Source organism: Stegodyphus dumicola, chromosome 9 (genome assembly GCF_044657685.1).
Source record: "Stegodyphus dumicola isolate Sdum_Otavi_A_Nest chromosome 9, ASM4465768v1".
Classification (NCBI taxonomy): domain Eukaryota; kingdom Metazoa; phylum Arthropoda; class Arachnida; order Araneae; family Eresidae; genus Stegodyphus; species Stegodyphus dumicola.
Window position 1 is genome coordinate 7762950 of NC_140776.1, and position 144179 is coordinate 7907128.

Below are 144179 nucleotides of genomic sequence, written 5' to 3' on the forward strand. Positions count from 1 at the left end.
AGAAGTAAGTTGAGTTTAAATAGAAGGAAAACGAGATTGTAGGTGTGCTTCTTGAATCGCGAACGTGAATGTTGCTAGGTAGAATTGAGAACCGCGCGTGTCGGACTGTGTGCCTATCTCAGCAGAGTTTGCTGGACCTTTCAACTGCTTAATCAATAAGCTCGCTGAATCTCAGCGGTATTGTAGAACGCGATTAGGTTAGTTTAAGATCTCAGAGCCTCGTGGATAGCGATCTCGCTATTTATTCATCCAGTCATTATTTTTCAGTTTTACATTCTCTTACAGTTAAACCGCCGGGTCGGCGTAGTTTGTGAGCGTCAAGTGGATGCAGCTGTTATTTTAAAAGTTGAATAAAAAGGGTTTTAAACCCTTCTTACATGTCTGTGTAAATTCACACTTAGTAGCAGTCACTACCACAGTTGCTGACAAGTTGGGGCCACACGATATTACAACATTCTTAACAAGGTTCTTTAATCCATCAATATTTAATTAATTCCAAGTTCCTCTTTTGCCATGATTATCAAGCAAAATGCATGATTTGTTCCGGCTATCATCACGTGATTGCACAAAGGGTGCAGAAAGTAGACTGAGTTCGAACCGTAGGTCCAAGAGGGCAGGAGCTGAAGGTGAAAGGGGCGTGACAGCTTGTCACATGAGCTGTAAGCAGACATGGCATTGGTTGCGGGATTCCCAGAGAAATTCTGCTAAAATAACATATTTACAAAACTCAAACCAAGTGAAAATAATAGTTCAAATAGGTGCAATTGACGATCTTGTGTGCTATTTACCACTATACAAATACCAAAGTTCAACGGGAAAGTTAACAAGACATAATGATAGAGAGTCCGTATATTTAATTTAGGACTTTAAACAGTTTATATATATACGTATTTTTAGCCACTTCAAATAAAAATTAACAACGCACTTACCAGCGATGGAAGTTTCGATTTCACTTTAAATAACTTCCCATCATTTTTTTGTTTAGAATATCTTTACGGTTATTCATAAGTGACGCTGCATGGTTCTTCAGGGAAAAAAAGGTTTTTTTTAATCTACGGCCCACTACGCCATGTGTTGCTTTTATATGTTTGATATGTGCTCAGTGATGATTACAAGATGTACACAAACAGGTCCTTGACCCGGGAATCGGATGTCTGTAACCGGCTGGAAACCACTGTAGGTGGCGAGAAGCGTGCGCGGGAGATCGTCGTGGGCAGTGGCGGAGGGCAGGAGACCCGGCGTTTGATCGATGGGCAGGGACTGTCGGAATGGCTTCAGGTTCGCCTGCTTGCGTCTCCCACTGTTCAGCGTCAGCCTCCTCGTGGCCCCGCTGGAAAGTATACGGTGCCTTGGTCCAGGCCTTGGCTCATATAGGCTAATGACGCTGAGCAATCAATCCCAGGGGATCGACTGGTGAGAATTTCCGGAAACGTCCATTTATGGAAGGAGACCCGGGGTTCTCCCAGACCACTGGCTGGACATGTGTCCTGCCAGCTTCGATTTGTTGGGTATATAATCAGACTACACAGGACTAGAACCATAGGTCCATCCTATGGTAGGCGCGCGCTTGGCAGGGACCGTACTGGTACTACCGTGTCCGTTGCCTTCGCTGTGGGGGCGCTCTCATGTAGATATTAAGTGCTGTGCCGGAGGGCGGCTCCCCGCGCAGGCTCAGTGTGATGGATTATGGCGATGAACATGGGAGTTCCTGCGGGCTGTTCGGTGGGTTGGCGCCCCGTCGGCACAGTCAACTGAGGAAGGCCTCTGAATCATGTTAAGGTGGTCTAGAAGCTGCCAGGTAATGTTGCCCGAATCGGAGTTAATGCTAATGTACTATTCTATATTACAGTTATGATTAATGATAATAATAGATACAGTTACAGTTACATATATAACACTTCCCATATCCTGAGACTGTTTCTAGAACTCTTATTCTTCTTCTTAGGGCGCCTTAACCATTTTATCTTTTTTCATTGATGCGCTGTAAAAAAAGGTTTTTGTATATATCATCTCCTGCAATGGTGCATTATATGTATAATAAGGGCTTAAATCCAGACGGAGATCGGCTGATTTACTTCTTAGTTTCTGAGTGGAGTTGTAATTCCAGCCGGAGTTATTTATTTTGTAGAGACATTAGGTATTTTTAGAAGCAGGCAAACGCCTTTGCCGGGAATCGAACCGCTGACCTCTGGAATTGCTCTGGAAACCAGCGTGCAAACCACCAAGGCATGCCAAGAAGGCGGGAGAAATACCTTATAACTTCCTTTCTTCCTGACAGTCTTCCATGAGGCTCCTTCACTTCTCATTTAGAAATTAAGCCCAGACATGAAGTACATTTTAGAACATAGTAATGGTTCTCCAGCTCCATTCTATTGTCTATCGCAAGTAACTGAATAGCCGAAATTTAATTAATCGATACGACAGCACGTGCAGAGTGATTATCTTTGGTATTTTCGCTAATGAAAAATTGATTTAATAAGCCGAAGCTGCACGGAATCAATCTCCCATAGTTGGCCTTTAACTAAGAATCATTGGCGTTAGCTAACAAGCACGTAATAAGTACGGCTGTAGTATGGCAAGCTTTAATTAATAGCAACAACGAGGCCGTAGGGCAGAACATGCTTTCCTACTGAAGTAATTCAGACCTCAGCTTAAATATTAGTTTTTACCTTATTTGTATAAAGTCTAAAACTAAAATCTCTTTTTGGTAGGAGAACGTACATAGGAAAATGAGAGCGTACAGGAAAGGCTTGTATTACAATAAAAATAACTATTAGAAAAATAAAGAAAAACCCTACAAGGTTTTGGAAGGAAGGAATGTGGGTGTTTTTCTTCTCTTAAAAACAACCTCCAACCAAGCGTTTGTTTTCCGGAAAAAATAGCCATTCATTTAAATATTAAAATCTATTTTAAAAACTTACTTATTGCTAAAATAAAAATTTGAAATATAAGAAAACGTTTTGTTGAAATTGTAAGTTCCTTTTCAGAAAAGAAGTACCGGAGATTTTCTTATTTAGAGATCCGATGGGCTCCAGTTAGAATCACGATTTATTTCAAAAACCGAGAAGTACTAGATCCAGGCTCCGGTGCAATTTAAATTCTGGTTTTTGTAGCAAAAATGTGAAAATAATGTGAAGTAAGTTAGAAGCAGTTTATATTAATGTAATAGGCAAACCATGCATACCGTTTCAAAAAGGACAGTGCTGTTTTTTCAACATTGTTTTGCCATGACATTGTTGGGATAAAAATGAATGTATTGCCCTGTTTTTAATAAAAATTATAAATATGCTTTTAATAAACAGTGATAAACTATTATTCATAACGTGTAATCATATAACAGTAACATGAATACTATGAATAATTAATGAGTTGGAAGTTCAATTAGTACTGATATTTCCAGCAGTCAGTTATGAAAATTGCAAGACAACTGAAAGGTGTAGAATAAAGAGAACAGTCCGGTATCTGATACATAGGACAGTATTTCCCCAAACGGAGTGAAAGTTATTGTTGTTTTCCAGATTTAGATGAGAAGTTATAGAATTTCTTCTTTTCAAAAATCCAGGAAATACAGTACCTACTGAAAGAATACTCTCTGTTACGAGTAGTGCATAATCAAAAAAGAACTATATGTGGTATTTCATACAATGAAAATTATGCAAAATTTTAACAGAACTTTCTTTCAAGAAGTGTGAGAACGTTCTGATAAGGTATTGAAAGACGAAATTGCTATGTACGATAACTTCTGTCATCAGTGATCAGTGAACTATTCATACCAAAATAATGATAAAGTATAATTCAGCTCTAAAACTAATCAGTGAATCCAAGTGATAAAGAGGGAGAAAGATAGCTCGCTTAATATGCCCAAATAGATATTATTGCGGAAAGTTTTTATTAAGTTCAATATATTTAAATTAAAAATCATTCTTCGCTATTTTTAATTATTTAATTAATTTTTAATGATTAACCAATTTTATCCTCCTAGTAGGTCGTTTGAACTCACGGGATATTGTTTGATCTCACGGTCGTTCGATCTGTTACGACATTAAATGTACATTTGGTGAATAAAATTACATTTGGGGTTGATATGGTAAACCTTTTATAATTCAATCAAATATCCTTGGGAATAGTAAAATTTTGTCTGCATTTTATTACGTTGTATCAGCTGATGATGTGTAACAGGTGTACTTATTTGATCTCTCGGGAACCATGTAAAGTGATATTACACTGCTGATGTGCTCTCAACCAGATCTTAAGGTGTAAAAGCAGAGCTAACAAGCATGCATAATAAAAATAGTTGTAAAAATTGTAGATTTTTTTCATTCGAAGAGGATGTTAATATAATTGTTATTTTTTTTCTTAACTTCAACTACCTTTTAAACATTTAAATAAATAATGAGTAGAGGAGTTGGTAACAAGAAGAAACACAACAATATTTTTATTTTGATTTTTTTTAAGATCTGAAAACTAATGGAGTCGCCACTTCACGAAATATAAATAGTTTTTCGAAATAATATAGGAAGCGCTGCACATTCACCTCCTAGTGAAAAGAATTAGAAGACTTAATCTCTTATATGAGGCGGGACCTTGACAGTTCTTCCACTACGTGTAGTAATAGGGATAGTTCGTGAGCGAGATGTCCTCCGGAGATTTGCACTGGAGAGATGAACCTGCATCATCCTTGGATATGGAAGTTTTCAATGACTGCTCTGTGTTGTCATTCAGAATAAAGCATGGCTTAAGTTTATCAATTGACATTATTTTGACAATTCCATTAATTTTCATATCAAGGTATTTCGGTGCTCGATGTTTAAGATATGGGCCAAGACAAGCTGATTGTAAAGATGAAGTGACTGTGTTATTGAACGCGAAAACATGCTAGCAATTCGAAAGTTGCTTTGAAATCAAATAATTACTGCCATGAACAGTTATCACAGAAGGTTTCAGACTGAAAATCTTCTGTTGCAATACTCGAGTTATTTATGCCAGAAACCTTCCGTCGCAAATGCTGCCACAGAATTCACAGCAGTAAGCAATCCAAGAAGAACGAATGGTAAAGCATTTGTCCAAGACTTGCTTTGTTGTAAATGACACTTCAAGCTAGCTTTTATAATTCTGTGCTGCCGCTCAAGTAATTCATTCGATTGTGGATGGTATGCAGTAGTCCTTGTGGTCTGAAAGCCAAAATATTTGCTCAAATAAAAATATTTGCTGTAATGTTTAATTTTTAGAATTTAGCAACTAGTTTTCAGACATATTACATAGAAATGTTAATTAGTTCAAAATTAATTAAGCTGTTCTATATACGTATCTTAGTTTAAATATATTTATTTACAGAAGTAAACTTCTGTAAATAAATATATTTAAAGTACCGGATTACGTTAACTTTGTATGCTAATATTCAACAAAGTTAAGAAAGCTGACTTTCTAACTGTCGTTGTCACATTCTTGCCACTAGGTGGCGGGCATCTCTTCCTTTACTTTTGCTGTAATTAAGTTCCGAGAAGCAGTCGAGATTGGAACCGCTCTGAGGAGCGTAAAGACTCAGAACTAAAAATGTACTGTTTTAAAATAATTATCACCTACCTTGTAAATAGTGTATATTAGCTTTTTATTTCAATAAATAATTAAAAGACAAGATGGCCTGCTAATTGTAATAGAAACTCTTACTGGAAAACGTGATTATTAGAAGCCTGGCGTCTAGAACACTGAAGATGCAGCAGGTAAGGAATTTTACATTAATTTTATTGTAAATAGAAGAACCTGGTGCAACATTTTTATGGCGCCCGAACAGGGACGCCAGGTTTTTTGAAAAGTTCTAATAAAGTGAATTCAAAAGCTGAATATTAAAATTGAAGATTTTAATACTTGTTCTTGAAGTATTCAGCAAAAGAATAATTTTGTTTTCTAAGTAAGAGTTAAATATTTGTTTTTCATGAGACGTATATTTTTTGTGTAAATGTTTGAATCTAAGAAAGATAATGGCTGAAGTAGATAAATTAAAAAAGAAAAGAAGTATCTTAAGAACTGCCGTTACAAAACTATTTAAGAAAATCGAAAGTGAATTAAATAAATCTGAAGGTAGTATTAATGAGCTCGAAGAATTGTTAGAACAGCTTAATGCTAAAGCCGAAACACTAGCTAATGCCGATGTAGAAGTTGAACCAATTCTGAGTGTAGATGAATTCGAAAATGAATTCGAAATTACAGAACAATATCGTGAGAAGGTAACGTTATGGAAATTTAGGCTTAAGAAACGGATTAAGGAACTTAATCATGACTTAAATGCACCGAACACACAGCAAAATATAAAAGACACACCTAATGTTAAATTACCAAAACTTTCGATTCCCGTATTTTATGGGAACAGTAGTCAATGGCTTACTTTTTGGAATAGTTTTGAGTCCTCAATACATAATAACGAATTATTGAACAAAGTAGACAAATTTAATTACCTGAAAGCGTATTTAGGAGGAACAGCTGCTAATTGCGTTCAAGGACTTCCGTTATCGCCGAAACATTATGATTCAGCAATTCAAATCTTACACGACCGTTTTGGAAGGAGAGACATTCTTATTAATGCGCACATGAATAATTTGCTGAATATTGAATCATTAAAAAATGCGAATGACATAAAAACATTTCGTAACTTGTATGATAAAGTACAAACACAGATTAGATGTCTCGAAGCGTTAGATGTTGTATCGGAATCTTACAGTGCTTTGCTGTGTCCGATGATTTTGAAGTTATTGCCTTCAGAATTAACGCTTGAATTTCATAGAACACAAAATGTTGGCACAGATTATAACATAAAAGATTTAATGTCATTTTTACACGCAGAACTTTCATCCCGTGAACGCACAAGGTCAACGGTTTCGCAACAGCAAAAAGTATCCGATCGGCGACAGTCTTCTTCCCCCCTGCAACGAAAAGCGCATATGCTCTCTCAAATAGACATAATAAACCAAAGATTCCGACCGCTACAGATTTGTTTACAAAATCCGAATGCAGAGAGGAAAATATGAACTGCGTCTTCTGTAATCAATTTCACAAGACTTATGACTGTAGTTTCGTTTCCGGCTTATCATTACAAGAAAAAAGGGACATTTTAAAAAAAAATGTGCTTGCTATAAATGCCTAAAATTACACCATTTGGCTCAAAACTGCAGAACAAAAATAACTTGTTCTATTTGTAAAAAACAACATGCAACTATTATGTGTAATAAACAAAATCCTTCTGTCGAGGTTTCGGAAATTAAAAAAGACGAACAGATAGAAAATAAAGTACTTTCAAATGAAGCAGGATGTTCAGAAGTATATTTGCAAACTTTAATTGTTCGCATATATGGAAGAGGGAATAACCAATTTGTTCGAGCGATAATTGACACCGGAAGTCAAAACTCATACATAAGCAGGTATGCAGCAGAAAGGTTACAATTAAGAAGCTTAGGTGAACAAAGTGTAACCCACGGACTTTTCGGCGGCATAGAAGTTTCGGAAAAACATAAACGTTATAGAATAAAATTGGGTAGCGTAGATAAACGGTATAATTGCGAAATCAATGTATTGGATGAAAGAAAAATATGTTCTTCGGTCCCTAAAATCAAAAATATACACTGGATTGGGGAACTTAGAAGAAGAGGAATTTACGTCAGTGATGTTTTTGAAAATGGAAATTGCAGATTATTCCAGGAGAACCCCCAAGAGATTAATTTGTTGTTAGGGGCAGATGTTGCTGCAAATTTATTTACAGGTAAAATCGAAGTTCTTCCTTGGGGAAGATTAGTTGCTGTAAGTACAAGACTTGGGTGGACAGTCATGGGGAAAGCGAACACTGACAATTATGAAATAGAAAATTCCTTTTCCACGCTTTCGTTATCTTTACATATTTCTGATGCCACGTTGTCAGAACTGTGGAGGCTTGATGTTATCGGAATAACAGATCCAGTTACAAAAAAGGCTAGAGAGGAAAGGGATTTGCAAGCAAAATTGCAATTCGAAAATTCTGTATCTCTAAACGAAGAAGGGCGTTATGAAGTCGCACTTCCGTGGGCGGAGAATCATGTACCACTCTCCACCCACAAGGATTTAGCGTTGAAACGTCTACAATCTACCACCCAGAAACTTTTATCTCAAAATTTATTTTCTTCATACAATGCAGTTTTTAATGACTGGTGTAACTTAGGAGTGATCGAAGAAGTTAAAGAAAATATTGCGGTTGACTATGGACATTATTTACCGCATAGACCGGTGATCAAAGAAAATAGCTCAACACCAATTCGACCGGTGTTTGATGCGTCTGCGAGGAAACAATCGTCTCCTTCTCTAAATCAGTGTTTGGAGTGTGGACCAAATTTGATAGAACTAATTCCATCTCTTTTGTTGAGATTACGGGAAGGCAAGTTTGCTGCTATAGCAGACATTGAAAAGGCTTTCTTACAGATCAGTGTAAGGCCTCAAGATAGAGACTGGCTTCGGTTTTTCTGGTGGAATGATGTGGAAGAAAGGAAAACGAAAATATTTCGTCATACTAGGGTAGTATTTGGGGTTAAGAGTAGTCCTTTCCTTTTGACAGCTGTTATAGAATTCCATCTACAAAAGTACATGAAAAATTCTTCATATGATACGGAGATAATAGCTAAACTCTTGCGTAGATTCTACGTAGATAACGTTGTTGCCAGTTTTGACAAAGAATCCGAGATGATTCAGTTCATCGAAAAATCTCGAGAAATAATGAATGAAGGAAAGTTTAATCTTCGAGGTTGGTTACATAATGGAGATAACCTGAAACAGGAAACTATTTCACCCGTATTGGGTCTGTTATGGAACTGTCAGAAAGATAATTTAACTTTGAATCTGAATTGGCTAGAAGATTTTGAAATGGGTATAATAACGAAGAGAACAATTCTCGCTGTAACACACAAAATATTTGATCCTATTGGTATTGTGAGTCCTGTTCTCTTGTATCCTAAAATATTGTTGCAGAACCTATGGAAAACAGGAATTTCTTGGGATACTGAAGTTGACGAGAGTACAAAACAAAATTTTGTGAATTGGTATAAAAGCCTTTTTCTCTTAAAAGAAATATCCCTCCTACGTTGGATACATTCCAGCAAGGACAATAGGAAGTTCTGCAGCATTCACACATTCTGTGATGCCAGTAGTAATGCGTATGCTGCTGCAGTTTTCTTGAGAACTGTGACGAATTCTGGAGTTGAAATTCATCTGTTGGCATCGAAGTCTAGAGTAGCTCCCGTAAAATCTATTACGATCCCTCGTCTGGAATTGATAGCTGCCACGATAGGTGCCAGACTATGCTCTTCTGTTTTAAATGGTTTGCAATGGCAAAATATGGAAACGCATTTTTGGACGGATTCTACAACAGTTTTGACATGGATTCAAAGGGAAGAGATTGTCTGGGCTGTCTTTGTGGAAAACAGAGTCAGGGAGATTAGGAAACTGATGGATCCAAAAACGTGGAAACATATTGCTGGAACAAAAAATCCAGCTGACCTTCCATCAAGAAGTTGCACCGCCAAACAACTTTTAGCAGTTAGATGGTGGGAGGGCCCCGACTGGCTGAAGAAAAATCAGGAAGAATGGCCTATACAAAGGGAAATACCGGACATGGAAATAGTGAATTCAGAAAAAAGGAAATCAGTCATTTCTGCACTAAATACGCAAAGGGTAGAACATTTTTTTGAGAAATATTCATCTTACCATAAAATGTTAAGAATAACTGCTTGGATATGCAGATTTATCAACAACTGCAGAAGACCAGATTCTAAACAATCAGGAGAACTCACAGTCCCTGAAATAGAAACTGTAGAAAAGAAAATATGCAAGATAATACAAATAGAAGCATTTGGCAAAGAACTTAAAGTTAGCAACCTTTGTACCTTTTTTGACTCAGATGGCCTTATTCGGTTAAAGACCAAGATTACTAGAAGAGAGGAAGAAGAAAATTTTCTCTGTCCAATTGTATTGCCCTCAAATCATAACTTAGTTCATAGGTTAATTTTAGATTACCATTTGCGACTATCCCACGCTGGTGTGCAATTCGTACTAGCCAATATTCGACAGAAATTCTGGGTCCTGAGAGGAAGAAAAACAGTACGTAAAGTTCTTATGAAGTGTGTTCGCTGTAGAAGATATAGCGCAAAGAATATAGAGACTGTTCCAGCACCTCTTCCTGAAGATCGAGTTAGAGATGCTCTGGTGTTTGAAGTGACCGGAGTCGATGTAGCCGGTCCTCTTTATTTACGAAAAGGAAAAAAGGCATGGATCTTGCTCTTTACTTGCGCGGTCTATCGCGCGATACATCTTGAACTGATAGAAAGTTTATCAACAAATGCGTTCATCTTGGGATTAAGGAGATTTATTGCCAGAAGAGGTCGTCCAAGTATTATTTACAGCGACAATGGCACTAATTTCGTTGGAACTGAAAATCTGTTAAGATCGATAGATTGGAAAGAAATAGAATGTAATTCAACTAGTATGAGAATACAGTGGAAGTTTAATCCCCCAACTGCTTCATGGTGGGGCGGTTGGTGGGAGAGGTTGGTACAAACAGTGAAGAAGATGTTGAGAAATATTCTCGGCAAGTCCTGTGTCTCTTATGAGGAAATGTTGACTATACTTTGTGATATCGAATCAGTAATCAACTCAAGACCCCTTACGTACCTTTCAGAAGATCCAAATGATCTTACGGCACTAACTCCTTCAATGTTTCTACAAGATGTGCACGACGTCGGAGTGCCTGACTTAGACTACCTGGATACCATTAATCTGACAAAAAGATACAAGTTCTTGCAGAACTTAAGAGAACATTTCCGCAAAAGATTTCGTGATGAATATTTAGCTATCCTAGTGCAAAAACCATCTAAACGATCTACTCGGACTATCAACAAAAATGACTTGGTGTTTGTCGGCAGCGACAACAAGAAGAGAATAGATTGGCCAATAGGTCGTGTTGTAGAACTATATTCTGGGAAAGACAACGAAGTACGTGTTGTCAAAGTGAAAACTGCAACGGGTGAATTCCTAAGACCTGTGAAACGTATTTATCCTCTCGAACTTGATAGACCTAACTTGTTTAGTGACTTCACCATGAACATAAAAAACTCTGCGGATAAATGTTACAGTGATATGAACTATCAAACTAGATATGGACGTAAAACTGTAAAACCTCTTACATATTTTTAAATTGCTATATTAATTTTTGTTTCTTTTCAGTATTTTAGAAATTTAATTGTCCTAACAGTTGTCAATTGGAACATGTTATCTGGATATGGTATGAATGTAATGCAGAAAATGTTTAGATGTGTAATCCTTCTTTGTAAGTATTAATTTTAGAGCATTAGTTACTTTTCATATTTGTGAAAGTTGTACTTGAATTTTTGTTTGATTATTGATAAATTTTGTTTTGATTTTCCCATCTTATCGAGGTAAAATCAAAAGGTGGGAGGATGTCACATTCTTGCCACTAGGTGGCGGGCATCTCTTCCTTTACTTTTGCTGTAATTAAGTTCCGAGAAGCAGTCGAGATTGGAACCGCTCTGAGGAGCGTAAAGACTCAGAACTAAAAATGTACTGTTTTAAAATAATTATCACCTACCTTGTAAATAGTGTATATTAGCTTTTTATTTCAATAAATAATTAAAAGACAAGATGGCCTGCTAATTGTAATAGAAACTCTTACTGGAAAACGTGATTATTAGAAGCCTGGCGTCGAGAACACTGAAGATGCAGCAGGTAAGGAATTTTACATTAATTTTATTGTAAATAGAAGAACCTGATGCAACAGTCATTCTTTGTCAGCAGTAATACAATGAGGCGTTCCTAAGTGACATATCCAGGTTAAAAATCATGCCATTTGCAACTGTTTATGATGGCTTCTCTGTTATAGAAAGTGCTTCAATCCATCTTGAAAAAAGATCAATCACTGTTAGCAAATATCTAAAGCCTTGACCTGTAGGTAGGGTCTAAAAATATCAATGTGGATGTGTTGAAAACATTCGAGTGGAACTTTTAAATCCATTAGAGCTGACTGCGTGTGTTTTTGAAATTACATTTTTAGCATTCCAGACATACCGACTTCATTTGATAATCATTATTAATATTTATCAAAATGAATCCTTGGGTGATTAGTTTTTGATTCTTTTGAGTTTCAGGGTCAACGAAGGTAGAAGGTAGAAACAAAGCTGTCTTTAATCTATTTGTTGTCCTTTGGTGGACTAATCAAAATATCCGACACTTGCATAATATTTCAGCTTCAGTGAAGTTGATGACGTAATCATATTTCGTTTGATCTGCCATTACTGTATCATTTCGAATTGTATCTCCAATTGCAGAAACCATATTTTTGAATCCGGTTTCCAAAAGTGTGGAATTTTGATGCTAACCCTAGCAACTGTCGACTGATGTTGATGCATCATTGTAATTGCTATTATCGATGTAATTGTTATTTTTCAACATCGTTTGCTATTTTCGTTTAATTAATGATCGAGTCCGGTTGTTACCAACGAAGGGGATGTTATTAGCATCCCATTACCTTTTACCCGAATTTTATAAATAAAGATTAGGAAATTTGATAACAAGAAACATTTTTAATATGTGAAAAATAATGCGGTTAGCATTTCACAAAGTTTTTAGAAACAATATGGGAGGTGCTACACAAGGAGGTTTGGTGCTACACCTTTAACGTTCTCTGATTCTATCATTTATTATATAAAAGCAAATTATTACAACTAATTTACTCCTAATATTTATAGAAATGAGATGATGATGGAATAAGATGACGCCGTATCTGGAAGATGATGTATTTGCCAAATTAGAATTATTTCAAGAGTTTCTATCAATTAGTTGTGCTTTAAAACCGAAACTTCGTAGTCTGTATTAAAGTTATAAATTTTAAAATGGCAACAAGATCATCAGCTGAAGATATCGGAGGCGGAGAGATTTGTGTCGTAAACAGCTGATTTTGAATTTCTTGTATGATGTGTAGAGAGCAATGTGAACAATGTTTTCTCACCAATAAATTGTAAATTCTTTTCTTGCTTTGCGGTGCGATATTTCACACAAGAAAATGATTTCTTTCAAATGGCTTTTCGTTGAATATTTAAAAAGATCTTAGTTTTTTTCACGTGACCAATGGGTTCCAGAATCAGGTAAGTTTTTTCTTTATTGTGACGTTTTCTCTTCTCATAATTATGCTTAAGTACTTGAGTGAACTTCAAAATTCTTTGATGGAAATGTCATGCAATATTGGAATTTTTTCTGAAATATAAGGCTGCTAATTTGCTTATGGAAGCCATATGTTTACATAACAAAAATTTTATTGTAAATATCAAAGCATTATAAGTATGTTTTCTGAGAAACAGTAAATAGTATGCTAGAATCGTAATTCGTTTCGAGGTGAAAATAATCAACGGTAATGTTGTTACTTTATTTTACTTGTTTATACTTGGTGTTACTTTATTTTACTGATTAGCTACTTCATTTTTAACTTTTGCTATTGCCTTTCGTATTGATTGGATGTCATAGAATTCACGTCATACTTAAATTTTAACTTTTACTATCGCGTAATTACGAGCAAAGCGTATTTTTGTTTTCGGGAGGGAAAAAGTAGGGCAAAAAACAAAAGATTCAATTCATGATATAGACACATAGCAAATTATAAATCTCTACGATCTTATTGGCTGATTTAATGAGTATTATTATGCCAGGTGGCAGAATTCAGGGGTGACAAAATTTTTGGAGTTTAAAGAGTTACTGGGCAGTAGAATGTAGGAGCCACAATCGTAAGTTTAGTACAGGTCCTCCTTTTGAATTACAGTAAAAATATTTTGAAAAATATAACACTAACAGTTAAAAAATAAAATTTTAAAACCCTACTGCATACATAGAAATTCCAATAATTAGTACATAACTAAATAAATATTTGTAATAATAACAATAATTTAAATATTTTGTTACTATTATTATATGAGGTCAGAAATTCCATTGAAGATATTTTAATGTGAATTTTATTTGTGGTTGCAGGTTTATGTTGTTAAACTGTCTTTTCCTATATTAACTGCATCTTCTAAACTGTATTTAGATTGGATTTTACAATAGGATTATTTTGTATTATGTTTTTCTGTTTAAATTTCCTTGAAATGACAATAATTTGCAAATAGTGGGCATATATCTGATATTCATGGACATAGACTTGATATTTACACAATCTCATTGAACGCATGGAAGTTTATAGATGCCACACTGAAACCTCATAAGGAATATTGGTACTATTCCGTTTTGAGGACCGTAAAAATTCGAAAAACTATTGTTGATGCCAGTGCTGCCAAAAATAATTGTGGCAACCCTAACGCAAGAAAGGAAGTATAATAGTAAATAACTATCTAAAGATTATTGTTTTAATTTATATGAAATTTAATATCATATAATGCCTTTTTATTATTATAATTTATATTTAAAAGGCCAAGTTACCGTAATGTAAAGATCAACCAAAGGCTAAACATAACTGAATGGATTCCTGCATCACTATTTCGCTACCGAATTATCGCTAAAGCATAATTTCATCTCGTTGGATTTTCAAACATAATTTTCTATAATGAATGATGCCTTTCCTTTGAAAAAATTCTATTGCAGACTTTTCATCATAGGCAATTCCTAAATTGTTAAATCCATAGGATATCAAAAAAGGATTTAAAAATTAAACTAGTATATCATTGGCATCTTAAGAAATATAGAATTATCTAAACTTACGCAATCTGAAATCAGCACGTATGTAGATTTGGCGCGTTTGCTAGATTTGCCGTTTTTGCGCATACATTTTCGCTGCAATTTTTTTACGGTCCTCAAAACGGAATATTACCGGAATATTTTATTAAAAATTAGGATAATAAAGGTGGAGTCATGGAGATGTAGCATTATAACAGTTTTAAATGATGTTGGTGAGAAACATTTTTAAGTACATCAGATATTTATTTTATAAAGATTTCTGTATCTATATTTAGTATGAAATATGATTTCCATTGATATGTTAACTCTTTCGCATCGAGAGAGGGCAAAATCTCTTTTCCCCAAACATCGAAAATGTCCGTGTCTACGAATTTCTCCTGGAATGCTTTTCCTTACCCCTATGACAAATTGAATACTATAGCGCTAACAATAACCTACTTAAGCAAAGCGAGAACTTCTTTCTTGGATGCTTTCATCCTGTGTGAAGTTTCTCCCTTGGGACGGGATTGCAACTTTGGGTGTCAAAAGCTAAACATTGACAGTAAACAAAGGAAGGAGAAGGTGCATTAAAATAATAGAACTACTTTTAGTTGCTTCAAAAGAATGATTGGCATGTCATTTAACAACACCTGAAAGCAATGAGTAATGCAGTAATGTGATGGGAGAAAACACTAGACAGGAAATTATTCAGGCACTTGGGGTGTCCAGCCGATATCTGAATGCTCGGGCGTTTAAGGTGAAAGAGTTAAAAGTGTGAAAAACTTTTGAAATAGACAAAATTTAACTACCCGTAACTGTAGGTAATTGTTAATTTTAAATGAAAAGGCTTGATGCATGTAATTTGACAGAGGTTCTGACAGAAGTCAGTCTTCTGACAGAAAAAATCTGACAGAAAGATGTCTTCATCCAAAGAAAATTTTTCAGCATTCTGATTCGTGTCAGGATATTGGGAAGTTTTATTTTGAATGAACTCTGGTTGTTTTGCTAGCTGAATTATTAGCAGCTTTGTGGTTAACAATGTCGCAGATTAGCTTACGAGGAAGTTTTTTCTGTACTCATGTTTCTGGTTATGGCTGTGACACCTTTATATTAATAATATAGTAGTATTAGCTCTATTTCATCTCTTTAGTAAATGAATGGAATTTTAGTAAATATGGAATCTTGAACGATTTTATTTTATGATAACAGATTGTATTGTGTATTTAAGAGAGGGCTACTAAAGGATAGTTCCTCCTTTATCACCAATCTGTCCCATAGGTGTTTCCTTTCTTGTATATTGACAAGTAATAGAAAATTTAAAGTGAGGTCTTTCAAGGCCTTTGTAAATATTTGTACTGGTACACAGTGCACAATTTAATCATTGCAGTCTTGAAATTTTAGTAAATGTAGAATCTTAAAAGATTTTAAGCTCTAGTGTAGAATTGGGTGCCCCTTCGATTAGTGAAAATTTTTTTTAAATTTTGGCGATGAAACCTCATTTCTGGTTTCCATGATAAGTTTTAACTTTGTTTTACCTTTCTGATTTTTTTAAAAATGAAAATGGATTGGACAAATTTAAGGCAGTGTGCGATGCCTAGTTTGTGCAATTCTGCGATTTTTTTTTTTTTTTAAGTGAAAACAGATCGATGTGTACATGGACACAGAGTTTGTGCAATTCTTTGACTTTTTATTTTGGTTTTGTGTAGCGGCCATCTTGAAATTGTGCCTTCCGGGCGCTGATCTTGGCGTCAAAAAAGAATCACCAAAAAACAAGGGGCACCCTATTGTAAACTTTTACCAGATTTTATTTTATGATAAACAGATTTTATTGTGTATATAAGAGAGGGAAACCTATACAACTAAATGGATAGTTCAGTGTCACCCTTCTGTCTACAGAAATTTGTCTCTCCTTTATCACCAATCTGCCTCTTCTTTCTTATTCATAGGTATCTTCTTTCTCATTTATTTATAAGTAATAGAAAATTTAAAGTGAGATCTTTTTCAAGGCTTTTTTGTAATTCTTTGTATCAGAATAAAAAGTCAAAATTTAGAGCTCAAATTTTCTTAAATATTTGAGGTTAGATAGACTTCTCACATTAGTTTTTTATTAATTTTAATAAATTTTTTAGTCTTGGGAATAATTATTAAGAATTAAATTATAATTAAAGATGAACTTCTTTTCCTATTATGTAATTTTCTCTAGTTTGTTAAATGAATTATTTGTGATTTGTTAATTATAGGGAGAATCCTTCTCATGTTTTTGAATGCTTTTGTGAAATAGTCATTCCCAATGGAAGTGAAAGCAGTATGTTTATTTTTCTTTAAAATTTATTCCTTTTATATTAAATCTTTGTATTTGCTATTTATTAGGTTTTGCAAATGTTTTAAATATTACTATGTTTACTTTTTAAGAGCCCTGGATAATTCAGAAATATCCTGAAGATTTCAATGATGAGGTATATGTTACATTAAAAAAATAATTGTCATTTTGTTGTTATTTTCTATGTGTTATTATGAAGTTATTTTCTTCAGATAGTAGATATTGTATATTTATTTGTATAATTGAATAGTATATTTATTGAATCACTTATTTCTATTTAACTATTAAAATAATTTAAACTTTTTGAGCAATTATATATACTGTATTCAGAATTATTTTAGAACTAATTTAACATAAAAGAGAATAAGGAATTTTGCTTATTATCCAGTGAAAGAAATCAAAGTTATATATAATAATAGTTGTGATGTTGCATGCTGGTCTGAAATATGAGTTAAAAAGAGATTTTTTTAAATTGAAGTTGCCTATAGTGAACTGACACATTTCCTGATATTCCACTGGTGTGCAAAACTTAAGCAACAGCAGAGTTTTTTGCCATAATTCTATGAGAAATCAACTGAGAGACATGAAATGCAGAAATGAAAGAGAGTATTATGTACGTAAAGGATGACGAAAGCATCGGAGCTGAAAAAGGAATAAAATGCATATGGTATGGAATCAAACAAAATCAATCTTTATTGAACGCATAGTATCATGACTCATGATTGTCTATCCAAGAGAAAGAACAACAAACAGATGTTCCTTAATATGGGATATGCCCTCCCCTCACTGCAATGGTTGCTTCGCAGTGTCTCTGCATACTCAGAACCAGCTGGTGCAACATTTTTTGCGATAGGAGTACCCATTCCTCAATCAGCATCTGTTTGAGTTATTGGGTGTTCTCCGGAGAATGTAAGCGTGTGTTTGCAATGTGTTTCCCCAAAGCATCCCACACATGTTCGATGAGATTTAAATCTGGGGAGTACGCTGGCCAATCCATTCGAGTGATATCTTCACTTTCCAGTAGCTTCTCAACAGCAAGAGTCCGATGTGGCCGTGCATTGTCATCCATAAAAATCAAGTCTGGGCCAATGGCACCTCGGAACAGACGCACATGGGGAAGGAGTATCTCCTCACAATAGTGATCCCCAGTTACAGATCCTCTGTCGAAAACGTGGAGCTCAGTTCGCCCGTTCAGCATAATGCTTCACCAGACAAGAACTCCAAGACCACTGTTACGGTGTCTTTCCTTGATGTTACAGGAATAAAACCGGGTCCCGACCTCTCTCCAAATCAAAACGCGTTGAGAATCGCTTCTGATACTGAACCGACTCTGATCCGTAAGGAGGACATGACTCCATTGATCAGTTGTCGAGTTTTTGAGCTCTCTGCAGCACTGTAAACGGTGGCGTTGGTGGCCAACTTTCAACAGGAGGCAGTGTTCAGGATGGCAGGCGAATAGGCCCCCTTTGTGAAGCCGTCTGGCCACAGTAAACCGCGACACTTGTCGCCCCGTTGTTGTACAGAGTTTCTGAGCAATGGTGCTTGCTGACTACTGTTGGCCTCTTTTCGCCTGCAAGAAGATATATCAGTCATCCCCTGCAGTTGTCGTCCTCAGGCGACCACCACCAACCGCACTCCGACATCACGTGTTTTGTGTACGTTCACGTTCCCTCTGACATTTCGTTCCTGATATTTGCATACGCATGACGTTTCTACTGACTTACGTGTTCATTGTACTGATCTCCAGACCTTCTTTTCTGCAATTTCATGGCTATCTGCTAAATTTTTACATTGTTGCTTAAGTTTTGCACACCAATTTAATATATTTTAATGTAAATTTGTAACACTAAACAGAGGCAGTTAAAAAAAAATCTATATTCTGTTATTCAGACAGCAGACAAGTGCTGCTTGAGGAATCACTGTTCATTACATTCATTCTTTATTTTCATCTCTATTAAGAAAAAAACATTCTGTGAATATGCTGTGAGAGATACTCAGAATGAAATTATTGTTCATGTAAAATTAACTAGAGATAAAAAAAAAGTGTACAGTTCCAGTTACTTAGCATTAGATGAATGTGTGTGTTTTATCAGTTGCAAACATATGTTGGTTACGACCATTGCTGGTAGTATTAATTATATCCAACCATTAGCATAGCTAGCAGCTACATAGAGCATTGTTTTAGTTTTGGTGCTTTGTTAGACTGTTGCACAGATTTTTGTTGATTTTTTTTGGCGATTGATACAACTTATGGTAAACCCATTGCTGGACAAGTTAGTTATAGTAACCGATACTTTGTTGTCATTTTATTTAAAAAATAATGTGTTTTATTATGCATAAATTCTGTGTTTTTAGATATTATTTATGGCTTCTAAATATTAAAAATTTAATTTTGAATTTTATTGTTTATGATATTTTATATAATTTTATGTTGTGGATGATATAATCAATGATGTCACCTTGCTTTAAAAGTAATTGGTTTTAATATCTATAAATTTAATCTAATGTTTTAAACATTGTTAAAAATGTCTGTTAAATATTAAAATACAATTTAATTTTGCATTTTTTAAAAAAAGAATTTTATTATGTATGATTATTTAAATAATTTTAATTCTATGCATGATATAATCAGCTCCCTTGTTAGTTACAAAATATTTGTGCATTACGAGCTGTAATCAGCTCCCTGATTGGTTACTGAATATCTGTGCATTACCGTGCCATTTTAAAATTTTCTTATTCATCTCTTCGAATTCTTTAGCTTTCATAGCGAACGGATATGTCCCTTTCAAAGATTAATGTTGTTATTGGTAATTAACAAGAATTATTGGTATCGAAATCAAAAATTTGTTCTTTGAGACCTTATTTTGGCCAACCTGGCTTTCCTAATCGAAGATTGATATTTAAATTATTACAAGGGTTAGAGGAAATTAATTTAAAATTTTTATTTTTGGAGGAAACCTTGCTAATCAGCAATGATAGCAATTTAACAACTTATTTTAAAGTATTTGACTTTAAGTAATATTTTAATTATTTTAAACATTGGTATGATATTTTTAATTTGATATTCAATTTAAGTAGTATTTTAATTCAGTTAAATGTTGGCTCAGTGTTTTTATTCTATTCCTTTGCTATATGAAAGTAATAATTTAACCTTAATTTTATACTCATAGTAAATATATTTATTTACATTTGCCTGCCATCTTAAAAAGTGACGTTTTCAACATATAATTAATCCATTATTTTTAACGATACTTATTTTTTTAAAGTTTCGAATACTTTACTATGTGTAAATACGTAAAAACAGTGTTTTTCCAGATGGTTGAGGATTGCACAAACCGCGCCAACAATTGCACCAACGTAAATCGCCAAAAATCCATGCAACCGTCTACCAAAGTAGCGCCCTAGTTTTGTAAACATAATCATTAATTTAAAATTCTAAAAAGATCTACTAAATTTAATATTTGTAATCATATATTTGTTTTGCAGGAAATTCTGAAGTCTGTGCCTGAATTTTCGTGTCCTTGTGAATTTACAAAGTAATAACAAGATATATTTTCTGAAATTTTCATGTTATTTTTTTGTCTACTTATGGAACATAAAGCATCCAAAGCAAGTTATCATAAAGTGATAGAAATTTTTTATTTTGATGTTTAAAACATTTTTAGTTATTAAAATTGATGTCATTACACTTAAAGTTATATTTTTAAGCAATAAAAATATCTTTTAAAGGGAAAAATTACTGTTGAATTATTTCAAAGAATGATCAAAATAATTTCAACAAAAGTAAACATTGAAATATACATACAGAAATTGCACATAATGAGAACTAATGTGATTTGGTTGAATTCTTTATAAAGCTTCACTTTAAGCTATCACTTGTTTGAAAAGATATTACAGGCATTTCCCCATTTAATACAGTTTATATAAACACATTTTTGAATTATCATTGCAAATATTTTTATTTATTGTGAAGTGATTCAATTAATACAGTACAGATTGTGTATAAAAGATGCAGTTACAGTTGAACAACATGTATTTTTAGCCCAAAATGTGTTAGCCCAGAAGGGCTATTAATTTCGTTTTGGCATTTTGCGTTGGTTCACTATAAATGTTGGTTCACTTTTCAATTCGTTGTCACCAAATATTAGAGCCCTGTGTTATAGTTAGTGAAATTAAATAATGAAGAATCTGCATAACTGTATGAATGTTTCTTGCATTGTGATAAAATAACGGTACCTAGAGCCATCAAATTTTGAATAATGTAATCTTTCACTGAATATGGGCATCTGGAAGCCCAAATTTGAAATTTGTTTTATTATCGATTTCATATTTTGTAGCACTTTTAACAAATTTTTGATTAAGAAATTCGACGATTTCAAAGCGAGCAATGGCAATATTGTATGAAATTTTTTTTTTTTTTTTTTTTTTTTTTGATCTCCAGCATGCGAGACTGTGTATAGGAAATTCTAAAGATATGCTTCAAAGTCTAAGTATTTCTCTTTCAAACTATTGCCAGAGTTTCTTCAGACTTTTGTAGCAGTTCTTTCATAGGTAGATTGAATTACACAAAATGAGACCATTACCTACCTATAAGAAAAAGTTTGAGCCATTTCAGCTTGATGGTGTTTTGTGGTTAAGTAATAATTATCCAGACAAGCATTCTTTTACATATGTGTGTATATATATATATATATATATCATTAAGTTTTATCACTTATTTTTTAACATTAAAAGAAAGAGTTTTGCTGAGTTTTGCCTTGAGGTATGGTGTATAGAAAGTATTCAACATATCAAACTCTTATATGTGATGTTTTCTTTTGTGCAAACCCTTTCTTCTTTATTTTCTAGATTACCTTAAAAAATGAAGGGTCATTTTACTACTCACATTTTATATTCTTTGTTTTATGAAGGTATCAAATTGATTCAGGTGTTAATATTATATTTTTGAAACAAACCTTGAAGACATTTGATAATAATCTGGTACTCAGAATGTGTTTCCCAAACTTTGACATTGTGAAGTAGTCTTCTCCAAATTTGCTTCTTAACCATTTCATCAGGTTTCCACATTATCTAATAATTTTATATCTAATTTGAAAGATAAATTATTAATATTTAGAATATAAGATTCCAAACTTTGAATGTTACTGCAATGTGTCTTTAACATTGAGAACTGCTAAGTGAATAATCACTTTAGTTCAAAATGATAGAAGCATAATCTTATGAAGGGTTGAATACCCTTTATTATTCCAAATAAAGTTTAACAGATGACACCTTTCTTGAAGTTTACAATAAAGCCTCCACTTGGGCCGAGCGTAATAATAGCTTGTGAGAGAGTATCGCCAAAAGGCTAATGCCTGCTGAGCAAAATCTCCTCTCTGACAAAGTCAGTAGAACTTCACAGTTAAATACTTCTTCTCCTCATTTGCATTCAAACACAAATCTGAAAATACGTTCTAGCCAGAAGTTGTAAGCTGAAATTAAGGAAAGATAATAAAGTAACTTTAACTCAAAATTAACTGTTAGGAAAATTAAGATTAACCTTACAAGAAGTAATCAGAGGCTTAAAGATTTGTTTTACTGCAGAGAATAAGTAAAAGAAATCTTATAAAATTTTTTTTTTTTTTTTTTTTTATTTTTTTTTCTTTTCAAGTTTATCACATATTTTTAGACTCGACAAAAAGATCAGAGGATTTTTCTGCTCCCATGCCAAAAACAAAACACACCTCCTTCAATTCCCCCCCCCCCATTTTGAAAAATTGACTCGCTTACTTAAATGCCAACTGGCTAGCAAATCTTTTTTTATGTGGAAAAGAACACCTCAGGAAGTGGCCAGAGAATGACCACCTGAAGCAGTTAATAGCGATCCAACTTTAAAAATGTGTATAAAAAGTAACGGTACTTTTCCGTTTTACCGGCGCAAGCGATAAAGTCGCTAATAATGGTGCAACCGATGCCAAACGGAATATTCTCGCTGGTAACCTTTTACGCCTCATTTTCAAAACAAGTCGCAGCTTTTTCTTATCAGATTGATTGTTTCTTTCAATACTGACATATAATTACATAGAATTTTTATCAGATAGTTCAGTTTTATGTCCAAGGCCATTTTCGGTAATTAAGTCAATTAGGATGCAATCACAGCGCTTACCCGAAGCCGAAAATATAGAAAAGGTAAAGTCAAGAGTTAAATTCATCAATTCTAATGAGAATGCATTAGCGAAGTAAAGTACTGCAGTTTTACATAATTTCTGAGTAAGCTATTCGTACGAATTGAAATATTTCTTGCATTTAAACTTGTGTTCCAAATTAAGATTTAACTTGAAATTAATGTAGATAATTACTGAGAGCATTAGATTTTTGTAGAGAGTAGTTTACGTGAGAAGAGATCGCTTCGGGTCACGTGATATGAACCATGAAAGCGTAATAAATTCTTAAATTAATGTCTTTTTACAAATTTATTGTCTTTATTTATCGGTTTTTTATAAAATTTTAAGCGATATTAAAATGTTTATGCCTTTAAAAAAAGAATTCTTAAAACTAACATTTTTTTAAATATTTTTTATGTGTATACTGTATGTTGACGCCAATAAAGTCTGCTTGGCGAGATTTGCGCCGGCGAAACGGAAAAGTACCAAAGTAAATTTATGAAATTCAGAGATAATCAAGTAAAAATATATTTAAATGTAAATTTCTAAACTAATTGACATAGACATAAAATTTCAAATTTGTGAAAATTTGTATGCATTATATATATACACATTTCTTTACCTGATAAATTAACTACTACTATTTTTAAATACCACCAATACTCAGACATTATTTAAAACACATTTCTCCCCCCCCCATAGTCTTGATGCTAACAGCTTGTAAATTGTAACAATTTAAGATTGTTACAGTTTAAGATCAAAGCAATTACTTATATTAATTTTAAAGAAACAAACTAATCAAACATAACTAAGATTTAAAATTTAAATTCTACTGTTGAGTTACCTTAAGCAGTTTGGATCTAAAATAATTAATAAAGCAAACCCAACAGAAATTTAAAATAAAAATTAAGTACATCGCAACAAATCTATTAAATATTATTATTAGCTTTGTACTAATAAAATTTGTTTTAAAATTTTTACAATGATTATTGTATGTTGACCAGGTTTAAAAATTTCAGTAATTTATTAAGTGTCATGTCAGAATATCAAATATTAGCCATAATTAATCTATTAGATATTATTAAATTTATACTAATAACTTAAATGAATAAAGACTGCATTAAGATCATTATCTGTGTAGGTTAAAATGCCAAACTTATATATTTCTGAAGTAAACTGAAATTCTGGAGTAAAGTGAATTGAGAGCTTTCCAAAAGAGGTGAAATGCAGATAGTTTTAAATATAAGAAAAATGCTTTTTTGAGAGTTCAGATATGTAGTTGAAATTCTGGACTGAATTTCATTTTATTAATATCACACTTCAGATATTATATTTTTAGAATAAATATTATATTGTAATACACTAACACAATTAATTACTATGTATACATTTTTCTTGCCTTTGATGAAACAAATTTGTCAATTACTTCATTGGAGCCAGTCATTTCAAATTTTTCCGTTTCCACATTTAAAAATGCTAGGTCACTTAGGCGATCTTGTCCCATCATTGCCAAAATTAATCTTAATTTGCTGAACAAGCTTTCATAGCTAGCAGTTGATACTAAAATAGTAAAGAATATTTGAAGTGAGACTTTCACGTTTGGAAAAACATTCTCTCCATTCGAGCTTATAAAGGTAAGAAGCTCTAATAGTGTTTTAGGTTCAATTTCTTATCTACTGTGGAATAACATCATACAGTCACATACTTCTACATAGAGTTCTGTTCCATTAAAATCTGTATCTCCAAATTTGGAATTAAGATACTTAGTTGTGTAAACTGTGTAACTATGTTCTGCTGCAGACTATCAGAAATGCTAAAGGCCAACATCTCTAGTCAATTGTCTGGGCATTTTCGGTGTCTTCTAACATGGATTGTTGTATTAATACCTCATTTTTCACAAAGAGACTAAGCTTTTTCTATTGGCTGTTCATGGATCTCATCTCAAATTTCTGCAAGTTTAATCTCTATTGATTTAAGATTATGCAATGCTTCTCTAAAATTCATTCTGCAATATGAGCTGCACATGATCAGTTTTCCTCAAGAGTTCATACTAGAAGTTGACTTAAGTTATGAAATTAAAATTCAGTGTATTTTGCATATTTTGCAATAAAATTGTAGCTTCACTTCTGGTATCACTTGTGGTAAAACTGGCCTTTGCAAATTTTTTTAATAGCTATACTAATTCTTCCAGCCCATCAACAGTAACACAAACTGCTCGTATTCTGGCACTCCATCTTGTTTCATATGCATGTTTAGCAGTTTTCTTTAAAGCATTTTTTAAATTTCCATTGTAATGTTGAATATGAGAAAAAGAGATATTTGTTTCCAGTTATTCCAAAACGTGCTTCAATGACAGGGTCATGCTTAGCTGCACTAACTCCTATTAAATTTAGTGTGTGGTTATCACAGTTTACAAATAATGTTTCATTATTTTTTTTCCATAATTCTTTGTTGAATGCCAGATATGTGACTTGACATCATGGCAGCATTATCATAACATTGTAATCTACAGTTTGTCAATGAAATTTGATCAAAATTTAATTTTTCTAAAATTTTATTTTCAATTGAAGCTGCATGTTTGGCATGTATTTCAATAAATCCCCCAAAAGATTTTTTTGACAGAAACATTTCTGCTGGTAAAATCAATACCTACATACCTAGACTTGCGACATTGTTCTTGATGAGAGATATCAGGAGTCGAATCAAATAAAAATCCATAATATTTATTTCTTTTGATGTCACTTATGAGTTGATTATTGTAGTTTAGCAGAATTATTAATAGTTAAAGGTCGTAGGGCATATAATAAAAGACTACAGTTATTGTTTTAAAATAACAAGCAGGGCCCAGATTTAGACTTATGAGGACCCTAAGTTATTTGAGATGTGAGGCCCTAGTCTGTTATACTATAATTTAATACTATATTTTAATTTTTTGGGGGGCCTGCAAGAAAGGGGATGCCCTAAGCACCCCCTTTCTTGCAGGCCTTGTATGTAAATCCTGCACTGGTAACAAACATGAAATGTACATGCATTTCGTTTAAAAAATAAAAATGTTTCGCTGTTTTAAAAAAATAAAGTGTTCAGAAAGAAAGACTATTTTGCATACGGAGATATTTGATTGATTTACTGCAAATATTATTGATAACATATCAGACAAATCAAGAGAGGAAATAATTATATTACAATAATTATTAATTTAAAATTTATATCCCAGAAATTGATCAAAGTAAAAATTGAAATTTTCCAGAAAATCTTGTTTGTCTTGGGGACCATTTGCCATTCCTCTACAAGTGGGGCTCAGGACATTATAGAAGCCTTTTGCCCCAAGACACATTTCCTTCAAAGAACTGGTAATTTATTTGCCAAGGAATATTGTAAATTGAGCCAGAAGATTGTAATTCTAGTTTAAATTTCACATCTTGCAATATATCAAATTTTATTAATATATGCTTTTTGGAATATACTATAAAATGGTTTACCTGTATCTGTAAAATGATTTACCAAACTTAATTTCAAATTTTACTCATTTTACATGTGAAATGAAATATTATATTATTTTCAAGATTGTGCTGTCAGGTTTTTGGCAATCATGTATGCATAAGAGATCTACCTAATTTAGTGAGGTGAATTTTAAAAAAGTATAGTCTTATACCATGGATTTTTTTATTACTTTCTAATGTTTCTAAAAATGTCATTATTTCAAATTTCCAAACTTCAGAATTAAAATTTTTTTATGAGTATTTATATGTCAGTTTTTTAATTATTATATTACAAAGCAAAACTGTGATATCTTTTTCTGCATTTTCTCTAATTTAGCACTGCAATACAGCACTTTTCATTTGTTTTGACAAGCCTAGATAGCAAATGGACTTTTGGTTATTGTCGGCATGCACCAAATGCACCTACACTTTTGGTGTTAATTAGGTAATGCTATTATTATTTAGCAAAATAGTCAGTTCTTTATTTTAACATTATTTAATTTTTTTAATATCTGCTTTTTTATAGCTATTTGCCCTGGCACGAAACATTTTACAAAATCTTAAATCAAATATCAGATCTTGCAAATGATAAAGAGGTACTATTTTAATATATATTCTAATTATTATATAGCTAACAGCCTTTTTTAATATTCCATTTTGGTGGCATATAGGAATGGAAATTAATTTTAATTTCATTATTTAGTCTGGCCTGCTGACAAGGTTCTTAAGTGCTTTGTATTGTTCTTCAGTTCCTGATCCTGGACTTAATTTACATGTTTCATATGATAATAAAGTATGTATTTTTCCTTTGGTTTTAATAAAGTATTTGCTTCTTTATTCAATAATGAAGACAGTAATAATGAAATTTTTTCAGGAGTTCATTGTGTATTGTCCAAATCATTTCAAACTTCCAAGCATTCCTGAAAATGTGAGTTTTTTTTTTTAATGTATATTTTTTATTATTTAAAAAGCAACAATTTTCTATTATTTTAACCTTTTTTTATATTATTATATTACAATATGTATTGTCATTGTATGATTTATTTTGAAAATACTCTAACTGCAGAGCATTGTAACTAGTTATGCAATATGAAAATCACTGTTTGCTTCTGCCAGTACACTTTTGCAGGGCGAGATATGAATGGAGCAAGATTTCTTAAAAGATATCTTCAGATGCCTGGTAGCATTATGTTACTTTCTGATCTTTTAAATCAGTTGTTGCCAGCAGCAGGTGTGTGTATGGACCATAGATCATTCTCTGTGTCCTGCAGTAAAGTTAAAAAAAAAGTTTATTTGGAATTCCTGATGCATGTTTATTTTCATACTTTTATATGTAAAGTGCAATAGATAAACTTACGGATAAAATACTTTTTTGATGAGGCACATACTGATGACAGTATGCTATAAAAAGCAGATTTTGGTAAACCTGTTAGCAAATAATTGAAAATTGACTTTAGTAAGCCTGTTGCTTCACTGGATTCCCAATGTTTTTGTTAGCCGTAAAGTTTAAAAATGCAAATACACTCTTTAACATAAGAACATGCATCCGAAATCATGTTTGATTTTTATACAATTCTGCATCCAAATATACCAGGATCAAATGAGCAGGTGATTAGAATATTAAAACTAGTAATCAGATAAAGATCTCCTGTACCATCTGGTAAAGACATATCAGATATAGCATAAAGAGCAAAACCCATCTGCAAGGATATTTCTAGCAGCAGATGTTGCTGTGCAAATTTCAGTGGACTGAAAAGATGTCTTGACACTAGTATGATTATAAATAATTAATAACTGGAATTCAGAAAAATTATATGTTATTGTTAGAAGAGGTTGTATAATCAAAGTGTTCTCTCACCCAGCACATGGAGAGGTGTGATATGCAGTCTTCAATGTTGGTACCTAAGTTTCGTACAAAGATAATCGTTCTGATTTCGGAATGTTACAATGGACCACATGTGAAAATTGCACATGCAGAACTGATCATATTAATTTACAACATGTGTGCATGTAATACCATTCAGATCTATGGATGTCTGCATCTGAGACATAATGAGGCAATTTACTACATTATTTTCTATGAGGCCATTCTCACATGCTAGTGACAGGAAGTACTGCCATCAATAATTGTATTTTTATCAACTAAGTCTAATAAGGATAACTGGTACCTAATAATTATTCTATGTTATCTTTATTATTATTTAAGGATAACTTGGGATAATGTTCTACTAGCCATGTGGTTTTCAGTGATGGCATTTGGTTTGCTCTGCATACTGATGGCTTTTGCAAACGTAAAGGTCTGCTAGTTAGTGCATAGAATATTCCATTGTTTCTTTTTGATGTCTCTTGTATTTTTAGTGAAAGTCTGGTGAATCTTGTCTTTAATAGCCAGGCATCCTGTATTATCCTCACTTGACATTGTTCGGAGACTAGATTTGTTATCATTCTCATCATAGGCTGTACATTTCTCAACAAGACAGTGTCTGCCCACACACATTTAGGGTTGCATATATTATGTCAATAATAGAAAAAAATATTATTGTTTAGGTATAAGTTGTAAAAAATTATTTTATTTGTGTGTCATAATAGTTTATTAAAGATACAAAGACAGAATTAGCATTGTGAAGTAGGTAATAGCCCATGATAATAAATTATATTATAAGAACATTTATCTTACCCACTGGAAATATGTAATATCATGCTTAAAAGGAAATCAATAAAAAAAAATTTCATGCTGCAGCTTTTTTTAAATTAAATTGGTATTACTGTAAATTCCTGATTAAATGTGTAAAATAATTGCATGTTGTAAATATACAACAGTGCATTTGAAATCAACATAAAGAAATGACATGATTATGATTTTTCATAAATAAGCTGCGAATAACTTTTTTTTTTCTTTTTGCCTGAAGAATATGGAATTTCCAAATGCACTATAGCAAGCTATTCTTATTTTCAGATAGATGATAAAATGATAAAAAATTATGCATTTTGAAATGTAATGGTCAACCAACAATATGGTTGCTACTTCTTCAGTTCTCCTCTATGGCTGTTTCCCCCCCCCCAAGTTTTTCTTTGAACTGATGCAATAGTGTTCATGATCACACATAAATGGAGGCAGATAGCTCTAGAGTGCTTTGCCATTATCAATGAAACCAAATAAAACTACATATATCAATTCATTTACAGAAACAACTTGCATGAAAAATATTTCTGAAATTTCTTCTAAAGTTCAAAGCTCAGACCATAATTTGCTGATGAACATTAGTGAAATATAAAGATTACTACACATCAGAAAATATGACAAAGCACTGCAACTTCTTGATTATTTCTGAAAATTTTGGTGGTGCATTTACTTGATTTTCCAATCAAATTTTGAAGTTTTTATGTTCTTTAAGCAAATTAATTTCCATCCAAGATATATGAAATGAATACATTGCCAAAATAATCTCATTAGAACCTGTAATTACACTTATTCATCAGGAGCCAAGAAGTGAATGTAGTGAGAGAAATCATATGTAATGTGCTTGTCGCTATTGCTCCCTCACTGCTCTTTCAGACTTGTTGTTTGACTAGTCTGACTTCAGCAATCATCACATGTGGAGACTCATTTGGTTAAATATTCATGCTAAGATCTGAGGGTTATCCGTACGTTTCCTCTAAATAAAGAAAAAATTTCCTATTACCTACTGAAAATTGTGATGCGATAGAAATATTCATTCTACTTAACCACGAGAAAGCATTGCAAATTGTTAATCTAGCCTAATCATGACTTTAATAATTGTATCAGTATAATAACATTATCACAAAACAGGTACTCTTCTGTTATCACGACTGGATTCAGAAATGTATGTAGGTATGTATGCATGTATGGATGTATATGTTAATGTATGCATGTATATATGCACATATGTATACTCCCGTATATGCATATACATACATACACACATGCATACATTTCTGAATCTGGTTCCAATAACAGAAGAGTGCCCCAAATTAGAAGCATACAATACATCACAAATTTCATGTTGTCATGACAAGTGTGCAAGATAAATTTGCAGCTAATAAAACTAAATTTACACTATTGCACAGGTTTACTAAAACATTGGTATTAACACATCTAGAATTATTGTTCAACTTCAACATATATAATCTAAATTTACAAATTTCATTAAATTTTGAAATTCTTTATATTTCCTTTTCTAGCATCTTTTTCTTTATTTAATAGTATATCAGATTACTACATGTTAACAAAATTTTAATATTGTCAATGCAAAGTGCAGCATGTTCATTTCTCTCCATATGTTTGCTCCATATATTCCATATGTTTGTTCCATATTTCTTAATATATCATTAAACCTATATAAATTTAATTTTGATATTACAAAACATATTTTTAAGCTAATTTTATAATAATAATCTAATGTTTATTTTTGTTTTATCTATTTCATATTTTTATTGCTTTATATTTGCAGTTTTTCCCCCTAGCTTTAACTAGTCTCTGACAATTTATTTCAATTTAGAAATAACATGAATTTTTCAAAATTTAAGCCTGTTGCTTGTAAAAGAAATTCAGTGTTGTGTCAGTACTTTTATCTGACCAGTCAAATTGAATATTTTTTATGGAATTCAAAGTCCCACATGGATATAAATTCACCTGTGACAAACTGATCATCTAAATGTACTAATGTTGGATGTACTCTTGTACTTCCACCTTCTTTGCTGATAACCTCAGCTGTTTAGGAGCTTTCTGAAAAGAGGAGTGTAATTTTTCATCCTCTTGTAACAATCATTGAAATGACTTCTGAATATAATGTATAATATTAGGTGCATCGATGATCAGCCGTTTAGATCTATTATGAACAAAACGGTATTGGTTTTATCAAATTGTCACACTAAACTTGATACTTGAACATTAGAAAACCTATGATTAAGCCCCTCGGTGAAACATTTAGTGAGAATTCATAATAAAATGTGGTTCTAACAGAGACTTAGTCGCACTGACTTTTTTTCCTTCATGCCTTTTATGATGTTCGTTATTTTTCACTGTAATGAATATGAGGTTCAGCAAAAGTCAGATGTGTTTGCTTGAAATAATAGTACTCACAAATGGTTTTCATTGTTAAAGTAAATAATATGTATGATGAGATAGAGAACTTACTTCTGAATCACACTGTGTGTGTCTTGATAGGGCAAACCAATGTGCTGGGGCCCTTAATATGATAACCACTAACAGAAAAGAAGTATGGATGATTAGCATAGAGCCATTATGCTTGTGAGGGCCCATGCTTTAAGCTGTCCCTGCTATGTGTGTGCTTGTATACCTGCATACTAATGTAATTAACTGCTGTTAATCAATTTATACTGTAACTTATTCATTTTCTTTCTTTAGCTTCAAATGTTTCTTCGTCAATATATATATATAACCATTACATGATAAAATCAAAAGTGTGACATGCATATATTTCCATGAATGGATTTTAGTTTTCTGCCTGTTGTTACTGGCCTAATATATCATTAAACCTAGATAAATTTAATTTTGATATTACAAAACATATTTTTAAGCTAATTTTATAATAATAATCTTTTATCTATATGTTATTGAAATTTAATGAGGTAATTATGTAATTTTTTTACAGAGGAATTTAACAGAATATTTTAATGCTATTGATGCTCATAACATGATGGTTATTTTTGCAAGGTAACTTGCATTTTTAATTTTTGTTATTATGATATGTTATATTTTTAATATATATATTTTGTATTTGTATATTATATAAATTTGTGTATGCATGTTATGTGTAATAAAATATTTATATTGTATTATGTATCTATGTTTTATATTCTTATATAAGAACACAGCATTTAGTGATTTTTAAGAACATATATATTATTTTATTTATTTTTACCTTAAATTATTGGATTCCTTCATAGTTATTAATCCATTCTAATAAACAATTAAAAAAAAAGCAAAAACTTATAAAGAAATATATTTTATTCAGAAAAACTCAATAAATGATATCTAACATATTTTTAGGATGGTATGCCATGATGGCAAGAACTGGCATCATAGTGGTCTGAAAAATTGTGGCAAAATGTGTAAATATCTTTAGAAATCACATCTAATTAAACATATAGATTGAGAGAGGACCTTACTTTTTTTTGGACTGCTTCCTATTGGCATATGCTTCTTACAGAAGTGTATGATTGTAATTATTTTGTGCAACGTTCTTTCTTGCATAATTTGTTTAGCTGAGAGCTGTGTATCTCACTTGTATTGTTTGACACATGGCAGAAATTCATAATCAGTGCAACCTAGTTAGACCACCACACAGAGAGATAAGAACCTTATGTGGGTGCAAGATGGATTTGGATATTTGTTTCTGCGATTCCCTATTATTCAATGTCTACCTTTCAGAACATATACTTAGCAACTATAAAGATAGGATGCAAAAACGGAACACTAACCTCACCTTTTTTTAAGGAAGTGTATGTTTCCCAGATGTGTATCTGTTGTTATTCCATGAGTTCATGTGAAACCTGGTGTTCATTTTTTAAATCTTGGCTGTAACTTAAAGAAGTGAGGAAAATGTCAGTAATGATACAATATTTAAATTAATTTATTAATGATGTGATTATTTTCCCCCTTTTTGCCATAATTGTTCTATGTCATACACAACTGGATCTGAATGAGTGGCTGTGAGCTTACGGTTGATATTACTATCACTAGCATGGATCTTTGAAAGTAGGCTATGAATATTTTTGTCATTTGTGCTGACACTGGTAACTGTTTCAAATGCTTTAAGTCTGAATTTGTGCAAAACAGCTACCTTGTTATTGTTACTCATCCTCACTTGTCTGATGTATTCAGCCCAAGCCCACAAAATACCTACAACGAGCGCTAAATTACTGCTGGTTGCACCGTCATTCATACACTTTTCATACGTACTAACATCTGTAGATCGCGAAAAACCCACAAGTCGTGCAGTTTCGGAAATACTTGTTCCGAGCCTTTGAGCCATTACAATCTGCCTTTTATCAAAGTCGCTTAGTTCCGCAGCCTTTCCCATAACACACAGAAGTAAGTGAAAGAATGATTCTTCAGACTCTCCAGCAGCAGTTAAATACCACTTCCACCTGATCACGTGCCTTCCATGTCATCCAGGCGCGTTCATCGCAAAATGTAGGGCTGGTCATAATGTTTTGGCTCTTGAGTGTACATCATCATGATGCATAATGTAGAGAATCAGAACCACCTTGTTTCCTTTAGTTACATTACAGTCATTCTGAAACCCAAACAATGATGTTCCTACTTCCCGGTTCTTTGTATGTGTAAACTCTGGAGGAATTTCACTCTTATTCTTTCTCATAGTCCCAACCAAAGTAAGATTATTTTGAAGCAAAAAATCGCTATTGTCGAACCTCAAGCGTTTTTCAGACATTATTAGCTGGCATAACTTAATGCCCATTTTATCAGAGGACCATATCTCCTTGGTATTTGCATGATTGTCCTTTCTAGAAGCACAAATGTGTAATACGCCTAGAAGCGCTTTTATTTCAGTTATGTCGGGGTCAAATGGATATCCCTTTCCCGAGAATAATTTTCCTGTACTGTGTACATCTTTTCATTTGTGAACTTAACTATATTACATAGCATGCCATTGTCGAAAAATTATGCCCAACATTGCTCCGGCTTTCGAGCGTTTTTTGCAACACCTTTCACCCCTGGCAAATGAGTGATAATATTATGTCGCCGAGTGTGTATATTTTTAATTTTTAGGTGGACAAACTTTTGATCATTTTGATGATTTATTCCAGCCTGGGAAATAATTATCGGCAATATAATCATCACTATCGCTATCATTGGAGCTTTCCTTGCTCCGTGTCTGTGTTTTCTTTTCTTGTTTCCACTCTATCTTCTTCTGCATCACTATAATCATCAAACTCATCACCTGATTCATATTCTTCCATCAGCATACGTAGTACTGTTTCTCTGTCACGTTCATATGCCATATTGAATTTTTTCTGAGAAGTCATCTTTGTAAGAAAATAAATGATAAAAACAAATGTTACTCATAAAATTTATGAATACCAAAAGAAATGCATCCTTTTTCATTTAAAATTAAATATATTCACAAGCAATTTCTTTCTTCTGTCACTAAAATGGGAAAAAAAACTACTATGGACAGCTGTTGATAATATAAATTAAAAATACTAGAACATATAAATTTTAAAATACTTACCTTTAGAATCAGAAACGGTTGCATGGTATCTCCTAGACTCCAGCAGTGCGCATCGGCTTATAACCTCTTCCTCTCAGCACTAAAATGAAAATAGCATTGTTTCGATGATTTCTACTTATATATATATATAATTGACAGAAAGGTAGATGACAACATAAGCTTCCTCACACATCCGTTTATAAAGCAATTAAAAAAGAAGCATCCGGGGCGTCCGTGGGATGCCGCGCTAGCAGTGCAGCGTTAAAAAGATGTGTAGAATTAATATTATTATCTAAAAACTGTAATTTATTTTAAGTTAGGATATTTTTCATGTATGTAGAATATGTATGTGATGGTTATAGAAGAAAAGAGATACCTATTTTCTTAGATTAGTGTATTGTAGCAAAATATTGTCATTGCAATTTGAAGTACTTCCTTGGTAAAATAGCCACCATGCTAAGTTACCAAATCTGACAAACTTAATCACCCAATCTAAAATATGCAAATTTCAAATGTTGTCAAATGTTTTCAAATGTTGTCATATATGTTGTGGCCATTTCGATATGGAAGTATCCAATTTTATGTATCATACTAAATAAACTTCTTGAGATCTGAATTAATTAATTATAGTTAAATTAAAGGTTTGAAAAGCTGTTTTTGATACATTATAAATTCTGACTGAAGTGTAAAATTCAGGAATTAATTAAATAAATTATATGAAATATTTTGTTTTCATGCATAGAATATTTTAACCCTTTGACATGCGGTGGTCGCACCCTGAAACCACCAATTTTCGAATTTTTTCTCCTTTACTTTCTGAAAGTTTTGAATGAAAACCGATTTATTACTAATGTTTTACCCCTAGCTGACGCAAAATGACTGCAAAATCATAGATTTTTTAGGTCTTAGTTCTTCAAATCAGATACCTTTTAAAATTAGTTTTCAATAAAACAAAATAAATTTGTTTTATTAATATAAAAAACTTTAAATTTGAAAAGTGATTCATTGCCCATCATTATTTCTATTATAAACAATAAAAAATAGCAATAATTGAACTGCATATGTAAAAAACGTACTATATTTTATGGCATTTGTTGCTTTGTGGTTTCAGGGTGCGACCACTGAGCCACTAGAGCATTGTGTCACATTGCTCAAAGTCCTCTAGAGCAGGGGTTCTCAACCGGTGGTATGCGTACCACTGGTTGTACACAAGAGAAACGCAAAGAAGCAAAGTGTTTTTATCTGTTAAATTCAAAAATTAAAGCCCCAACATCCTGATTGAGTTTTCTCTCTAACACTCCTAAATTTCTGCGATCTGAGCTTTGTTCAAGAGTGGTGGTGGTAGTAGTACTTTGTAGTGGTGGTACTAAAGGTTTTCAGTTTTTGTTTAGATGGTATGCGTTAGTCAAAAGGTTGAGAACCACTGCTCTAGAGGCTCAGTGGTCATGCCTTGAAACCACTGCTCTTCACAATGGTGTTTGCTGCATTTCAAATAGGAATGTTTATTTTTACTTGGATATAGATAAGGGGCTTTGAAACCACAGAATTATTTTTATTACTAAACAATACATGCACCTGCCCAGTGAAAAGGTTTTTCTTTTCCAGAGATTTTTCTCTGACCTCAACACGCTTGTTTCCTATGCTAGTACTGTGATTTTATAAATTACTTTGTATGGTTTAAATTTAATGTAAACATCCTTTGGTATAATTAAAAATAGAAATTGCATAAAAGCTTTATTAAATTAAAAATATTAAAAAAAATATTGTGGGACAAAATACAAATAAAATAAATACGAATGAGAAACGAAAGATCCGTACCAAAGCTATAAAAACCAAGCCCTTCCCCAATTAACATAAAAACCCACAAATTTCATGTTCTAGACAAAAAGAGACTAAATAATGCGGGGCATATACCAGTAAAAGGCAAATCCAGAAAGGGTACATTTTGTAGCACAAGGGAGAAACTTCATAGAACAAGATACATGTGCGAAACATGCAATGAGAGTCTATGCATGTACCAAAAAAAAAAAAAAAAAATAAAAAAAAAATAAAAAATAAAAAATAAACATGCTTTGAACAATGTCACAAAAAATATTTGTTCTTTGATGTTTAAAAAAATGCCCTGAGTTTTTTTATCCTTACTTTACTGAGTTTTTTAATCCATTTATCCGAACGTCCTTACTATGTAGGTTTTTATTATGTATGTTTTCACTGCTATAAAAAAATTACATGAATGTTTATTTTTTAATCTTTTCTGACTATATGCTTTGTAAAATAATGTAAAAAATTGACATATAATGCAATTCTTACATACTTTTTTTTTAATTTGTGAATTTCGTCATTTATTTGAAATGCACATGGGAAAAGGTTAAGTTTTTTTTATCTTACTACCTCAGTAAGTTTCAAAGTCCCAGACGTGCACATGCTGGTTTCACAGTGCGACCACCACCCACAGATCAATGGGCAAGAATAGATTTTTTTTTACTTCATATATTATTTGTCTTTAGGATCATAATATTCAATTTCTAGAATTTTTAGTTAAAAATTATAAAATGATATTGCACACGTCAAAGGGTTAAGAAAAAATAATTTGGGCTGATTTGCAATATTTGATAGGTGATATGTATAATGACATTGAAACATTGATAGTCTGTTAATCAGAACATATTGAAAAATACTTTATAACAGATTGTATTTCTGATATAAAATAGGAATTACATATAAGTGCAAGGTATTTGTATCTTCTTTAACATAGTTTATGTTTCTTGTAGTATGCTTCATGAACGTAGAATACTTGTAACTTCTAAGAAATTAAGTCGCTTAAGTGCTTGTGTTCAGGCTGCAAATACTCTTATATATCCAATGCATTGGTGAGTAAACCTTTTCTTTTGAACAATGTAGTAAACGAAGTTAATGCTTGAGTGTAATATATTAAATAAACTATTTAATCAATAAGAAGAATGTGACACAAATGCTTAAAAAAGTTTTATATTTCAAATAATTATATAATTTAATATTAGCCTTACTTTTGTGTTATTTTTGTTTTAGTTATAGAATCATTTTTATGGAGGAATACTGATTCATATTTTAAGATCATTACATTCATCTAGTTCTTCACAGTTTCATTTTTTTTAATCTAAGGTATTTTAAAGACATTATAAAATAATATAATGACTTAATTCAAGCTGATTTGCAAAGATGCACAAGATCACTTGATAATGCTTATATACACTGCTGGCCATTAAAATTGCAACACCAGGAAGGAATCATCTGACGAACGTCAAGATCACGTGAAAGGAAGAAGAGGTTGGGATATGCAAATGATTTGTATTTAAGTGTGTTTGGATGACGGAGGGGGAAGAAATGTCATCTCAAGAACTGCATAAAAGGAAAGTTGTGTAATGGATTTTTCATTCAGAAAGCACTTTGTAAGTTCGGAGTTTGCTCAGAATATCATGTTATGCCTCGAATAATAATAAGAAATGTATAGATGTCTGGAGGCTCCGAGCAGACTGAATGTCTTCTGCTTGTATTTGATATCGGCATACGGACCCTGAACCTGGTGTGATAGTTTGGGCAGCCATTGCGTACACGATACACACATCTCTAGTTTGGATCAACGCTAATTTTGAAAGCAGATCAATACCTTTCTGACATCTTATGTCCAGTAGTTGTGCCCCATCTTCCAACAAGATAATGCAAGACCACATGCTGAACATCATGTTCTGACATTCCCCAATGATCAAGATATTCGATTGCTGCCTTTGCCTGATAAGTCTCCAGATTGAAAACGTCTGGTCATGGGTTGCTGAGAGACTGGCCTGCCATCCCTTTCCAGCTGACTCGGTCAACGAAATGTGCTATAAACTTGCAGCAGCATGGAATGAGTTGTGCGTTTCTGTCATCAAACACCAGTTCAATTCCATGCCTTAACAGGGTAAGGGGCCGTTTTAGCTGCTAGGGGTGGTAGCTGTTTCTACTGATTTTGCATCCTTGTAAACCCCAAAACTGTTTAAAAGTTTAATCATTTTGTCTCCATGCCATGCTGTTTACATACAATAAATATCTTTTTTGTATTTTCTTTCCTTCATGGTGTTGCAATTTTAATGGCCAGCAGTGTATATAGCATACTGAGTTCATGAAGCACATCATCATACATTTTATGAAATCAAAGATAACAAAACAAAATGATGTGCACTTTCGCGATTATTTTGCCTCTAATTATAGCAAATAATTTCTAATCAAAATATGCTTTATTTTACAATATGTTAGCATATCAGAAATATTTTATTTATAGGTAAGGAGTTGAATTAATGTAAGCTTTGTAAAGCAAAAACAGTTAAGTTAATATTGTATCAGATATGTTCAAATTTCTTAAAGTACTAACAGAACTTGCATTTCGATTTCCTTATAAGACATTAATGTTTATTGAGAGAATAATAACCTATATTGGCTCATTTTTCACGAGATTTTAATCTCAAAATTTCCTGGTTTTTATGCTACATATCCAAGAATAAGAGGGGTTTTGTTTCTCTTTTGAAGAATATCATTGGGCTGTAAAAGTATCAGTCTACCTGAAATTGTTACTTGTTCATTTTGGTCCATTTGGTTGCAGATTTTAATAAAATAAAGCTTTGCATACACCAATAACTTGCCTTAAAATGAATAATTAGTCCTGAATTGCAGATCTGTCGGTATCTGATCACTGGCATAAATGCATTACTAATGATATTCCAAAATTTAAAATCTTTATGAAGCAAAATTCGCCTTCAAAATATTAATGATGGCGGGGGGGGGGGAGATATTCTTTCTTAACTCTGGCAGTGGTCGTATCCTGCTGCTGCCAGAATTATATATAATAATATGATTTTTTAATTTTGATTTGTTTGCTTAAATGCAAAGTAATTTATTTAAATAATAGTCATAATCTGAATTCACTTCTTACTATTTCTATCTACATGTACCATTTTTAACACTCTTTCCCACCTCTCTTATGATAAACTTAAGCATACCTAAAGGGTCAATTCCAGTGAACATGCTTTTTGATTAAAAACTTCACAATAGCAAACTGGAATTTGAACTACAAATTAAGATTAAATTAATATTTTTGGCTTATCTTTTTATGTATGCATGTAATTAACACATAATACAGTCAAAAGTCTTTAATCCGGACGTCCATAATCCGGAATGATCTATAATCCGGACTTCAAATCTACAAACTAATGCGTTTACGCACGCGCATAATACCTTTACGCATGCGCGTTTAATGTATAATGGACGGTATAAGCTAAGCTAAAATTATCTAATTCAGTTAATGTTACAGATTGCGTTGTTCCGTAATCTTCGAATTGGATCCGGCTTATTATTTTTTGCAGACTGTTAGAGCAATTTTATAAAAGTAAGCTTGAACTTTCGATTATGTCAAAAAGAATTTCCGATTCTGGAGCTGCCAAAGGATCTACAAAGCAAAAGCATGTTTCGATGTCCATCAATCAAAAAGTGGAATTGCTGCAAAAAATGGATAAAGGCATATCCTTTATTTCTCTAACCATTCCGAAGTCTGTTTATCAATTTCACGCTGCTCTGCGGAACTGGAAGTTGATCTGTCAGCACTATCCTTATCTTCAGGCCAGATGTTTTTATTTTATTCAGCTTATAAGTCCTTACTAAATGTAGTATTTCATCTCAATATACTCCGTCTTTGATATGATTTAAATCAAATTCCTCGTCATTATAAATATCACGAACACACATCAAATAGTTTTCTGGTTGCAATTTTCTAATTTCGACTATGTGTAATGTATGCTTTACTCATGCACGCGTTGAAAGAAATGTTTAATAAAGTAAACAAATAAATAAAGCTTTTTTTTTTTTTTTTTTGTAAATTTTGATACCCTTTAGATCATAATTGCTGTTTATTTCATAAATTACGGTTTCATATTTTTAATTTTATAATTTCTGCATGCCATCTTCCGATGATCCGGAATCTCCGAAGTCCGGATAAGGACTTTTGACTGTAATTATATAATAATTTTATATTCTTATATTGGTTTTATAGATGTCTAAATTTAAATTCCTCATCAGTTAACAAATTTGTATAAATATGCTATTTTTTGATTGCATCAGGGAGTTAGCTTCATGTTTAAAAATTATTACTTATTCATTTAAATACCAATTTGTATCCCAGAAGGCCTATTAGTTTTGCTTTGCCCACCAAATGTTAGAGCCTTGCATAATATTTAAAGAAATTAAAAAATGACGAATCTGCATAAATGTATGTATGTTTCTCTCATTGTGATGAAACAATGGTACTTAGAGCCATTAAAATTTGAATAACATAATCCTTCACCCAAATATGGGAAAGCCCTGATCTGGAATTTGTTTTATTATCTATTTCATATTTTGTAAAACTTAACAAATTATTGATTAACAAACTCTGTGATTTCAAAGCGAGCAGTGGCAACACTGTATGGGGGGGGGGAAATTATCTCCTGCATGCAAGACTGTGTATCAGAAATTCCAAATACGCTCTTTTTAAATTATTTTGCGATATTGCTGTTGAATTAAATTTTAAGGCTTAAATGCAAATAAGATGATATTTAATAAATAAAGGTAACTCACAAAACGTTAAAAAAAGGCCCCTTTGGGTGTAATATTTTTTTGGTTTTATATATTAATTTTTTGAAACTAAAATAATTTATTAAAACATACGAAGGAGATGAAATGTAACCATACCTGAATTAATGCAAATTGTTTGAGAGAGGGATGATTCTCCTTGGTAAATCCCTCTTCTAGGAAACCAACAATGATTTACTCACTTTTTGATGTATGGACAGTTCTACCTCATTTTTATGTATGTACTATTCTTTTTCTTTTTTAAATTTTACATTTTTGATGCATACCATTACAAATTCTAAACTTCTTTTAATTTTATAACAATTTTGTAATTACTTTAACACAATCCTCTTAAAAAATACCATTTCCTTAAAATTTTTAATTGTTTTAACCCAGTCTTTTTAAGGATTAACGATTCCTAATTTCAGTTTACAGTAGTTTTTATGCTTTCTTTCCTAGGAGATAATTGTAAATAGAAAATTAATAATGAAATATATATATATATATATATATATATATATATATGAGAGAAATTTACATATATAGGAGAGAAATTATAGTATATAGTTTAATATGAACATTAGAGATCAGTGCAGAGACTTGCTGTATCAGCAATGATTAAGTTGTTAATAATTTGTTTGGTATTAATTACTTTATGCTTCATGTTAATGATTAAACCTTTTAAATTTTTACAGGCAACACATTTTTATTCCAATGCTTCCTAAGCATTTGATTGACTATTTAAGGTAATTATTGATTATATTTTTACCTTACAAAATTTTGTAAAGTATACTAGCATAAATTAAGCGCAGAAGTAAAATTGTTATTATTGGAATTGCTTTTATGAGTTTCTAGGCTGAGTAAAATTAAATTTATTGACACCTTTTTTCTAAAATATTTTTTTTTTTTTTTTTTTTGTTATTTAAGTAATGTAAAAATATAAGATACTTTCTCATTAAAGCAGTAACCTTCGTCAGTCACCAAAATCAGGAGATGATTAGTCCTGGAAATCAGCAAATTTAAGTACCTAATTTTTAATCTGATACAAATTTGATTTTCACTTGTTTTGATTGCAGTACTGTCAATGTGATGTCATTGATTCAGTACTTCCTTTTCTCTGTAAAATATTTACAGTATTAAATTTAAAACTAATTATTAAAGAAGCAATTCTTTTTCTTTGATGTTTTTAATGTACAGCACATTTGATCTTCACACTCAATTTAGACCACATGATACCTTCTTCAGTTAATTTTTTTTTCTTTGAAATGTTACCTGTTTTTTAACTTTCCATCAGTTAGAAAATAAGCAGTAGTTTCTCGTTGCAGTAATGTTCAGTTTTCATATTATTTTCCTCATTGAACTGGTAACCATATTTAGCATGTCATCAACTGAAAAAAAAAGCAATTTTTCTCTTCCATAAGAGCACTGAATTTTGCATACTGAGCAAAAGTGGGAAAATGGTCACCAAATGAAACTATTTATCATTTGGATAAAAAATTTCAGGAGAGGAAAAAAAAGTTTCTGTGCTGATAACTGGTTTCATACTTTCAGGATTTCTTATGTTATTCCTTTGTGCTTCATATTGTTGGGGTGAATAATTAACATCTATTAACAGACATTTAAATATGCTGAAAACATAGAGATTACTTGTAAGAAATATAAGAGCAAAGCTTGTAGCTTGTTGTAGGGTTCCTCACTCTTATTCTACTAAATGAACATTGAGGAACCTAGTGAAGTGTTAAGTGGCTTGTTGTCAAGTTCAAATAACTAAAGACATAGACTCAAGAAGAGTTACCTACCCTTTATTTTTCACTCAAAATAAGATGAACAGTTGGCCCCTTTCTCGGGTTTACAACAAAGCCTCCACTCGGGCTTAAACTCGAAATAAGAACTAAACTATAATTAACTAAGAGAGACTTAGCCGAAGCTAAAACACAAGATTTAATATAGTTGACCCTTAATTTAAACTAGCCGGTGTATATCAAAAGGCACCTAACATACAGCTGAGCGTAACAGCTTTGAGAGAGATTTAGCCTAAAGGCAAACATGCACTACTCAGGATTCCTAGCTCTCTTTCATGAACCTTCCTTAAATACTCCTTCTAACTCATTTGCATTCATGATTCTTGGAGACAAGAACTGATAGGAAAGCACTTGAAATTAAAATAACTGTTATAAAATTAAAATATACCTTACATTGTTTTTGATCAAAATCTCAAAGTAAAATTGGTGGTACTGAAAAAATTGTCACCATTGATGTCCACTTGTCAAGTAAAAAGATAGTATAGGCAGAATTTTTCCCAAACTATGGGATCTTGGAAGAATCTGCAAGGAGTAATGTGCAAATAGCAGATAAAATACTAAATCTTTAATGGTGATGATTAAACGAAAAAAAAAAAGAAAAAAAAAAAGTACATAGAGGAAGTACAATGTATTTGGATTGCTGTGATTCCTTTAATCTAATCATCATTGTTTGGGTTCCTATTTAAGAGTATTTATATGGCAGGCAATATGTAAAGAGGGAGCAATTATTTTATTATATAACAGCAAGAATTGCCAAATTTATACCTCCACAAATGTCAGTAAATTTTATTCCTGCTTCCCACATATTGTGGGTTTTAATTTTTTTTGAAGCTTGCCATATGTTTTCTAATTCTGCCAAATTAATTTTAAATGCTGCCAAATTTTGCCAAAGTGAATGCCGTATCTGCTTTAATAAGGAAATTAAAAAAAAATAGTGCAGTACAAATATTTTTAAGAAGTTTCATCATCTTTTGGCCAGGGTGAGGAATGGCCTTCTTTAGAACTCTCTTCCACTTTGTTTTCCATTTGGGCAGTTTTTCAGTTTGTAATTTTATAATTTTAATAATGTTAAACATCAAAGCCCAATTCTTCGTTTGACTATTTTCGTATTGGTTTTTATTTAAAAATTTTAAATATTAATTAGGAAGAATTCATTTGGCAAACATGTTAGCAGATTTCATGCAATTTATTGTATTTTGTAGTATTACTTTTGTTACATAATTTATATAATTCATTGTTATATCTATGTCACCAAAAGCCTTCAGTGTTTACAATATCAAATCTTTTTCTTGAGACTTTCAAAAATAACTACATGGTTTTCTATGCTAGTGTTAAGATCCAGGCTTTTAAGAAGCTAGTTAATTTAGATGTCACTTTTAAGACATATATAAATTTCCCCATATTTTTAACCATATATTTAGCATCTGAGAAAACAGTTTTATATTGCGTAAAGGCTGTATGAGCAACATTGAAACAGGACCATGTACTTAAGTTTAAGGCTTACATAGTTAAAAATTGCTTTGAAATGGAAATGAGTTGCACACATAGGAAAATATATGCAATTTCATTCTTTAACTTTGTCAGAATTAGTTTTTTCATTGTTTTATAAAATAAGAGAACTGATTTTTCTTTTTTAAGTGAATTTTTTGGAGGGAAGTAAAGATTTTTCTTAAGCTTCTTTTTTTTTTTTTTTCTTTTTAAATAATAAAAGGTCTTCACTTCAATACCTACGTATTTTGCATACTGATGAATAGAAGCTGTATTATTCAAATTTTTCGAACATCCGAATAAGCAAACATCACACTTAGTTTATTTAATTACAATTCTGTTGTGCTATAATTTTTTAAGGATAAAACTTCATAGGATCGCAGCAAAATATAGTAATACTATGTTTAGTTTTTTAAATTGTGATAGTTTTGGGCTTTTTTTTTATCATTTGAATGCTTTTTGTTAAAAAATTATGTTTATCCATAAAAACAGTTTATGTGAAAACAGTCTTTATTCTATCATGAGATCTACCATGTGTCAAACAACTGAAAAATACATTTTTTTCTGTGTTTCATGATGCAATGATGAAAGAATAAAAAGTATCAAAATTCTGGAATAACATTAAGAAATAATGACGGACAAACCCCTGACAATAAAAGTTTGCAGCCTTATTCTTTGTTCTGAGTATAAAAAGTTTTGCAGGACAAAGAAATGCTATAATAATTTTATATTTTTACACAGATAACAGTTTAAATGGCTTATGAGTAATTAAACTGCAGCACAACTAAACATTTATTTAGACAATCTATGATGAAAAGTATTTATAGTAGTTATAAGGAAAATCAGGGGAATTATGATGTATTTCATTTTAACTTTTTGACTAGCATGCAAGGGGTTCTCAGTTTTAACACATAGTTAAGTTTTAACATATTCTCAATGAACAAAATGTTGCATGTGTGTTTTCGACAAGTGGCTGTTCAGTCAATAAGTCTGAGACTTAACTCTCATAGCTACATATAATTGGTTATCCATCTTTTTTGATGTTTCCGTGGCTATACATGTTTCTTCTCATTTGTGTTGCATTTCTTGTTTCTTTTTTCCTTGCCTTGGGCTAAAGACAGATATTTGCACATACACCTTGAAAAAGAGAGGTAGATGGAACTTATTGTGCCATTATAAGTACATATCTTGTATCTTTCATATGTCAAAATGAATCAGGAACATTGGAGTAAATCCCTGATAAACTGGAATTATATATAGAACTAGAAGCTCTAGTAAGCTGGAAGGCAAGGGGACATCTTTTGATAAACAGCTGATATCAAGCCAAAAAGACAGCTCTTGATCAACAACTGATAAACAGCTAAACAACATAACAATCATGTCATTGATATACAGTGTTCTTCTAATGCTGGTAGAATTCAATATTGTGCAATTCAAGGTAATAATACTGCATGATGACTTTTGAAATTTTGAAATCCTGTCACACTCTTTCTCTTCAAATTAGACTGAGTCAGTAAATGATATGAAGCCTTTTCATAACTTTTGGTGAATGAATGTATAAGGAAGACATAGTTTTTGTGCTATAATTTGTGTGATTCTAGAGGCTAATGAAGGCCCACCAACGGCCGAGCTGTAAAAACGCGGAACGCTGGTAGTTCGGTCCGAGGTTCGAATCCCACGAACGGGCTGGCTGCATGGGTGTTTTCATGGTTTTCCCCATGTTTAACGTGTATACGAGCCATTTTCCCTTAGAAAGTCCTCCACGAAGGCATCCCTCCCAATAGACAGATAGCCCTAGTGTGCTTTGCCATAATTAAATACACACACACCAGATGCTAATGAAATTACAACATAAATGGATGATTCTGAATCATAATCCGTAGACTTCTCTACTGCATGGTATCTTTTCTTGCCTTTAAATGGTAATTTTGTTTATGTCAGTGTTTCGTAAGGGTGTACGACATGTTAAACCCCTATAACAAAAGGTTAAGTTAGATTCTGACCCTTATTATGTTTAACAATATTGCATACAGTGCCATTTCCTCTCTGGTGGTGACTTTTTGGACTTTTTCCCCTCGGCAAATAAATTCCCATGACCTCCTTTACACGATTACCAAGTTTGATAATATTTGGTGCGGTAATTTTCGTTTTATGACCATTTGAAAGTTGAACTTTAAATATAACCACCCTGTAGTTTAAGATCTTTAATAATGGGATTTGGTCAGTTTGCGCTGGCCTGGCAAAACCAATTCATAAAATATTTTTAGTTAAGAAAATTTGTTGTTTATTAATAGCTAGTACTAAAATTTAGGGCTGCTTTTTATGTTTTAAAGGTCCAGTCTAATTCTTGATTCTGAAATTAAAACCATAGTTCTGTTATTAATGATTTGTAGGTTATTAATTTTAAATATGCTGGTGTCTTCTTATAACCTTATATTTTCTGGCAAAATGTTCATAAGCAAAGTTAAGATTGTTTACATTATATGTATTATGCTTCCTCTTTTATATCAAGGTAAAATGCAGTATAATAAAATAATTACTGAATACATTCGGATATTTAATATGTCTCATATTTTTTGCTGTTTAAATTTATAATTTGCAAAAAAGTATGAGCAACTGATTTTTCTGTTTAGTTAATTAACCTTAAGCAATTAAAGCCTTTGATAGCTTATTTAAATCAAATGTAACAAAACTGTAAATACATAAAATTAGCAAAGCAACAACCCTGTGCTTGAAATAAATTTCAGTCAAGACTGTATTGATTTTGAGGGCAAACAGACACAGGCTCTTCTTCATTGGAAGCAGAGAAAACTACCAGATTTCTTGAGTTGTTTATCCTGTGCCTGTTATTAGATGCCTGTGCTTATACTGCAGTTGAATATTGTGGTGTGTTTCTTTTCTGTCTTGTAAATGCTTTTAAGTAATTGACTATTTTCAAATTAGATTAGATTTTCTATATTCAGTTGTAAAATTCTGCTATTCTTAATGATGTTTTCATATTTTTTCGTAAATTGTATTATTGTTATAAAAAAGTGCTAGTGATTATTTTCATGTTAACTGAAATTTAAGAGCTAATCACTCAATATGTTAATTTTCAGATTTCTGTATTCTCTATTTTTATGCCGTGTATGTTTGATTGTGATGCTTTGAATCGGAAATTATATAAATTTGTACTCTTCTTTTTTTTTTTTTTTTTTTTTTTTTTTCAATTTCTTTTCAGTGCACCGATGCCTTTCTTGATAGGGGTTCCTTCCGTAACAATGATGGTACTATTATTTTTTGTAAACCTTATGTCTGGATATTTATCTAATTAGAAATTTAAGTTGATAAGAATTATTTTTAAAAAAGTTTTATTAGCATGGGCAAAATGTGTGGAGCAGACCTTCATTTGTTAATTCATTGTAAGATATCAAATGTAAAAGGTATAAAATAAAAAAAAAGTTTTTTCCAATAAATAATATTTTATAAAATTCTCAAACCTTGTATTTTGGTATTAAACCTTAAATCAACATTTTAATGTTTTGTTGCATTGCAGCTGCACATTATAATAATAAAATTTTTTGAAGATGATGTAAAAAAGGTAACTTACAATAAAGTGTTTGTAGTTAACTGAAATGTTACAATTATCTGTATGTATAATCTTGTCTGTAAAATTGATTATTGATTCATTTTCCTGTTAGAATGTTTAGCTTCAGCTTTTAAATTATTTAAATTTAATTTCTTTCTCTCTGGTTGGTATGCTGGTTAATAGAGGCAATTCCCATATGAATAGACCAAAGATTAAATCCTGAGTAATGTTTGAACTGTATCGTATATTAAATAGGGACACATAAAATCTCTCAATCTTAAAAAGTATTTTTTGATAGGTTGCTGGAAAAAGAAAGAGAAGCATGACTCTTGGGTACTATTCCTACAGATGTTTTGATCTAAATGGGATGATATGGGATTTATGTGACTAGTGCCGATTCTGAAAGTCTTAAAGATAAATCAGTCTTTCTTTGTTCCATTTGTTAATATGAATGATTTTTGTAGTAACCAAGACTTAGTAACTTTTATAGTTTCTCCTAAAGGAATAATTTCGAACGAATTGTTATTGTTGTTTGTTGTCATTAAAGCACTAAGACGACCCCATAAATAATCATTGGCAGGACAAACGGTGCACTTGTAGTTTGGGCACAGATCTTAAGCATCTGTGATGACAGAATGGCTTTTCCGAACTTTATACCAATTTGAATTGGGAATGCCTGCTTGGATGGGATCTAACAATATCATATCTTTCTTCTCTTATTACTAATATTTTGAAAGGGCTTTGCAACTGACAGATTTTAAGTGCCACCATTCTGCAAAGACACTATGCAGTCACGGAGGCTTGTACCGTATCCATGATTTGAACTCCAAATACCTATTGGTATAGAAGTGGCTTTCTGCTGTCTGTCATGCCATCTGTTACAATGAATAAATTCCGTGCAGTGCGGCACATAAGAGAACACTAAGCCAGAAAATTAAAAATACAAGAGCACATGCATTTAACATTTAATAAACAAATATCTCTTTTTGATTTTGAGAAATTGCTAGAACATTCTCAAGCATTTAAAAAGATTATATAAGTGGCATGAAAACCTCTCAGTTTGTTAGTTGTTGTTTGATGAGTTTTGTTTAGAAAACTGCTGTTGTTGACTGACGTGAATTCACGGTGAAATTGGACTAGCTTTCTCAATTTTGAATTAGTTCTATTGAATGTTTTTAGTAGTTTAAAAGATAACTACTGTGAGATATAGGGATATTGTACAAATATCTGAGGAAATTTAAGCATTTTGTTTTATTTGTTGTGATAATAATAAATTGTATTCATTTTTCATTGGACTTGTGCATTCAATTCATAACGAACCCGAACACACGCAATAATATATATATATATAGTATATATTCTAGAAAATTAAATTTTTAAAATTCACATAGAGAAATGTGCATTTAGACTAATGTTGGAATATTAATAATTTTTGATATATTTGAAAAGCAGGAAAATATATATATAACATAAAAATATTTAAGGTTTTTAATTAGGTATATCATGAATTGTGTGCATTTTTAATTAAATCAGTTGGGTTAAACATTAAATAAAATAATAATATTAAGAATTTCATCTATTATTTTAAAATTGTTTATTAATCAATAACTGATAGATTAAATTTGAAGGATTTACATTTACATCTTACGTTTTGCTGAATGGCAACAGACTCGAATGAAGAGTGAAGTAATGCAAAATCCTATTTTGATCCCTTTCTAATAGCCCTTTTGGGCACTAGAAGAAACACTGGCATTTAGAATGTATTAGAAAATGTTTATTCAATTCAATTTCTGGCAGATAAGTTAATGCTTTTTTAAAAAGTTTTATGAATTGTTAGTTAAAATTCTTTCTGTATGTAATCTGTGTTAATTAAAATATTATAGAATAGACTGTTTGTGTTCAGGATTGTAACATAATAAATTGATGCATTGTGAATTCTGGAATTATTTTATTATTTTTATTAAATTACACAATTATTCATGTTGTTGCTTTTTTGATTTCTAATGTTTTATGTGTTTCTTTAGTCTCTGTATACATATATAAAAATTATTTTTATTAAAAGTTTGACTTCTGTGAGACTAAAATAAGCCAATATATTTAGTTTTAAAGTTGAACTTAATATTTAATGTCTGTACACAAATTGAAGAGCAAAATGTTTGTGTACTTAACTTGAAATAATATATCAGTCCAGGAAAAGATTATTGTTGTTACAGATTAAGTGACAAGGATTTTTTGTGCAAATTACCATCAATATATTTTTTCAAACAATATATCCTATTCACGGAATCTTACGAAATTCTTGTTCTAGAAAACACTGACATACTTCAATATTGCCATAATCATAAAATTAAATTATTTCTAATTTAATGAATTTTTCTGTATGATTTTTAGATTAAAAATTTAAAGTAATAAAGCTGCATGAGAATATTAATAACATATTTCTAGCATTTCAAAATTTATTAGTTATTAGTGTGAAAATTCTTTTGGCATACCTGTAGTAAAAAAATTATTAATTAAAGAACATTATGCATTAGTAAATTACAAAGTAATAGCGCTGAATGGCATTTAAAGAAAAAAAAATCAACTTTGAGTTATTCTAATTTATTTATTAACTGAAAAAAAAAATCAAATTTGAGTTATTCTAATTTATTTAGAAATTTGGGGACTCAGAGCAGGGAAATGTATAAAAAGTTAGATGCAACAGGAAATGTTGCATCATTTGAAATATTTCTGTATTTAGAAGTCTGTGATCAGTGGTTGTGAAATTAAAGGTCAGGTAAGGATTTCTGTGGATGTGGTGTATTATCTTTTAGTTTATCTAATGACAGCACTGAAAGATTTAAGAAAAAAAGTTCTTCATGATTTAAATCTGAAAATACAGTTTGATATGTTTTAGAAAGATCTCTCATTATTTAAATTCCTGTACTAAATGTAATTTTTCTATCGTGCCTGTGTTTGAACTTTATTTTTTATGTTAAGTATTAGATTGATAATGGAATTATGGAAATAATTCTGAAATAAATGTTGGGTGATGTTTTATAGAATTTGGCAATAACTTTAGTTACTCCTGCTCTTTACTTATTCCACTGGAAGTTTTATGTATTCTATTAGACACTTACAATATTGTTGAAATTAAACTTTATACTGAAAAATTAATGCCTTATTCTGTAAAATTTACAGAAATTTTATTTACAATCTGCAGTATTATTTTTTTTTAGAATTGCTTGGGTGACAAACATTCTTATTCCAAAAATATGCCAAGGATCAACCTTAACTATATTTAGTACTCTTTTTTTTTTTTTTTTTTTTTAAGTCATCTGAAGTTTATTCATTTCAAAATCTTATTGTAAAATGAATATGTAGTATTGTATTATTGAACCTCTTAAAATTTTTAAAGAGATCTCATTCTGCCTAATTCTGAAATTTTTAACATTCTTTTTAACAGCAATTCAGACAGAGTGAACTGAGCGAAGTAGTGATGTTAGATGCTGACAATAATCGTGTGAGGACTCCATTCAAAGACTTAGAAACTTTGCCACCAGAAATAGTAAGTATTTTTTATTTTTATTTCATAATTTTATATAAATCAAGAAGATATAGCATTTTTGTGGTTTTTCATTCTTAGTAACTATATTTATACACACACTGGCCAATGAATGAGAAACCTTTGAGATTTTCATTTGAATGCATGCTAGAGATGAAGCATGCAGATTTTTTCATATTACGTGGGTTACATGTAGTTAGAATGTTAGTGTAAGTAAGGTGTAAGAGTTCTTTTCACGATGAATGAATTAAAATTGGAAAAACAACAGATCTTTCACCATTTGAAAAAGGGCTTATTGTTGCTGCGCATTTAGGAGGGACCTCGTTTTCGAAGACAGCAAATCTCACCGGGTTCTCAAAAACAGCCATATCAAAGGTTTTCAAAAGTTGAAATCAGAACCCACAGTCATTCTCTAGATGATGTAACGGCGAATCAAGCACAGTTTTCCAAGAAAGTGATCAACAGTGTCACCAACGAATTGTATGACAGAAAAGGGACTCTACTGCACTTCAACTGACACAGTTCATCAACCAAGGCTCTTCCCAACAGATTTCAGCTTGAACCATGCGCAGAGAATTGCAGAGGATAGGAATGCATAGTAGGGTGCCTGTGAGAAAAACCACTCGTTTCTGTCCAACTTGTAAGAATTCGTTTGCAGTGGTGTCGGGAAGGAAGATGCTGGGCATCTGAGGATTGGAAATGGGTAATTAATGTGGTCGCATGAGTCACATTACACTTTATTTTGCACTGATGGAAAACATTGAATTTGACAAGAATCCCATGAAGCCATGAATCCATCTTGCCTTACTCATACTGGGCAAGGTTCTGATGGAAGTATCATGATATGGAGCATGTTCTACTGGCATGGAAGTGGAGCCCTGGTGTTCCTTGGGGGTAAACAAACAGCCATGAGATACCTAGATATACTGACAGATCAATTTCACCCTGCAGTGTTGCAGTTTTACCCTTATGGCCTCGGATACTTTGTATACTGACAGATCAATTGCACCCTGCAGTGTTGCAGTTTTACCTTTATGGCCTCGGATACTTTGTGAACGATATTGCAAATGTACATCCTGTCAGAAGTGTTTAAAATTGGTTCGCTGAATCCCAGTCTGACTTCCAACACCTTCCCTGGCCACCACATTGCCCGGATCTTAACCCCATAAAAAATGTGTGGGATATTGTGGAAAGACGCATCCGGCAGTACTCTCCTCTTCCATCTAATTTACAAGATCTAAAAAACTGCATAAGCAATGCATGGTATTCTCTGGACACAGAAGCATGTAGCCTCAATGCCCAAATGAATCAGAGCAGTTAGTTATTTGTGCAAAAGATGGTCCAATAAAATATTGATCATGGGTTTCTAATTCATTGGTCAGTGTGTGTATTAGTATTTATTTTAGTAGTATTAATATTTATATTCAAATAATATATATTATATTTATTATTTAAACAAAAAGTTTGCGATGTTATGATAAATTCAAGCATCTCTACAGAATGTTGAGTAGGGAGGCTTTGGTATGATATGTTAAAATTAATGAATAAACAAAAATTCAACCTCAAAGTATGTCACAATGAGAAAGTGCTTCTTATATACTAACATTTATAATTTGAAATCCATTAAATGTAGGACCATTTAAAATATTGCCCTTTTTAGTCTTAATTTTCAAGGAAAATAAGTGCGATATTGCATCAGCATTTGACACATTTGAAAGTAAGCATTTAATGTTTTTTTTATTGATACCAAATTATATATACTTTTAATTTCAATTGGAGGTTTGGTTGCTGACAGCTGATATGCTTTCATGAATTTCAAAGTTTGCATGCCGTAACGAGATTGCTATCGACATCCTCAACCTGGTATATTAAATCTGTGTGCTGCTTTGATATAAAATTATCTGTGCTAATGTAGTATCTTCAGGAAGAAAGTGAAGTTACTCGGGCAGTAGCAGATTAGTTTATATGAGACATTATATAGTACTGTCTGGACTCCGATTAACTCTTACTATATGAGTTTCTTGAACTTTGAACCAAACTTGATATCAATTTTGTAAAGGCTGAGCAATTTGAGAATGCATTCATTAATTTTAATAATCCTCACAGTGTGATATAACTTATCAGGAAACTTTTTTATTAATGGGAACAGATTGAGAAATATATACATATGTGCATAATCAGTAATTTTTTGCTTTATTGCCAAATATTTCTTGATTTTTTTCCAAAACATTTCATGATTTTAGTAAAGAGGGGAATATTTCTTCCCAAAGTATAGTCATAACAAATGCTTGCATATCCGATTTGATTTCTCCCAGCATCATTTTTATGCATGTCATTTGAACTTCTTACAGTATTAAACTGTGTGCAACAATCTCTTTCTGTTAGATACATTGTAAGGAAGAGAAGGGAAAAATCATGTCTTTTATGTTTTAAAAAGTATGTTAGTGTGAGTGTGATTATGGTTATAGCAAATGTTATTGCAACTGCAATTATCCTTGTAGTTAGCTTTAAAATCCTTGTGAGGAATTCTGGAATGAAATAAAACAATTACTTTTTTTTGATAGTGTATTGTCAAATTAGATGTAACTAACCACATGCAGTTTTCTGATAATTAAACAGAATTTTTAATTTTGCAGTTACAATTAAAGCTATTTAGTTTTAATTGTCCATTTGAAATTTAGTGTTTAGTGTTTTAGTGTCCATTTGAAATTTTACTTTTTACTCAATTTTACTTTTTATTTAAATCAGCTGATGCTTATTTTGTAATTTTTCAGGTATCTTCATTGAAAAGAAATCTTAAGAATCCAAATTTGATGTTGGGAGATGGTGTTTCAAGAGCTTTTATGAGAGCGTTAGTTCAGCTGATTGGTGGCTATCGAGATTCTTTAAAATTTACACTAGGGGAAAAAATCAGTTTTGATGCAGATGCTTTTATACAGACTCGACCAGCCTCTGTCCAGCCATTCTTAGAAACAATGCTTCACTTGCAGATATTCCAACAAGTACGTAATTTTTTCTTTTTGCCTTTTGTTTCTATTAGACAATATGTTTAAATTTTGTGGTTAAAAAATTCTAAAAATAAGTTTCACATTTTTATTTAAGCCACTTGTATATGATTAACTAGTGTTAGATATTTAAATTGGCCAACTTTGTAATGTTATAATTTTTAAAAAGGTGATTGAGTGTTACATATAGGATTTAGTTTATTTTGAATCAATAGAGTTAATTAAGTTCCAAGATATCTGAAAATGTTTTTTTTTTTATTGCATATTTGTATGGAGGGATTTCTGACATAAACTGACATAGTTTTCACAACTTTTAGATTTCACGTTTTATTGATGAAGGCAGGGATTAGAAGAGGAATATTCATCTTTGTTCTTAAAAATTTGTTTTTTAATACTTTTGTTTATTTTTAATCTACTTTCATTATTCAAAAAGCTGATCAGCATTGTGTGAGTGACATGAAAAACTTATACATATGGAATGATACACATAAAGTTTAATTATAGGTATGATATGGCTTTTAGAACAGAAAGAACAAATAACTAAATTAAATTTTATCATTCATACATGCAAATATGCATATGTACTCCCTGTCTCTATATATTACACATAGCATTACCAAAAAAATTCAAGTGGAGGTTACCATCCAGAAACGTTTGGAAAACACTTTAAAAGTACAAAACTTTGCTCTAATGCATGGTTAAGAAAAAAAATTGACTGTTTCTTACTGATATGAATTATGCTGCATGAAATTTTTTATTACATTACTGCCTTCATATATATTCAGGGAAAATGTTTTGCTAATTAATCAGCATTTTTATCGGAATGAAAGTTTAATCTACTGAAACTGTGCATTGCTGTTAAAAATAATGTTTTATTTTTGCTTGTGATTGTGAATATGTGTTGATCCATATTCAGCTAACTCTCTTTGGCTATTAAGATTTTTTTCATATTTTCTTTTTTAAATTAGTGGATATGTGAAAATGCATTTTTGTTTATAGTTCATTGAAGGTAGATTAGACATGCTAAATTCTGGAACTGGTTTCAGTGATGAATTTGAGTTTGAAGTTAACTCTTATGAGGTTCATTCAAGTCACAATTTGAAATCTCAATATAAAGAATGGGTCACAACTATGAAGGTATTTCTAATTTCTGCTTTAATCTGTGAAATTTATTCACTGACTATTGTGTTTAGTTCAATAATTATTGTGTCTGAAATTTATTCAATAAATATTATATTTTCCTGCTACTAATTTTCTTCAGCACTTCTACTCAAACTTTACAACTAAGCAGTAAAATGAGTAGAAAAACTAGTTCAATTGAAAGTAATATCCTTTTATTATTGTTACTGAATTTTGTTAATCTTTTTTAGAAAGAAGGCGGTGCATTTTTAAAAAATGTGAAAAGTAAGGTAAGTTTTAATGAATGTCATACTCTATGGTTTAATTTTAGGCTTATATCTAATTTAAAATAAAATGATTTTTATTTAATTATTTGATATTTTATAAACTATTTTTGAAACAAAAGATGATTCTGAGCATATTTGTAACAGAAAAGTGTTTGCATCAATTACTTAATAGTCTGTTTATTTATTTTGATAATTTTATTTCTAATTTTTTTATGTTTGAACATTTTATTTCATTTAATTTTGATTTGTGAATTATTACTTTAATTTCATTTTTTAATTGGATTTTTATTTGATTTGATATAATTTCAGACTAATCCTGCTGTGAGATATGCATATAAATCTGTAAGTTTTTTAAATAATTTAATGCATTTATGTTAATTTGAGTTTTTTAAATATTCAATGTCATGTTTAACATTTTTACTTTTTTTTTTTTTTAATTACATTTTGTTTAATGAAGCTTTTCAGTTCAATATAAGACTAAAATATACACACTTCTTGGGCCCTGAGTTGAATACATTTTAAAATTTTGGGAATTTTCAGCCATAAATGAAAGATAATTGGATTGAGAATTAAAAAACATGACTAAATAAAATAGGAATAGATCATAAAAGAAGTTATTTTCTTTCCAACATTTTTGTAGAATAATACATTGTCTAGAAGCATATGATTTGTTTCTTAATCAAAGTCTGCATAATTTGCCAATGTTTTCTCATCTGTGAATTGTTTTAGCAAAAAAAGGTTTAACCTTCTAAGACCGAGCCAAAATTCTCATAATATAGCCTTCAGACCGGCGTGATCCGAAACAGTTTTGCCTCTCTTTGACATTTTCCTAATGAGAAAAGTTGTTATTCCCCCTCCATTGATGCAGTAAATATATTTTCTAATTTATTTTAAAAAGAGTAATCTTTCACGTTTTCAAAAGAATAAGGACATATTGGGTGTTGACACAATGTAGTAAATCTGTTTTTCATATTTCTTCCAGTAATGAAAACAATTACCCTGGAATATTTTCAAAGCAAAATTAAGAAAACTGTTTACGCCAAATTTTGCATAAAGTATCATCTCGTGCATTTTTTTATTTAAAGTGTGAAATTTTCTCTTTGAAAATATAAAAAATCATGAACGGAGCAAAATTAATTCACGAGAAATAACTTTGAAATGCAATAATTCCATCATAATATGAAATAGTGGAGAAAAGTGCAGTACAGTTTATTTATTCACAAATAATCCCCTCATATGCGTAATTTATGTACTGTCGATTGAGAAATATAGGTTAGTAAATTAAACCGGTTATTTCAGTACTTTTTCTTTATCTTCTCTTTTACGGGCTCTTCAGTAGAGCAGTAAAGGTGGCTCAACACTTGTAGCTCGCTCGGGTTTGGATCCCGGCTAAAGGATTGGATTCATGGTTTTTGTGTAACGTAAGTGCAAGCCAGTTTCCCTTAGAAAGTCCTCTGCGAAGGCATCCCTCCCCTTATACAGGTAATTGTTGTGTGCTTTGATGTAATTCAGTAAGCGTACAAAATTATTACAGACAAAATAACAACCTTTTTTAAAGATATTTTTTTTATTAACTTGTCTGAATTCCTTTTATCTCTTGAGGAGTATAAGAATTTCAGAAAATAAAACTGGCCGAAATTTAATACATATAAATCTGTAAGTTTTATTACATATAAATCTGTAAGTTGATATGCATATAAATCTGTAAGTTTTTTAAATAATTTAATGCATTTATGTTAATTTGAGTTTTTTAAATATTCAATGTCATGTTTAACATTTTTACTTTTTTTTTTTTTTTAATTACATTTTGTTTAATGAAGCTTTTCAGTTCAATATAAGACTAAAATATGTTTCTGATGTTTTGATTCAATTCAGAAGTAATGTGAGCTTTACTGATATTTAAATACTTTTTGGCAAATCTCGTCCTAAAAGAGGGTCTAAAGATAAATTGATTTTATTTAATTTACAATCAATGAAAATAATTGAAAGCAATCATTGAATGAAATCATTAAATGAATGAAAATCACAAAAACTATTATGCATACAATTGTCTCTTTTTTATCTCCTGATAAATCAGATAAAATTGCCTACATAATAGAAGCACTTTGAAAGACTTAATAGTTCTTAAGGGTTTTATGCACTCCAAAAAAAAAAAAAAAAAAAAAAAAAATGTCAAAATAAAATCTTATTATTCATAAGTATAAAAAGGAAGTAAACGATAAAAGTGGTTTTAGCTATTTTCTAGAAGGGCATTAAATCTAAAAAAGGAATCTATTCTTATTTGCTACGATTAAAAAGCATTAAATCTGGTAAGCTTAAACAGCGTGCAAAATCGCTGACGTTTTAATCATAGCAAAAGTTAGTACTAAAAAAATTAGAGATGGCCTCTATTTGATTTTCAAGTATATTGGCACGAGACAAAACTTGCGGTTTTTGCCAAAATGTAGCCAAACTGATTTAAAGAGGGAAATAATGCGTAGCCAGCGGCTATTCTGAGCAGCGACAATGGACCACCCCGAGATCTACAGATAGGCGATTCTCTAAAATAGGGAGGGAATGCTGGTAGTACAGTTGTACCATAGCCGGCGTTAGAGAAAGTCATTTTCCTGGTACAACTGATGTACCAGCTGGCTTCAGAAAGTTAATGAATTTAATTTGTTACAGCTCATTAAACAAACAGAAATGGCAACATATTTTTATTGCTTGTCATTGTTTAATAAATGAAATAAAGATTACATTTTTATAAATTCTATGTATTTTTCTTTTAGAAAAGTTGACTTTATTTTAACAATCAGCAATATTTTGTTACTTCACTGACATAATAAATTTAATATTTAGATTTAATGAACTTTGTTCATTTATTTCAATTTGTTGCTATTCCTTTAAGTTTTGCATATACAGTCAAAAGTCGTTAATTCGGACACCCATAATCCGGAATGATCTATAATCCGGACCTCAAAGCTACAAACTCTCTGCACATGCGTCGTGTCAACGCATGCGCGTAAGACCTTTACGGCTGCGAATATGCTTGTGCGCATGCGCATAATATGTTTACGCATGCGCGTTTAGTGTATAATGGAAGGTATAAGCTAAGCTAAAATTATCTAATTCAGTTAATGTTGCAGATTGCGTTGTTCCTTAATCTTCGAATTGGATCCGGCTTATTATTTTTTGCAGACTGTTACAGCAATTTTATAAAAGTAAGCTTGAACTTTCTATTATGTCAAATAGAATTTCTAATATATATTTACTAATATGTAAAGGATCTACAAAGCGAAAGTATGTTTCAAAGTCCATTAAACAAAAAGTGGAATTGCTGCAAAAATGGATAAAGGCATAATCCTTTGTTTATCTAACCATTCCGAAATCTGTTTATCAATTTCACGCTGCTCTGCGGCGGGGAGGGGGGAAACGCTGCGACAAGCAATGAATTGGAAGTTGATCTGTCAGCACTATCCTTATCTTCAGGGCAGATGTTTTAATTTTATTTGCCTTATAATTCCTTACTAAATGTAGTATTTCATCTTGATGTACTCCGTCTTTGATATGATTTAAATCAAATTCCTCTTCATTATAATTTGCTTCCGATAGTGAAGAAAGTGACACAGAGGTTATTGAAAACGAAAAAATTTCGATTGACAAATTAGTTGGTATTCTCGACACAGCAATTATAGGACTTCAACAGCGGAACTTTGTAAATGAAGAAGAAATTATGTCTGTTCATAGAATTAAAGAGAAAGTATTGTCACATAAAACAAAGCAACTTAAACAACTTACATTGAAAGAAATGTTTAATAAAGTAAACAAATAAATATTAAGCTCTTTTTTTGTAAATTTTGATATCCTTTAGATCATAATTGCTCTTTATTTCATAAATTATGGTTTCATATTTTTAATTTGATAATTTCTGCATGCCATCTTACCAGATTTAAACTGATGATCTATAATCCGGAAAAATCGATAATCCGGAATCGACGAGTCTGGATTAACGACTTTTGACTGTATATTTTATGTTTAGATAATTTACTTTGGCATTGTTATTTTACTAAATTTATTTAATAACTCTAATTGGTGAAAAGAAAGGTTTGTATGAAAAATTAACAGGAGAAATTGAGATACTACTAAAAAATAATGATCTGAGACAAAATAAATAAATGAAATAAAGATTATATGTCAGTCCTTGTACTTTATGATGGAGATCAGTATTTTATTTAAGAGAGCATGGAGAAGCAATCAATGAGAATTACATTTTAACTAAGGTGAAACACCCTCCATTTTTAATGATTTTTTTCTGCATATTTGTTTATATTACCAGACACATTGTAATAACAAGGCTTGTCCATAAAATAACTGGACAGTTTCTTATAAATAAGAAAAAGATTACTAGCATTCAAATAAATTTATCTCCTGCAAAATAATTGCCAGAGCAGTCTACAGTTTTCTCAACACTTCTTCAGGTAATTGAAACAGGTTTATAGACATTGGAACTAACCACTCACAAACCACATGTAATGTTTGATTTAATATGCAAGGTGTTTTCAAATCTGTGTTCTTACATGGGCATTTTGGGAAAAGGAAAAAAAAAAAAAAAAATCAGCTGTTGTTAAGTTGGGAGAATGATGGTAGATAATTTTTTACTGTAATGTATTGCTTAACTAGATATTGTTGTACAGAAAATGTTGTGTGGTGGTGCCTAGCATTATTGTGCATAGGAAACCATTGCCTAGAATCAAACAGTTCCCTACTAGCTTGCCTTATACTGCTTCTTAATCAAAAAGCACCTCCTTATAAAAATGTTGATTTATTGATTAATTTTTAGGGCCAAAATTTATGGTGAATAATTTCCTTGTAATAAAAAAATAAAGTTAGCATCACCTAAATCTTTGACATGTATGCTTTTTTTTTTTTTTAATGGAAGAAGATGGTCTTTTCCACTGTGCACTTGATCTTTTTGTTTCTGTGTTGTACTGTACTATGTCTCCTCTCCAACTATGATACAGTTTAAGACATTGTTATTCTGTCTCGTGGTAGCCAGCAAATCTTCACAGCAAGCTTTTCTGTCATTTTTTGCTGTTCTGTCAAAATTAAAGGCAAAATTCAGGTACAAACTTTCCACATTTTCAGATTTTCAATAAAAATTAACTTCCACAGCTTTAATTTCCACAGCTTTCTTTACTTATCCCAGTCATATCTGAAAGTAGCTGATTTGTCACACATCTGTCAGCTTTTACCAAAGGAAGAATTTTCTCCACATTTCCTTTATTCTTTGAAACTGAAGGGCGCGATTTTTCATGCACACATTTAAAGCACTTGTGTTCTTGATATTGATGAATCACCGCATACTGTTCAAATCATCTTTAATGTTTTGCTAGAAGATTTATGTAATTGAAACAGAATTTAATGCTATAATGTTGTTCCATCTCGAAGCAAATTTTTTTGTACAGTGTCTTCTCAGCAAATGAAAATGACTGTGATGTTTTGATGTGTAAATGACAACATAACCTGTTTAAACTGGCTTTGTAAAGAACTGAGATGTCTCTCTTTCTAGACATGAACTTATATTTTCACTTTTTTAAATCATTTAGTCTTTCAATTTGTCCAGTTATTTTATGTGCGTGCCTTGTAATTAAAGAGAGTACAAATTCAAGGGAATCTTAGAAAACATCTACTTCTAATGTCATGCCTCAATGAATTAGAGGGTCTCAGCCAGTTCCTTAGCATTTTATATGCTAAAATTTTCAAGTATATTTTTACATAATGTTCAAGAGCAATAAAAGGATAATCATTTTACCTCTTTTGAAACTGTGTGCAATTCGAGAGTAGTCAAGCAAAAATGAGAAGTATGCTGTTAACTACTGGCAGTAGGTCTTAAGAAATTAAAATTTCCTTGTGCTTCCTGTGAGCAAAATAAATTTAACTTTTAGTTCTATATTTTAGTCCATCTTCATCAAAATATTCTTATGGTGTTGGAAATAATGTGAAGTAAAATATTCCAAGTAGTTCCAAGTTTAAATTATGGAAAGGGAAGTGACATGGAAAGCTAGTCCTTCACAAGAAATCGTTATGGATCATGTGCAAGCAACCTCTGGTGTTATTTTTTGACCATGCACTCATTAGCTATCAAATGCTGCATTAGCTGTATGTCTCATTCGTTTGTCTTTTTTTTTTTTTTTTAATATATTTTCAAAAGACACAAAAATAATGACAACAGATGGATATACTCCTAATGATTCTATTTGTACAAGTAATGAAACAGTATACTTGTTAGTCCAAAGTGGAATATTACGTAGTTTCAAAATGCAAAAATAAGAAGTAACCTGCTTTGCTGGCCTTGTGCTCTTTTTAAGATAAAATGTTTTCAACTAATTTTTATGACACCCATCAGATTAAAAATAATATATGTTTGCTATGATAAGATCATTCCGAGTTCTCTTTATCCATATTGTTATGATGACCACCTCCTTAAGAAGGCCACTACTAAAAATATTCATCATCTTTGTGAAGTTAAAGGGAATCTAGTACTTAATTTTGCTCACTTAAGATGATCATAACTGCAGTCCATACATGGTCATCATATAGAAGCTTTTAATTTTTCTTCATACCTAGTCTCCTGTGCTAAAAATCATGGCATGCCACTGTCTCCTTCCAAAGATTAATGCATGTTTTTTCAAGCAGGTGGAATTTTTCAATAAGACATTGTTCTTTGCAATATACCTGAAATACTGAAAAATTATTTTATTTTCACAAAGCTTCAAATGCTGGCTTGGCCAGGAAATAGTTCTTACGTGAACCTCGTTGAAGGCATGGAACATTTTCAGAAATAAAATCTTTGAAAAAGAAATAACAAAGATGAATAAATAAATGCAAAGAGCCTAGAAAATATGGGATGACACAGATCTACAGCAATACTGTAAAGACTTTATAGCAGGAAATGCCGCAAAGAAACCACACATTATAAAGCCAAAGAGCACCTTGCTAAGTATTGAAATATACAGCTTAAAATATAATGCACAATAAGTTTTTTGTTTGAAAATGTTTTTTAATATATAATAAATCACTCTTAATCATAATAATGTATAGTTAAACTTTTTAAGAAATCCATAATAATTTGGAGAAGATTATATGCATTAAATCCACTGTAATTTTATTCAAAAAGAGAATAAAGAATAAAAGAAGCTTATAAAAATTAAATGGTTATTATTTTTTTTAAATTATTTTTCAAATATTCATTTATAGCAGTTTGTTGAAAAACTTTAGAATGTTCTAGTTTGATTTCCCTTCCATTTTAGATTATATAGAATAATTATTTTCTGATCAATCATGTGGTTTTATTGTTCCAGTTTATTTCTTTACTATGACTTGCAGGGAAATTATTAATTTATTTGGTACTTACTATTTTGATAAAGGAAGAAATATAATTTTTAAATACTATTCATTGCTTGATGACAGATTGCACAGCAGGATCGCTGGCAGTTGATATCAGTTCTGTGGCAAGGCAGTTTTCAACTCCATTATGGTTCTTCGAGGTAGGTGGTGAGGTAAAAATGCCCTCCCAAGAGCAAGTCGGAAATGCTGCCTAAGGTTAAGGTCAGGAGATCTGCCTGGCCAATCCATGTGCTGAATATCCCCACTTTGCAGGTAATCATTGACTAGCTGAGCCTTATGTGGTGTCATACAATGACAGTAACCAGGACCAACTGTGCTTCTGAAAAGTGGGACTCTTAAGATCTCTCTATGCCTCATAGCAGCGAGGAAGCCTTTGTCAAACACATGCAAGGGTGTGCGACCCGTCCAACATAATGGCTGCCTAAATCATTACATTTTCACCACCATAATGATCCTTTTCCCGAGGGAGGAATGGTATTGCAATCCAGACTCTCTCCAGTTACAGGAACACTGAGAATCAGTGTCCAGGCTAAATCTCGATTCATCTGTGAACACAGTGCTGCACTAAAGTTTGATGCAAGTTGCATGTTTGAACCATGCTAAACATGCTCTGTTATGTACTGCAATGGGAAAGATGCACACCACAGCTGTTCTGGCATGCAGCCGTATCTCATGAAGCTTTGGTAGACTATGAAACTTGGGTTCCAGTGGCACTGTACTGCTCACGTGAGAACTGCAAAGCTGTAGCAGACACTGCATAAAAAGTGCCAAATGATGATCCTCATTTGTCATTGTGGATCTTTTTCGACCTTGTCCAATTCTTGTTGGTATGGATCCAGTGTCCTGAAACTGTTTCCACGAATTGCAGATGACAGTGAGCATTACTCTGAGATCTGTAGCCATCTGTGCTTGTGATTGACCTGCCTCCAATCTACTGACAAATCTGCATCACATTTCATAATCCATATGCTCGTGGCTACTCATTTTACCTGGTACCTCATAAAATTTAACCAAATCTTGGGAGAAATTCAGCAAATGTATTGGAGGAGTGGGAGAACACAAATCATGCTTGTATCCCCTCCACAATTCCAGTTCCGCAGATACACATATGTACCCTTACATATTCGACTTTAGCCCACCAACGGCCGAGCGGTAAAGTCACTGAACACTCATAGTTCGGTCCGAGGTTCGAATCCCGCGAACGGGCTGGCTGCATGGGCGTTTTCGTGGTTTTCCCCACGAACGTGTATACGAGCCAGTTCCCTTAAAAAGTTCTCCACGAAGGCACCCCTCCCCTTAGGCAGATAGCCCTAGTGTGCTTTGCCATAATTAAATAAACCAAACCATATTCGACTTTAAATGTTTGCATAATTCTTCCAGCAGTATAATTAGTGCCTTTGGTTCAATACCTTTCTTAAAAATACATAATTTGTAAATTCTCTTAATTTTGCACATGAGTGTAGTATAATACATTTTCAAAATACATTATATATTGAATATAATAACTATTTGAAAAAAATTCTTTTATTATATATGATTCTTTTATGTGAAAGAATTTCATTTATATTGTTCATTGTTTAGTGCCAAAATGTAAAATTTACTTCTGCTCCTTTGCAGACTTTTATACTTACCAAAATATCAGTTATTGCAGTCTTGCTTAAGTAAAACAGCATAGAGCTAATGTTCAGTTATAGTATGGGTTTAGTGAGTTTGGGTAAGATATTTATTTAGTGACAGTTGTAAAAATGATGACCCATTTAATCTGCTAACTTGCTTCAATGAATGAGAAAAACCTGTCACCTATGATTTCCAGATGTCACCCAAAATCACCAGAACCATCCACATCTAGCTGTTGAAATCTACAGAGTGGATTTCACGTTTTGTCAGATTTTTTGGTCTTCTGCTGTGTTTTTATAATTTATTCTTCATGGAAAAACAAGTCTCTCTTGCAAAATCTGGGAATGGAGAATATAAGACTCAAAAGGGTGTAGGTGTAATATGATGCGTAAATCTGATTTTTCTCCCAAGTGACCGAGATTCCTACACTTTCAAACACCCACTGTCTAAGAAAGTTGCACCATAACCAATAGTAATACATTGATTGATGTTGGCCAGAGTTAGACTTTTGCCCTTGAGTGGTTGGCGGGGCAAGGCCAGTGCCCTTGAGTGGTTGGCGGGGCAAGTTTTGCTGCTTGGTGCAATATCTGCAGGGCCTGAATTCTAAAAATTTTGCCACCAATAAATTCTGATACACCTATAAATTCTGTGCTGAATTCTGTCCTAAATTTAAAAAAATTCCACTGTCCTTAAATTTTGTTGATTGGTGCTGCTCTCTGGCACTGGCTGTTGTGGAGGGATTATATTTTTCTCATTGACCTAAAAAATAAGCAAAACTCCAGCGATTCCAGATCTCATTCTTAGTACTATATAAACTGTTGGTTGAAGTATGTGCCATATTAAGACAAAGTGCCAGTTTCAGGATTTAGTTTTAATGACAAAAATTTCTTGTACATAAATTACACATTTTCTTTTTTCCATTATAATACAGAAGTTAAATGCCATTCAACCTGTTATTATAATTGATTTATTTGTGAGTAAAATATGTACATTATGTCAAGAAAAGGAACATTTTTTCACATCATTATATTTTATCCTGTAATTATTATTATTATTTATTTTTATTTTGAATGGCAGATAATTATACAAACAGAATAGAACTCTGTAAACATATGGCATAAAAAGTCAATATCTCATCAATTAGTCTCTAGCTTTCCAATACGGCTCTATCTCAGAAGCTCCATGCAGCACAGTGGCGTAGCGAGCATAACTGGCGCCCGGGGCAAAATACCTTTTTGGCGCCCCCCTCTCCCGAAAACAACACAGTAATATGATGAAAATCTTGTTTGGAGACCATATGGCGCCCCTCTGCGAGCAGCGCCCGGGGCATCATACACCCCCTTGCCCCCCCCTCGCTACGCCACTGATGCAGCACTGAGCACTTTATATGATTGAGTTCTGTCCATTTCTTTTAAGCCACAAAGTTGGCAGTTTGGAGTTGTATGAATATCAACATAATAGAGATGGTTCACCAAACAATCATGACCAGTTTCAATGAGACATGCGTCATAACTTAATCGCTCCATTTTTGTATAAAAAATTTATGAATGTATAGTTTTGCAGAATGTATAGTTTTTGTAATTAAAATTAACAGTAGGATATTTGAAATTCATCACCTAAATTGATTTAATTAATGTGTACATGTAATTGAACCCATTGTGCATATCTTTATGTAAATTTTTCAAATATTAATCATATGTGGCAAGCTTATCGTCATTAAGTTCATTCTTAATTTAGGTTAAATATAGATATTGCTGTATCTGTTTGTTTATACTGTCATATGATTGATTGCCAATCTCAGTGATCAGATTAACAAAAATAAACAATAAAATTATTTTTATTTGGAAATTAAAGTACCAGTACTTTTCATTCTTTGTTTCTTTTACTGTTTATAGGTAAAAGATAAGGGCAAGAGAGCGTATAAAGATTTTCGATCAAAAATTCAAGATATACAAAAAGTTTGTATTACATTTGTGTAAATATTAGCTGTATACCTAATATTTTTTCTCTCATTTTTTGCATAATTCCATTCCTTTGTTACCATACTAATACTGCATTGCTCTGTAACACTTTTACATATTGCTGTGTTAAAAGATGTAAAATAATTTTAATAACCGAGTGTAAAATGTCTGCTAACCAAGCATGCTATTTATCTAGATGTTTTACTGAATTTATTTTAGCATCCTAGTCAACCTGATTTGAGATTTGAGCCAAACTTTGAGAAACCTAAAAGTGCACCTTCAAGTCCTACCATGTTGCGCCCTAAGTTTTTTACTAATAAGGTATATTAATGAAATGATTTTAATTTATTTAATTTGTTAAAAATACTATATTACAGTAAACATAATAAAAGTATCTCTTCACATCTGTTTTTGCTAATGCTCATGTTCTGATAATTTTTTACCGTACAATAACTTATATATAAATTTTTTAGTGAACTGATATTTTTTCTATTCAAGTTTTAGAAGTATGTATGGCATTACATTAAATATAGAAAGTGTACAACTGTAGAGTTTGATGATGTATCATGTTACTAGTGTTTTTTAATAATTTTTAACTAAATATAAGATGTGTTGGATTTATTATCTGATTTGCATTGTGCTAATAGGTTTTGATTTAGTAATTTATTAATAAATATAAATTTTAGCAAATTTTTTATGCGGAAAAGATATCTGACTAAATGATTTTTTACATCATAGTCAGACATGAAAATTTATTTGTGCATTATTAACTTTAGGCCATTTAAAATTATTTCTTTAAAATATTCTAATATTGAGATTTCCAATGATATCTCAGATTTTTGCCTGTGTATATTTTAATTTTTTCTGTCTTAAACTTATATTGGTAGATATAATACTTTTCCATAAATGTTCCATGTTTTTCTCTGAATGAAATTGCTTCAACATATGCATATATACTATGTCCTCTTTAATCATGTAATTGAAATGAATTTTTTGGTACCTAAATGTATTTGGGAGATAAAGTAATTCCTATCTTCTGAAAAATTTTGATATTTATTAACAAATTATAATCTAGCAGAATTAAGTAATGAAGTCTAATTTATAATGCAGCAAAGAAATACTATATTATAGTAGAATTCCCTTGATATGCACGCTTAACTAACTTAACAGGACCAAGGGTTGTGCTGATTATAGATTACTATATTTCTGAGTTTTGTTTACATTTTCCATTTCTAATTTTTACACTGCATTTGGATTATTTGCACATAATAACCAAAACAAATACATATATTAAGAATTCTTGAATACAAAACCCCTATGCTTTTAAATAAATATATATATGATACAGTTAAAGTTATAAATGAATGTTTTTATATGGATTGTCATTTCTGTTATTGTTTTTTCAATGCTTTAGTTTTCTCTTATTATTTTTTCTTGAATTGTATATGTTATTATTATTTCCAAGTGTGTTACAATTTTTCTTATAGATAAGATTAAATACTCTTGGCTAATTCTAAACTCTCACTGAAGATAATTTAATCTAAAGTTGTCAGGACTACTGTTCCTTCTAATTAACATGGGAAACATCAAGAAATACTGAGTGGGAACAGGGAACACATGCAAGTTATGTTTGTGTGTGCGTGGAATAGACAAACAAGTTAAGAAGGGTTAACTTTACACTTTATTTCTTACAGGTGTTCCTCTAGTTTGGGATACAGAGACCAACAAAATGTAAAAAATGAGAAATATTCATTTAGTAACTAGCTTAATTAAATAAGAATTAAACTTAAATGCTATCGCAGAGACTAACGATGCAAAGACAGGGTTTGTACAGTCCTTAAGAGTCCTTAAAAGTCCTTAACTTTTTTGGAATCCATTTTTGGTCCTTAAAAGTCCTTAATTTTGCCCAAAATCAGTAGAAGGTCCTTAAATTTAATCATCTGAAATTTTTGTCTGTTTTTACGGCTGCCATTTTGAATGTGAATTAGCATTTTAGAGGAATATTTTTGGTGATTCACTGACGTATATGGTTATCTTTTGAATGGGATCATGGGTATTAATTTGTTTCTATTTCTAATATAAATGATGGGATACTCGAGTTTCTAAGCAAGAAGTCAAACATAAGCATTTCAAAATTCATTGTTTGTAATAAAGAGCTCTTAAACAATTTTCGCTTTTGGGGATGTGAATTCTTTTATTAAACAGTTCTAAATTTGGCGACTTATCAACATTTTGGCGATTTTAAGATCATTTTCTATAGAAAATTTTTAATTCTGAAATCTGGGAATTTTTTTAAAACATCATAACTTTGATAGATTTTATGTGTAATATATTGGAATTATATTTAAAAAATAACATTAAAATAAAACATTTTTATTTTCGCTGTCGTATTATAAAGTTTCATTTTGGCAACTTATACAATATTTTGTATCTGAAAAATAAACAAGGTATAATGCTATAAAGCATAATTTGCGAAACGTCTCTTAGCAAAAACAAAATTAACTATGTAATTAATTAAAAATATCTTGTTTTTAATTTTTTCATAGTAAGCATATTTCCCATGTAATTGTCTCAGAACATTCAAAATTCTCAGAATATGCATCAGTTTTCTCTATAAAATTAATTTTGCACTTTTCCCTCTTTTTTTTTTTTTTTTTTTTTTTTTTACAAAATATTTCTGGCTTTTTGCTGTTGCAGAATTGGTTGGGATAATTTTTCTGTAGTATTTTTGACATTCCAGCTTGGAAAATTTAGAAAGATTTGAAGGCAAGATTTTTATAGACCCACGATTCTAGAAGATTCGATAAATATGTGACAAAATGAAAAATGTCTCCATGGTATCAACGCGTAATGGATGTAATTAAGACACAATAACACGCCGAATAAATACTAATTCAGAAGTCAAACAACAAAAATCAGTGTTATATTTACAAAATTTTCACAGCAAATGTAAATATAAACATTTTGTAAATATAACGCTGATTTTTGTTGTTTGACTTCTGAATTAGTAATGGATGTATTTTACAGAAAGTTTCCAATGAATTTCTTACTTTTTGGAGAACGTCTGGAAGAACAATGAAGACATAATATTTGAATGTTTTACTCCTGATACTAGAATCTTTTTCTTAACATGTTTATCTTCCCTTTATTTTCTCTACTTTTCACTAGACACAAGCATGGAAAATATCAAAAATGCTTCTAATCTTATCAATTGGGCAGGCATTATAGAAAGTTTTTTTATTAATATTGAAAATGAAAACTTACAATTTAAAAGATCCATCTAATATGTTTTAATGCATAATATACAGAGGTGGCACTAAGCATTTTCCCATCTGATGCAATCTCTGTGGATCCTAAATTCGACTACATAGTGCCTTTCTAAATTCTGCTTCCAATGCCTGTCTAAATTCTAAAAGTTTTGCCTTTTCTAGATTTTGTTGTTTGGTGTGTCACTAAATTCTAAAAATTCTGCCACACCAGCTCTGTAACTGGCCTTTACAATATATATTTCATATTTCTTCTGAAATCCATATTACTAAAGAAATTAAATTAGTCACTTTTACTATACATTCTAAATGCATTTAGTGTTTTTTAGAAAAACAGAATCAGAAATCCTCAATTAAATCCAAAAATTCTAAAAGGAAAAGGAAACATGCTGAAGAAAGAAACTGAATAGATAAAGAAAATTATTCTTCAAAGATATGTGCAGTTATTATTATGTAAATTACACAATTGTTTATGATTTCAGCCTTTAGTATAATTTTCCATTTCTGTTTCCTCATATGATAGAATTACTGAGCCAGATTAACTGAAAATTAAGCTGTATAATCTTTGACCACTAGTCCACATTTTTAGTTTGAATTTGACTGTTCTTGTTTTATTAAATCACCGTGAGATGTAATTGAAGCATCAGAACATGCCTTTATGTTTGTTCTTTTTAAATAAGAGGCTTATTTAAACCTTTGTCTGATATTGTAGTTACTTTCAGACATAGTGATAATTTGCTTCACGTCTATCGGGGGTTTTGGACTATTTAACTTTTACCAGATCAAATAAACCCTCATAGTTACATTGTGGAGAGGTTGACAAGTTAGGAGATAAAGCACGCAGAAACTAGTGAGAGCACTAGTTTGCATATTCAGACAAATCTCTAATTGTTAGAAAAGATGCTTAAATAGAGGAGGAAATCGATATGAACTAGACAAAATGTCTGGGAAGGCTTCAAATTAAAATGATGGATAAATATTTTGTTGGGTGTTGTTGTTACAAAACATAAATGTTTTGTAGCTTTCAATGCGTAATTATTCTAATATCCTTTAAGAATCAGTGTCGTAAATTACATGCATTTTATTAGATTTTGATTTTAATAGGCCTTTTTTAACAAATACTGTTAAAAAATTTAATAGTGGCCATGTAAATCCATAATGACTAAGGTTAACTATTTACCTAATTTAATTATTTATAACTAACTGCTTACATCTGTACATATTAAAGCGAGTTATTGCCTTTCATTAATACTCACTGTGATCACAAGATAAAACACAAAAATGTAGAAATTCAAGTATAACTTATTCTTTGCATCTAGTGAGACTTAAAATAATGTAAAACAACTTAACCCCCCTGGTGCTTTAATGGCTTATTGGAACCTGAAAGTATATTAACTGGGTTACAACCCCTGGAACTCTACACAAAGCTATGACACTAATTGCATCAAACAGAGCCTGACTAACTTTCTACACTTGCCAACCGTGCCTACATCAGGCCTTTCAGGTTTGTTCTAATCAGCAGGTCTCTCTCTAGACAAGCAGCAGTGGTGATAACATTCAATCTTTTGTTATGAATGATGCTGATTATGATCTTGCTTCTCATTTTAGCCTATGCCATTTGACATAAAATCTACTTGCTATTTACTAAACCTCTAGACCAGCGGTTCTCAACCTTTTCACTAACGTGTACCATCTAAACAAAAATTGAAAACCTTTAATACCACTATTACAAAGTACTGCTACTAATTACTGTTTTGAAATAAATAGCTCAAAATACTTTGCTGTTTTGTGTACCACCTATTTTTTTTCTTCCGTACCACCGGTTGAGAACCTCTTCTCTAGACTGACCAAGTATGTGACAAAATGAGACATAAAAAAATCAACATAAAGCTAACTATTAGTAAAACGTAAATGTGACATATCTTCTTTCAAATATGTCAAACCCATTATAAATGTAAAATATTTAATGCTACTTGGTAAACTGCATGGAGTTTTATTTTATTCTCAAACTTATTAATAATTATGTTCATTAATTCATGTTTAGTAATAATGCATGCTACTTAGGGATCTATTTTATTTTTAGGATGATCTTACAAAGTGAAATTCAGGTATAGAATAATATTTTTAATTAAATTTATTCAGTTCCCATTTGCTCATAGGTCCTTAATTTCTTTCATTAATGGTCTTTAAAAGTACTTAATTTCCGTGTGCAGAAATGTGTACGAACCCTGGAAGATTGGCCTTTTTAACCCGCATATGTAGTGAGCTAGATGCAACTACTACAATATGCCTATTACAGTACAAAGTCCGTAATCCGGACGTCCATTATCCAGAATGATCTATAATTCGGACCTCAAAGCCACAAACTTTACACATGCGCGTATGCTTTGTGCATACGTGCATTAAAAGAAATGTTTAATGAAGTAAGCAAATAAATAGTAAATTTTTTTGGGGTAAAATTTGATACCCTTTATTTCATAATTGCTTTTTATTTCATAAATTACGGTTTCATGTTTTTAATAGTATAATTTCTGCATACCATCTTACCAGATTTAAATTGATGATCTATAATCCAGAAAAACCCCTAATCCGGAATTGCTGAATTATGGACTTTCTACTGTATATCAGCAGGAACTAAGTTCTGGCCTAAAGCCGACATGAACTGACTAAGCACGCATGTAGCAGGGCTGTAGGAAGGCTCTCTCTCTCTCACGTGGATAGAAGCCACTTTTTAAATACCTTTCACAGTTTCAAAATTAATTAGCATAAAAATCCTACTCGTGCTTATTCTGGCCAGAAATAAAAAATAAGAGAGAATAGCAAAATTTAAAATATAGTAAAACTTAAAATCCTTATAAAATTTCTTAAATTTATCAACTGAGTTTAATATACTTGAAATAATTTCATTGTCAGTCAGTAGTAATGTAAAAAGAGCCTCAGATTGGTCATTGAGTCTAATGATTTACTTATCTTAAATGTTCAGGAAATTATGAGTTTCATTTTTTAAAAACAAAAGTAATTCTGCTCCTTTTGCATAATTTAAAACCTGGAATTTCTAAAAACTTATTTTCAGTTTCGGTGAAAAATGTCAGTACCCACAAAATCAGTTATTTATAAGCCATTACTTCCCCAAAATCGTGAATAAACTAATTAAGTTTTAATATGCATTAAAACAAAAGAAAAAAAAAGAGCTCTTATTTTGTTAAAGTGTGGAGTTGCAGTATCAGTTCAAATCTAAAACAAAAATTATGCAAGAGAAAAGCATAGTAGAGTAAACAAGGAAAAACATATTAAAATGGTTGGAAATGAATGTCTGAAAAATATTTTGAAGAGTGAAAGAATCTTTTTTTAAAAATATATCAAAATTTTGACATGAATAAAATTTCATACCCACCAGCAAAGCTACTTTACTACACCAGCAAACTAAAGTAATTTTTATAGAATAAATACACTCTTTTCAAATCTCTTCAGTGAGGTTTTTCTAATAATTAATCCTTTCCTACTCCTTTCACTATATTCCATGCATCTATATTATTAGCAGTTATAGAAAGTGACAGAATTGAAATTTGTGATTTATTAAAAAAATTATTGTCTTTCATAGCTTTCTTTTCCATTCCATTTTCTCCTTTTGTATCCCAGGGTATGCTGAGTTTCAAGAATGACTGAACCAAATCTTTGCTGTCAAGCTGTCTTTACCGTTATAGCCTGAAGGCTGTGTTGCTGATTGTTTCAGCATGTTTGTTGTAGTTTTTTGACAACTGTAAACATGTTTTGGTAGATCTCCTGAGTAATACTAGCTATTAAATTGTGTTTTCATTCTTTGTCAAGTTTTGTTGTTAATCACTCTCAATCCACGAACTCCGAACAAACACAGCTATGTGTAAATGACAAGGATTTGCAGATTATTGAAATTCTACTGTATATTGTACAGTTCATCCTGTAAAATAAATTCATGCAAATAAATCATAATAGTTATTTGGGCATAATAGGTATTTGGTTATTTGTAAGCACAGAAGTGTTTTAAAATTATAATATATTGTGAAAATATGCAGTTATTTGTTAGATGGTTAAATAAATTGCTCTAGAAATGAAAGCTTATAAGAAAACTGAGTAGAAATACAATAAAATTGTATATACCCATTATGGTTCAGACATTAAATGTCTTCTTTATTTTCAAAATGCATTAATATTAGTGAAAGAAAACATTCTATAGGTACCAATTCAAATGAAAAAAAAAGTATTTTTTTATGAGTGGATTGTTTTTTTTTTTTTTTTTTTTTTTTTTTTGTCTAAAATCAACTGTTCAAAGAATTTAGTTTTAAATCATTTTGTTATGAGTGTCAGTACCATGTGACAAAAGTCACTAATTTTTTTTTTTAATTTTACCTTAATAGTAATTAATTCGAAAAATAGAACTGAAATATGAAAATAATTTCTAGTATTTTAAGAGGTTGTTTTTGACATCTTATAAAGTGTAAGCTTATTGAATTAAATTATTCTGACAAAAGTCAGAAGATATAAATTAATCTACAAGCTAATCAAAAATATTCTTGCTATTTTTTATATATCATTTGATGAAGTGCTCATAGAAATTAAATGAAATGCCTCGTGCACTGGAAAAGCAGTGGAGGTTAGTGTAATCATTGACCTGCACTAATACAGGCAAGTTTTGCATACACAGCTATCATTGCTCATCTAATGTTGAAGAGAAATGGTGGTATTGAACCATTTTGTTGGTATTTGTTTGCTCTCTGACTTTAAGGTAGGCTTGTCGACAGCTGCATCAAGTTGTCGAGTATATCAGGCATTTAGGGTGGGAGCCTTAGATGAACATACTGCTAGACATTGGTTCCAGAAATTCTGGTAAGGAAGACCGAGTCTTTGTGATGAATCCTGTAGTGGACAACCACAGGTGCTGAATGACAAGTCCCTGGAGTCAGAGAAGAACAGCAGTCTGGTGAGCTTGCTAAATGCTTTCAGGCTTCAAAGGAAACAGTTCCACTTCACTTGTACTGTGTAGGGAAGGTGTACAAGTTGAGCAAATGGTTACACCACACTTTATGGGCAGCCAAGAAGGAACAGTGAGTGATAACCTATTTTGCCATTGCTGTTTCACTAGCATAATACAGCTATGTTTGGTCAAGTGCTCATGAGTGATGAAGTGGGTCAAGGTGACACTCCCAAGAATACTAGAATATTGGTTGTCACCACATGACCCTATTCCTTATACCTTAAGACCAACTCTTCACCCAAGCAACATCCTGTGTTATGTCTGATGGGTTAGTTGCCAAGTGGTGCATTTTGTACTACTACTGTCAGACCATACCATAACTGAAGACCAGTATTCTCAGCACTTGTGATGAGTGCATTGCAGTAGCAGGAGTTAGCACTGATTGATTGAAAAAGTGTGCTGTACTTCCACAACAATGAGAAACCCAAGTACCATTCAGTGATTTGGTTGTTTGCCATACCTAACCTCACAAATTACTGCCTCTTTCATTCCTTGGACAATCCATTAAATTCTTTGATAATGAGGCAGGCCTGCAGCATACATTTACAGATTTCTTCTCTTCCAAAATCCCCAACTTTTACCACCAGGGTATTCATTGCACAGCTGCAAGAAAATTGGCAAAGGGTACTGGATGCTGATCAAGATTACTCTGAAACCTACCTTATAATATTGAATTTTTATTTTACCTTTTTATTACCATAAATAATTTTAGTATCAGTTTTAAATGTTTTATTAGTGTCATATTTATCATAGATGAAGATTTAAAGCAGAAATTGCTGCATGCTTTGTGAAAAAATACTACCTCCCTTCCCAGTTTTCCCATTCAATAGGATTTTACCCAAAATGCAGATATACATTTTGGCCAATGTGATGCAACATAACTCTATTATTAGAGCTTAAATGCATTTGTGTGATTCGAGATTACTCTGAAACCTACCTTATAATAATGAATTTTTTTTACTTTGATAATACCTTAAAATAATCTAAAAAAAAATAATTTTTTAGTGTCATATTTATCATAGATGAAAATTTAAAGCAGAAATTGCAGCATGTTTTGTGAAGAAAATACTGCCCCCTTCCCAGTTTTCCCATTCAATAAGATTTTAACCAAAATGCAAATAGACATTTTGTTTTGAAATGAATGCCAATGTGATGTAGAGCTTATGCATTGTATTATCAGAGCTTAAAGGCATTTATATGTATCTTATTGTATTGACTTTTGTTTGCTTGAAATTGTTTGAATTTTTTATATGTATTGTAAGAGGGGAGGATTTCTAAGATCTGTGAGTTGTAACAAATGTATTTTTTTTCCAGAGAATATCTTATAATTCTGACAATAGTAAAAGCAGTACACTTGATGGCATCAACTTAGCTAATTCTGTATCTGGGTGAGTTATATGTTATGTGCTTTATGTGTAAACTTGACATGACACAACACAACAGTGACACAATGCATTGTAAACTTGTTAAATTTTTCATAATTCCCATTACAGAAGCGTTGATTTTTGATAATTTTATAATAATAACCCAAGTGCCATGTATTCATAAATTACATGCAAAAAATATGTGCAATTTATGAATGGCCTTGTGTATAAAAAATATAAAACTAGAATGTAAATATATCGTAAAATGCGCTTGGAAAAAATAGTAGATATTTACTATTTTTGCGTCACCATATATGTAAGTTATACGTAAAATTCAAGCATATTCATGCAAATGATCATGCTTTGTAGCTTTCATGTATGTTTTTGGTGGAAATTTACATATATGTCACATAGAAGTAAAGCTTCCCAATTTTTTTACTTTGTATATTTTTAGTGAAAATTTACATAAATCTACATAAATCTGTGTAATTTTTTACTTAACATGCATGTATACTTCTCTTTAAAATTTACATAATTATATTTTTGCATACAGGGATATTTTGGTAAAAATTCAGGTAAATCTCTTGTACTAGTATGTAGTAATGTACATTTTTGACAAAAAGTTGCACGAATCAACTATTTTCTTACTTAATCGGTTACTGCATTTATACGAGCACTTTTTGTGAAATCTACATATATTTTCATGAGTATACATACGTCTTTTTAGTACCATATTTTTATAATTATATGTAGATAATATACTTGCATTACAAATGTAAAAACGCCGTTTTAAACATGTATGATTTTCATACACTGGCGCTTTTAGTTACATAGTGTAAAATAGAATGTATATGTATCAGACATAGATAAACTTTTATAGTATTTAAAAAACACCATCCACAATTTTTTTCCATTCATGTACTGAAATTTTCCACAGTTTATTAAATCTGATAAGCTAAAATAATTAAAACTAAACCTATCCTTATTAAGTAAATCAGTTTTCTAAAAATGTATAAATTTAATACTCCAGAATTTTATATGAAAGCAATTACTGCAATGAAAAGTAGAAATAATTTTAAAGACATTGAAAAATATTAATTAAAAAATTTCATAATATGTAGTGATCAAATTAAATTAAATGATCGAATAATTTAAGCATATTTCAAAAATACTCTTTTTACCTTAAAAAACAAAATCAATAAGAGACACCTACCTTTTTTTTGTTTCAAATTATAACTTCTATTTAATGCACATTCATAAAATTGTACCTGTAGTTTTTTTCATGGATGCTCTACCTATGTTTCAATTTCTATGAAATTTTCTCTTTATTAATAGCTATTTTGTTTCCGTAAATTTATTTTTTGGTTAACTTAACAAAATAAATATAATTTTTTCCCCAACCATTTAATGATATTTAATCTCTTAATATTTTGGTTTGATGTGTCTCATATAAAATGAACAGCAAATTTAAACCAATAATAACAAAGAATACATAAATTAGAACTAATTAGTGCTAAAAGGAATCATCTTTTAATTTTGTTATTCAGAGAGCAGTCAGTGGAATGCAAATGTCTTTTGTCAGAAACTAAAATGCGTCTTGGACATGGCACATCTTTCTTAACTTGGATGAGGAAATGAGTTCTTTTTTCAGTTCATTATCAATAATTAAAAATGCTATTTACATTTCTGTTCAATTAAATTTGTTTGTTTTAGGTAACGCAATGTAAAACATTGTTATAGACGGAATTCTGCTATCTAATGCATGGATGGATTAGGTTGTAAAACGTTATATAAAAATAAGAGAAAACTTGGAAGAAACACTAAACATCAGCGATTTTGTGTTCTTACTCCTTTATAAATCAGCATTTTATTTATGAAGCACATCTTTAATTGCATAAAAATTAATTTTAATGATTCAGAACACCATTTCATAAAAGTGATCTCTGTTATGATTTACATTTTATTCTTAAGACTTTTAGAAAACATGAATTATAGTTATGATTGATTGTCCATATGTTGAATATTTTTCTTTTATGAGTTAGTAACTTTTTCCATTGCTTATATAAAGAAAATACTTTTTCGCCTTATTTTTTCTTATTGACTTCAGAAAATGTCTGCAGAAATCAAAACAATGAAGCCATGATATACATTGTTTCAATTATTTAATTTTACATTAAATTTCAAAATTCTACAAGTCTTCCCTAAACAATAGAATAAAAAGGTAAAATTTTTGAACCAGTTCCACAAAAACATGAAAAAAATGAAATATAAACTATTATTTAAAAAGCTTTATTGTAAAAAATTTCTGTAATACTGTAAACAATAGAAAATTGAATACTTCTATTAATTTTTCCAAACCAGCATCTGAAAAGAAAGTGAAGACAATTAGTAAAATAAAACATCTTCAAAATATTAATTATTTAAAAAATATTATAAAAAAATTTAAAGTTTCAGTAATGCAAAATTAAGTGTTAAAGATTAAATTCAAATGCTTAAAGCAAAATTGCCATAATTAAGTTTTATATCAACAATAAATATTAATGTAGCAAGTGAATTTAATTATTTAATTTTTGTGCTATATGTGCCAATAAATAATACTGTGGTATGATTTTTTCTCTCTCTCATAACAGTTTGAACAATTACCTAAAAACTAGCACAGCAAACGGCGGGAAAACCTACAGTTTGAGGATTAGCCCGAGAAGGTCAAAATATTTTTTATGATTGCTTTATATTCTAAATGAATGCCTAAAACATGTGAAAAATTTCATTACAATAGATTCAATACCATTTGACAGTACAATCCTATAATGTTATGGTGTTTGCCATGGGTGTGAAAGAGAAATCCTTCTTATACCGTATTTTTACACTGGGTGAGACATGGTCCAGAATATATGAACCATAACAGGATTGCTAATTGAATGGGTGGCATAATTATGGGTTATCAAAAAAAAATTTAAACTTCATTAGAACCGTAACAGTATGAATGGTCATCTTTTTGAATAACCATGGTATCATTATCCTGATACATGGATATATTGTCAAGACATGTTTATTTTTGGAACGTGACCTGCAACCAACATTTCTATAGAAGTGGCAGCACCTTCTAGAGAATCTTTCAGTTTTGTAGACCAGTAATTAGGTACATCTAGTGAACGTTATGACTGATTTGCTCACTCATTGAGGCTGATATCTACCACATCCACCATACTTCCTGTACTTGAACTCCTCTGACGAGTTGATTTTTGAAATGAAGTATAGGCATTCATGGCATTTGTTTTCAAACTATGCCACATATCTTCAGTAAATAGTTCATTACATTTGAAACATAATGAAAATAGTCACCTCACTGATGTTCTGTAACTTCCATATCACAGTGCTAGTGATTCTATCAGAGGACAGTAAGTATTTCATAGAGACATTTTTTTTTTTTTTTTGTATCAATTGTGTATGTATAATTACTACTGTTCCAGTTTTTGTATACGTAAAATTGAATTTATTCCTCGAGTAAGAAGGATGTAAATCAGATTCACTCTAAATGCATAGTCAGTGTAATGTTGAATTTTGCTCACTTTTAATATTTTATTTAACTATGTATTAGCATTTTAAAAATTTTTTCCTCCAGTGTTCTGTTACTTGTTTTCGTAAGAAATTGAAAGGAAATGTTTAAATTTATAGGTTTTATAAAAATCAAAAAGTAAATTTAGATTAGAGGTTTTAATGCAGTAAATTCCTGATTAACCTGGGTCACAGTGGGGAACATGTTCATGGTTAATCCAAAATCATAATTAATTTGGGTGGAGTTACATTAACCAGGGATGAGGACTAACCCAAATTTTATTTAACAGAAACATATTATTAAGAATTTGTATTTTAAAGCAGTTTAATCTGTAGATTAAGTCCATTTGGTTATGTAGTCAGCATTCAAAATGAGAACTTCCAGAAAGGACAGTATATTTATTTATATTATTCTTGTATTAATTAATTGCTGTATACTTGATTTATTTTTATCATTTATCAGTCTATTTTTAACATAGGATTTATTAATGTTGACATATTCCAGATTACGTAAAATTAAATTATATGCTGTTATGGATAAAAATTTCTAAATATCGTGACATCATCTGCTGTCACTGCTGTTATCGCACATCTTCTCTTATCCTTTTTGTAGTTCTTTTAGAAACTTTGCTTAGTTGTGATGGTTTGTAATTGTAACTTTCCATTGCTTCATAGTAAACAGACTTAACTTTTTTAAACAAGGCCTAGTTCATCTGCTCTTGTTAATCAGTTAACTGTATTAACTGTGTTACTTCTGTTGATATTAAATTTAATACAGTTCTAAGGTATTTCCTCCCTTCTTTCCGCATGCCTTTGTGGTGTGCACATTCGATGTGGTGAAGCACTTTCAATGCATATTCGAGAGGTCCAGGGTTTGAGTTCCAGTGAGGGTCCTGCATATTTTTCACAGCTTCTACTTCAAAAAACCTAATGAGTCTACAATGGCATCTAAACTAAAAGGTGGGGGGCAATAATTTGTTGCCACTAGTATTTGGCAATTAGGTTCTTTCATTTCCAGTCATTTGCTAAAAGGGGGAGTATATAAAGTATTTTCTCCTTCCTTTCCACATGTCTTCATGTTTTCACGTGTCCTGCTTTAAAAGTAACCTAATGACTTTACACCATTTTAAATAATATTAGATTACTTTTTTCTTCTGGCCTTTCTTTTCTGAGATTTTTATTTCTTTTTTTTTAAGCCATTTATTTTTAAGTCTTCAAATCTAATTTTTGAGAGATTCTGTTATAGTTTCATGCTTTCATATTTAAGTTAAACTGTAAAGAAACTGAATTGTTAAAACCTGTGCAGAATATTATTAAAGTACATACTCATTAAAAGTTACTGCAATATATATTATTAAAAGTTGATATACTTTTTTTAAAAAATTCTAATTTTAAAGAACTTGCATTGATTTTATTAGCTTTAAAAGTAGTAATGTCTTTTTTGAACTAGCATTTATGAGCATCCTCTTTCATCTTTTGTTTGTTTTATATTTTGGATATGATAGAATATTCATAACTTAGGAGAATTTCAATGTAATTTTTATTTGAAAGCACTAAAATTGTTTTGATTTTTAATTTAAGTGTATCAGTTAATCTTTGTGCTTTTAAAAATGACATGTGTAGCTTTATCTTAACAATAAGACTTTTTTTTATCCAGAGTTTTAGGAGTTATCTTCATGAGATCTGTTATAATTTAGTAAAAGCTGAGCACATTCTGAAATAAAAGTTCTGCTCAAATATTACAACACATTTGAGTTTAGAAAAGAATAACCCGTTTTAATGTTTGTTAGTGGTACTATCATGCCCTAGAAATCATTGTACTCGATTAAAATATTTATGCATATGTCTCATTTTACTAGCACTCGCCGATATAAGATGCTAACAGTTGATGAAATATCTTTGCCATCAGAAGAATCTGGTGATGGAGGAAGCAGTCCAAGTATACAAAGGATAGATATGGATCTCATGGATGATTTACGTGATATACTTTTTCGGAGATGTTCTGTATCCAGTGATAATCTCAACTCATTTGGATTAGATGATAATATTCAAATTGAGACTCAAGATGTGAGTGTTTTGTCATGTTTTCTAAGAACTTTTCAATATCACTTCATTTTTTCACCTAAATTTAGTTAAAGATTGCAAAAATATTAAGGTATATTGTCTTATGTGTAATGTGATATTAGAAATATTTGTTCTGAAATTCGTATAAATGTTAAATCAAAATTTTAGCTGTAAGATTGTTGCTTTTCTGCAGTATTTTCGTGTAAATTAATCTTTTTATATAATTTGAAAAAGCTCAAAGATTTTATTTTAAATTATTTAGTTTTTGGCTCAGTTTTTTTTTTTTTTTTTTTTTTTTTTTTTTTTTATATTCAAATTTATTAACAAACAGAAAATCAAAAATATAATCAAATACAAACAGATGGTAAATTAAACTTTTCTTTTTTGTCAGATCTCAGAAAATAAGAATATCATAATCCCCTGGAACAGAAAAAAATATTCTAGCAGATTTAGTTAGCATATGAGACAAAAAATACATCGCTGTGTAGCTTACAATAGCAAATCATTTATATCAAGGTGAAAGAATGTTGTATTTATAAAGAATTCAATTGGAAGTTATGATCCTAAGGAAATATTGCATCATAAATTAAATTTGTTAAAATAACAGAAACTCCAAATAATTTGTGCCTTATGTTACTCAAATCGTGACTATTCTCAGCTAAGTGCTGAGAATGTGGTCATTGCTTTTTGGACACGCAATTTCTATATACATTATTTCATTGGCTGTTGTCATCTTTGATGACAATGTATCCCATCATTCACAGTGATCACGATTCTGTTGCAGGCATGTATTCTCATGTAGATGGGACTTTAGAGGTTTGGGAAGAATAATGCTCTATGATTGTCTTGTTTGCCATAATGGGACTGATAAAGTAATTAACAGACTAATGTGTGTTAAATGTGGGTACCATGTAGTGTGGTTACAAAGATCAGCTTTATTATGCATGACCAAAATTTATAAAACTGTGTTGATGATGGCTTTGCAAGCATTATCTGAAGTTCAGTTATAAGGTATCTCTCGTGTCTTCATGGTGTAGTGGTTCTGCATGCTGGGCTGGTATTTCAGAGGTCCGTGGTTTGATTCCCAGTGAAGGCGTTTGCTAATTTTTCATCTCTCCTGATTCCAAAAATATACCTAATGTACACAGTATGAAAGCCAAATTGGAAAGAAATTTGTACGGACGTGAGTAACATTGCCTCCCTAGACAAAAGTTGGGAATTTAAATAGTTCTAAAATTCAAGAGAGTGAGTGCAGCATTTATTAGTATTATTTAATAATGTTATTGCGGAGCAAATATAAGTTTAGATAGTACTTCATCAATTTTTTGAGTTGTATTAGCTGCAGTTAAAGAAGCTGTCGTATTGACATTCACCACTGTAAGAAAGTTTTCAAGTTAATAGCACTATTAAAGTTTTTATTGACAGTTGAAGTGTTTTTCAAGCTCTACCATCTTTTACAAATAGAATGTGTAGTATTTTGGTGGTTAAAAATATTTTTCCATCAGTACAGGAAATAACTGATATAAAACTATTCTGGATATATGGTCATTCTGGGATTTGTGGCAATGAAGTGATTGATTTATTTGTAAAATCTGCAACTCATTTGAAAGGTATCATTATTACTGCTACCTTTTCAGAGAGAATCATCAGAAGTTTTGTTAGGGAAGAATTTGAAGAAACATGGCAAGAAGAATGGGACAGTACATGAAACAAAGTGTGTAACATGTTAATACAAGCTACATAATGTCATGTATGTTTCAATTTTTATTTGAATCAAGCTGTGATAGTACATGGAAACAGAATGCTTCGCAACATCTCAACAGAAAAATATGTTTTTAATTGATGCTTTTGGTTTTGATTCCTAGTGATAAATTTGTTTATATGAATGTTCTCTGTTTTGCAGATCTTTGACATGTATTTAAACCTGTCTCCACCGTGTCATCTTTCCCTATAACCATGTAGTTCTTGAGTGCTTTACCATTATAAACCAACTAAACTTCCAGACACAAAATAACAGCTCAGGGAATAAATTTTATAATTTTGTAATCTCTGTTACTGTGATGACTGGCTTTTATTTTTTATAATGATCATATATTGATACTATTCTTTTTAACAGGTAACTCTAGGTTTTGCCGATTCTTTTTGTGATTCAAATATGTTTATGCCTTCTCCTATTCCTCCTCCAAGATCAAAACGGAACATTAAATCCTCTAAACCAAGTGTTGAGCCTAAGAATGATTTTCCTACTGAAAATGCATCTGTGGAAGAACCTCTTATACAGTTAGACTCAATTGATGAAATTTCTCTTTTTGACCCATTAAAGGAGAGCAGTGTGAAAGATACAGATCTGCTATCATTCTTAGCACCTACAGCTACAAGTGATTCTAGAGTCACAGAGCTCAAAAACACAATACAGTCTTTAACTTCTTGTTCAGCTCATCCAATGAGTAATCAGCCTGTGAATTTCTTCCCTCCATATTACTCGCCAAGAGTTGTACAGCCAAATTTAATGATTCCAAAACAAACAGTACCTACAAATGTATCCAATCCTGTAATTAAGGGAAATTCCAAAAACTATGCATTTACCAACTTTGAAAATGTAAATGTACCAGAAGTAAAACCTGCGCTGCCACCCAAAACAAAACCTTCAGCTTCCACTTTCTTCATTGGAACAGATCATTTATCTGATGTTGAGAAAGACTTGTTAGATGATTATGGCTTGAGTAAGTCACCTTTATTTCAAAGAAATTTTGCGAGTGGTTCTCAGTCGTCGGGACGTTCAGATTGGTTGTCTGCAGGTCAGGACAAACCAGTTTCAGCTTCTGGTACAAGTATACAGGGGAAAGTAAGTCCTAAACCCAAACACAAGGAGATAAAAACTCAACCAACTTGGCAAAAATTTGTGTAAAATGAAACATATAAATTTGTTAAATTTTGTGTATATAACTAATGCAGTGCATACAAAGAGTGTTCTTGTTTCAAAAGCTGCACTGGTTAACAATAAGTAAATGCTTATAAAAGATCAGAACATTGACGTGTAATTACCTTTTTTAATAATCATATCATCTGGTCACGAAAATGTAAACGGAGTATTATTATATTGAATTGGTAACTGAAATATAATATGTAGTATTCCATTTTACTTCTTGCTATTAATCTGAATGGATTTGTTGTTTCTGAAATACATTTTATTTCTTGTAAATGAATGATTTGCAAGATTTTCTATTTCTGAATTTTTTGACATGTTAGGAAAAATATGTACCAGTTCATTTCAAGAAAATTAAAGACGTTATTTTTTTCATCAGAAGCAGTGGAAAGTACAAATATATGGATCAGTGTGCGTTTTTATGTATATATGCGTGTAATTTCTAGTAGTGCATATTTGAATGTGAATTTCCTGAGATAAATTATTTTTAAGATCCAATAATTTTATTTCTGTTGCATGAAATATTTAAATTTTGAATTTATTATACTCAGTATTTGCAGCTTATTATTCATTCCATAAAACAGTAGTTTCCTTCTATACTAAATGTTGTAATTACATTATAGAAAACTCATTATGTGACAACATAGTTTTAATAAACATGCTGAAAATGCAAAACATTTCAATAAAATAATAGTAATATAAGTACAAAATAGCTAGTGAATTACGAATGGGCTTTTTTGACTTACGAATGGGTTACATCCCAAGAAATCTACTTTTCATTTAATATATATAGCCTGCAGAGTATCATAATTTAATTAAGTTTGCCTTGATATGCTCAAAAGACTTATATTTGCCATTTAACACATATAATATGCTTAAATTATGTAATACAAAAATTTGTATTATAGTAATGCTTATGTCGATTCCCTCCTGTAATTTACTGAGTAATGTGCTGAAATTGAAAAGTGATGATTATAGTTTGCTTGCATGTTTGTCATTAATATGCAGAGCTGGAAGCATATCGAGCCTAAGAAATGTTTCAAACATGGTTTTATGTAAACATTTGCTATTTTAGGAAATGAGATCATCAGTTTCACTTTTATATTTAGAGATTCAGATTAGCTGATGAAAGGCACACTGGAATATTGATTTTGTTGATGATGAGGCAATCATAAAAAGATATCATGTTTTATTTCTTTGTATCTGCTGGTTAGTGCCTTTACTCATGTGCTTTTATGTGTGTTATAATGCCTGATATTTCCTGCCCCCCCCAAACAGAACAAAATGCAAAATGCAAGGTACAGCTTATATAGAAAAGATGATTTTCACACCATTGTGAAGCCAAAAAATATGTAGCTGAAATGGCATAAATCAGGAATCACACGTATTAAAAAAAAATTCTGTTATAGTCATTCATATAAAAGTGAAGAAAATCTTTTGATTTAATGTAATTGTAATATTAATAATATTAGACATCCATGCAGTGTATTCTTATGATAATTATATGATTTTCTTTTCATTCTGATGTTCAGTAGATAATAGTTAAGTAAAATCAGCATCATTATCAAGACATGCTATGTCCTATAGATTCAGACCTGTGTCAAAACCCTTTTATAACATGTTTATTATTAAAAATATTTAAGTGCACATTGTTTTTCATATTTTTTCAAAAAATATAAAACTTCTGTGGTAAAAAACATCGAACAGTTTCAAATATTTATGTATATTTTCTTAAATATTTCTTTCAATTAATTCACTGCTGTAAAATATCTTATTACTTAGGTGTACTGGATTACTTTAAAACATTTGAGGTGGGGGGATTTGCAGTTTTGTTTTGCTTTTTCAAGGTACTTTTCCTGATTTACACATTGCATATTGATTAACAAAAGCATATTTGAAATTAGGCGCTTGTAGTTTGAGTTAGAGAATGTTCAAATATTTTGAATTATGCTCATTATGCTCACTGGGCAAAAGAATTGGAACCCTGTTGTAAATAGTAACTGCTATTTAATGGCTTTACTTTGAAATGAACGACATCATGCTATGGGTTTTACAAGTCTGTGTTTCTTAGCCATTCTGCTTGTAAGAAATCCGAGAATTTGGTTAAATTCCTTCAGCGTTTCCTGCCCTTCTTGATTTACAGGGGTCTCGATAGATTTGGTCTCAGTAGATTTTTCTCTCTATTTCTTGGTTCTGAGTGGTTTCAGTAGATTTTCTACGGGACTAAAGTTTGAGGACTTCATTAGCCAGGGAATATGTTAGAGCTCCTAAGAAGGCTTGTGAAACTTGCAAAAGCTTGTGTGTAGTTAGTGATTTGTCAAGCGCAGTGCACTTTACATTTATCATTTTGAAATTTATCTGCAGCTGAGTTATTAATAAGGAGTATTTGTTCATCCAAAATATGAATAATGGCTCTGTGTTTAAAATGCATGTTAGCAGCAACATAATGGGCTCAGCTCAGAACATGTGAACTATTGACAGGACATCAAAGATCCAACTTGTATTCATATTGTATACAGTTTGTTATAAAAGGCTGGAGGTTGTTACAATGGACGTCTACAGGTCCACACAAGTCATTTCCACTTTATGGAAACAGTTTCGCTAATTAATTTTTATATATAGAGGGTGTATTTTTTGCAACGGTATGCTTCTGCCGATTGCCTTGATTCTTAGCTCTGGCTCAAATTTTCTACAAAAGTATACCTTTTTCTTAGCACTGTTGTGTTAATTTTATCATACTTTTCTTGAATGGTTTTTCAAAGTCCTTTCATTGTTCTTGGAAGCCGTTTTCCTAAAGCTGATTTTAACAAACTGAAAGTGCAGAAGTCCATAAGCAAAACGTCAGGTGATTTTACAGGTATTCTGTTAATGACTACATTTTATTCCTATTTCTCTTTCTTTTGCTAAATTAGCGGCAGTTGACTTTTGACTTAAACACATGACTAGGGGCTTTGCCTATGAGCTCAAATTTATTGATGTCTTTTCCAAATAAGGTTGAAATTTGCCCCTCAAAAATTGATTCTAAAATATTTTGCTGATAATACAGCGAATTAATTGCTTTTTTTTTTTTTTTTTTTTTTTTTTTTAGAGTTTTTTAGCTTTAATTCACTGTTGCAACAAAATCCTACAACTGTCAAAGAAGTCTGTTGAGAATATTTGCATACATTGACGAAGCCATTTCATATGATCCATCTGTTGAGCAACAGAAAACTGATTTTTTTAAAATTAAAACAGTCATTTAAATGTACTCATGCTTCATCAAGTGTTACTACAAATTTCCATTTATCAGGAGCTACGCATGTTTTGTATAATTTTCTACAAATTGTTTTCTTTCTGTAATATGCTTTGCCAAAAGCAGATGAAATTTTTGGTTTAAGTATCTGTTTAACATCAAATCTGTATAAATAATTTTTCTTACAATTCCAGAAGATGTTCTCAGCTCTGATGCAATGGATTTTTGAGTCTGTGGATTTTTTTTTCAGGATCAGAGACTTCACTTCTTGATATTTACTTGAGTTTGTACAGTCTTAGGATGCAGTTTTGTAGCCATTTTTTCATTTTTATTTTCAACTAGACATTTTTGCCCTTTTAGATTTCATATGTTAAAAATATCTTTCTTTGAAATCTAATAACTTCAATTTTTATACCGCTTTACAGTTTGTTGATATTAATATTTTTCCTCGAAATTCAGAACGTGTCCATCGAGTGCCTTTGTAGTCTTCATGCTATCTATCAGTTTTAAGAGTCATTGCTAAAATAAATCTCTTATTCTGCATTCCAATAAAAACAAAATAGTAACAGATGATTATATTGAAAATGCAAAATCTTATCTCAAAATGTTATTGAGAAAATTTAAACAGAAAATCGTATCCATAAAGGGTTAAATGACCTTCTCTATCAGTGTGTTGCTGCTGGATTTAGACAATTTGTTTGACAGTCAGTCAGTGGTCGTAAGCAGTGAACTTTGTTTTTCTATCATAATTGATATGCTAATTTGACGTGGACTGCCTTTCTTTTCAATTCCTAAAAACATGTTTTGCTGTATTGTATAATATGTTTTTAGGTGTAGAATTTATTAAATTTTCATTATTGAATAATCAAAGGCAGTTACTTTCCTTATTTACACTCATTAATCTCATCATACTTGTGGCTGTTTTACAGCAGAGAAAAATAAAACTATCGAGGAACATAATTATCACATATACTCCAAGCCACATACCTCGATAGCTTTTTCTGGTCTTTTAATTGACAAGTACAGTTATTTCTCACTGCAACATTATAAGTTACATAGAAAGGGGTAAGAGGTATATATTTTTTTTTATGTGGTATATGTGTATGCCATTTCCAGAATTCATCTGTCAGTATTCATAATGGGACATTGTTTAAATTTTTTTCTCTTCATCATCAATAAATTAATTTTTTGTTTCATATTTTCAACTTGTTTTATCTATTTAAAAATTTTTAGTAAGCATTTTATGTATATTTATTAATGAGCATTAAAATTCTATGTATTTATTAACTTGTAAATTGCATTCATTTTAGTTCTGTCATTATCAGTGCTTTTGTACCCTGAATAAGCTGAACAAAAATATCGAACATTTAACTGTTTGATATTTTTTGTTGTTTTAAATCAAAATTAATTATTTTTAAAAATCTGGTAAAATGCCATTAATGTCTTACATGTACTAAATGTAGCACCATAACAATCTAAAGTATTTTTATTATAAATATTATTTGCATTTTAAGTGAGTATAATAATGCAACTGTGTAAAATACTGCCTGTTTATAAAAGTGCTGATATACCATTTCAGATACTTTAGTTTTTAGAGATGTGTTAATGTTATTAATCAGAGAGTTCTTTATTTCAGAAACGATAACTTACTTATGCTTCTTTATATATATTGTATCCCATTTGCAATATATTTATTTGAAGTGTAATTATAGACATACTATAATATGTTTTGGATTCTTTTTATATATATTTTTTATAGATTATTCATTGTTAAATATTGTAAATATTGATAATTGTTGGATTTATGGTGTGAATATTTTTTTTGCATATTGTATATTTCATGTTAGTAAGTTTTATATGAAGAAATATTATTTTATATGCATTTATTGATAATTTAATATATGAAATAATATTTTCAATTTGTGCCATTTACAAAATTATCATTTCAATTCAATGTGAATTTAGTATGATTTCGTGCATCTTTCTTGGTTGGGTATAATAAAAATGCTGTGCAAGTGTTATAGTTTTTATATAAAATATCACTTTTAAAGTTTGTTGTATCAATAGTCACAGTTACAGAAACATTTTTACTTTAGTTTTAAACTTTCTTAACCATGTGATATCCAGTTTACTGTATTTTTAATCTTATCACACTTGTTTAATTCTATCTCAATTTTAATTACAATTTATTTTTTTTTTCAAATTCCGATCACATAATGCTTGGATTGGAAGGAATAATTTTATGTTAAAATTTTTGTTTTTCTTGTACAAATATTACCTTCTAGTAATTGATTGTTACTGAATTTAAAAATATTTTCTGCATAACTACTATTAAATATATTTACAAAGGAAAAGTTAAACCATATTAACTGCCAAGTCTTTTGTAAAATAAATTTTTCTGCGTTTATGTGTGCCAGAATTTAATGATATATTTTTAAGACTTAATTTTTAAAGAAAAGCAAAACGATTTCTCATAGTTTAATAATAAAGCATTCAAACTTCTCTTACTTTTTTCTTTTCTTCTTCATTCTGGAGAATTTTCCCATAGATTCCCAACTAACCAGAGACAAACTAATTAGGTTACAGATTAATTGGACTCCCATTAAAAAAGTTTGTTTCTTCTTGAACAATGGAAAAATTTCTATCACGAATCATCAGAGTAAAAGAAAACAGTTTATAAAAAATACAAAACAGAAAAGTAGAATATCTGGAATAATAGTAGTGATAATAGATGATGATCTAATATTTGGGAGTTAACAATAAATTAAATATACGGCCTTAATTTTATATTTAACATTGATTCCTACAATACAAGAGTAATATAAATAAAAACAAGCAAGAAGGTGCACCACTCTGACAATGAAACTCTTTTCACTGCTGCTGTTCCTTTAATTTTTGTGAAAATAATGCAACATATGCACATGATTTTTGCCTTTGTTTGTTTCTGTGTCGAACATTTTTTGTGGTGATCAGTGATACTATTTCAAATAATTTTGCTTTATCCTTCATTACTTTCACAATTATTCAGATAGGCAAGATAACAGTCTGCTAAACGATAATATGATGCTTCGCGAAATAAGTTCACCCATATTAAAAAAGGAAAACTCTAAAACTTTAACTTCCTATTTTAGATGAATTTGAACTCGATGATCTTATTAAAGTTATCTTATAAATATTGTACTTCAATGATATTTATGGCTTAATATCTTTATTTATAATCATGATTATTACTCCATTATTTATAGTGTGTTCTTTTCACTTTGAGTGTTGATTTAATTTTTGTAACTAAACTTATTCTCCAGATTAAACTGTTTAAAAACACTTAAGGCAGTGGTTCTCAACCTTTTGACTAACGCGTACCATCTAAATAAAATTTGAATACCTTTTAGTACCACCGCTACAAAGTACTACTGCCACCACCTTTCTTGAACAAAGCTCAGATCACATAAATTTAGAGTGTTAGAGAAAAAAACTCAATCGGGATGTTGGGGTTTTAATTTTTGAATTTAATAGTTAAAAATACTTTGCTTTTTTTTTTGCATACCACCTATTTTTCTCTTGCGTACCACCGGTTGAGAATCCCTAACTTAAGGTAACTTCATTGCAGTATTTTTCTAGTAGTTATAATATCGGTAAATGCCTTCAACTTGATTTGATTTTGCATTAACTGTGTAACATTCCCAGTATTACCCTACATAATCGGGAGCCTATTGTAGTTCTCCAGGATATGCAAGCATTATTTTTGCTAACATTGTAGATTAGTATTTTTTATTTATAGCCATGAGTATATCCATGTCAGTACTTTTTATGAAGTATTATTAAATGTACACTTTCAACAGTAATAAAATATATGAACAAAATGGTGCAAGGGATAAAAGTTGTTTAATAAGTTGAATTTGTTTTGTTGTTAATACATCATATTTTCACAATATTATTTAGTCTTGGTTACATAGTAAGCTGTGGTAAAAGTAGACTAAATTCAAATAATTTTAGTACATTATGAATTTAAGAAAGTTTGTTTTTATTTTGACTCAGAAAACATTCGTAGTTTTGTCAGCAGTGTGTGGTATTATTGAACAATTTATGTTTGTCTATGTCAAAACTAATATTTCTTCTTAATTCAGTTATATCAAAATATTTTTCTCATGGTAAAGTAAGCAGTGTGCAATGACAAGTTATATTATCTGCTATTATTTTTAGTTTGCTACAACAGCAGATTTCATGCATTGCTGTACAGTTATTTAGGACTTGATTCAAAAAGTTCAAAGTAATTTGTAGCTCATGTGTACTAGAAAATATAATTCCTTTTAGGTTATTAAACATATTTATGCATTAGGCTTCAGAAAGTTGCTTATCATTTGTGCTTAATTCTATGTATACATATGTATAAGTAAATTTTAGCAGAATTTTATGTTTTTTGGATAATAACTGCATAGATTGTTTGGATTGTCAACAAAATGTGTTATTAAAATTTTGTGTTTTTAAAATAATAATTGATAACTTTATTGTTTGTTTCAGTCTATGGAGCAGTTATAAGAGGAAATTGTGTGCCCCTTATTATAATAGCTTTTAATTATTTAATATTTACAATCATATAAATCATGGTAATAATAGCAATAGTTTTCAAATATATGGCAAATTTTTCATAATGTATAATTCTTAGGTATTTTATTTGAATTTGATACCTCACTGCAAGATCAAATTTCATTGCTTGCTAATTGAGGATATGTAGTAAAATAATGGTTCACATTTACACGGAGAAAAAACTTTGCAGCTTGAATAATTTAAGTACTTAATACAGTTGTGACTTTTTCCATGAATGATGTACTCATAAGAGAGCAAACTTACAAAAGTTAAAGTGAATCCTGCAGAAATAAAGGGAATAAAAACTGCCATTGACTGCAGTAGTTATATAAAATAATTCAGGAGATGGAGAAAACCCTTTATAAGAATGTTATTTATATCTATGTATATTATATGAAATATTAAAATTGGTATTTGTCAAGTGTGGTTAAGTGTTTTCTATTTCGTTTTGTACGACTGTGTACTGAAATTCTTTGATGTATTTCTTACATTCATTAGCTGAAAAAAATTTAGTTTTTAAATATTCTTTGAAAAGTTTTGAAGTTTTAGTAGCATTTTAAGTATAAAATCAAATTCAAAAGGAGATATTAATTTTTTATGAAAATATTTAAAAACTTTTTTTTTTTCCTTTTTAGTTGTATAAAATAATTTCCGAAACTGAGTGTTGTTTAAGAAAGTTTTGCTGAAATCTGAGAATGGATTTTGCTCAAAAGTATTCATATTATATTAAATTTAACCATAATATTTTGTGTCAAAAATGTAGCAAAAATAATGAGGTAGTTGTGATTTGGTGTTAAAACAGCTTTTAAAAATGTTAAAAATTATACTTTTCATAATTCTGTCAAAAACATTGGCAGAAATCATGTTATGATATTATGCTGTCCATTATACTATTGTACATCTATAGCATCCTCTCTGTGTGTTTCAAGTATAGTATTTTCAGACTAAACTTGTGCTTTATATTATTTCCAATCATGCTGTAATATATTAGACTGTTTGTTTTGATATGTGGGGTTTAATTATTTAATTCATAACCCACTGATCTGTGCCATGAAGAAACTAAAATTTTTAAAATGTTAAATTGTATATATGTTGATGTGTACCAGAGTGCAATTTCAAAATGTTAATATTGCTGTTTGTAAATTATTGTCTAAGCTTTGTAAATACTTATTTATTAAATAATATAATGCTCAGTCTCTTAAAATGTCTTTGATTTCTGAAGCTTTTCCTTTATTCTCATAACAACATATTTGATTATAACTATATGAATAATTTACTTGCAGATGTTGAAAATGGAAAGAGTTGCATATTTTTCTTGTCCCTTACACTTCTTATTGTGTTTTAATACCTTGGTGCTTAGTAGAAGGAAACTGAGAGAAAGCGCTGCCATGGGTTTCAGCTTCTAAATGAATTAGCTTGCAGAGTTATTAGGCTTTTTGATGCTGAGATGTGACAAATCATTCTGGAGACATGCCCTCGCCTGGATTCGAACGCTGGACTTCCCGAATGCGAATCAAGCTTGCTTCCAGTTATGTTATAAGGTATTTCTCCCAAGCGTGCCGTCCTGGTGTAGTGGTCAGCACACTCGGCGCGTATTCGAGAGGTTCTTAGTTCGAGTCCCTGCGAGGGCATTGCTCATTTTTCATGTCTCCTGCTTCCAAATAACCTAACGACTTTACAACACCATAAGGAAAGGAGGGAGAAAATACCTCATAAGCTGTCGCATTATCAAACAGCAGCTTCAGCATTGTAAACAAATAGTATGTAGTATTTGTAGAATACACTTACAGCAAACTTTTATCTTTTTAATTGTAATTAAATTCACTTTAATGATTTACCTTATTTTTGTTTGGATAGTGATTCCAGACGTGTTACAATCTGGAAGGAGCAAAAAATGCATGGTAAGTTTAAAAAGATTCGTGAAAGGTATAAAGTGGTAGATTCATGGTATGGACGGGCATCATTTTGAATGAGCACTGATCTACACATTTTTTTTACCAGTGCAATTAGGAATGCTGAAATATGCGATGAGATTCTTGATTCTTATGTCAAGATTTTTAGGGGTGAATTGGTAATAACGTCCTTTTAACGAACAAAAATTCTCGTTCCTTTAGCGCTGCACAAGTGACCGATTGTCTTGGAAGCAAACGAATCTGGAAGATTGAATAGCCAACATATGCTCAAGATTAAAATCGTGTAGAGCATGTGTGGGACACATTTGCATCACTGCAGCCCTCACTTAGCTCTCTCGTATAGCTCTAATGTGCTGTTTATCACAAATACCCTTGTTACCACAGAAATTCCTGAAGAATCTAATGCACAGCATGGAAATCGTTGAAAAGCATGCAAATCGCTAAGGAGGAACCACACACATATTAATTTTTTTTCTGTATATCTCTAATAACTTGTGATAGTAAATTTTCCTTATACATCTTTGTATCGCATTTCTTTTATTCTTGTTATTTTAATTAAGAATCTAATGCACAGCATGGAAATCGTTGAAAAGCATGCAAATCGCTAAGGAGGAACCACACACATATTAATTTTTTTTTCTGTATATCTCTAATAACTTGTGATAGTAAATTTTCCTTATACATCTTTGTATCGCATTTCTTTTATTCTTGTTATTTTTTTAATTTTATTTTATTTATTATTATTATTTTATTTTATTTTATTTTATTTTTTGCAGAAATAGGGAATTTAGCATTCAGCAAGTCCGGCATGACAAAATAAAGATCTTGGTGCAACTTCCATGTTCTTAGGTGCAAAATCGTTCAAATTACGTGAGTCTTTGTAGTTGTTCCTTTAATTTTTCCCACCAGTGTGTTTTCAAGACTCTCATCAGTAACTCCTATGTATGCACTCGGAGCTTGAACTTTTTTTTTTTGAAGAGGAGTTTTCATACGTGAATCGAAAAAAGTTATTATTCTTACAAAAGTGGGCATTTTTGACAAAGTGAATAATTTGGACATTTTTTCTGTAACTAAATAATAACTTATAAAAACTCTTCCGATGTCATGAAATTTTGCTTTTGAGGGTCTCTCAACAGAAGGCCCACTACCCGAGATTTCAGAACAAACAGTACTGTGGGCTGACATTTACGTAGGCGGATTCTAAAACGCACATCGCTCTAGTACTGGCATTCTGTTTTCGAATCACATATATATATGATATATGAACCCCTAGCGACCTATTCACTCAAACAATCAAAATTAAATTTCAGATTTGAAAGTATGTGCTCGATTTAAGGCAATAGAGCTTTCACAGTTACAGTAACAGTGAAAAGATTTCGAAACTTTCGAATGGTAACACCCAATATTTTCCTACGAAAATTGATCAGCACACTGAAAAACCGTAAATAGCGTTGGAATAGTACACGTATTTTCTTGTTGAAATTTATAGAGTAAGTTTTATCACTTCATTTAACGTTTCATTCATCTCATGTTTCATTTATGTTACTTTTTTTTATCACAATACATTACTTTTCGTTATACAATTTTTTTATCGTGCATTTTGAGTCATAATAGAAGTATTTGCTTTCCTGGCGTTATATTGCACAGAAAATGAAATTGCATCCTGATTTTCAAAGTGCAATAACTAAATCTACGTTCATTCCCGGGCATGCGGGAATAAAAGGAAACGAGCTTGCAGATACCGCAGCAAAATCTGCTGTTGAACTGTCCAGTCGCCTTATCCCTTTTAGAGATATCTGCTGTGTCATCAAGGGGAAGATCCGAAAAGAAAAATGGCAGCAAATTTGGGACGTTCAGCTTCACAACAAGTTGAGAAGTGTAAAGCCTAGAATTGAGCATTGGGACGTTACTAGAAATCGTAAGGAGGAAATTCTTTTGACTCGCCTCAGAATTGGTCACACTAGAGTGACACATAACAACCTTTTGGAAGCTGAAAATGAGCCTGTTTGTTTTAATTGTAATGTTTGTTTATCTGTCCGTCATATTTTAATTGAATGTCCATGTTTTAATAGTCTTCGTCAGAAATATTTTAATAGCTGTGACTTACCTCTCGACCGTGTAATCGGAAGAGAAGCTAATCGTAATTTATTTTATTATTTAAAGGAGACTGGCTTTTACTACCTAATGTAATTTGTTTTGAAGATTGTGTCTTGGATTTTAACGTGAGCATTTACCTTGTTTTTATATGACTTCATCCTCTGGATTTGGTACATTTGTCCACCTGTTTTTATTTATTGTATTTTAATTTCATCAATTTTGATCATCCCACCTTGTGTTTGGCGCGTTATAATCATCTTTGGTTTTGCGCCAAAAACCTCACTCACACACTAAATCTACGTTCTGTCAGTCGAATATGTAAAAAAATGGTCCTTTTTACTGCAAAGGTCTACTTTATTGATATTTATAGAGTAGATTTTATCATTTCATTTAATATCTTGCTTTTCCGTTACAAAATTTTTTACAGTGCACTTTGCATCGTAATGGAAGTCCTACGAGTATTTTGTTGGCGCAATATTGCATAAGAATGATAAAATTACATTCTTGTTTTCGAAATGCAGTAATAAGTATCCTTACTCAGTTCGTCAAGTTTGTACTGAAATGACACTTTTTTTTGACAAAGTTTATTTTAATAACTCCTCATGTATAACTAGCTATCCGATCACCACTCATCAATGCTGTTCATCTCGAGGTTATATTTTATTAAATTCCGAATGCAATTTTTTATTAACAGATGGCAGCACTGTTTGCCATTTCACTTCACGATATTCCCAGAAATGGAAATGACGACTTCATTTAGAATATGCTTTCTTAATCCATGCTTCTTACCTTTTGCGATATACATCTATAACAGAAGTTTACCATACGAATTTGATTTGAAGAAATATATCGATTTCTTACTGTATTTTGGAAGTTTTAATTCCAAGTGCCATTTTCAAATTTGGAAGTCTCATGGCCTGATTTTGATAAGACCGTATAACAAATAACACGCATTAGTTTTCCTTCAGAACCTTTCATCAAAGCAAATTTTATACAATCATGAGATTACTGTTGAATTCAGGTTAGTTTCTTCTTTTTTGTATGTGTAATGGATAACACCTCGTGTGGCCGCTTGTTGGAATCTTTCTTAGAACTCGTGCTTGGTTGAATGTCACTTAACGCTTTAGTGTCATTGACAATATTTTTCTTCTGTCTGGACATCATTTGATTGTCTGTCGATTACAACTGGCATAGTTTTGTTCGCTTTTTATGAACCATTTTATCCACTGATAAGTGAGATGTGATATAATATTATAATTAATAGTAAATAAGTACCAAAATGTACGCAGCATCTGAACTAATATTTAACAAATGATCACTAAGAGGGCTGTGGCGCCGCGAAAAGTTAACTAGAATAGGGCAGTAGACCCCAGCAAAGTTTTTCCACTCTAGGCTCTTTCTAGTCTAGTCTAGTCCGTGTCATCAGTCTCATATAAAAACATTGGTTGGGTCTGATGCAGAACTCCAGTCAAGCCCAATCAAGTTTGGGTAGTGCCGCAGATAACACAAAAATAGCAACAAAATTCTGAATTGGTAAGTGATAAGTTTCAATACCACGTGTCATCCATCCATGAAGACATTTAACTTAGCAAATCTGAACGTCATCTATTGACTTTCACATTAGTGTAAGGTTAGTTATTTCGTTAAATTTGTCTGCCGCCCAGTGTTTTGCTTTCGGTTTCCAGTGTTGGATCACGACCCGGCATCTGGGAAACGCTACTGTAATCAATGTCTTCATTTGTGTTGACGTTAAATATGGAATTTTTATTTTTAAGCAGTTCTGTAACTGTATGCTAGTTTAATTTTATTTTAAAGTTTATTATTGAAATACGGAATGTTATAATAGCAGTTTCCTATCCGTTTATTTCTTTGTCGTCCAAACCGTTAATGCTCGTAGTTAAAAGCTCAAGAACTTGCTATAAAAGTTTGTTTTAGTCATTGAAGTGTATTTTGTAAAAGATTTGTCATCTCTTTGAACCATTTGAGGATATTTTCGCCTGCGTTTTCACTTATTTTTGCACTGTTGTTAACAATTTTTTAGCCCAGAAGGACTATTACTCTCGAAATGGCATTTTGCTTCGAATCACTAAAAGGGTTGAATTACTTTTCAAATAGTTACTACCAACTATTATCGCCTTGTCTTATATTTAATTAAATTCAATAATGAAGAATCTGCATGAATTTATGTATGTTACGTTCACCCGAGAATATGGGCATCTGGAAGCCTCGAATTTCGAATTTTTTTTATTATCTTGTAGAGGCATTATGTTATTTCGAAGCAGGAATGATGAAAAATGAACAACGCCTTCGCCGGGAATCGAACCACGGACTTCTGGAATACGCGCCTAGCGTGCCTAGCTACACCACGAAGGCACGCTAAGAAGGCGAGAGAAATAACTTATATACATCCCCTTTTAAAGAGCGACTGGGGTTTTATGGGACCCAATCGCCAAATCCTGGGTGTGGAGAATCATCATCCTCCACCCTTTTAGTTCGGAAGCCACTGTTGAGACATTAGGTATTTCGAAGCAGGAGAGATGAAAAATGAGCAACGCCTTTACCGGGAATCGAACCACGGACCTCTGGAATACGTGCCGAATGTGCTGACCACTACACCACGAAGACACGTTAAGAAGGCGGGTGAAATACCTTATAATCTAATTTCATATTTTGTAAAATTTTAACGAATTTTTAATTAAAAGCTCATCTATTTTAAAGCGAGTAGTGGTAACACTGTACGAAATAAAACATTTTTATCTCCAGCGCGCGAGACTGTCTATCGGAAATTCTAAAAATATGCTGATTTTAAATGTATTTTAGCCCAAAGATGCATTAGCCCAAATACTTTCGAAACATGTATGTGTGTATAAATGAAAAAAATATATAATTATAAATATAAAATTAATATAAAATATTATAAAATTTGAAAACTTTCAAACTTTTTTGGTTTAATGTTTTACATTTAATCTGTTTGGTAATTTTTATTTTTCCTTTTACTGCTTTCGTGATATCTGTTTTTTTTTTTTTTTTTTTTTTATAAGTTTTGGTGAGCGGAACTTTTTTTGAAGGCTTATTCTTTGATAGGTTTGGATCCTTGGTAAGTTTTTTTTTTTTTTTTTTTTTTTTCCCCCCTCTTGGCTCAACTATGTTTCAGGGTAGCGGACTGTCATTAGTTTTGCAGTTGTTTTCGATTTTGTCGGAATTATGTATGTGATCATTCTGTAGGTTTGATCTTTTACATCTTTTTTGATATCTCGGACATTTTTTGTAACTGCAGATATGAATTTTTTTTGAAGAAGGCTTATTTAGCTCCACTGTTCTCTTTTTCAAGTGTACCAAGTGGAGTTTTATGCGAACCTATATATTTTATGTATCTTTTGGATCGAAGCATGAATCTGTACTTATAATGCTGCCAGCTTAAGCTTTCTGATTGGTGAGGTGAGGGATGATAAAGCTTTACATGCATTTTGAGATTTTACGCTGATAATTTGGTTGGCATACTTCTTCATGAAGGACATCGACTATTTAGTAGAAGTGAAATCTTTATGGGAGGAGTCATCGTGCTGGACAGAAGCACACGACTGCAGCTCTTCAGTATTAATATAATGACCGTACAACGCTATAGGGATTAAGTTCTTAAGGCTTTTACGGGGAACTGTTGGATGAGACTTTATTATTATAGATGATAATGCGGCCATACTAAGCTCAAATGGTAATTTTCTGAAGGAAAAATGTATTCTTCGCATAGAGCGGGCAACAGTGTCGGTGGATTTAAATCCAATGCAGCATATTTGAAATCCTCTACGAAGATCCAATTGCATTGTGCCCCATGACACTCCAGTTATTAAATTGTATTTGTCTGCATATAGAAAAGTATTTACCACCGTTTATTTTGTTATGCTGTAGAGACATTATATTAATTGGAAGCAGGAGACTTGAAAAATGAGCATCGCCCTCGCCGGGAATCGCACCACGGACCTCTGGAATACGCGCCCAGCCTGCAGACCACTACACTCCGAAGGCATGCTAAAAAGGCAGGAGAAATACCTTATATACTCCCCTTTTAAAGGGCGACTGGTGTTTTTAGGGGACTCAATCGCAAAATCTTGGGTGTTTAGAATCATCACCCACCACCCTTTTAGTTCGGGCGCCATTGTAGAGTCATTAGGTTATTTTGAAGTAGGCGTGATAAAAATGAGCAACGCCCTCGCCGGGACACGAACCACGGACCTCTGGAATACGCGCCCAGAGTGCAGACCGTTACATTACGAAGGCATGCTAAGAAGGCGGGAGAAATACCTTATAATGTTACTATTCTCTTGTTTCGTACCATCTCATAGTACCAAATCTGTGTATCAAATTTCATCGCAATAAACAAATTATTTTCCGAGGTATTCCACTTTTTTATGTTTGTAATTTGAATTTTGGACAGCAACGTGTATTTGAACTTCAGCCGTCCCACGAGAATGATAAGTACACAACCTAAACGCTATTATTAGAGTTATAATAAAAAATAGCATTTCTATCACTGTCAGCTTTGTTATACTCTTCAATTAGAACGCTGGCACGGGCAAGGATATTTTAAAGTTTAGTAATCGTCATTATTAAACATGCAACGGGATTAATTTTTCTTCTACATTTATTTCATCTTATTCAGGTTTTATCCTATCAATATATTGCGCACATTCGTCTAATTATCCATCTGAAAAACACCTTTCCATTTTTTATCTTGTGAATTATGAGATCTGTGATACTGGGATGAAGCGATGCAGATTGTGCAGGCGGGACTCACGGTTAAACGTTTTTGAAGAAATTTAATTTTTAATATCATATATACTATATTCTTTATATCATTCACTGTAAACGACAAATCACTTTTTAAATTGCTGCCACCCAATATTAGAGCCATGTATTTAAAGAAATTAAATAATGAGGAATCTGCATGACTGTATATATATTTCTCGCGCTGTGATAAAACAACGGTACCACAGCCATCCAATTTTGAATGACGTACGTCTCCGCTCGAATATGGGCATCTGTTTCATATTATGTAAAGCATTTATGTGTTTTTGATTAAGAAACTCGACAATTTCAAAACGAGCGATGGCAACACTGTACCGGGGGGGGGGTCGTCTCTAGCGTTCGAGACTATGTATCGCAAATTCTAAAGATAAGCTCTTTTAAATATTTTGTGATATTGCCGTTGAATTGAATTTTGTGGTTTAAATGAGAAGAACATTATATTTAATAAATAAAGGTAACGCACAAAACGTTAAAAAAAAAAAAAGCCCCTATAAGTGTAATATAAAATCTGAAAGCTTTCAGATTTTTATTTATTTTTAATCATATTTTTATTTTAACGGTGTCAGAAATTTTTTGAATCATCTTAAACTGCATTGCTTCAAAATGAGCGCTGATTGTATTTTAAAGAAAAATAGGAATTTCTGGATTTTTAAGCAGTATTATAATTTTAAAGAGAACAATTCATTTTCTCTTCTTTTTCCGTCAGTACTTTTAGGAAAAATATGTGTTTATGCAGGTTATATTCAATACGCTAAATTCAGCGTATTAAATTGAGTCTATTTCCCTCGGTGTTCGGATACGTGGTTCGCCACAGGTTATCGGCTGACGAATGTGAGCTGGACCGCAAAACTGAAACCATTAGCTGTTTTTAACGTTGAAGGAAAAAAAGGGAGGCATGAATCCAATGATCAGATGGTTCCTGTGTTAAGATTTCGAAAAAAGAGTTTGTAATGACTTCAAAAGAAAAACAGACTAATGTGTACTTTTTATTACGAAAAAAGCGGAATGAAAAACGGAAGTAGAACTTAGCTCTCTTCCCTATCCTCGAACACTGCAAATGTTCTTACCATTAAAAGGCGACTGTAATTTTATATATTTTATTAGCGCTTGCATATAATTTTGTGTATTAGTCTTACTAAACATAAATAATTATTTGTCGATTTTTATCTTATTCAATGCTTAGCCCTGATATGGATGTTACAGCTACTTCGGTAACTGACACAATCATATATATATATGATCACGTATATATTCACATATATAACAGCGTGTTAATTATGAACCAAAAAAAAAAAAAATCGAAAAGGAAGGCTCTTTATTCCAAAGAAAACATTAAGAAGCTAACAACTAAAGCAAAATATCGCTGGAGAAATTAACACTTTGCACAAGAAGATTTTTTTTTAATGTGCTAATAACAACATTTTAACCCCATTCTTTCGAATGCTAACCTAAAGTATATTTCTTCTGAAACCTTCATTTTCTGTAACTGAGTGTTATTCATTGTGCAACTTGACAAATGATCTAAGGTTAAAAGTCTTAAGCACTAGCAGCTCTTTTTAGTATTCGAATCCTCTTGATAAACATACTCGCTTCCACACGCTACCATTTACAAGTATCAGATTATACATATCACCGTAACATAGCCAGCTGAAGTAGTTATGATAGTCCATGAAGATATGAAAAGAAGCGACTAGTCTTCTATTATAGTTGATAACTAGAACATTGACTTAATTTGGCATTCATTTCAAATTGAAATTTTCAGTATATTCTAATAGTTCAAAGAAAGTTTTCTTTCTTTCAGGTGCAAAGATTATTCAGCTACTCAAAAGTGGTCCAAGGAATACTAGGTTTGGTTTGGTTTATATGATTATGGCAAAGCACACGAGTGGTGCCTGCTTAAGGGAAGGGTGCCTTCGTGGAGAGCTTGCTAAGAGAAACTGGAAACTGTCTCGTATACACGTTACACATGGGGGAAACCACGAAAGCGCCCATGCAGCCAGCCCGTTCACCGTGACTTGAACCCCTAAACGAACTACTAGTATTCATTGGCTTTCACCGCTCGGCCTGGTGGGCTGTTTAATATAGCTTTACCAGAGAAATGTTTCTGGTGAGATCCTCACGAAGTGCTGCATACACAATCTACCTTTAAGACATGTTTAAACTTGTATGCGAGTTTTGTTACTTAAGATGAATGAATATCAGTAGGTTCATTAAGTTCATTTCATAAACATTTTCCATTTTCTTTTTTATAATCAAACCTCGTACTTTTATGTATCGCCCATGTCGCGTTTTTATTTCTTTGTACGAAGTAAAGGAAGTACTATAATCGCGAAAATTTTAGGGTATCGTATTTCAACGAAAATATCCATCGAATACAATTTGACGATGTTTTTGCGTGACATCTGTACGTAAGAGCAGAGTAAAGGACTCATTTTCCCAAAACGGGCTGCAAGAAGGATTTAAAATGGATTCAGAAGGGATTTTTTTTTGTGACATCTGTATGTACATATGCAAAGTTTTTATGCCTTTAGTTAATCTGCATGCAATAGCTGTAGCATTTTCAACAATTTAAAATTTGCTTAAATGCAGCTAAGCTTAATTTTTTTTACCATAGCAACCATATTTGTTTACATTTGAAACTTAGCAGAATAAGTCAGTTTCTGCACCTTCAGTGTCTTTTTGCCGAGCGGGACGAAAGTAAACTTTCAATTTTGTGCACCGAAAAATCTGCCTTTTTGCCCGCTGGTCGAATTGCTTGTTTTTGTATAGAAATTCTAATTTTAATAGTAAAAGTTGTTTTTTTAATTGTTTTAACTGTATTTTGAGATTTTATGTAATTTTGCCTTGCCGCGAAGTGAGAACTGAATTAATTGAATGAGAACTATATCTCCAATGAAATTCGAGGAAATAAGTTTAAATGAAATGCAGGAAAAATGCGTAGAATTTAATATTCCGTGCAAGGAAGTCATGTGGTGTACACATCAAATTTTTTTTTTTACTCTCATTTAAATATGGTCGGTCTGTTTTTAAGGATATGAGAAATCGGGTTCAATAAGTAATTTTAAGAGAGTTTTTTGGAGGTAATACGTTAAAAATGGGCAACCAGAATGTTTTTCAATCGAAAGAAAGGAAAACATACGGGCGAAATCTGTCAAAAGTAGATAGCAGGAGATTTTAACACCTATTTTTAGATGACTGGATGACTCTGTTTCAAGCAAATTGTTTAGATTTGATCGTACTTTAGTGTTCAAAAGCTGATTTGAGGAAGAAGTATATTTTACTAGAAAACGAATGATGTCGAAGAAGGGAAATAATAATGACTGAGAAAACGATAATACATTAAAATGCTTGGAAATGTTTTTTTGATTTGAGTAGTGCGAAGTATTGCTAACGCTTTGCACAATTCTGACATTTAAAGTGTTAAAATGTTTGGTGCCTCATTAACATTTGAAAGAAAGACATGTTTGGGAGTTAAAGCAGTAGTATTGTTCGTAACACGAGACGCATAACTTTGTGAATTGACGACTGAAATATTAATGTGTCTTTTCAAAAACAAACTGAGTTTCTTATTCGGGAATTTTGTAAATGGAGCTCAGTTTTTACTTTCTTGTACGAAGTATTGTAATCGCGAAAAATTTCGGGTGTCATATTTCAATGAAAATATCCATTTCGACCGCTCTCGAAACAATTTGAACGACGTTTTTGCATTACGTCTGTATGTACGGACAGAATAAAGGACCAAAACGGATTGTAAAATGGATTTAAAATAGAATTTTTCATGACGTATGTATGTATCTCGCATAACTCAAGAACGAGTAGTAATTTTGTATACGGGACTGCTACGACATATAGTTGTGCACCACCATTTTTGGTTGCAGTCGGCTGCACCAATCATATATAAATATATCTATATATATTTGTTCATAATGAAAGTTTTCCGCCAAAAGACGTTTTTAATAAAGTTGGGGGGGGGGACATGAAAGCAGTACCTTTGGGGCGGGTAGTAATCACCGCACAAATCTATGATTTTCTGCCAAGGTTTGGGTAGTTTTTCAAAACCTTTGACCCAGAAATTTGTCAGTCACGCCAAATTTGTGCCATGCATAGAGCGACTAATGGACATGGTAGTAATGTCTAACACCTTAGCAAGCTCTCGAGTGGTTGCATATTGATCTTCTTCCACAAATTCTTGCAGGCGGGCCTCATCAACATCAATAGGCCAACCAGAGCGCTCTGCTTCTTAAATGTCATAGTCCTCGTTTTCGAACTTTCGGTACGAAACCTTCCCAGTGTCATATGATACAACATTAATACCTAAAGCTGTATACATCATTTGGTGACATTCTGCAGCTGACCTTTTGCAGGAGAACTGGAAATAAATGATGGTTATAATCTGGTAGAGTTATAGTTCCATTTCAGACACCTTGTGCTTAATGATAACGATACTTTTTTATAAATTTTACAAGACAGTGTTCTAAAGCAAATCTCTTTCTTTCAAATGCCAAAAATCGTTTGACTAAATATGATTAAACACGCGAACGCAAACTGTTTGTGCAGACGATATTTGCGGTAGCGTGAACTTTTCGTATATTTCCACTCTGTTACCTGGCTCGGTGAGTTTAGTTTTTTTATTCTTATATGTTGGTAAACTGTGAATTTTTTGCTTTAAAAGTGATTGAATTATATGGTTTTTATGTTCCGGTTAAGGTTTTTATGCCTCTAGTTATTTTGCATGCATCAGTTGCAGAATTATAAGTTTAAAAGTTTAAGTGGCGAGTTGAGCCTAAGAAACCGCCATTTGTTTACATTTGAAACTCAGTAGAATAGAGAATTTCTGCGCTTTCAATGCTTTTTGCCGAGTAGGACCAAAAGTAAACTCTCGCTTTTGTGCACCGAAAAATCTGCTTTCATGCTCGCTGGCCAAATTGCTCTTTTTTGCTGAGAAACTCTAATTTTAATTGTAAGAATTGTTTTTTTTTAACTGTTTTAACTGTATTTGATGTTTTATGCTTTTCTGTGTTTTACAATTTTTAATGAAAATGTTTTGTGTTTTTATGTATTTTTGCTTTGCCGCGAAGTGAGAACTGAATTAATTGAATGAGAAATACTAAATCGTCTGTGAAAAACTGTTTCTTTTTTGTTTTGTTTGCTTAATTTCTTTTATAACATCGTTCTAAATATATTAGAGTATTTGAATAGAACATGTAGCAACGACTAGATAATTCTTCAAGTGATATAAATTTTGTACATTCTGAGTTATGATATGAACGAAATCGCCAGAGTGTCGCTATGGTAAAAAAGTAAAGTGAAATTTAAAGAGTACATTTATTCTATTGTGGTTTATGCGCTATCGACAAAGCATATTTAATTCAATCCAATAAGTTTAAATGAAATGCAAGAAAAATGCGTATAATTTAATATTCCGTACTAGGAAGTCATGTGGTGTACACATCAGATTTTTTAAAAAACGGGATTGTTTTCCACTTTCTTGTTACGGCAAAAACCTTAACTTCAAATATTACTATAATCATTTCATGAAACCTTCTACAAACATTTTACGAAATACTGGGAATTAAATGAAGAAAAAGCTAAGGTATATGTAGATATCTAAAATATTTTCAGACAATTTTGTAAATGTAAAGATAGAAATTTCTCAAAATACAGCTAGTGCATGTGCTCAAACAGGTATATTTCATGGAAGTTTTAATTTATCGCTTTAATCCATTTAATTCCTTATACCTGACAAAAGTGACAAAAAGAGAAAAGTTAGCGACAAAAGTAAAAGTGATATATTGATAAATATTTTTGTGGGAACAAGACTAGTAATTTTGAAATTTAAAATATTTTTAACCTAAAATGTAAGAAAAATTCAAAAGTTATACTTTGATATTATGTTTATCTCCTGTTTCTAGCATATTATGTAGTATTCTGCTAAAATAACACCAGTAACTGTTTTAATTCTATTATTTTACAAAATTTGGGTGTCGATACCTTCAACCTATTTGGAAACGATGCGGCAGAAGGATTTTAAATACTTTGCGAAAGAATACTTCGTTATGCATTTCTCTTTTTCCTTAGACGAGCATATTTTACTTATGTGTTAACTGTGCAATAAAAAAAATCAAATTTTTATGCGTCTCTAATGTCAAATGGGTAAGAAGAGGCAAACGTGAAAGCAAGTCATTTGTATAAAGACAAAGAAATCGAAAAGTAACTGTTTATTTCTTTTATCAGAACTTTTAACCTGCAATATCGAAATTTCATTTGCATCCGTAATTCTAGAAATATTGACGATTGTTCCCTAAACTCGTAGATGTATATAAATATACATACATTCACAAAATGTATTGTCAAAGAAAGTTCGTTCACAGAATCAAAAGCTCTTATATGTATCTGCTCTTGTCACATCCAGTCTCGTGTCTGGAGATGAGAATGCTCGGCAAGCCACCTAGCCGTGGTCATATATAGTAGACAATGTGGGTCCTTTATGATAACAGTGACGATAATATGATGATGATGATAACTACAGAAATTTTCGATGTTCCATAAAATTTCACTGTCCTGAATCAGTGAGAACCAGAATCGCATTTTCTAAGTATGACGTTTTAATGCACTAATCTTTGGCTATTACTTAAACAACATTTTTGAGTAATAACTTATCATCCGAGACAGCATTCTTTCGCGATTCTAATTCCAGCATTAGGCTCTTAATTTTATAAATAAAGATACATCATACAGCCGTTAGATCAGATTGAATTATTTATCAGAGACAATGCATTTTTATTCTGCTGGAAGTGCTTGTGTTTTATAAACAGTACTGGCTCTTAATTGCAACAATCCATTGAAAGCTAGGAGCAGAACCCGAGGTGGTTCGCGACTTTAATTATAAACAATTATTCGGCCATGGGTGTTGTTCAAAATGCAAATTTACAATTAGAGGGACGGTAAATCAAGTACGATGAGACATGCATATGTAAACTTAGCGAGCACTTAAGAAGTGTATCGATGGATATCAAAAATTTCCCAATCCAAGAACGTTGTAACGTCGACTATTCTCTGACTTAAAGATTTGTGGAAAGAAAAAAGAAATTACTAAATCAAGAAGAATCTTTCGTATCAACACGTGCTATATGCATATTCCGAGTACATTATAAGACCTATTATTTTTTAAATGTTTAGAAAATGATGGTCGTTTCTAGAAACGTAAATAGGATGGATAACATGTGCATCATATTTATTGCTCAACCGAAAAGACAAAAGTCTTCCTTTTCTGGGTCATAATCAGGAACTTGAAAACAAAAATGAATGAAAAGCGAACCTTTCAGAGGCAGCCTAATGACAGATTAACGACGATTCCTGGAAAAGCAGGCACAAACGTTGTCAATCACACATGTGAATGGCGATGGCCTTCTCTGGTCAGCCACAAGACGAGACGCCGTGAATAACTGTCAACTGATGATTGACAGAAATGTAACCGCTAGTGAACCGGCCTCTCTTTAGAATCGGCAGTTCGCTTTGTTCTGACAATTTCCGTCTTAGAAATTTCAATGCGAGAATGCCCCGGTTAGGAATAAACAGGTAAAACAAAACGAGGAAATAATATGGACCGAAAGCTTTGAGAAAAATCCTATATTTAATGCAAACCCGAGTGACAACATAATATATTAAAAGTCCTTGAGAAATTAAATTATCGACTCGCCAAATACGCTCATTATCTAAGCACATCCTTCAGTATGGCTGCAAAAATTGACTATTAGGCAATGGCCTTTCAAGCCTCCAGCCTGATGTCGAACAGTGAAAGGTGCGACTTTGTAACAAGCGTCCTGAGACGTGCGATGATTGACACATCGGTGAATACGCCAAAGACCCAAATCCCCGAAATGATTCCATTGATCTATGGAAGTATTCTGTATCCCCAACAATCTCAGAATTGGTTCATTTATAAAATTAAGGAAACTGGAATCCTAATAGTGGCCTTGGAATACAATAACACATAGAAAAGGGAATATTTTTGTCGATGTGTACTTCAAACCGATTGTTAGGTGGTGAAAGTCTTGTCGGAAATACTATTGTTGATTTAGCCAGGTTTACAGATCTTTTCACGAAACGAATATTCTGTGAAGAAGAGTTGTTAACGTCGCAACTTTTTCCATACACAATATTCATAAACTGGTAATAATAAGTAGTTAAGAGCTATAAAGGATGGTAACTTTGCCCACTTTAAGTAACTTTCGGCGCACGATATCTAATCCTATTTATAGCGTGGAGAGAACAACGTTGTCAGATCACAGACAGCGAATTTTACTTTCCGTATTGACTCTGGAAAAGTATTAAATTATTTTAAAGCCCTCGCTTTTACCTAAGTAATTAAAAATCTCTGTATTTGGACATATGAAAAATTGGTAAAATTCAGTTTATTCATTTCATACTGAAACGACAAGATGGGAGAAAATGAATTAGAACAGAATTCTCAAGCTATGCGTATGATATACGACATTAGAAGTGTGTCTTTTCATTAAGTATGCAAACGGTATGAACACTTCATAAGAACATGATGCGAGTAACAAATATTCTGTTAATTATTTGTTCCCATCAAAAGTGTAAAAATATTTTTAAGTTGCGTTTAACTCACATACGCATGTTATCTAATGATTTTTTATGCTTACAGAATTGTCTTCTTCCATCACCTCATTCTTGAGTACATTTTTTATTTTCTAGACGTACAGGCACGCAACGTTTCGTAGTAAACATTCAAATCACACCAGAACACTTATTTCGTCTCTTCTTCGGTGAACTAGGTTTAATTTCCTTGGGCTTCTGTGCCAGACCTTATCACAGAGTAGTGAAATAAGTCATTTTTTCAAATATTAGATAGCATAATTCGTAAAAAAGCAACATATAGGCCCGATTTGATAGCAATTATTGAGGACGGCAGGTAGTTTTGGAGTTGAGTAGCATTCGGAATGTTCGAAGTGAAAGTCCAAATATTTGATAGCAGTTGATATTAATGTTGAAGAAGAGTCCCTGAGGCGATATTTACTTCCAGTTTGCGGAGCAGAGTGTTGTGCTGGTGATAGCAGTGAAGTTCTGAGACTGAACGAGAGCTGGTGTTTTCATCATTAACATCATACTGTAATGTGGGAATAGTTGGATTTTTTACTTTGACAATGTTGTTTACCATTATGTCTATTATTTGTGGTGTTCTAGTCTCATTGTGTATTGCTTCATTGCGTATATACCATGTACTGTTAGTCCTTTGTCTAAGTGGGACATTTTTATTTAGTCTCTTTAAAGTAATAGATGCAAACCCATATAAATGAGGGTTAATTAATGAGCCAATGAGGTTGCCTTTCCGGATTTCGCTTAAAAATTGGGGTTGACTACGTATAGTTTGGCTTGGTTATTTTAGAACTGTAGCTTGTTTTCTTTTTCCTTCCCTTTGATATTGTATGTTTAAAAACTATGCACAAATCTGATGCGCATTTGTTTCAAAATAACGACCTGGAAACAATGCCGTCAGCTTTCATGAAATGATGAAAGCTAAGTCAGTAAAGGATGTAGCAAATTAATACCAAAATGCATTTTTGGTATTTTTGTTAACTGCAAAAAGTATGCACTGCATTCCACGTATACTTCAGCCGTTAGCCGTTAATTCATGTTCTCATTGTTCTATGTTTCTATTTAGTCTAAAGGGGAAATTTGCCCAAAAGGCCTATTAACTTCGTTTTGGCATTTTGCGTCGGTTCACTTTTCAAATTGTTGCCACCCAATATTAGAGCCCTGTATTATATTTAAAGATATTAAATAATGAAGAATCTGCATTAATGTATGTATGTTTCTCGCACTGTGAAAAAACAACGGTACCTAGAGACATCCAATTTTGAATACCATAGTCCTGCACTCGAATATGGGCATCTGGAAGCCCGAATTTGGAATTTGTTTTATTATCTATTTCATATTTTGTCGAGCACTAAAGAATTTTTGATTAACAAACTCAACGATTTAAAAGCGAGCAGTGGCAACATTGTGAATCAAAATTCATAATATAACACAAAATGCTAGAAAATCACCCCTTTGGACGTAATATAAAATCTGAAAGCCTTCAGATTTTTTTTAAATAATACTTTTTCTATGTGTATTCTTTTCCTATTTTGAAACATAGTAATAAGACATAAATTTTTGTTGTAAAGTTGCATTTGCAAAACACTGGAAATAAACTTGAGAAATTTTAGCCATATCATTTATTTAATTGAGAATTTGTATTTTCCTCAATATTAAAAACAAAAAATCATAAATTCTTTCTTTCTTTTTTTTTTTTTTTACTATTATTTCAGTATCAGGACCAGTCGGCCAATAAACTTATACCTTAACTTCAAATCATTCATCATTAACTTATTCGATGCAAAATCGTTAAAGCAACTCCGAAAAATTGCCCACAAATATGAATCCTTAATCTTGGAAACTTTATATTATAAACTTTATTAGGTGAAAAGTTGTCTATCTACTTAAAATTTCCTTCAATTTCGGAAAGATGAATCTTTTGTACCTGAAGCAATACGTAAGTTTTAATACAAAATTAACATATGGCTTGCATTCATTTTCTTCCCACCAGCCATAAACTGATATGGGAATTCCCATCCGCTGAACCAATCGAAATAAAATTCCAGGTATCGTTAACTGAAAGTGTGCATTCGAGATTATGATGATTTAAAAAAACGATAAAACTATCATGGTTATAGATTGATTCAATCTTAATTTATAAAATTTATAGATTAAGACTGAATCAATTTATAAAACGATTTATAACTGAATTAGAATTTTAAGGATTTTATAGCACATCAGATGGCAACAACAGGCAAGCCACATGCCGTTCGATGACTGAACTAGGTTATGACGAAGGCTAATTTTTTTCTTGTTTATTAACATTTAGTTATTCATATTACTTTTAATATTTTAGAACTATATTTTTATACAATATAATTTATATTTATCGGTAAATAGTAAAAATGTCTTTTTAACTATAATGCTTTTATCAGGGTTTCCTGGGTAAATGAAGAAAAATGGGAGGTTTTACTTCAAATATATATATATTTAATATCTACAAATATCTACTTAAGGAAAGGAATGCCTTCGTGGAGGTCTTTCTAATGAAAACTGGCTCGTTTACGCGTTATACATGGGGAAACCACGAAAGCCCCCAAGAAACTTACATTAACATATTTTCAGTTTATTCAGCATTTGAATACAAACAGGACAATTACGAAACCTAAAGTTTCGAACACACTCTCTTGGAATTTTGTTATAAATTCCATTATATTGAAACAAAACAATTTTAATAAATCAGGCATAAAATAAAGCAATACGTAACTGAATAACTTTAATACGAATTACTGATCTTGTCTTGATGAGTAAATGAGTTGATTGTTACAAATTCGAATCGTTAGTGGATTAATAGCACCTTTTGTGCTTGTTCTTAATTAATTGTTCAGCACCAGGGATTTATTTGATTGTATTCAGCTTAGGAATACAGAGATTTTAGGTGATTTCACACCTGTGCGCAATGAAGCTTTCACTTATGAGAATATTTGTTCATTGGGTACAAGTTTATCCCAAAACTGAAATTAATAACATGGATACTGAGTCTGACTCAGCAGCTGAGGGGAAGTTCTGTCAATGAAACACGAGTGTAAGCGGTTACAAAGGTGAAATAAGATTATCTAAATTACATTGCTTTCTGAAATGGGAATAACTTAAATGTGGTTGATTAATTACGACAAACTACGTAGGGGCTTTCTTCCTGATGAAGGAATACATTCTTAGTAGACTTTCTAAAGCAGTGTTTCCCGAACCTTTAAAAATTTCGCGTAAGTTATGATCTGGAAAAAAAAAGGGGGGGGTAAAGAAAAGTTGCTTGTCGTAAGAAAAATAATGTAATAACTAAGTAATAATAAATAAATATGCATAATTTTTATTGCCCACCAGCACCCGAGCGGTAACGTCGCTGAACACTGGTAGTTTGGTCCTGGCGAACGGGCACTCTTAATAAATAAATATTGAATGTCTTTAAAGGGTAGACTTCTTGCAAGTGTTAAGATGGAAAAAAAAAAACCCGTTTTTTTTTTCATATCGTTAAATGAATTCCTGAGCTAGGCTTTTCACAGAGTTATCTAGGATGTCTTTGGATTCTCCATTTATAGCAAGAGATTCTACAGCACTCTTTTAATTTATACATTAATCAAGCTGGAAAACAAGCGTCCTTCATATACAGTGGAAATACTGCTTTATTTCTTTCTTTCATTAGCATAGTTGAACTATATATTTATTTCTTTCATTAGAATACTTGAAAAATGACGTTTAGTCAAAAATTCCAGAAAAATAATTTGAGCTTTGAAAAGTTTCGCTTTGAAACGAAACCTCTTTGAAGTGGATTTTTGTTTTCCACTCTTTTGCTTCCTTCTGTCAGGAAAAATTGTTCCCAGTGTTGCCATAGTAATATCCGATTTTTGTAGACAGTCTCTCTCTTTTTTTTTTTTTAACTAGCGTATTTTTATCATATACTTTTAAAATTTAATTTTTGTGCACTCGTCAAAGGGCCTTTAGTTTTAAAGAAACAGCGTAGGACAAAATGAATCAAATTGAAACGAGTTTACCAAATAATTCAAGATTAAAGCTTCTCCTACTAGCAAATATGTCTGGTCAGCAGGTGTCTTTTCCTGTTCTATCGCTCCAAGCAAACTTTTCCCATCTATCCCCCAGATTTCAAACCATTTACCAGTCTGAGATATCCCACATTGTTTTCCACCCCTCCTTATTACTGTGTTAATGCATGTTTTGGTATGATTTTGCTTTTATATTTCTCATAATGGCACTCTAATAATATTTAGTATTGCATTTCGAGTAGCAAATTTTAATAAGTTTGAATTCTTAGTTTTTTAAAATTACTGCATTATGTCAATCTACACTGTCCTCCAAAAGTTAAGGAACAGCATGTTTTTTTTCATAGCTCACCAGTACAAAAATGTCAGCAACGTTTAAATTCACAGTTCATGTGTATGACAGTAACGAAGTTTAAAAAAATATATGCAAAAACAATAGCAACCACTTTTATTTTATAGAAAGGAATACTCATATAACAGTTGGAAAAAATGCAAAAATTGTAATTTATGTTCACGAGTGTTGATCTTCAGTTGTTATTACAGTTTTGTGGGCAATATCCAGGAGAGTCTATAAATATCCAGGAGGAGTCTTTTGCCCGATTCGTTGAGGTGGCGGGCGATCGGATGGATGGAAATAGGGATGTCACAAGTTGATGCTGTTAAACGTCTTAATGTCTCTCGTAATTTGGTCTACCGAATATGGAATCAGTCTTAATCCGAAGATTCTGCGTCTAGAAGACATGTTCCAGGCAGACCAGCCGTTACAACACCTGCGGAAGACCGTTATTTTGCTCTTTCGGGTCGAAGGAGCAGTAACATTAATGGGCCTCAGTTTATGGCAGATCATTTAGTGGTAACAGGAGCAGGAATTTCAGCTACTACATTTGGCAAACGACAACACGATACAAGTCCGTATGCAAGACGACCAGTTGTTTGTGTCACCTTGACTTGGGGACACAGAGGTGCTCGTTTATCTTGGGCAAGAGAACACGTTTCCTGGACTGGTCAACAATGTGCGTCTGTTCTCTTCACAGACGAGTCTAGGTGTATAATGGAGAGTGACTGAGGTCGTCAGTTTATCTGGAGGAAATAACGCACGAGCTACCAACCAATCCCAAATTGTGGAACGAAACAGTTACAGAAATGGTAGAATAATGGTTTGGGCTGGGATCTCTTTCGGTGGTCACACTGACCTGCATGTGTTCCATGGAGAAACGTTGACCGGTGTGAGATATCGAGATGAGATCCTTGATCAATATGTTCGCACATATGCCAAATATCTTGAGGGTCACGGTATGGGAGCGGATGGAGTGGCCAGCTCAATACCCAGACTTGAATCCGATATAGCATCTTTGGGACTACCTCGGGAGACAGGTTCCTGCTTTAAGTCCTCCTCCAAGGTCGTTAGATGAGCTTGAACAAAGATTGCACCGTGTCTGGTCGTTGCTTCCCATTTCACTGACTGACAACGTAATTGACAGCATGGAACGTCGCTGTCGCCAATGTTTTGCAGCTAGCGATGGACACATTCCTTATTAGAACCCATTTTTTTAATGTATAGAATTTTTCCTCAAAAAAGCTGTGATATACTGTTTCTTCAAGACTGGATTAGTTTGCCAAGAGGTCAATTTTTTGTTGTAATTCATATTTATGTTAAACTTTAGAAACATTCTATGTCGCATTCTTTAAAGAACATGTCTGTAAATTTCTTGTTTCGATGTTGCGTCATTCTCTAATTAGACACAAAAAACATGCTGTTAGTCAACTTTTGGAGGGCAGTGTAGTTTGACGAAATCGTTTTGCGGTCTTAGAAATGAGGGAATAACTTTAAAAAGTGCCTTTCGGTTTTACATTTACCGAATTATTTTACTGAACATTTTGATGTAGCAGAATTATTGTTTTTATCATTTGCAAATACCACAAGCTTAAAGGAGAAAAAAAAAAAAAAAAAAAAAAAAAAAAAAAAAAAAAGAAGAAGAAGAAAAAGAAGAAAAGTTATTTTCCATGCCTGTACGCTGTTTTAATAATAACACATCAGTTTAAAAGACATAGAATTCATTCTTAATGTAAAACTTCAAACCACAAATTAAGTACTTATACTTCCTTCGCAGTATTAATATTTCTTTTTCGTGCTTTCCTTTTATGTAGACTAAATAAGCGAAAGAAGCTGAGAAAGCGATAAAGGGCCAACTCTTGTGTGCTTTCCAACTCATGTTCGCAGCATGCTACGATAATGTAACACCGAGTTGCCGTGGGGATGCCGAGGAGGGGGGATCGGTAGAAAACCCGCCGGCATTTTAGACTAATTACAGAGCAACAGATTCAATTACAAGAACGTTTCTTTTGAGTGACTCGAATCTTACACCACGACACAAAGATGAATAAGAAAAAAAGAAAAATTCAAAAATCGGTAGAAAAGTGAGAATCAAAATAATAATAGGCAGGAGAGAAAAAAAGAGAAGACGCAGAAAACATTTTAAGATAGATTATACCCAGTAGCCAGATCCCCTACCGGTCTACAGGTAGCTAATAGACAACTCAAATTGTTACTTTCGAATAGACTCGCATAGAAAAGACAGGTACGGGGGGATGTGAAAAGGAGGCTGCTGAGCTGTTTTAAGGCTTATTCTGAAGAAGCTTCTTAAATTAAGGTGGCACGGGATGAGAGAAAACAGTATGGAGCCTCGCAAAAAGAAGTGTGTTGATGAGAGCAACCTGCGTTTTCCACTCATCGTCGCATTTCTTATTTTTTAATGCTGCCTAAGTGTGTGCCGTAAGAAGTTAATTTCACTCTATTAAATTATAGTTTAGAGAATTAAAATTAAAATGGGATTAATGTATTTTAAGTAGTTATTAAATAGTTTTGTTTTGAAAAATAACAGTAAGTGTACAGAGTGGCTCACAGAACTGTTCGTACTTACCAATTTTGGAGAAATATTGCTTTATTTATTAATAAAAATTGATATTTGAGAATGAAATTTTTTTGATAATATCTGTAAATTTCTCTTAGCAAAACTACGATAATTACTTTATGAGCATATTAAAACTTTTTTTGGGAGAGATTCACTAATAAAAGAGTAACAGAAAAGTTGCCTCACAGAAGTTTTCGTACGCTCTGCACACTAGTAAATATTGTAGTATTTCAGTCAGTTAGTATTTTGTAGTATATACTGCAGTATTTATGACAGCTTTCAAACGTCTGGGCATAGAGTTTTTGGTAATATCTACATCAATGTTCCTCCATTCTTCCATCATTATTTGTTTTAGTTCCTTTCTTTGTTCTAATATTCTGTCATCGCACTCTAACCTCTCTCTCCAGATGTGTTCTGTTCAGTGTAACTGTGATGACTGAGGTGGTGTTTTCAGAACTTGTGAACATTTATGAATACCCAAAAGGCTCATGTTGAGGGCCGGGTGCTTAGAAGCGTTATCCTGATAAATTGTCCACAATATTTTTTTTTTTTAAGTTTGACATTGCTAAAACATGTATATTTTCGTCGTTTAAAACGTACGCATAACTATATGATGTTGTGCGTTTTTTTTTTTTTTTTTTTTTTTAGTTTTAGTTTGGGGGTGGGGAGACGAAATCATTCACACTTGAATCATGGCCGAAAAGGCTATTGCATTAATGATGACTAGTACGAAAATGCCGCCCAACCGGTATAGTGGTTAGCTTCGCTGACTGCCATGCTGAAGGGCCTGGGTTTGAATCCCGGAGAAGGCATGAATTTCTGTAAATGTCGGTGCGGCACTCTAAATATGCGGCGAGCCGAAAGTCCTCTCGTGTGGTTTAGTGGAAGGCGAGAGAGGTAGGAGACCATCGGCATTCCCCCCCCGGCGGTGCTCTCCATCAAAATTGGGGACGGAACTGACCCAAATAGCACTATCACCTTGTGATGTTGCGTGTCCCCACTTGCCCGCAACCGTAGTAGTGACTGCTATGAACTGGAATTACACAAACTCTTAAGAAGGTTTAATCTCTTTTTATTCCACTTTAGAAGTTACAGATGCGTTCACTTGACGCTCACAAACTACGCCGACCCGGCGGTTAAATAAAAATAAAGTACAACTAAAAAATAAATAATCAGGATGAATAAATAACAAGGTCACTACCTACGAGGCTCTATAAACGTGACTAACTTAACCGCGTTCTAAGATACAGCTGAGATTTCAGCAAACTTTGAATAAGAAGTTGAAAGATTCAACTATTTGCCGAAGTAGGCTCACAGGCCGAATCGCGCGGTTCTTAAATTTCTACCTAGCAACCTTCACGCTCGTGAATCAAGAAAGCACACCTACAAACTTCTATTTAACTCAAATTACTTCTGCTAAACATTTGAATACTTTGCGCGTTCTACTAAAATTTACATACTCTGGCATTGGCAATTCCAGGGGAAAGTAAGGCTTGACAGGAAAGATAGCTTAAAATAAATGTTAGTTAAAATAAATATAAACCCTACAACCTGTTAGGTGCTCTAGGCTGTTACCAACAGCAGGCGTAATATAGCGCTTCTTGCCACGAGGAATTTCGTGGGCTTGGACCGACTGCGTCAGACGAGTGAGCATTTAGCAACAACAAATACAACAGTACAAAAATCACAACTGGCCTGATAGTTTTTATTTTAGACAGGGACAATTATTTGGAAATACATAGTACTATCAATCCTCATTTCAAATCCTGCTCCTTGTAAATAATACGTCAAAAAAAAAAAAAAAAGTCGTCGTAGAAAGGATTAGTTTATTCATTAAATTTACGTAATATAATTATCATAAGTGCTTAAATAGTTACGCTGTCTCAATTACTTTTGATGAAATTATTTCTTATGAATACAAATGTTACTGTTTTTATATTATTATTTACTTAATTTTTAATAACTTTAGTAAAAATTCGGGACAATAGCCATAGGAAAAATCTGATAACGTAATTTTGTTTCATTGGAAAGTAAATCAAATAAGTATTTTGCTCACTGAAAACGACAATCTGTGTTTTTCAATCTTTTTTTTTTTTTTTTTTTTTTTTCAGATTAAAATTACGCACATCCCGCGACTCGATCCTTTTTCTGCTTATTAGTTAGAAATAATATCTTAATAAAATTTTGCAGCTGGAGTGTCACACGTAAATGTTGTAACCAGACACTTTATTTCGGAGACCGTTACTGAAAGACTATTCATCATTTTATTTTAACGATTGTTATCAAAGGATTGTTTATCATTTTATCTTAATGATTGCTATTGAAGACCTATATATCATTTTATGTCACCAAGAAATGGGAGGGAAAATAAATATCTTTTGGCAGCTATTACGAAAACATGTAATGGATTAGTTGAATTAAGAAAGAATCCTGTCCCTCTTAAGAAGGAATTCTAGGATGTGAATTGTCGTGGATGCTTCAAGAATGCTTAATTGCTCAAAAATATTCGGAAAAAAAGGGGGAAAATTGTATGGAAGAAAGTAATGCAGGATTGATGAGCAGAGTTGTTAATAGATACTTTTGACATAAGGTCTGAGATTCTAAGAGGATTTTACAGAAAGTACTTTGCAAATTCTGAGAAAATTAAACGATCTAGAGAAATTATTTAACAAAATCAAATAATGTTGCAAAAATAAAAAAAAGTAAAAATCTGAAAGTTTTCATATTTTATATTTCGCTTAAAGGGGCGTATTTTCAACGTTTTGTGTGTTACCTTTATTTATTAAATATCATATTCTTCGCTCTTAAACCATAAAATTCAGTTCAACAGCAATATCGCAAAATAATTTAAAATTAGCATATTTGTAGAATTTCCGATATACAGCCTCGCGCGCTGGAGATAATTTTTTTTTTTTTTCTTACAATGTTGACATTGCTCACTTTGAAATCGTTGAGTTTGTTAATGAAAAAATTCGTTAAAGTTTCACAAAATTTTAAATAGATAATAAAACAAATTCGAAATTCAAAATTCGGGCTTCCAAGTGCGCATGTTTCGGTTGGAGGACTACGCTATTTAAAATTGGATGGCTCTAGGAACCGTTGTTTCTTCACAATGCCATCACATTCATGCACATTCTTCATTATTTAGTTTCTTTAAGTATAATACATGGCGATAATATTGGGTGGCAACAGTTTGAAAAGTAAATCAACGCAAAATTGCCGTTTTGAAATTAATAACCTTTCTTGGCTAACACCGTTTGGGCTAAAAATGAAACTAATAAAGTAAAAAACTAAATAATGAATAAATAATAATCTAAAATGTAAAACATTTTACAGTGTCAAAATCCTTTATAACCTGTAACAAAATTTTATACTTTACAGAAAAATCTCTGTAAAATGTAATATTCTTTGTAGTAGTGTAACATTCTTTGTAAAAGTGTGAAAAATTCTCTATAACATTTATGTCACCAGTATCTGATAACATATATTTGTTTTTTTTTTATCAAAATTTTGCTTCCAAAGAATTAAAAAAAAATTAATAAAAGGCGCTAATAGAGCAGAAAAAGCTGAGTCTTTCAAACGCAACAGCTGCTCATTTTGTGGTTTCCTGTTTGGAAGAAAGTAAAAGGAGCAGTTTTCATGAAATTAAATAGCCGGAATGGGAAAAGTATTGCTTTCAAAGGACTTGAGAATTAGCCTAGCCTAACAAGTTGTATTTTTAATACACGAGAATTAGTCGAATTTGATTTTAAGCGAGTTTTTAGTAAATTCAGACAAACGTTTTAGTAAAACTCCCAATTTTAGCTGTTGTAATATGTCACGAAACTAATGAATATTCTATCACAATTAGACGAAAGATGTACACATTTTTACAGCATATTCTATTGGAATGAGGGGAAAGATATTTTTCAATGCAGGAATAAACACTGCACCGAGAAATAGAAGAAAAATGAGAAGACTTTTTTTTTATTTGAGATTTAATTTGAAATTGAGATAATTTGAGATTCAATCCAATTTTTTTTTTTTTTTTATTTTACAATTAAAAGATAAAAATTCAGTAAAAATTTTTTATATTAGGAACAGTATTCAAAATGGAGTTAGATAATTCTGAAACAAAGCTATAAGCTATTTCTCCCACCTTCTTACCGTGCCTTCGTGGTGTAGTGGTTCTGCACGCTGGGCCGGTATTCCACAGGTCCGTGGTTCGAATCCCAGCGAAGGCGGTTGCTAATTTTTCATTACTCCTGCTTCCAAATTACCTAATGTCTCTACAGTGGCGCCCGAACTAAAAGGGTGTTGGATGAGGTTTCTCCTCACCCAGGATTTGGCGATTGGGTCCCCTAAAAAAAACCCAATCGCCCTTTAAAAAGGTGAGCATATAAGGTATTTTTCCCACTTTCCTAGCGTGCCTTCGTGGTGTAGTGGTTCTGCACGCTGGGCCGGTATTCCAGAGGTCCGTGGTTCGATTCCTGGCGAACGCGGTTGCTAATTTTTCATCTTGCCTGCTTGCAAAAAATCCTAATGTCTCTACAAGGCAATCGAAAAATGGAATGCTTTAATAAATCTAACTCTCGTGATCTTGAAAAGTGAAATACATAGAATTTATATTTCTAGTTTTTTCTGCAACTAACCAGCATTCTCAGAAGGAAAATCATTTGAGTTGCTGAATGCCATCTGACACACGAACTTAAAAAAAAAAATTAAGTGAATTGGTTCTAGGCTTAAATGCAGTTTAGAAAACCACGTTACAAAACTGAAGATGTTGAAGAAAAAAAAAATTGTTGAACATCTTCTGCGTTGAATGACGTTCCCAATGAATGCTGAGTTTCAACAGAAACTTATTGTGAGGATAGAAAAGTTATCGCTCTTGATAATATATCCTCTGCACAGTAAGTTGTCTGACTAGAAGTGTCGTCTTGTCTCTAAAATATTCTCTCGATTTCTAGCTTTAGCCCGCTTTAATAATTTTTAGAAATCCGTTTTGTCGCTATGCCGTTCACTGAGGTAACTGACGAATCATTTTTATAAGTAGACGTAGAAAAAAAATGAATTTCAACTGTGTTTTTAATTTTATAATTTCTAGGCTTGCTGACTTGTTTTCCTCATTTAAAGAAAAGAGGGATCAGAGAAGAAAAGGAAATCATCCATAGTAACTTTGTTGCTGGGTTTTTCCCCTAGGAAGTTCAAAACGATTTCGATTGTTGAGGGATTATGGAAGGAAATTATAGGAATAAACTTCGTTATTGGACTAGAAGAGAAACACGCTAATGTGACAATCAAAATCGCTTAAATATACTTACGCTAAATACAAGGTTGTTTTTACGATTTTGATTCGTTATTGGAATTAAATTCAAAAATACAGATAAGGTAAATAACTGCCAGATTCAGAAAAGTTGTCAGATAAGTATTGCATCCTTTCCATTCCAGATATTCATCGCTAGTGTACGTAGCGCTAGATAAGGATCAAATGGAAAGTAATACAATCTTAGTTGTACCCAGGGACTGGATTCTTTCGTAATGCTTCTGCAGTATCGTATTATTCAAGAAAAAAGATGAACGCTAAGATAATATTCTTTCATTTCAGAAATTGGTTCATTTTGAAAATCTCTAGATGGCGCATTTGGTGAAGCTCTCAATATCTAAAACACTTTTAATACGAGCAAAAGAAAACGTTATGTTAAATTCTGTTTTATAATTACTGATCTAGTAGAAGAGTCGTGTATTATTTCCATGATGCAATTCCAGAAGACATAGAAAATGCACTTTTCCCACGCACATTATTACTAAATCTTTGTTGTCTGGTACAGATGAGTTCATGTTTTATCAACACTGGCTTTCTGTTAAGCATCATAGTCGGATGTTTGTATGCCGTTTCAAAATTCTTATACTTAATGGTCATACCATTTGGTGTAACACTTCCTCTAAAGATCAAGACGAAAAAGTATCGAAGAAGAAAAACAGTCAGCACTTTGAGTGGTTTTTTCAAAATTTTAATTCCAATGCTAAAGGAAATTTCGCATCAATGAAATGTTTCAGACATCTTACGTCATTTTTAATACTTCAGGTGCTTGTTATCGAAAAAGAAGCAACTTTCTGCCTGTGAAAGATCGGATTTCGGATTATGAACTTCATCAAGAGATGAAGGTACACCAACGCATTTTTCTTAACAATTCGCAATCAAATGTCAGACCGCACGGTGGCATCTTCCTGCATCTGCAGAAAACCGCACGTTTTAATAGCTCTTGGAGACAACGACTGTGTTATTAATGTGAATTTAATTAATCTCAAAATACATTATTTTAAACTTTGAGTTTTTATTTCTCACGTCGATCTACTTTTCTCAGCGACGATCTCAGGGAGAAAAATTTTAAGACTCAAAGCATGTCTCAGTAGGACACATAATATCTCAAGGATCCCAAAAGCTATACTTTTAGTTTATGGCTAATTTGATTGCTAAAGGTGGCCGTTACAAAACACACAAATTTAAAAAAAAGCTACAGTAGAGTCTCAAATTTAGATAAAAATACACACTATTTTGATGACGTCACAAGTGCACGTACCCGAGTTAGGTTCTAACACCGTCTAATTCTATGTTGGACTCGACGGCGAGAAACTGTGGGAGCGACGTACTGATTTTGTTTGTACAAAGATAAATATAATAGGCCGAAAAATAAAGGTACAGCGCAAGAGAATAATACAGGATACAGCGCAAGAGATAAGCAGAAAAATTAAAGAAAGATTTATCGGAAGAAGATAATGTAGGACATTTAGCTGTAAAAAGAAGGAAAAATGCAACAAGCGCTGTATGAAAATAATAAGAAAATAAAATCGACCGAAATTGTTAGTTTTCGAATAAATCAAGATGCCTCGAACTTTTCAAATGTTTCAAGATGCCTCGAACTTTTCAAAATTGTCAAAATTAGATATACCTTTAGCAGATTGTAGTGGGGAGATTCTTCAGCGGTGTCTATCAAATAAAAAATTTGTCAAAAACATCAAATTGGGGTATGTTTGCAATGTTTGTGGCAGATAGTGGATTTTGGAAAAGCGGCGAGTAAAAATGAAAAATTTTGGGAGTTAGTCTTGTAGTGTTTCTTTCTTCCTTTTATCAATTAACTAAGTGTGGAAGGAACTGCTAAGAGAATAATCGCTTAAATCCAGAAACAGAAACTTAACACTCAAGAAGGGTTAGTGACCCTTTATTGCTCAAACTAAAGGTGTACAGACTGTCCCTTTCTCAGGACGTACAACAAAGCTTCCACTTGGACTTAAAAATATAAGAAATAAGAACTTAACTAATGACTAACTAAACAGACCCGAAGCTAACAGAGTTTCACGCTAGTTGGCCTTTACATCTCGAATTAGGGCTATCAAGACCCGTAATACGGCGGAGCGTAATAACAGCTTAGAGAGACGTGGCCAAAAGGCAAACGCGTGCTAGTCAGGAACTCTGGATTCTCTCTCTCTCTCTCGAAGTCAGTGGAACTTCGACTTAAATATTATTCCTTCTTATTTGCATTTAACGTGATTCTAAAAACACATTCTGGTGAGGAATTGTAAGATGAAGCTAGGAGAGACAGGAAAGGAGCTTGAACTTAAAAACAACTGTTATGAACTTAGCATAAACCTTGCAGTCTTATGCCTCTAAACCCAGCGGCCGTTTGAAACAAATGTAACAGACATCTTTCCCTCAGGTTTTTTTCTTTCATGGGAATTACATATTAGGCTGTTTAAATAGCTGTCCACGCAATACTTATAGACATTTTTTTAGCTGAAGCATCTTCTCACTAAAGGGCGAATGGTTCAGACCGCTGAACACAGTTCGGTCCAGATTCAAATCCCTCTTCGAAAGCGCTTCCCACTTTATAAGCGTTTTCGTAGTTTCTTCATATGAAAAGTAAAAATAGAGCAATTTCCTTGGAAAGGTCCTCCACGAAAGTTTCGTTTACATAATTCTTACTAATTTCTGTTTTAGTCAAGATTTCATAAAAATGTGATTTCGCTGCCTAATCGGTACTGGTTAGCGTCGTTGATTGCCGTACCGAAGGACCGGGTTCGATCCTGGAGAAGGCATGGCTGTTTGTAAATGTATAGTGTCGGTGCGGCATGGGGGCACTCTAAATATGTGGCGAGCCTAAAGTCCTTTCGTGTGGTTTGATGGAAAGGGAGAGGGATTGAAGACCGTCGGACCTTTCCCCCTTCCTTCAAAATTGGGAGCGCAACTGAGCTAAATCGCGCTGTCACCTGAAAGGTACCCAAGGCTGTTGCCAACGGCAAGCGTAATCTAGCGCTCCTTGCCGCGAAGAATTTCGTGGACTTGGGTGACAAGTGAGCATAGGCAACAACAACAACATAAACGTGATTTTTCTGTTTACGTGCCATGTTTCTATGAAATGACTGATCAGACTTTCAGGAAGGTCTGTATAGCACCATATCTATATAAAATGACCAATTACCGTGTTCCTAACATAAGAACTTTTAGAACTATAATTGAATTTGAAGTCATATAAAGATTTCGACTCGTCAGTTTTTATTATCTCAAATAGAATTATGATTGATTATGCATTCGAAGTTGTTAAGCACTCTGGTCGCGTATTCGAGAGGTCCATGTTCGAGTCCGTGCGATGATATTGCACATTTCTCATATATCTCCCGTTTCAAGAAAACCTAAGACTCTAAAAAGTTTAGTAATTACGTTAGATTTTTATATCATAAAATAGTTTACATTTGAGTTCTCACTTTTTAAGAAAATATTGTTAAATTAAATTTAAGAAAATATTAAAAGTAATTAATTTTAATTATAGATTATTTTTGGCATTAAAAATTAGTTAAAAATAAAATAAAATCTGAAAAGTTTTAAATTTTAAATTACGTCTAAAAGGGCGTTTTTTTTCAACGTTTTGTGTGGTACCTTTATTTATTAAATATCATGTTCTTTGCACTTAAACAATAAAATTCAGTTTAATAGCAATGTCACAAAATAATTTTAAAATGAGCCTATCTTTAGAATTTCCGATACAAAGTTTCGGGCGCCGGAGATAAAAAAGTTCTCTCCCCCCCCCCCGTAGAGTGTTGCCTTTGCTCGCTTTTAAATCGTTGAGTTTGTTACTAAAAAATTCGTTACAGTTTTACAAATATGTAATCGATAATAAAACAAATTCCAAATTTCAAATTTGGTCTTCCACATGCCCATATTCGTCGGAGGATTACGTCATTCAATATTCGATGGCTCCCAGGTACCGTTGTTTCATCACAATGCGAGAAATAGACATCCATTTATGCAGATTTTTCATTATTTAATTTCTTCAAATATGATGCAGGACTCTAACATTGGGTGGCAACAGTTTGAAAAGGGATTCGGCGTTTATAGTGGTTCAACGCAAAATCGCAAAAAGAAAACAATATTTCATCAGGGACAAAGCGCATTTGGACTAAAAATGGTAATTTGTTGACAACGAAGCGCTCAAGGTGTATTACAACTTTATGTCAACGATGTAGAAGGAATTTATTTAATACATTGCTACGAATTTTGTGTTTAAATAGGTAATTGTAGTAGAATTATAATTAAAATTGTTGTATTTCCCCATGCAATGCAGCGCGAGACAAAATTTTAAGAGAAAGCTGTGCCAGAAAAGTAAGAGTACAGGGGCACGTGCATTTAACATTCAATAAATTGGTATTTCAGTAATTTGTATTGCAACTGAATAAATATAACTTACTAATATGTTAGCTGAAACCGCCATTCCACACTCTTATTGCTTTCCAGTAATTTCGAGAAACAGAAATTACTAGAAATATCTCGCGACCGGTCGAAAGCTATAAAAGACCGGAGCGAGAGCGTCTGAATTCAGTTCCTTAGATACTGTTGTTGCGAGTTGCTTAGTTCCGCGCGAACTGGGAAATCCGAGTTAGCTTCCTCTTTAGAAGTGCTTTGCATTGCGTTGTGTTTAACGTTGTTAGTAGTTTGAAGTATAACTACTGATTATACTGCGTGATAATGTGAATACTTTTACGAATATTTCTGTAGAAAATTCCAGAGTTCTGAATTATTTCTTTTGATAAAAATAAAATTTTATAACCTATTATCGCACTTGTGCATTCAGTCTATTACGAACCCGTACGCACACAACAACATTTTAATATTTGAACTATAAGGTATTTCTCACACTTTTCTAGCGTGCCTTCGTGGTGTAGTGGTTCTGCAAGCTGGGCCGGTATTCCAGAGGTCCGTAGTTCGATTCCCGGCGAAGGCGGTTGCTAATTTTTCATCTTGCCTGCCTCTAAAAAATACCTAATGTCTCTACAGAACTATAAAGTAAAAGAAGCAAATATAATATAAAAATTGTCGAAATATATATGTTAAATTTCCCTAGGATAATCCGGTTAGGTACAAAGATATTGAGATTTCAAATGTGTTAAATATTTTGACATTCTGAAGGCACCTGATCTCTTGGTATACCATCGGTTACTTTTTTTAGACATGAGTGATATTGCACATAGCAATGTAACTTATGCATCTAATGATGATGAAAACCATGGAGGGTTAGAGAATATAGAATAACTATGGAAGCACTAGAGATTTGCATCTAATCACAATGCTATATGCAGTGTAGCATTTAACAGCTGTATGTTTTTATAGCATTATGTTGTAGGATCGTGTTCTCTTTGGTCACCTAAACTCTACTACGGAAATCAACACAGAAGGCTAAAAATAACACTTTATTATTATTCAAACACTGAACAGTAAAAGGCATGTACTTGGTGCTTACACCGACAACTTGCCGTGAAACTTAAGAATTGTTACACAATAAATTCAAAACTAAAGTGTAGTGTTGGACTAGCACTTTGAGTTAAGGCTAACTAGGTTGACCCGATAGCCTACATCGCGTGATAATTATTTAAATGGCCAAAAAGGCGTATCGGCAAGGCCAGACTCGAAACATTCACTGGCTAGTGAAAACACGCTTTGAGTAAACTCCGAGATTCACCTGTTTAAATATTCACTTAGCTTTAAATTTGCATCCTGGTGAAGAAATGCGAAGGGAAGTTGAGGAGTTCAGAAAAGATAACAAAAATTTGAATAATTGGTTAATTGAACTAAGGGAAGCCCTACAATGTATATAAAAATATACTTTCTTTTCATACCAAACAGATATTCATCTTTCTGTTAAAAGATCTAATAAATGCTCTTAAAACTGAACTTCAAAATTTCCAAAGCTAAGAATTTCTAATATACCTTTATTGCTTCTTAACTAAAGCTTCTGGCTCGTGTATGATTTTTACTGTTTCGAGCTATCAAAGGATTTTCTAAAACAAAAGGAAACGTTTCGGATAAAAATAGTCTTGTTGTCCTATAAAAGAAAGATTTTGTTCTATCCTTCAGAATACACGCAGCAAGCAGTAATAATTAATGAAATGTTTAACCCTGTGAAGGTTTACATAATTGGATTACTCCCTAGCTGTCAGCCTTAAATGCTCTCTGATAAAATTAATTTAATGCGTATATCAGTTTCAGTTCTTTGAACCTGATAAAGTAGTTTTAAATCAATAATTACAGGGTAACGTAAACAATTTCGTAATTTCTTACTTTTAAAGGCAAAGATACTGGTGTTTGCCGTTCACCCTGGTAATGTTTTTCTCTATATTTAGCTCACTGTTAAAATGTTTATTTATTTTGAAGACCGAAAATTGTATGTCTTACAATAAAGTGTATGTGTTTAGTTTTAATGCTACCACGTTTTGATACGCATATGTTAATAATAGTGTCACAGGAACTGTATCTGTAAACAGAGCCTTTTTTTTTTTTTTTTTACCAAATCTTGCGTATAAAGAGTGCGAACTTTTTTTTTTTTCTATTCCATTACTGCGTCGACGCGACTGCAAATGAATAATGGCTTCAGAAAAAACTGCGTGGGGTCTCTCCAATGGCAAATCTTCAATATCTTCATACAATGTCAAGCTTTTCCCCTCCCATCCGCAAATGGCATCTATCATTGCTAGGATTTTCATTTTCTTTTGAAGTCGCAAAGCGAAACGATTTATTTCTTATTAAAAGGAATGGCTCCGAGCCATTCTTTTTTGGCAACATCAAAAAGAAGGTGCAGACTGCGCCGTCTTACCTGTATGTGAATTGAAGTGAAGCGAGCACAGTCGGTTTTTACACGCGTGGTTTACTCACTTTCCACCTTCGTTGTTTGATAGAACGATCGTGAAAAAGGGATTCATGAAAATAGCCATCTGTGATTGGAATCGCTAGCAGTTCGTCATCGAAATTTTCGAAAGAAAGTGTGTTTAAAAAAATATGTATAATGAAAATGCTCTTCCTTTTCTCTTTCTAGCGATTTTTTTAAAAATGTCTGGAAGGAAACGTTTTCGAGATGTTTATTATTTTAAGCTCAAGATTTCGTGCATTGGTAAAACAAATTATTGCTATCTGAATAAAACGTCTGCTGCGAGCCTTGCGCGCAAGCAATCCAGTCAAATAAATACGCGGCTATTTTTTGTAAAATTCCTTTCTTTCTCTTATACGAGAGGACGCGGAAGTCCCCACGTGAGGTTAATTTAAGATGAAATGATATCATGCCAATATTTTTAACCGGCTGGTCTCCGCATTTTGTTCAGTTAACGCGAATTTTTGGGTTCTGTATCGTAAGTTTCATTTTGTTTTTTAAATTAACTACCCTATCATAATTGTTTAGCCGGGTTGTGTTACTAGTGTGAAATTGAAATTTGCATACCGAGACCGTAGTCCAGTTTCTTTTAAATCTCTCTCTCTCTTTTCACACACACATATATATATGTTTTATTTTTAAATTCGAATTTAAAAAAAATTATAAATTTTAATGTTAAATGCTTATTGTAGACTCATTAAGTTTTTTCGAAGCTACACACGTGAAAAATGTGCAATGCGCTCCCTGGGACTCGAACCTGGACTTCTCGAATACGCTTACCGTTACACCACGAACCTGGACTTCTCGAATACGAGTGTGCTACCGTTACACCACGAAGGCATGCAGAAAGGAGGGAGGAAATACCTTATATACTCTACCTTTCAATTGCGATTGGGGATTAGGGAATCAATCACCAAATCCTAATGGGTAAGAATCATCATTCTCTACCTTTTAGTTCGGGCGCCACTGTAAAGTCAATAGTTTTTTTTTTTTTTTTTTTTAAAAAAAAAGCAGGAAACATGAAAAATGAGCAATGCCCTCGCCGAGACTCGAATACGCACAGAGTGTGCTAACCGTTACACCACGAAGGCATGCCGAAGGAAGTAGAAACTACCTTATATTATAATCTGAAACCTCCGAACTGTAATTTTTCAAGTGACAATGCCGATTACAATTTTTATGATGCCGATTGCCCCTTTCTGTATTTGAACATGCACAAATTAAATTTCGGGATTAAATATTTAAATGTTACGATTAAATACAGCATTTTTGCGGGAAAACTATATTTAACTTAACGCGTTATTTAATGAAAACAGTAACTAAGAGTGTTACGTATTTTTCCCAACAGCATGTATCTTTCATTTAAAATAAAAAATTACGACAAGAAAGTTCATCCGTTAAAATATCTCCACAAAAGTGTCTCAATTATTGTGTGAGTTACCGATTGATACGCTTCTGAATAAATTATTTTATTACGTGCAATATTTTGATGATATTTATTTTGTAATAATCATGAGTAAAATAGAGAAAAAATAATATATTTGAAAAATATTTCGAGTCCATGTTTCAGTATTTAGTACAAAATCTATGCGAATAAATTTCAAAAATGCAAGCATTTACTGCTTTCAAATTGCTCAGTTTGTGAAAAATCAAAAGTCTTACTTTATCTTGAAAACCAACTTTCTCAAAAATGGGTATTGAAGGTCGCGTGGAACATAAAGATTTTGTCCGGTTCAAAGCAACAGTTCTTAGCTATTGTGGATAAGGAATAGCTTGTTAGCATCAGATAATCTAAAAAAAAAAATTGGAAAATTTCCGTTTAAGACTTTTCCAACGTCGGTGCGCACTGTCTTCAGTGACTCAATTTTCATCAAATCTTTGCAGTTTTTTTGAGCTTTTTCAATTATCAAGCAACAGACAGTAACTGAAATGATTTTTCGAGGAAAAGAGAAATAAAGGTGATGTTAAGAAGCAGATTGTGTTAAGAATAGATCGTACACTTCTTTTTCCAAATAAAGAATAACATTTTGGAAATGAAATTCGTTTTAAAAGCCAAAGATTGGACGAATGAATTTACGGCCTTAAATATTAAAACGCGAATCTCAGAAAGAAAAAAGCCGACCTCTCGAATCGGCAGAACAAAGTTAAAGGCAGAGCGGCAGAAGAGACGGTGTACAGAAATTGTTGGAAGGCGTAATTTATGCAATTTGTTTCGACATGCGAATGAGTCAGCTGTGTTCTGATCTATTTCGACAACTAAGGATATATATACATGTGAGAATTTCTGGAATACAGTGACTTATGTCAACAATATATTTTTACATGTTGCTGTACCTACCAATCTTCAGAGACTTAAGGTTGAATATGGTGTGGAATTCGATTTAATTATCGTTATTTTTTAAAAATAAAAGCACTTAATTTAACATGAGTGGATAGTAGCATGTTAATAAAAGTTTTCTGAAACTAATTTATATGATTCGTATTAGAATTTTGAAGGAAAAAAAAAAAAAAAAAAGGAAACTATCTAAGAAAAGTTTTATAAAATTATAGCTTACTTCGATATAGTAGAATTTTAAACAATTTTAATATTAAAGTTTGCTTCACATTTTCTATACGCATTTAATGATGTTTATCAATTCAAAATCTAATATTACTACGTAATTAAAGGAATAATAATTTTGTTAATAGAATATGCTGCAGAACAGGTGAAGGAAACTCCTTTTACCATTGCCAAATATCAGCAGTCTCTAACGACGATAGATTTTTAGCGTATTTCATAACACAGAAAAATCAAGATTAGAAATGAAAATTTGCCGCATTACTTTCTATAATAATAATAATCTAAAATTATAAGGTTATTTCTTTTCAATTTGAAATTTTTAATTTAACGTTTTGAAAGGGTTTTTGATTTGCTGTTATCAAAGTTATTGCTATTTGATTTTATATTAATATAAGGAACGTAATGGAAAAAGTTCCTTTTCTCGGGACGTTGCCGTTAGATGTGGTCAAAAGCCCTGGTTTAGTCATATTCAAGAGATTCCCGAGTGTCCTCGTGATAAATCGGTGGCACTATTACTACTATTTTCTGGTCATGATAGTCTCCATAAACACCTTCGTAGAATTAACTTGGCTCCGGATCCTGCTTATCCTTGGGCGATGTGGAGAGGATTTTGACATTTCTCGCTTGCCTCATGTCCTCTCTAGTGCCTCCTGTATCCTTTTATGGGAGCGATATTGGATTGTCAAACTTAAGTTGACGGATTAACCGATGTCTTTCCATTTTTATGATCATTTGTTTTTGTTTTAAAGCTATCTGTTGTCATGTCAACTTGTCACTAGAAAAAATAAAAAAATTTAAAACGTTCTTTTTTCATATTTTTGAAATTTTTTATTGGTAAATCATTCTTTGAGTTGTTATTCCTGTCTCATCGTAAGTCGTCGGAAATTTTGGACGTGTGCAGTGAGTGATTTTTATCAATTGCATCTGTCTGGATTTACTCGTGATGCATTTGCGCAGCTATTAGTAAATGCATTGAATTACCCTTGGTTAGGCTACTTGAATACGGAAACGTACCTGAGGGCTACTTAACCAAAGGCATTAAATTAAGTGCTAGCCAAAGAGAACTTAAAAATATTTTAATAGTCATACATTAAGCTATTTTCTAACCATAGAATAAAAAATTATGCAGAAATCACTCGGATCTATAAAATACCGTGATCCTGGAATAATAACGGGATTTATTTCCTATTAACATTGTTTGTTTAACTAAGAAATGACATCATTCCTTTCCGTGACTTTATCTGGAAAAAAGTATAAAATTAATTTCTCGCTCGTAAAAAAAGTATCTCAAGACTTAAAATTGTTAATTTATTATTAACAATTTTAAGTCTTATTTATTATGTTAAAATTGTTAATTTATTATATTGATGAAAATAGTTGCATAATTTTGTAAAAAAAATATTTAAAATCACAGTCAAAATTTATTCTAGTTAAGCCTCTTAACTACTTTTGGAATAAAAAATATCCTAATATTTCAGGAAGACACTGTGATAATAATAGTGAGGTGTATATAATTAAAACAACTGAAAGCTCAAAGGAAACATTTCTTGCGTTAAATAAATTATAAACGCTATATCAGAATGATCAATTAGGAAAAACTGGCAATCAGTTTGAAACTTCCTGCTGTTATAACGAGGTTTGGAACTTGGAAAACTTTCCCAAAACAGATTAAAGATCGGATTCAGAAGAGGTATTTCATTACGTCTGTATCTCACATAATTCAAAAAACAAGTCGTCACAGAACGTTGAAATTTTGTATGCGGGACTGTTGTAACATGTAAGTTGTGCACCCTACATTTTTGGCTGCAATCGTCTACACCAAAATTATGTAAATATATATATATATATATATAGATAGATATATATATATATATAGATATATATATATATATATAGATATATATATATATATATATACTCACGCTGTTACTCGGCTCAGTTAGCTCAGTTTTTTATTCTTATATGTTGGTTGGTAAATTGGGAATTTTTTCTTTAAAAGTGATTGATTTATGTTTTTCTTACGTTCCGGTTAATATTTTCATATCTTTAGTTAATCTGCATGCAGTAGTTGAAGAATTATCAATAATTTAAAAGTCGTTTAAATGCGACTAAGTCTAACGGAGCAGCCAATTGTTTACATTTGAAACTCTTTGGCGGAATAGTGAAGTCAGTTTCTGCACCTTCAGTGTCTTTTTTGCCGAGTGGGACCAAAAAGTAAACTTTCTGTTTTGTGCACCGAAAACTTGCCTTCTCGCCCGTTGGAAGAATTGTTTTTGTGTAGAAACTCTAATTTTAATTGTAAAAATTGTTTTTTTAACTGTATTTGGTGTTTTATATTTTTATACATTTCTCAAATTTTAATGAAAATATTTTGAGTTTTTATGTATATTTGCCTTGCCGCGAAGTGAGAACTGAATTAATTGAATGAGGAATATATCTCTAGTGAAATTCGAAGAAATAAGTTTAAATGGAATGCAGCAAAAAATGTGTATAATTTAATGGGCCGTACAAAGAAGTCATGGGGTGTCCAGTTCAGATTTTTATATATTGTTAACTGGATCTACTGGATGCCGGTCTGGATATTTGTTGCTTAATGACGAAAACACCTGTTGATATATCGACTCGAAATTCTACGCGTAGGTAGATGATGGATTCATTTAGTTTACAGGTTACCAAGCTTCTCGAATTTCAATCCTGTTCCTATTAGTTGCTCGAATATCAAGACAAGTATTACTTCTAGATTCCATGAATTTTTAATAATGTCTACGAATGCCGCCCATTTTTTCCGCTGATTGCAAAATGAGGCGAACGTGCAGCATTAGCAATGGAAGTAGTGCTTATATAAACAGAATGTTTTTAGGTAACAAATATAAAAAATACTTTTTTAATTATTTTTTAACTTAGACAGTGCAAGAGTTTGAAAGAAAGCTGGCAACGAATATAAGCCAAATAAAATATTTAAAAGTTTTAGGATTTAAGTGATCAATTAATGACATTTGGAAATATTATAAAGAATTCCATGCATGTTTCGACTTTGCTCCAGCTCAAATTGTGTGGACCTTCGTTGATGTTCGTGGACTTTGTTACTTTCGTTGATGATACCACAGCTTTTCGAACGGTGTCGGACAGCACAGCATTAGCTGTTATGCAAATAATTTTCGAGCATTAAATAATCAACAAAATTATTTTGACTTTATTTAACTGTGATATTATTCGTAGATCATATAACGCAAGTTTAAATTAAAAAAATTAAATCTTCTAGAGAAATGTTTTACCCTTTTTTTCTAGTTAACGTTTTAGTTCTTAGTATGATGATTTAAGTAAAAGCTCGCAATTGAAATTATTTGAAAATAATTTCATTTCTTCTTGTAATTATGGTGCAATGCTTCCGAAATGAGTCTATTGTGTCATCAAGTTATTATGATGCTCGAGAAGTGAAAAATGAGCAATGCCCTTACCGGTACTGGAAGCTGGACCTCTCGAATAACGCACCGTTACACCACGAAGGCATGCAGAAAGGAGGGAGAACATACCTTATATACTCCCCATTTTAAAGAATGACCAGGAATTAGGGGACCCAGTATCAAAATCCTGGTGGTGAAGAATCATCGTCCACCACCTTTTAGCTTGGGCGCCACTGCAGGGTTATCACGTTATTTTGATGTTGGAGAAGTGAAAAATGAGCAATGCCCTCGCCGGGATTCGAACTTCAACCTCTCCAATACGCGCCGAGTGTGCTACCGTTACACCACGAAGGCATGCAGAAAAGAGGGAGAAAATACCTTAAGTCTTAGTTCAAAAATTTAAGAATTTCGACAAAAATACGATTATGTCTAATATGATACATTTATATATCCCAAACTAAACCGTTAAATAATAGGGATTTTTGACTGAGACTTTGTTTTTTGCGAAACGACTTAGCGGCTTATGCATTTTTATTGTATTAGGGATATATACGGGGCAATTGCCTCATTCTTCGCTATTTAATTTCTTTAAATATATAATACAGGACTCTAATATTTGGCGGCAACAATTTGAAAAGTAGTACAACGCTTTTAATCATTCAACGCAAAAGGCCATTTCGAGGCTAATAGCCCTTCTGGGCTAACGCCCCTGTGGGCTACAAAGGAAAGAGAACGATGTCGCTTGTACTTCACTGCTGAGGTGATAAGAAAAAAAAAAAAAAAAACGTACATTCAGTTCAATTTATTACTTTTCTGCATTCTATAGACCAAACAGAAAAAGCGAAGTATGGGCAAAAATCCTTTTAAACGTTTTATCATAATGTATTAGTAAAAAATCAAATTTAAAAGTAATTTCTTTAGCTGTCATAACACCTTTTGTCTAACCACCATATTATTTTCTAAATATAAGATTTCGGTTCTCCCATACGTGAACTGCGTTTGAAGATTTATGTAATTTCAGTGACCAAATGCTTGTATAGAAATGACGTATATATGAATGATTATATTCAATTCACTTGTATTTCTCTGTGGCAACTTTAATTTATGCTGTTACAAAACTCACTCTTTTATTTCTAGTGGCATAGGGATAAAACTATCACGAGATCTAAAAGAAATATTTAAACATTATTTTTAACCAGGTAATTTAAAAATGTGTTTTTAGTCCAAAGGGGCAATTTACTCTGAAGGACTATTAATTTCATTTTGGCATTTTCCACTGAAAACTTTAAACAGCGAAATACCTTTTCATATTGTTTCCACCCAATATTATTGCCCTGCATTGTATTTAAAGAAATTAAATAATGAAGAATCTATATGAATGCATGTATATTTCTCGCATTGCGATAAAACAACGATACCTACAGCCATCAAAATTTGAATAACGTAATCTTTCATAGAATATGGGCATGTGGAAGCCCTAATTTGAATCTGAAATTTGTTTTATTATCGATTTCATATATTTTAACACTTCAACGAATTTTTAATTAAACAAACAAAACGATTTCAAAGCGAATAATGGCAACACTGTACCCCCCCCCAAAAAAAAACATTTTTATCTCCAGCGCGCGAGACTCTGTATCGGAAATTCTAAAGACAGGCTCATTTTAAAATTATTTTGAGATATTGCTGTTGAACTGAATTTTATGGTTTGAGTACGTAGAATAAATAAAAGTAGCACACAAAACGTTTAAAAAACGGCTCCTTTGGACGCAATTTAAAATCTGAAACCTTTCAGATTTTTTTATTATTTATGTATTATATTCATCCAAAAATTTTTATTTTTAATACTTATCAGTTGCAAATTTAAAGAATTAAATTTTAATATGAAAAGATTTATTTGATTCATTTTAGTTAAAAAAATATTAGTGGTTACTTGTTCCAGTTTAAAAGAGTATTCGAAAATTCTCATTTATCTCACTGATCAAAATAAAAGAAAATTCTAAATCTAAAGCCAAAAAAGGAGGCTATGTAATACCTAGATGAACCCCGAAATTTCATAAGGATCAGAGTCATCTTAATTTTAAATTTCAAGCTCCTGTTTGCCTCTACTTGCCATCTGAGGCAGTGAATGAACGAAGCTATGACAAGCGTGCAGAAAAGCGGCTTGTTAAAGCTACTCTTTCCGGATTCCTTACATCCCAAAATTGTTGATTTAAGTCAAATAATGAAGATCGGACTTTTGACTTTTTCTTGATTACTGTATTTATCTTTTGTAAGAGGCGATGAGTAAGCTGAAGGAGAACGAAAGAAGGAAACTTACTGAAAGGTAACAAAAGTGAGAAAAACAAACCTTCCGTAAAAAAAAGGAAAAATGATCTTCTTAAAAGTATTTAGTTCTGCTTGAGACAATCCTGTCTTGGAAAAAAAAGACAAACTCTTGGCAAGCTTAAAAAGTAAGAAGTTGCTGTGAAGTAATATACTTGTAGCATTTGATTTAAAATTCCTTTAGCTACTCTTCTTGCACAAAGTACGAATATAGTTCAAAATCGTCAAGATTATAGAAGAAAAAACTGTCGTGGACATCAGGTTTCTTGTACGGCCTACTAAATAATGCGCATTTTTGGCTGTAACCTATTTCCTCGAATTATTCTAACTTGAACAACCGATCCCTGGAGGAAAGTTGAAAATAACATCAAAAATTCCAAATTTTGAAGTTAAATATCTCGGTCAATTTTTGTCGTACTAGAGTCAAATGTCTTGCTTTTATTTTTTCGCAAGAATCATAACATTTTCATAAATATAAGTATAGGAACCGAGAGATCGCACTGAATTTATTTATTACTGAATTATTTTTTTTTTAAATTTACGTGTCAAAATATGAATATTTTTGTCACACTTAAAACACTTCTGTAATTGGATGCATATGATTACGACCAGCGACTGTGAAAATAAAGTCTGGATAAGAACTTTTAAGGGGTTGGTTATATATATATATATATATGTAAAATATAAAAAAATACGATGGCTTTGCTCTTCGCGAACACGCAACCTTTAATTAACTTTCTGCAATTCAGGTTCTACCCCCTAGATCAGTACCTTCTAGAATTTGCTAGCCTATTACGTAACCGCTGCTATAAATAACGAATGCGCGCCATTTTGCGTCAGAAGCTCGCCTCTCCTCTTGTGCTATACATCTCGCTGCTGCTTGATCTGTCTTTCTTTGTTAGAAATAGTAATGACGCATAAAGTTTAACTTTAGTCGTACTGGGTTTAAACTACTATTGAATATGTCATTTAGAGAATTTCATATGAAGTAAAGCATGATCTACGGTAAAAATTGAATTAAAGCTATGGAATAAAGATGTATTACCATTAAAAGCTAAATCAACTTGCCTCTTCCACACTGGTTAGCTCAAGAGGACAGCCCTACTGATGGATATGTTTGTTTAGAAGTATTGCGAGGCCTTCCAGTTTGGTAAAATCAGGAATTGGAAATAAAAGATAATACAGTGAAACCATAATTTTTGAAACTGTTACTAGTATTATATTTATGATGTTAAAATATAATTTATCAGTATGGAAATTAGTATCATAAATATTTACGTGCGTTATATTTAATTATAAGCAATGATTATGTAAAAGTTTTATTTTGTGATAATCTGTGATAACAAGAACCTTCCCTAAAGAATTATGATTATGTGAACTCTCAAACAAAAAGACTTTTGGACTGAAATGCTGAAAAATTTAATAGGACGCAAAAAATGAAATTTATTGAAAAAATTTAATATTTATAAATTATACTTTACGGGATCAAAATTTTATGATTTATGTTTTTTTTTTTTTTTTTTTCCCCATTTGCTAGTGTTTTAACGCTTTCTCTTTAAAAAGGCTTCTCTGTCGCTACGCCTTTTGCTTCTTGAAGGAGGGATATGTAAGAAAAATGAAGAATATGTAAAAGATTAAATTAGCAGCGTAAATTAATTTCCCTTCTTTATTCTAAAAATAGTAACTCCTCTCTGCACTGCGTCATTTCGAGAAAAATCTATGTCATATGACTCTTACATAATTTTGATGATGTAAACGGAACTAAAACTCTTAACAGCCAATAATAATTTTACAGGAATATTAACCATCCAATCAGAATGCTTTGAGAACCGAAACTAACTCAGTCTGACTTGAGATCTCATCCTGAACATTACGCACTTGCTTTCCACGCTTTGGCCTACTTACACTGCTGTCTGTCTGTTGCTTCTTTCTTGCTAAATTTATCAAAAATGTAAGTCCTTTGGAACAGGCACATTTAATGTGCCGACTTGTGTGTAACTGCTACATGTTGTTGAAAATAATATTGAAGATTTAATCTGCATTCGCCTCCAAATTTCCTATTCATTGTGGATCGTCGTTTCTGTATTCTAAGTTTGTTCCTTCTCCTACAACCCTTGCTTCTGAATTTATTATATATATATATATATATATACTCATGTACAGGGTGTCCTGGAAATGTTGCGACAATCTTCTGGGGGAGATAGGGCACATCATAAGGATTAAGAATTGCATAGGAATCCATGCCCGAAAATGTCAAGTGGTAGCAGAGGTAGAAGATGGGAAAGGAAACAAGAGAGTGACTAATCTGAAACATTTATTGGACATGGATACAAATGGTGTACGACAGCTTGAATTGTTACAACAGATGCTCGAAGTTTGCAACATCAGACGCAAAACATGCCTGACACCGACGGACTATTGATTGCCGAACATGTTCAAACACACCGGTAGTTTCTTTAATTGTAGCAGCTGCGTAGACGGGTCTTGCTACCAGATCCATTTCAGACACAACAGGATTGTGATAAACGACACTTTTGATGGCTCTCGACAAAAAGCAATCAAGGTGGATGAATCCTTTGATCGTGGGATCCAGGGAGTCTATCCACCACGCCCAATCCATCGATGCTGGAATGATCTGTTCAAATGGCTACGAACATCCGGTCCAAAATAAGCAGGCGCCCACACATTAACTTTGAAGCGTTGTTGTGCACGATGAAACACACCGTGGAGGTTTTCTTGAGCCCACAAATGCTTATTGTGGTGACTGAATATGCCATCCCTATTAAATGTGGCCTCACCCGTGGACAACACATAAGCCGGGAAATTAACATCACGGACACTTTCTTGCAGAAACCACTGCTCACACGTTCAAACTCAACCCTTTGGAGACGAAATGCGCAGAAGGACTTGGCGTTCAAGACACACTAGACACTAGAACGAGACATTCTTAATTGAGAGGCACGTATGCTGGTTCTTGGATTACTCTCCACCGTATCCACCACACTTTCTTCCCGATCGACCGAGCCAGTCGATCGTAGCCTGCCCTCACTTGTCCTGCCATTTCTTAATGACCTTTGCAGACGTGCAGACGTGCAAACAAACTTTGATGCAGACGTGCAAACTGTGGTGTGGTTGATGTTTGTCAGGGAAACGTTCTTGACAAATGCGTGCAGGAGCGTGTCCATTACCCTCAGCTATGCCATACACCAGGGATGGGCAACCGTTTTCGGACGCGGGCCAAAAATCGAAAAAAAGTTTGGTGGGCCAAGATAATTTTTCTAGAATTAAAAAAATTACAAGTATTACAATTGAAATATGTTAATGAGGTGAATGAAATTGCGATTTCACTTTTAGAAAGTTCCTTATATTGAGGTTCGAAGTGAGATGTACTGATTCTAAGGAACGAGGTTAAATGCTCATCTGTCTGTGTACTTCTGAAATAATTCTCTCTAAGGTTCATAGTTGAAAACACTTGTTTACATATATAAGACGAAGCAAACACAGCACTGATTTTCTGGGCGTGAAATATTAAATTTGGGAAACTGACTTTCGATAATGATTTGTAAAACTCTAACTTTAGCATATTTAGAAACAACTGCTTGAGATGACTGTTAGATTGCAATTCAGTTAATTCAAGCTGCAAATCTGACCTCACTGTTTCACAGTTTACGTTGAAAGGCATTGTAAAAATACTCAGTTCTGACTGAAATCTTGAAATCTGCATTCGAACTCAAAATGCAGTTTTTTTCAAGCCATCTTCATAATTCTTAAGCTTCTCTTCATTTGAGGGTATTTAATTTAAATTCGGGAAACGAGATAAGTCGTTCTTAGCTAGCTGCTCAGCAAACAGATTAACCAGGGAGAACGCGCTTCGGGCCTGCGAGGCCCGGTCGTTACAAAAGCGTAATACAAAAATTTCTCCCTTTGGTGGAATTTTTCGACCTTCTCAGTAGCTGTGTTTAAGGTCATGTACTTGTCATTCACAAGCATTTCCGGAATTAACCCTTCATCTTTAATCAGAAACTGAGTAAGCGGGCTTCCCAGACCCGAGGCACGCGCTCGCATTGTCATTTAAAATTGAGAAAGAGATCAGGCAGTTGCAAGAAGATCTTGCTATTTGAGCTATGACGATGAAATGAACCGAAAGAAAAGACTACAGAAACTATTAGCCGAAGTGTCGACTGATGAATACAATTAATGAAGAGGACGAAAAAATAGTTGGTGAAGAACAGTTTAGAGATGACCAATCGAATTCTGAAGAGGCATTAGACTCAAGCGATAAATCTAGTAATGAATTAAGTAATTTTGTGTCCGTCAGCGAATTGTTATCTTGGCAAATATAATGTGACAAAATGGAATAAAAAAAAAAACCAAGACTTGCTGTGAGAACTCTTGCTCACAACATTGTGAAAAAATTGCTCGGTAATGTATGTGAAGCAAAATTTGTGTCCTCTCCTCTGAATTCTTGGCAACTGCTTATGGATAAAATAATAGTAAAAATTCTAGTAGATTGTGTAAACATTTATATCGAATCCATTGCTGTCAAATTTGAAAGATAGAGAGATGCTTGATCCACAAATATTACAGAAATCAGAGCATTTATCGGTCTTCTTTATTTTGAAGGACTCCACAAGGTTTCTCACATAAATGTTCTCGACCTTTGGGTGACTGACTGAACAGTGCTTGACATTTTCATCGAACAACGTCTAACAAACTTTTTTTTTTTTTTTATTATTATTTCTAATGAGATGCTTGAGATTTGATGACAAAAGAGATCGCTTTTCTAGAAGGGAAATAAATAAACTGGCTCCTATAAGATATGCCTTTGAAATGTTCGTTGAAAATTAGCAAACAAGTTTACAGTCTTGGCGTAACGGACCGAAAATCACAAATTTGCTGCGCTATGTGCGAGAAAAATGTTTGTTGTAAACACAGCACGATTATTTAAAAAAAAAAATCTGAAATGTAAGTTTTAGTTTGAAATTATTGCTGTAAAAATTTAATATTGCATAAATTAGTACTAAATTTCATTTGCGCTCAGAAAGAAATAATTTAAATTTTTGTTGTTGATGATAAATAATTTCAGTCTTAAAATTGTTTTAAAATACAATTTTATTAGACTTATTAAATTAAAAGTATATATTTATATTTTATACACTCTGTTTTTATTATTTAAATGTTTTTCTTCAATTACACAAGCAATTTTATTTTTGTTTTGTTAAGAAAAACGCTTCGGGCCTATGGAGTCCGACGCGCGTCCTCGCGTAGCTAAAAGTAGCGCGCGTCTTCGCGGGTTAAGTTTTAGTTTAAAAGCTTTGAGATTATCCCAGATATCGTCGATAAATTAATTTTTACCTTGTATGTTGACATTCAAGTTGCTCATTCTGTGAAAAATGCAAAGTCCAAAAGTCATTCTGTATATTCTAACATTTCGATAATTTCAAAGTTCTCATCAACATCTCATGTAAATAATACTAACTGAGCAATATTATTTACTATATCGGTGCTTTCATCTGTAGCTATGGAGCAAAATTTAAACTGGCCCACAAATGACTCTAATTGTGATGTCAAATTCTTATCGATGTATTCGATTCTAGAAGTCACCGTTTTTCGAGATAAGCTTACAGTCTCAAAATTATTTTTCTTGTCTGGGCATAAAACATAACAAACTTGGAACATGCATTGTTTAACGAACTCTCCATCACTGAGAGCTTTATTATTTTTAGCAATATTGTATGCTACAATGTAACTCGCATGTGTAGCTGCTTCTTGGATACTGTTTACCTTCTTGAAAAAATCTTTTCGACCTGATAATTTTTTAGAAAGACTTTCTGCATTTTGTTTTCTTTCATATTCGGAATTCTTAAGCTTCGATGTGAAATGACGGGAAATGGTTTACTCTTTGAAAGCTGCTTCAGCTTCATTGCAGATGAGACACACGGTGTATCTTTCATAACTGTAAAAAATATTCCCAGGCTCATTCATCATTAAAAGCACGCCACTCTGAATCAACTTTACGTTTTTTAGTAGCCATTTTGGTATTGAACTATTTTACGAACTGAA

The 144179-nt window shown here is 32.2% G+C and overlaps 1 protein-coding gene across 1 annotated transcript; it reads left to right on the forward strand.

The window, feature by feature from the left end:
* Positions 1–12865: 12865 nt before the first annotated feature.
* On the forward strand, positions 12866–94478 carry LOC118196848 (DENN domain-containing protein 1B-like). The gene is made up of 22 exons (XM_035368331.2): positions 12866–13166; positions 16962–17026; positions 17134–17177; positions 20528–20577; positions 27001–27108; positions 27190–27259; positions 27367–27456; positions 27538–27591; positions 32300–32361; positions 37654–37752; positions 42193–42243; positions 48008–48053; positions 51801–51902; positions 54674–54901; positions 55904–56041; positions 56275–56313; positions 56620–56652; positions 67209–67271; positions 67494–67595; positions 76866–76939; positions 82330–82537; positions 84651–94478. Exons 1-22 carry the CDS (start codon positions 13150–13152, stop codon positions 85440–85442), a joined length of 2535 nt encoding a protein of 844 aa, XP_035224222.1. The 5' UTR covers positions 12866–13149; the 3' UTR covers positions 85443–94478.
* Positions 94479–144179: the final 49701 nt, after the last annotated feature.

What these genes read in the sequence shown, in the direction of transcription:
- LOC118196848 (XM_035368331.2), top strand. An exon ending in TTCCTTCCGTAACAATGATG is followed by an intron (nt 48,054 to 51,800) that starts GTACTATTATTT and finishes TCTTTTTAACAG; the next exon opens with CAATTCAGACAGAGTGAACT. An exon ending in TTAGCTAATTCTGTATCTGG is followed by an intron (nt 76,940 to 82,329) that starts GTGAGTTATATG and finishes TCATTTTACTAG; the next exon opens with CACTCGCCGATATAAGATGC.